The 107858-nt window shown below is 32.8% G+C and overlaps 4 protein-coding genes across 4 annotated transcripts; all 4 read right to left on the bottom strand.

Annotated features, from left to right (window-relative positions):
* Window positions 1-9493: 9493 nt before the first annotated feature.
* LOC133186154 (fibril-forming collagen alpha chain-like) lies at window positions 9494-33962 on the bottom strand. Its single transcript, XM_061321427.1, has 48 exons — window positions 33711-33962; window positions 27786-27908; window positions 27468-27499; window positions 26799-26849; window positions 26230-26283; window positions 25883-25951; window positions 25556-25654; window positions 25414-25458; window positions 25223-25276; window positions 24477-24530; window positions 24192-24245; window positions 23980-24033; window positions 23594-23647; window positions 23395-23493; window positions 22954-23052; window positions 22729-22872; window positions 22414-22512; window positions 22079-22186; window positions 21912-21965; window positions 21457-21609; window positions 21273-21326; window positions 20953-21051; window positions 20627-20734; window positions 19721-19774; window positions 19485-19583; window positions 19213-19311; window positions 18975-19028; window positions 18844-18897; window positions 17094-17309; window positions 16634-16741; window positions 15424-15585; window positions 14757-14864; window positions 14554-14661; window positions 14298-14405; window positions 13753-13914; window positions 13594-13647; window positions 13203-13256; window positions 13003-13056; window positions 12695-12748; window positions 12526-12597; window positions 12359-12394; window positions 11822-11857; window positions 11582-11689; window positions 11356-11488; window positions 10959-11071; window positions 10505-10576; window positions 10125-10346; window positions 9494-9994 (listed from the first exon to the last, which is right to left on the bottom strand). The coding sequence occupies exons 1-48, from the start codon at window positions 33787-33789 to the stop codon at window positions 9848-9850; spliced, it is 4326 nt and encodes a 1441-aa protein (XP_061177411.1). The 5' UTR covers window positions 33790-33962; the 3' UTR covers window positions 9494-9847.
* A 1758-nt stretch (window positions 33963-35720) lies between these two features.
* Window positions 35721-56883, bottom strand: LOC133186182 (cysteine sulfinic acid decarboxylase-like). Its single transcript, XM_061321434.1, has 16 exons — window positions 56801-56883; window positions 56604-56701; window positions 54183-54313; window positions 53953-54046; window positions 52835-52925; window positions 52502-52608; window positions 52002-52117; window positions 50777-50911; window positions 50192-50308; window positions 47331-47395; window positions 45030-45108; window positions 44466-44547; window positions 40107-40224; window positions 37199-37253; window positions 36838-36927; window positions 35721-36028 (listed from the first exon to the last, which is right to left on the bottom strand). The coding sequence occupies exons 1-16, from the start codon at window positions 56848-56850 to the stop codon at window positions 35849-35851; spliced, it is 1608 nt and encodes a 535-aa protein (XP_061177418.1). The 5' UTR covers window positions 56851-56883; the 3' UTR covers window positions 35721-35848.
* A 7591-nt stretch (window positions 56884-64474) lies between these two features.
* Window positions 64475-87505, bottom strand: LOC133186165 (collagen alpha-1(I) chain-like). The gene is made up of 48 exons (XM_061321433.1): window positions 87268-87505; window positions 85902-86123; window positions 81585-81616; window positions 81251-81382; window positions 80563-80610; window positions 80339-80446; window positions 80029-80082; window positions 79867-79920; window positions 79720-79773; window positions 79233-79331; window positions 78738-78836; window positions 78455-78598; window positions 78263-78361; window positions 78066-78173; window positions 77880-77933; window positions 77411-77518; window positions 77250-77294; window positions 76741-76794; window positions 76506-76604; window positions 76109-76216; window positions 75785-75838; window positions 75594-75692; window positions 75365-75463; window positions 75217-75270; window positions 75016-75069; window positions 74609-74827; window positions 74147-74200; window positions 72999-73052; window positions 72576-72737; window positions 72089-72196; window positions 71625-71732; window positions 71177-71284; window positions 70449-70556; window positions 70294-70347; window positions 70020-70073; window positions 69769-69822; window positions 69630-69683; window positions 69465-69518; window positions 69247-69318; window positions 68769-68804; window positions 68510-68554; window positions 68358-68420; window positions 68222-68245; window positions 67527-67659; window positions 66987-67093; window positions 66228-66302; window positions 65792-65989; window positions 64475-65392 (listed from the first exon to the last, which is right to left on the bottom strand). The coding sequence occupies exons 1-48, from the start codon at window positions 87353-87355 to the stop codon at window positions 65222-65224; spliced, it is 4284 nt and encodes a 1427-aa protein (XP_061177417.1). The 5' UTR covers window positions 87356-87505; the 3' UTR covers window positions 64475-65221.
* Window positions 87506-94686: 7181 nt separating this feature from the next.
* LOC133192848 (mitochondrial nicotinamide adenine dinucleotide transporter SLC25A51-like) lies at window positions 94687-96213 on the bottom strand. The gene is made up of 2 exons (XM_061328882.1): window positions 96123-96213; window positions 94687-95678 (listed from the first exon to the last, which is right to left on the bottom strand). Exon 2 carries the CDS (start codon window positions 95631-95633, stop codon window positions 94764-94766), a length of 870 nt encoding a protein of 289 aa, XP_061184866.1. The 5' UTR covers window positions 95634-95678; window positions 96123-96213; the 3' UTR covers window positions 94687-94763.
* Between the last annotated feature and the right edge of the window lie 11645 nt (window positions 96214-107858).

Here is a 107858-nt window from a genome sequence, read left to right on the forward strand (position 1 = left end):
TATCTTAGTCAGAGATGCATGGAGGATGCTTCTAATGTGTTTCATTGTACCAGTCAAGGTTTCAGATGCTGCAATTTCAGCTAAAGAATGACCAGGTTAATGTTTTTGGAGCTGGTCTCATTTCCAAGTAACTATAGGCCCTATGACCAAACTTGCATGGATGATACATCTAAGGATGCACACTACTGAACTTGCTTCGGATGCCGGATCTGACCTACATTTTCCGGATAAGTGACTAGGTTAAAGGTTTTAGAGTAGATTTCATTTCCAAGTAACTATAAGCCCTATATTGACCAAACTTGCATGGATGATACATCTAAGGATGCACACTACTGGACTTGCTTCGGATGCAGGTTAAAGTTTTTGGAGCACATCTCATTTCCAAGTAACTATAAGCCCTATATTGACCAAACTTGCATGCACGATATATCTAAGGATGCACACTACTGGACTTGCTTCGGATGCTGGATCTGACCTATATTTTCTGGATGAGTGACCAGGTTAAAGTTTTTGGAGCAGTTCTCATTTCCAAGTAACTATGAGCCCTATATTGACCAAACTTGCATGGATGATACATCTAAGGATGCACACTACTGGACTTGCTTCGGATGCTGGATCTGACCTATATTTTCTGGATGAGTAACCAGGTTAAAGTTTTTGGAGCAGATGTCATTTCCAAGTATCTATAAATCCTATATTGACCAAACTTGCATGGATGATACATCTAAGGATGCACACTACTGGACTTGCTTCGGATGCTGGATCTGATCTACATTTTCAGGATGAGTAACCAGGTCAAAGTTTTTGGAGTAGATCTCATTTCCAAGTAACTATAAGCTCTATATTGACTAAACTTGCATGGATGATACATCTAAGGATGCACACTACTGGACTTGCTTCGGATGCTGGATTTGACTCACATTTTCTGGATGAGTGACTAGTTTTAAGTTTTCAGATAAGTCTATTCCCAAGTAACTGCAAGCCCTATCAGGCCAAAATTGCATAAATGTTGCATCTAGGGATGCACACTCCTAGATTATTAGTTTAATGTGGGACTTTGCCTTACTTAAAGTCAACATTCGTTGAGGTGAGCTCTGTAATCTCTGATTACCTATGTTTGTATAATATTTTGGTCGTATGTATGTCTCCATCACTACATTTAGAAGGACCAACACCAATTTTTGATTTTCAAAAAAATTGTCTTAAGATAGTTGTAGCAGAAAGATTAAGATGTAACTCCTGTCGTTTAAAATTTTATGAGGAATTAGGGTGGGATCTTTCACAAACAAGGAGGAAAATTCATGCTAATTTCAGCAAATATGCTGAATATTTGTTAAAGTTTTAAAACCTTATCGCCCATCAAATCATTCTTACAATATCAGAACCAATGATACTCAATCCTGTCTCGAAAGTTTTCTTTCTTAGCAATATTTTGCCATATTATATCAAAAATGCTTCTGGAATATTTCCATTCAAGAATCTTTTTAATTCTTATTTCTGTATTTAAAATAATAAAAAAAAAGTAATGAATTTATGGAAAGCCCTTCCCGATATTTTTAATCTGATGTTTTCAGCTGTGAAATGAAAAAGGAGAGATAACGAATAGTGATCGATCTAAAACAAATTACAAACAACACAAATCTGTGAACAGGGTATAAAACATGGATCCCCGGAAATTCCAGAGGTGGGATCAGGTGCCTAGGAGGAGTAAGCATCCCCTGCTGTCGACCTATCAACCCCGCCCTGAGCTCTATGTATTGATCAGGTAAACGGAATATTCCATAGACAAATTTAGTATAAAAACGAAGGCCTAACAATTGGTATGAAACATGAAAGTCAAAATACGACCCAATAATAGGTTATATTATAACCATATAATTTACGAGATGCTGACTTTAAACGGTTGTTGAAATCCCTATACCATCAACTTTAATATCTGCCAGTAGCCTGCCTCGGTTTAAAAATTGATTGTACTCAGAGCATATCGAATAAAATGGTATCGAGTATCGAATAAAATTGGAAACGTTAAACGCCATATGCAGGTGATAGCGGAATATTACTACATAAATAAAAGTTGACGATGGAAAAGCTGGTAATCTCGTCTTTCATACAATTTTAAAAGTTCTTAGTTGGCCCTTATCGTCTATAGTCAGGAAAACATCCAAATATGAGAAACAGATATGGAAGTTCACTGAGTTCACTGGGATATATCGAGTCGACTATGAATGGAAGTAACTCTTGTTAATTGATAAAACGTCGTCGATATATCTGAATGTGGACTTAAAGGTACGTCACAGCAAGTGGTTTCTTCTTCTCATGTTTTGAAATGAAATATGGAGATAACAAACAGTATTCAAGCTCATAAGTCCATTCAAAAAATACAAATCAGGAGCAGATCAAACATGGACCTCTCAAAAACATCAGAGTTGGGATCAGGTGCCATGGAGGAGTGAGCATCCCCTGTCGTCCGGTCACACCTGCTGTGTGCTCCGGGGAAAAAAACGAAAAAATCCGTTGACAATTCAGTGTGTAAATAATGGCCTAACAATTAACATGAAAAAAATCAGTCAGCATTTGACTTAATGATAGATTGTATTTGCTGACAAGGTCATTGTATCGACCATAAAACTTGCGAAATGATGACTTTAAACGAGACTGTTGATATTCGTGTTTCATCAATTTGTTTGTCAATAGCTTGCCTCGTTTTAGAAATTGTTCATACGTAGATCTAGAGCATGCTCTTGCGTATCGAATCAACTGAGAGACATTAACCCCATATGCAGGTGATAAGGGAAGTTGATTATTGAAAAGTTGAAGTCATCACGTTTATCATAAAGCTTTGTTGTTAGGTTACCATTAACGTCCAAATATGAAACAGATGTGTCAGACTTTGTGGTATCTTTTATTTCAAGCTCACTGCATACTGAGTCGACATATGATTGGAAGTAACTATTGTTAATTGATAATACGTCGTCGATATATATCCAAATGTCGAGTTGAAGGCCACAGCAAGTGTTTTCTTCATCTCATGTATAAGATTTTGAATAAATTCTGCTTTATATAAATACAAAAATAGGTCTGCTTATAATGAGGCCCATTTGGTATCCATGGAAATTCCGACAGATTGTTGGAAGACCTTATCTTCAAAAACTACATAGATATTGTCAATCAGAATTAAACTCAAGCATTTTTTAAAATATCAACATCAGAGTACTTGTGTACAATCAGAGTGTTTTTAACAAAGTAATTTTGCAAATGACCAATGACAAGGTAAGTAAATTTACGAGTTCCATTTTTATTGAAAAAGCAGCCATTAATGATGTCAACAAGCCTCGACTTTAATTTATCGTGGGGAATGGTTGTATGAAGAGTTGAAAAGTCGTTATGATGTTATTGATATCGGTAAAATTTTGTGATTTCAAACTTTCTAAAAGTTCCTTGGAATTTTTGAGTATCCATATCCGATTTAAACCACTTCTCGAATATATTGTTGTAAGGTACTCCTGAAGTTTCTCCTTCACGTCAGTTAATATTTTAGTGAAGAGTAAAGAGAAAGGCTTGGTAGAACATTTACTGGAACCCAATATATTTCTATGTAAGGATTTTTATGAAGTTTAGGAATCCAGTATAGGTACTCAGTATTTTAATTTAAATTCATTTTGATTGTTTGGAATATTAAAAATATTTAAAACTGACATATGATTTTGAAGAATTTCCACGTTAGAAAGGGAACTATGGGTACGAGTTGGATTACCACTCGCAGAATTAAATCCCAATTCCTCTAAAATACAATTGAAATAAGAAGCCTTACAAACAGCGACAATGTTGTTACCCGCTTTGTCAGCTAGGACCAGTACATACTGATCGTGTAATGTATCTAATTGTTTTTTCACTTCTGAATTATTGAACACAGAAGGATAGATGGTTTTCATATCGCCCCCTCAATCGCTTAATGCGAGATTTTAACATCCATCTGATACTTTTAATCCGTTCTGACAAAGTGTCAAAATCTTCTTTTTCAGTTTTGGCCCATCGCCTGGCGTAATCTTCCTCAGAATTCATAATAATTATAAAACGATGACGCCAGTTGAAAGATCGGGGTTCCCTAAATTCTGGTCCTCATTATTAACTATATTTACGTCATCAGTAATGACGTATCCAGCAGGACTATAGTTGTAGGGTGAAGAAGAACCTGAACACATTGGAGGATTATGTTTCAGATGTTCGATATCAAGGTCCTGTAGAGTTTTCTTATAATATAAGTTTGGAAGCAATAGTCAATGTATATTTGTAAGAAATACAAGGTATAGACTTCAACTTGAAATATGGTGGAATACAAGACTGGATTCTTTTGTGAATAAGAATATTACTTATACTAACTTCGTCAATTACTTTGTTGGCATATATTGATACATTTTGTTTCACAGGAATATCGAAAAGGTCGGTTAATAAAGGAACATTATTAGTTCCCAATGAAATTCCAAAAGTTTGTTGGAAGAAGTGGTCTCCGAAGACTACATAGATGTTATCAATGGGGAAGTCCAGCATCCTTTTAATATCAACTTCAAAGTACTTGGGTGTAGAATCAGAGTGATTTTTAACAAAGTAATTTTGTTAATGAACAATCACAATATGCAAAAATATCCGACTTCCATCTTTATTGAAGAAGCAGATTCAGTCATTCTACAAAAACATGACCAATTAAGGATTTTTATATCGCTTACAAATTTACCGTTGTAATATCTTAACTATAAATTTAAAGATCGGTTTCAACTCTAAGACTTAACATACACTCATGGTTTTGTAAATATTTACCGATATATATGCAGTAATGTAATGTTGAAAAACGTATTCCACTGCAAATCTTAATGTCGCTTCATTTACAAATTTCAAGATGAAATTTTCAGCCGTAAAATCGTTCCGAATAGATTGCATTGAATGTTATCCTATATGAAAAGAAATCAAACCACTTCTTGCAAAGAAATGCATGGATCTCCTTTCATGCGGAATCATAGCATGTCTCTTAAAATCGATTAACTTCCGTAACGATTTTGTTTTAAATTTCACGCACAGAATGCAGATTTCAAAAAGAGCTGAAACTTATCTGAAAGTGACCACGGAACCTAATATCATCGATTCTAGTTGCGAGTCAGCTATTTTAGACGATTACATTTTCGACATAACAAAGTGAATTAGAGAAAAATAGTTGTCTCTCTTAAAAAATTAACTTCCGTAACGGTAATTCGGGAAAGTTCTTTCATTAAAGGTATAAAAAAAATTATTAAAATGAGCGAAATGCTTCATACTTTTGTTTAATATCCTAAACCAACTTTGATTTTAACTACTGAAGAGAATTTTAACTTTAATTGCTGGGAATTAACTTCCGTAACGATTAACTTCCCTAACGATATTTTCCCCGAAAATTTAATTTAATTTCGGATTCATGCGAGACTTCATGTATCATATTTTAGCGTTCTTTTCTGAACACCAGAAAAGAAAAATTGGTCAAATTCGGCTTTATTTAAAACAATCATAAGGCTTGATCAAGCATTAACTTCCGTAACATTACTTTAAAATCAATGGTATATTGAAATTGTTTTAAAATGTTAACGATACCAGATTTGTTTACAATTTTTTGTTTTCAAGTTCACTGGTATGTCCTTTAGAGAATTATGTTGTTCATTTTGCTATTTAAAAAAATTATTTTTTCCATGTTTTTTTACCCTGAATTGGTCCATTTATCGTAGAATGACTGAGTTGTCTATGATATCAAAAAGCCTAGTTTTTAATTTATCGTGAGGAATGCTGTATAAAGTGCAGAAAAGTCGTACGTTGTGACACGACTGACTTTTGAAAAAAATGGTGATTTTAAATTTCCTAAAAGATCTTCGGAGTTTTTGAGAATCCATACATATATGGTTTACACCACTTCTAGAATATGCACAGTACGTCTGAAGTTTCTCCTTTACATCAGATAATATTTTTGCGAAGAGTAAAGATAGAGGCTTGGTAGAGCATTTGCTGGATCTGGCAATGTATTTCTGTTTGTAAGGATTTATATGAAGATTTGGAATCCAGTATAGGTAGGGTAGATCGAACTCACCTTGGTTGACTGGAATGTTAAAAATATTCAAAACTGAAATGTGATTTTGAAGAATTTCATTCTTAGAAAGTGAACATTGAGTAGAAGTTGGATTTCCAGACGTAGAATTAAAACCAAGTTCTTCTGAAATACAGTTATAATGACGAGCCGTAAAACAAAGACGATATTGTTACAAGCTTGGCTGCTGGAACCATAATATATTGTTCATGTAGTCTTTCTAATTCTTTTAACACCTCCGATTTAGTGAAAACGGAATGATAAATAGTTCGCATATTGCCTATTAGCTTTCTAATAAAATTCTTTAATATATTTCTAAAACACTCAGCCCATTCTGACAAAGTATTTAGGACTTCCTCTTCATATTTAGCCCAACGTCCGAAATAATCTTCGACAGAATTCATATATAATAGAAATAAAGGTCTGTCGCCAATTGAAAGATCGGGGCTACCTGTATTTAAAACTTTTTAAGATGATTGCTTGTAGGTCGTCGTTTTATAATATATTAACATCTTCTATTTCTTGTTCAGTGGGATAATGGAAATCACCGTTGGAATGAAATGAATATTATGTGATAAAACGTCATCGATATGCAGCAATCTAAGTTCAAGTTTATTGAAGGTCATAGCAAAAGAATCCTTTTAATATATTTTTTGAATAAATTCTGCTTTACTAGAGTACAAGAGGGGTATGATGAATACCAATGGAAATTCAAAAAAAAAAAAATATTGAAAGACTTATCCCCAAAGACCACAGTATAGATATTGTCCATCAGAAATCCAGCGTGTTCTTAATATCTACTTCAGAATACTTGTGCGAAGAATAAGTGTTAATTTTATATAAATGTATGACTAATACACTGTAACAAGATCTGTATATTTCCTAGTGCCAAGAAGTAGTTATCTTTAAAAGCAAATCAAATCTTTTTTCATATTTATCTTGTGGAATAGTTGTTTTAAGTTTGGAAGTGTCGTATGTTTTGAATTAAGAAAAGTTATCTGATTTTAATGTGCTGAAAGATCATGGGAGTTTTTAAATACGCTGTATCCAGATTTTATATACAACATTTTTCAAATTTTGCTGAAGTTTCTCTTTCAGTGCTATTAATATTTTCTGCGAGGGCTTAATATAACATCTACTGGATTCCACTGTATATTTCTCTTTTGATAGAATTTTTATGAAGTTTGGAATCCAGTATATTCAAATTGTTTTCTGGGATATTGAAAATATTTGAAACTAATTTTGAAGATTTACTTCCTTGAAAGGGAAGAGCGAGTATAATTTTGATTACCAGTTAAATTTAATTCCCTTAAAATGCAATTATAATAATGAGCCCTACGTTGTAATATACAACTTTGTCAGTCGGAACCAGTTTTATCATGTAAATTAATTCTTCTCTCACTTTCGAATTTATGAAGACAGATAAATAGAACGTACGCACATTTCTACTTAATAATCTTATTCATTCTGACAAGATCTACATTGTATTTGATTCATCATCAAGCACAATCCTAATAGTTATGAAACCTTGTAAATATTTGAAGGAACGGAGCTTAAAATTCTTAAATGATACAGGATACTAATATGTTTAAATATAACAGAGGAAATATATTTAAATCCTTCTCCTTCGAAGACCATTCCAAGACTTAAGTTTAAACAAGGGTTTAGAGATCAAAGTGTTTTAAATATTTAATTAAAATTCTCCCTTTTCATTAACCTGTCTAAACTTAAAAAATAATTGAATATATCTTTACAATTAAAGATAAATGAAAATGAATAACAGCTGGATTCAAATAATCATACCAATTTCTAAATACGTGAAACTTGGTTTCAAAATATCTTAAATTGAATTTAACGTATCTATACTTTGAATTACAGAAATGTTGAATTCAATTGTACCCAACCCAGTAAAGTATACATTGATATATTTTATCGATTTGATTCAAAATTCACAACTGATAAAGATATTTTAAAATCTTTTTTAAAAAACTGAAATGTAAGAGAGATTCAGTTTCTTTAAGGGAAGGACATTGTCGGAACCGAATAGGAAGAATTACTTGATATCACAAGCTCAAGGCCAAGGTAAGAAAGCAGCAATATTTGACATGTTCAGAATCCAACACGTGTACACAATGCAATTGTAGAATGTCATTATAATTAACATTATATTCATGGTAAAATTCGAGCACATCTTGAGGTAAATGAAGAACAGGTTATGCGTGTATATTGTTTCCTCACGAAAAGTTGACCTAGCGGGGTAACCATTGTATTAATTTTAGCATTTAGTCGTTTAGTTATGACCCAAGCAAGTCATAGAAAAATCAAGCTGCCTCGACACGGGTTCTTTTGGAATGAATTCTCTGCAGAGGAATCACAAAGAAAAAACCTTTTAACTGTAGCATTTCAGACTCTTCTACCCCTAAATGGGGTCGTTCTTACATGCATCAATTAAATTTTCACCTGTCCAGCCAAGTCGACTAACTGAGATGCGACAATATCTCTAAATCAGTAATAAAAATATTCAATTCAATTCATGCGTATCATGAGGTAATAAATCAAATCAATCTACCTTTAAATTAAACTTCAATTGAATTAAAAGCATGCATATAATGTTACGAAAATTGAAGTATCTTCCACAGGCACTTGGGGATGGACACCCCCCCCCCCTTTTCCTTTTTTTTTTTCTTTTTAAATCTGGGGTCGAGTCACCTTTTTCCTATTTTTGTATTCTAATATGCACTATATGGTATCAATAATGTAACTCTTTTGTCTCTATAAGCTGTTTTTAAATATATTGTTTTCATTGTTTTCGACTGATACATATATCTTTTTATGTATCAGTCGAAGACAATATATATAAAAAACAGCTTATAGAGACAAAAGAGTTACATTATTGATACCATATAGTGCATATTAGAATACAAAAATAGAAAAAAGGTGACTCAACCCCAGATTTATAAAGAGAAAAAAATGGAAAGGGGTGGGGGTGTCCATACCCCAAGTGCCTGTGGTATCTTCAACCCATTTAGAGTTTAGTATAAGTAGGTGCAATTGGTTTGAAGATACGTCTACAGCTGTATATGTTTTACTAAATAGCACAACATATGTGCTGATATTTCAACATTTGTTAATTTAGTTTTCATAGGTTCTGTGTTGTTTCAACGAAGGATACATAACATCTTCCTATTATCTTTTATATGCTGAGTTACTCGAATCCATGTCAGCAAATTCCGAATACCGGGATTGTCTGACTCATTTCTAATGTTTCAATGTTACATTACTGGAATTAACAGAAAGTAAGTCTGTATTTTTTTTTAAATATGAATAAGTGAAAGTGTTTATCAAATCCAGAAAATACACGTTCACTCATGCCTTTTGTAAAAGAATTTCAAGTTTTATTTTTGGATATGTTTTATTATCAAAATGAACAATATTGATTCTTAAATGACGAACAAGTGAATAAAAATATCAGCGTTTTGAGAATAAAAAAAAAGATGAAATCATGGCACACATCTATCACAGATAAGTTAGGGTGTAACACGTGAGATCAGAATCATAGCAATACAGCACACGGCATCATGGCAGACCGGAGTTGGAACATCTGACTGTGACATCACTATGATCATGGCAACTTGACAGCAACATTGATTTGGTTTCCTCTTTCACACAACAAACACACAAAATATTCATCCTATTTTAAGACGCCCTGCTAAATAATAATTAATATACATGGATTTTTGTAATATTTCATGAAAAGCAAACACGACCGATCTCCACTCTGAAATCTTGGTCGCTTCCTCCGATATCAGTGATACCAAAGTCCATAATCGGTAGTCGTTTTGTTTTCTTTGTTTTAATTTCAAATACTGTCTTCCCCCAGGATCCATTTTTCACCTACAAGAATATCGAATAAATATTTTTAATATATCAGTCAGATACTCGTCAACATTTAAAAGTTTCCTTCCCCTCCACATCAAGATCATATTAAAAACTTTCGTAATAATTTCAGATTTTAAGAATTTACCTCGCATTCATCAGTTATGACCTTGTATCTAAATTTCTTTTTATTGTTGGCACCGAGCCAGTCCCCATTAAATGTTGTAAAGAGAAGAGCCTTGTCTTTGCTTTTTGACTTTCCATCACGATAGGCCACCGAATTTTTGCAGTGGTAGGTAATCTGCTGTTCCGCTTTGTCGTGCAAGATTTGGAGGAATTTGATTTGGACTATTTTGGGTTGATAGGAAATCTGTCAAAGTTCAGAAAAATAATAAGCGAACGCTAGATTTATTTCTTTCTATATCACACCATTCAGACTTATCATGGTTTAACAGAAAAGAGGAAAACTGGCATTATGGATAAAATATTTCAAGACGGAAATAAATTTCGTTCATGTCTCTGGCTTACCTCTTTGTTGGGCAAATAGTTATCCGCAAACCATAAAACAGATTTTCCATCATGATTAATTTGTGTATTTGTCTGAAAAATAACAAAGCTGCATTTGATAAATTCTGAATATAATTTGGACATTTGTCTCTCTCTCTCTCTCTGTTTAGCGATATTTGGTTTAAATTTCAATAATGGACAACTATTTAGTATTTTGGAATGAAATATATATCTCATATTAATCAATATCTTAGCGTGAATATGTCATAAAGCCAGAATTTTTTCATCCACAATATTTAAACTTCACAATCCTCCATTATATAAAGGTTGCGCCCAGAAAGAAAACCACCGACAAAGAAATGTTTAAAAAAGAAATCGATAAGAGTATATTAATATTGCTTATGAACAACTTGTAATAAACATATTCTACAATATGCTGTATGGCTCGGGCACCTACTCTCAAAATACGACTTACAAAATTATTAACTTCTGGTAGAACACAGGTGTAGATCTTTTTACTTCTGAAATCGCAATAAACCTGGATAGCATCGATTTTAACTCCAGCGTTTGGATCCACCCAATAGAACCCTTTTAAAAAGTACAATACTTTTAATTAAATAATTTGAATAATTTTAAGAAAATTCTGTTAATAGGAACAACTTGGTATTTAATGTAAAAATGCCAAAGATTTATCTTTTAAAAAACCTCCAAACAAAAAAAAAAATGTAATACATTTACAAGAATTTTTATAAATGCTAGAAACATTGATTCAATATTAATTAGATATTAATGTTATGTCCATTTAGATTCAGTTACAATTTCTAAACAGCATAATACAACAAGCCCAATCCCAAAATAAACTGAAACATTACCATCCTCTGCATCTGGTTTATTCTGTTTTATTTCATGACAGGTGCGAGCTGGAGACTCCTTGGATCCGTCAGGATATCTCAGAAGTCTTAATTCTTCTGTGACATCTTGTAGTGCTTTAAATACACTTTCAGCCTGTAAGTGGAATTTTCAAAGTAAGTACATGTAATGTTTTATTTAAGTAACGTTAATTTCAGTGCTGAATATACAGTGCACAGATTTATGTACCTGTGGAGCGTCGGCCTCGTCACCTTGGTAGGAAGGTCCCTTGTAAACTGGAGCTCTCTGGAACCAGCCTTGCATAGCTGCACCATAAACAGATTGACCGGGTGCACCCTGTTTTTGTAAATAGATCAGATTTTAGATTTGATATACAAATAAGTTACATTACATTACTAATATTAGTAATTCATTAATATTTAGGTTTTCGGCAATTAAGCATTCAATACAAAATAAAATGTGACTTACCGGAGCTCCTGGTGGTCCCATTTCTCCCATGACACCCTGAAATATCAGAAAATACCATCATCAGCCACAAAGTTTGCCATGCCATTATCTTTAAACACACTCTTGTTCAACATGAAATTTGAATCAAAGTCGTTGAACCCACTTTCCAAGGGTCCATGATTTGAAGATTTAACTTGCATGTTACTTAGTTTGACAAATTCAATCACAATTGTTGAAAACGAAAAATATTTTTTTCTAGCTGTATAAAACTTTGCTCCCTATATTTGAACCATCCCATTTATCATTGCACATTTGTATTTTTTCAATTAAAAATCTTTTTTGATAAGCAATGCATGTGCTGAATATCAAAGGATGCAGATAAACAGAAAACAAACAAATCTTTGCAGGCAACATAGAAAGATTTTAAATCAAAATTCTTTCTGCCTTTTGAACTGCACTCTTCATATACGCCATTACAAAGATTTGAAGTATTTTTAAATCTCCATTGGAAATACATTTTGTCACAGTCAATAAGAAACAAATTATAATGAAACTTACTGGACGCCCAACATCTCCTTTAGGTCCACGAGGTCCCTGAAATGTCATGAATCTTGCTTTAAAGCATCTTTTTTTTTCAAACATTTACGTATATTATCTCTAGAACTCTTTATCTGATAATATAAATGACTATATAGTTTATCTTAAATGAAATGTAAAATTAATACCATTGGTCCCTGTTGGCCTGGTGACCCAGGTTTACCCTCTTCCCCAGGAGACCCCCTTCTTCCACTTGGTCCCTATTGAATTATTAAATGAAACACAAATTATTATTTATATAAACTCCAAAACAATTTGAAAATCTAAAAAACTAATTTTATTTTTTATTTCACTTGCCCTTTGTCCTGGGGGTCCTGGCTGTCCCATTGGTCCTGGTTCTCCGGGTGGTCCCTTTAGGAATAAAAATGGATCAACTTTTATCCCATATGAACAAATATTCTCTGTTTGCTGCTATTTACTTTTATAAGTGCATATGATAAAAATACTAAAAATATTCACAATTTTGTATTCCCTTTTCAGGAAATGAATGCAAAATATAAAAACAAGGAGACATAATCTTAATACCTGAATATGATTTAATAAAAGTTGGATAAAAAAGCTGATCTTATTTTTAATTGATTGTGTTTTTCTATTATTATTTTTACCTCTGGTCCTGGCAATCCTGGCATTCCAAGGAAACCTGGATCTCCCTTTTCACCCTATAAAATTGCATTTGGAAACTTATTCCCCGCTAATGATTGGAGTAATTGTAATAAAATTGTTAATTCATTCCAAATGATTGATATCCCACTATCAGTAACTTTATCATAAGATTTCTATTAATTGTATTTTTAATCGTACTCACCTCTAAGCCATCATCACCCCTCTCTCCAGATTCACCTTGGAGTCCATTTGCACCCTGATCAAGTAAGAAGTTACTTATATTTACAAAATAAGTATACAGAACGATATCTCTGATAGTTAGGTAAAGTAGAAACTTAATCAAAATAGTTAAGACAAATTTCTAAAACTGCACACAAGCAACTTACATTTATTATAACATTTATTTCATTATTGTGAGGAAATCCTTTAAAGCCCATTAAAACGTTAATAATTAAGTATTATATACAAACATTTTTATGTTTATTGAAATTCATTTGTTAATAAGAGCCATCAATACAGCTGAATATATGCTTGAAAGTGGAAGATATGGAATTATTTCAGTGTATGAAGCATTTTTTAAATTAAATACATACAGGGGGTCCACGAACTCCGGGGGTTCCAGGTGCGCCAGCTGGACCAGGTTCACCCTAAAATATTTTAAAATCCTTCAATATCCTTTAATAAACACACTGTAATGTTCTCGATTTTGTTTTTAATTTAAAATTCTGTATGATGCGATAAAAATGATATACCCTAAGTCCTCTCTCGCCACTGGGACCACCAGCGCCGGTGGGTCCGGGTGGTCCAGCAAAGCCGGGAAGACCTGGTGGTCCAGTTGGTCCCATTTCTCCGGCAGGTCCCTTCTCACCAGTGCGTCCTGGGATTCCTGGGGCACCATCTTGTCCTGGGTTACCCTAAAATATTTGAACAGGAAAAATTAATATTCAAAATTCCTTCACAAAATAATGCTTTAATATCAACAAAATACATGAACCGATCATATTTTAGCATTGTTGTCTGTGAAAAAAGTTGCTTTCGACGTTTTTTTTTTAACTTTGCAATTTCACATCTATTGAATGAGGTATCCTCATCCATAACAAGTTTGGATTAAAATATGATGGCAAAGGAATGATGAAACCCTCTGCTTTTGATTTGGTCAACATTGAGAATGAGCATAAAGAGAAAGTTCGCGAAATAAGGAAACCACGTTGATGCTGACAGAATGGCCTGAGTTCTATATGAATTACGTATTGATGTATCTTTTTACAGCAAAAAATAATTGGGAAAATGAGCTTACAGGTAAGCCTTGTTCTCCCGCGGATCCAGGATTTCCAGGGGGTCCTTGTGGTCCCTGTTTTCCAGGTTGACCATCCTGTCCTGGCTTTCCGTGTTCTCCTGGTAAACCCTGTAAAAATTGAATGAAACTCAAATATGTAAATAAATTTTATCTTTCTTATCAACCAATATAAAAATTAGATGCTATTGTATTTTTAAAAAGACTACAGTTGTCCGTTGTTAGTATTTAAGGCCTTAACATTTTAAAAATTATTTACCACTGGACCGACTGGTCCCATTGGTCCTCTCTCTCCTCGAACCCCTGGTTCCCCTGGCAGACCAACTTCTCCAGCATTACCCATAGGCCCCACAGGTCCCACTGGTCCCTGAATTTTAAAATAAATATGTTCTACATTTGATTATATACAGTGTTGGATTATATCAATTTTCGAAATGATTTTTATTAAAGATTTTAACAAACCTCTGCTCCGTCCTCGCCCCTTGATCCTTTCTGACCAGGTAAACCTGGAATTCCGGGTGCACCGTCCTCTCCTCTCGGGCCCATTGGACCAGGTTCACCGCGAACTCCCTGAAAATTATATATCATATCTCTTGTTTTGAAAAAAAAGTTTATAACATCTCTTAACAAAGACGTCCTAAATCATAATACTTCAATTATACAAGTATTATCAGCGGTAGAAATTATATTATATATTATATAATATTCAAAATTTTTTTTTATAAGAATCTATATCAAATGTAATTAAGGTGATATGTAATATAATTTGATATGTCACCAAAGGTTTTTAAAATATTTCATGGTATAAAAATTCAAAAACATTTTAAATTGAAAAAAAATCATATCATTCAATATTTGCAACATTGTCTGATATCAATGCTCCAACACAATATCAAGGGAATATTTTCATGGGTGCCTCTACAGTTCAGTAAGTTATGTAATAAGAAATTATATATAATCAGAATGTTACTATCATTTAACTATTTATTATAACAAAAGTTGTTATCAAAACTTTAAAATATTATTCGCTGAGTGCATAAAAAGAACAAAGTTCTTTCAGAGGTCTACTTTAACCAACAAAAGAGAATCGGGAAACCCTACAGCAAGAATGATGAACATCAAAACCCACCGGAAGTCCGTCTTCTCCAGGAGGTCCCTGTTGCCCCGGTAACCCTGCCTTTCCTGGGTGTCCCTGAGGTCCGTCTCTACCGGTTGGTCCAGGCTGTCCAGGAATTCCAACGATACCCCGATCACCCCGATCACCTTTTCTGCCTGGAATTCCATCAACGCCCTTCAAAGGTATTTAATGATATATTACGGATTATTCCAAATATTTTTCAAAAACTTTATTAGGTAATAATCATGAAGATAAAATTTATTGTGCATTTGACGAATTTGTAATTTTTTTTCAATTTGGATTTTTAATGTGCATCGTAAGATTATGTCTTGCGTCATGGCATAACCATATGTTGACTACATGTACTAGTATGTAAGACCCCAGTTAACTATTTCATTCTTTTATGAAATCCCTCTCGAGCACCTACTCGTTTAAATGATTTAAAGAATTAATTGTTTAAGTAGTTCTTGAATATTTTTTCATATATAACAGGTTATTTAACCAGGCTTATGAAAATCTTTTTTACCTACCACAAACATTTTAATAAAGTTATGTTTTTATAGGTGAATACTATGATTTTATTTAATTGAATAATTTTAATTATTTCATTTCTATTCGGATTTTTGATTTTGACTTTTTAAGATAAATATTGAGGATTGATTTGGAATAATGGACTCAATGGACTTCTTTGTGCAAATAAAGAATATTCACGGTAAATGAAACTTAAATTGATGAATTGTCATAATTGATTTTATCAACGTCTGGTAAAAGAAAACACTTTATGATTGAATTAAGAGCAATTTTGATAATACATGTATCTAACTTTTCTGTATTCTGCATTCGTTGTTTGAATTCAAATCGACTGTACTAGGGTTTTTATGAAACGGTGAAACAAAGATTTATATTTTTAATAACATGGGTTACACATTCATCGACTCCATGTCAATTCAATGCCTTGGTTATCTCTTTTTGATGGCTCTTTTTTTTTTTTATCAGTAAAGCATTTTACTTAGCAATAAACTGGACAGATGCAATACAAGTATACAATGTAGTAGATAAAATATTTGGATATAGAAGACAATATTTGTGCATCATTGATTTTAATACTATCATTGTATTTTTACTCTTTCATCATTCATGATTTCAATAATGTAGGTAAAGTGTTTGTGAGGGAAATATATTTGCTGGTGAATAAACATTTAATATTTTCATATAAACATACAGGGGTTCCTCTTATTCCTTGTGGGCCAGGAATACCATTATCTCCCTGCTCTCCTTTTTGTCCAGGTAAGCCACTGGGTCCACGGGCGCCTGCAGGACCTGGGGGTCCCTATTTAGTAAATTAAAAGAAATACAATATAATGTTATTGTATAAAAATGTATATTGGTAGACTATTGAAATGTTAAAAGCATCATTTTAAATCCTTTCAAAATTGTTGATAATGATAAAATAAAACATTAGGAAATCATTTTTTTTTTAAAGATTCATTAAAAGTCTTCATGATGGAAATAATTGGAGGCGGCTATGCAAATTCGAAAAACATTTATTACCATTTCAAATTGATCTCTTATTGGCTAGTGTAATAGTAATATTTTCTCACATTTCAATCATTTTACAATCAAAGAGGAGACGTTTCAAAATTACTAGTTCTCTTAAACTTCAATGACTTTCAGAGACTCACAGGAGGTCCTTGAACTCCAGTTTCCCCTTCAGGACCCTGCGGCCCTCTGTCTCCTGGAACACCTCGGGGACCTGGTTCTCCAGCTAATCCATTATCTCCTTTCTCTCCGGGTTCAGCTATTAGTCCTTCGGGCCCCATATCGCCCATTTCTCCTCGAGGTCCAGGGGGACCTGCTCTACCTGGTGTACCATCAGGACCTGCTTCTCCTGCTTCACCCTAAATACAACATAGAGACCATTTAGTTCAATTTATGAGTATGTTGTAATCAGTTTTGATTTCATTTATCATTACAAAGAACGAGTGCACTTATGGGCCCCGGTAAAATGTGAAAAAATGAATAATCAAATTAAGCATAATATTTCATCTCAGATCATCAATTGATATCTAAACCATAAGATTCACAAATTTTATCGGTGAAATTCATGTATATACAAAGAGCAAAGCCATACAATGTGGTAGGGGTCAGCCGACATTCGTGATTTTCTACAGTAAATCGAGGACAGTCATTCATTTCAAAGCTTTTGTTTACTGTCAGCCTAACGTTGTACAAACTTGTGCGAATGACGAAAAACGCATTATACATATATAAAACTTGTGTGAAAGTAGGAAATTTGTACAAGATTAGGCTTGTACTTAAAATATTAAAAATGTATGAAAAGTTCAATGTTTTTCCTATAGCAAACGAGAGCTATTTACCTGACGTGTATGACCTTTGTTGAACCCACCCGTGGAATAAATTATTTAAAATACCGATAGTCACGTGAGTTCTACCCAGGTAAACATTCCTCAAAGGTGCTCACTGTAAAGGATAGCCACGTTTTGTATCATTATATCGAAGTCGTGCCGCATAGAGAAGTTTGTATGTATTTGGTTTTATGAACACGGGATGGTTAGGAGAGTTTAGTGTCGTTAAAATGTCATCATACATAAAAGCGTCAAACATTTTTAACATTCATGCAAGACAATACCGGTAATGAAAGCCACCTAAATACACTTTTTTTCATTTTAAAATTTAAAGGAACTAATGTTAATACTTATTGTATTACTTCAAATGCAAGCGTGCAAATTTCTTAGTTTGATCACTATGGCTACAGGCATCTATACAACTTCATTTGATTTTTTTCTCATTTAAAATAGCGCAAGGTTATCATTCGGAAAACGCGCCTGTCAATGATCCACCATCAGATTGTTTAAGTGTTCGATTTAAATGACTCCTCCCCTTGATTTAAATAAACGAAACTCAAAATATGTTCGGTACGACTTTTCCGGATTTGGGGTATCTATAGGCATTTAAAAATCTTCATTTGTTTCAAATCCATGCTGATTTAGGTGATGTTTTAACGCGATTTTAATTAGAAATATCCACTTGTGTTTAACTATTACCAAAAAAGAACAATTTGGTAATATCTTCTAAAGTAAAACGGCACTGAAAAAGGGCCCATTAAGCATTGCTTAAGTGCTCTTGTTCTTTTCTTCTCTTACGTTCAAGAGGTACGTTCAAGAGGTATAAACGGTTTTTTAACATCCAGTAAATATATATTTGATTACAATTATTGTTCAAGAGGTATAAACGGTTTTTTAACATCCAGTAAATATATATTTGATTACAATTATTGAAATTTCATTCAGTACTAAACCATCGTTTATATAATTCAAAATTAAAAGAATATCATTTGTTAAGTACTGATAAAAATGTTATTAATATTTTTTCTCCACAAAGGATATGATGCTTTCATATAATGTCATTTACCAGTTCTCCTTTCGGTCCTCTGGCTCCCTGTGGTCCACGAGGTCCTTGCATACCCTACAATTAAATGTTTTGATTATTTTCTTTTCATATTAAAAAAACACTGATTGAATGTTTCACTCTTATAATCTTACGGCTGGTCCGGGAGGTCCAACTTCACCACGATCCCCCTTTAATCCAGGAGCCCCCTGAAATGAATCAAAATACAATTATTTTAAATGTTTAAATTGAAATTTGCAAACTATATCTAAAAACAATAAATTAGGATAACAGGCAAATATTCATGAACGTTTCTTATACATGTCTTCATTGATATACAAAGACTTTGCAACGATGAATAACTGTGTCTGTTTTGAGAAATTGAATCTTTACCCTTTCTCCATCACGTCCTGCTGGTCCCACTGGGCCAGGGTTGCCAGGTTCTCCTGCTTCTCCCGGTACTCCCTGATCACCAGGAAACCCTCTCTCTCCCTTTAATAAAGATTAAAATACAAATTGTGACTTTATTCAAAAAACGTCTCCTTTTTGTTTCTATTTTAAACTAACACTTCTTTGTTCCTTTCCCTTTCTTACATTTACCTTTATTTCATTATCTAAATCCGCTCAAAAATATCCATAAAATTGAATCAATGTGTAATTCTTACGTTGGCTCCAGGCCTTCCAGTATTTCCGGCTAATCCAGGCGCACCCGGATCTCCAGGTTTGCCTACTTCTCCTGGGGGCCCGGGAACTCCAGGTGGTCCCTAGTTCAAAATAAAAGAAGATTAAAAACTGACTTATTCTTGACTAGGGCGAGATTAGAAACATTATTTATATTAACCTATTTAGAAGATTTTCTACGCATTTTTTAGATTACTCATAAGGTGGCTCATGTACTTACGGGATAACCTCGAGATCCTTGGTTTCCTTGAGGTCCACGTTCTCCTACAACTCCCTAGAAATAGGAGTAATAGGAGCAATAATGACATATGATACCAATTTTTAAACATAACAAATAGAACAGTATACTTAGTATAGCAGAAATACACAACAACAATTCAAATATTAAATTGATAATTACGGTAATACCTCCCCCCCCCTCTCTCTCTCTCTGTTTTAAATAACCGAAGTTCTTTAAGAAGGGTCATTAATTATGTCATAAAATAAAAAAAATATAAAATAGATGCTCTTGAAATTTTAAACATAGGAAATCGAGAATTTCACAATCATTTTAATTATTTTTTATATAAATCTGTGGTATCTGTCATGTTTTGCAGTACTCCATAAAAAAAGGAAAATATCAAGAATTTTGACATTTTGAGATGCCCCCTCTGGAAACCAGACGGTAGAATTTTGTGTTTCTTGGATAAAATGTACAATATAGTATTAATCATCAAATAATATAATTTGAACAAAAAGTCTATAGTAGCATTTGTATAATTTGCTCCGAAGTGCGAAAAAATAGTATTTTCCTAATATAATCCTGTAGTAAATGTATTTCGAGATGGTCCCTAAAAATAACTTGATGGTAGATTTTCACTAAACTTGGCAAGTATACTGAAGTCAATGTAAGGTACATATGGTATAAAATTAAAGAGTTTCTCTATAGTAGTTTTCACACAATAAAACCCTAGTCGGCTCTCTTAAAATAGAATATTTTAAAACCCCGAATTCCTTTTTCTATTTCATCTACCTTTTCGTGACACCTGTGGACTTTCAATTAAAAAAAAGACACATATGGTGTTTTGGACTTAAAACATGTAAAATCAAATGATATGACTTTAATGGTAAGCCATGAAATATGAACCTGCGGTCCAGGATTTCCTGTTGGTCCACTCTCTCCCATGGGTCCAGCATCACCCTGTGGTCCATCAGGACCTGTTACTCCTGGGTTTCCATCTCTTCCTGGGGGACCCTGAAAAAAATTACGATGAAGCTTCCATTACATGACATAACAATTTATGACAATTTTCTTGACAATGTCAAATGTTTTAGAGCACTTGATCTTTTTTCCGTACAAAGAAGTATTTATTTGGACTTTAAAAAAAAAATACACATATTAGGCGTCAACTATGCATGTATTCATATAAAGATTACAATAACAAATAATCAAATGAATGTAATTAGATTTACCCTTCCACCTGCTGGTCCCTGGGGGCCTTGTACGCCCACCACACCTTGATTTCCTGGTGGTCCCATCTCTCCAGGACGTCCGTCGTTACCACTTATTCCCTATTAAAATATATATATAAAGCGTACTCTTAAATTATGCCTAAAGTTATTGATGGAAAGTGTTTGAACCATGCTGAGAGACGTTCAGTATCTGTTATCTTTTCATATAGGACATGGGATACTCATAAAGGTATGTTATAGAAATTTGTAAAACATTTTATAGAAGTTTCATATTGTTATATATCACATATTTGTCAGAATGTTGAATGTGATGATCTTACCGGTTCTCCCACACGACCTTGCATTCCGTCCATACCTGGCCGCCCTTCCACTCCCTACAAAATATCATACAGAAGCATACATTTAAGCAATACTTTTAAAATAAAGAAACTTAAATGAATGTTGAATTCTTTTCATGCTCATTTTAATGATATATTTTTCCTTTTGAGTTATACAAATAAATACCCTGAGTCCTCTTGGACCCGGGGGTCCCATTCTTCCTGGTTGTCCAGTTGGTCCAGACTCCCCTCTATTTCCACGTGGTCCTGGTTCACCTTCTTCTCCTGATGACCCTGGATCTCCAACAGGTCCTGGGAGACCCCTTTCTCCAATGCTGCCCTGGGAACAAGAAAATATCAAAATAATAAAAATATTTTGTGAGATTATTATTAAGAAGTGAAAGGCCTGGTGTGACATTATTCTGATACTTATTGCTGTATTGAGTTGAAGTACTTGAATGTGTCACACTAGTAGTCTACAGCCCAGTAAATTGAAATAGTTACGAAATAATAAATAAATGTGTTTACTGTATAATACTTTGTAAACTGATTATTTTAATTGTACGAGAGTTGATGGTGTACTTCTAAGGACAGTTAATAAAATCATAGGTTTGACATGACAGCAAGGTTTATTTATCTTACTCTGTCTCCTGGAGGTCCCTGCTGTCCCGGATCTCCGAGTGCACCTCTCAAACCCTACAGAAACATAATTAGCATGGTAAGTCATTTGAATATCATTATCTATTTGTTTCCATGCATGTTTGACCTTTAAAACTGATGTATCATGATACTGAAACTTTGCAACTTACACGTTTTCCCTCTTGTCCGGGATTTCCTGGATGTCCCCTGTCTCCGGTACTTCCTGTCAAACCCTTTGGTCCTCGTTCTCCTTTGTAACCTGGTTGCCCCGGTTGGCCCTATATGTAATCAAATGAAAGGTACTAGTAGTCAATAATCAATCTCTTTTTTTTTCTAAATAAACCCAATTCAGTAAAGGCAATAAGGAAATGCATTCATTTTCATGTCAATGATCCCCTGAAAATAGTTTGTTTAAGACACTATTGCTTATTTATAGTGAAACGAAATTTGCAGTGTACTTTGATTTTTTGATTATTCTCTAATTCGTCTTTTTTAACAGACTTACGGTTGCTCCTTTTGGACCTGGGAATCCGGTTGATCCTCCAATACCTGGTGGACCTCTAGGTCCGGGAAATCCTGGCACACCTGCCGGACCCGGGTCACCCTGATAAAGATGGACACATTTAAATAGGTAAGATGCATGCTATGATATTTATAAGTTTGCTCAGCCTGTCAATCTGTTCGATAAGATGAATTTATTGTTCATATTTGCACATAACATGAAGTTTAATTCTATAATAAGATTTTATTTTTTTCCCTTATACACATGAAAACGTGAAAATGTGCTAAACAGATGTATAAATTAGATTTTGGAACTTACAGAGGATCCTTTCTCTCCAGTGGCACCGTCCATTCCATTCATTCCTGGCGCACCTTCATCTCCCTGGGGTCCAGGTACTCCACTCTCTCCCCGTGCTCCCTGAAGTCCTGCTGAACCCTTAGCTCCTGGAGCTCCGGCTTCTCCCTTTGTGCACAAAAATTTTTGGTGAAAGATTTATGCGTTTTTAAGGTAAGAGAAGTAAATTGTTATTTTCCGAACAGATACCTTTGGACCAGGTATGCCGGGAACACCCGGTGGACCAGATTGACCAATCACTCCTGGAGCTCCAACAGGACCAGGAAGTCCATCAACACCATTCAGTCCCTATCATAAAATAAGGAAATCGTCGTTATTATTTATTTATAATATAATGAATAGGTGCAGAAGTAAGTATTGTTATTAAACAATGACACTGATATTCCATGACCTCAAAAGGCTAATGACCAGAATAACGCTGAATTCTGTATACTAGCAGGCTTATAGGGACATATACATGTAGATGGAGATGCTATATGTATCACGTCTTAATTGAACACTAATCTTTGCTGTTTATTCGAAATTATGATGAAAGGGTAAAATACCACGATATGTCTTTTTTTACTTCACTTTCATTGCATTTTCTTTTATTGTTTCATTGTGAAAATCATAAAATAATAAATGACTTACAGGGGCTCCTCTTTCTCCGTCACGTCCTCGTTCACCTGATACACCTCTCTGTCCCTGAAGACCTGGAGGTCCTGGTGGACCGGGGGGTCCCATGGAACCCTAAATGTAGATGCCATCTTATTTAATAACAAAACTCAAATCAAGATGAGGGGTTTGTTTCGAAGTCTTAGTTTCGACAACATTACGTTTTTTTTCTTACCTTCTCTCCGGGTAACCCCTGCTCACCGTTTGGTCCTGGAATTCCATTTAAACCCTGTAATGATATAAGTAAAAATAATCACGATATGGTTAAATTTTTGCTAAGTTTGCCATGTTGTCTTTATTCTCACTTGGACAATTTAAAAGTAGCAAAAGTTCTTATATACCTAAAAATTATGGCACTGAATCAAATATTGTAAAGACATTTAAGAGACAGTGTTTGCAACTTAACTCAAACTGGCCAAAAATTTGTGTTTAAAATTTATATTCATATTCCTTTTTTGGTCATTTGTATTAATATTTTTTCGATAATTAAAAAGAGGCTAAGCGAATAGAAAAGAGATACATGTGGATTTGTTTGGGGGAACATTTGTAACAATTATTTACCCTATGTCCTTTTGCGCCTGGGATTCCTGCCAATCCTGGAGCACCGGCAGGACCCTGTAAAATAACAAAATTAATGCATTTCATTTCGACATAGCGAAAGAATATACGGGTAAAGGAAGGCAATGCGTGAGAAACATTAATAATCATGAATCGTTTTAAAAATAAACGTTGCATTGCTCTAATAATACAAATGTATAGATTATCTTAACTACCTTTCTTCCTGGTAATCCCAGAGGACCAACTTCTCCATTTTTGCCTGGATCTCCCTGTTATATAGATAAAATATGAATCGAAATCTTTGACTTAAAAAGTTTTCGTTGCTGGTTTCATGATTTCACAATTAAGTATCTTATTTAATAGAACATGTACTTGTATTTAAACAAGTTCATTAAAGATAGACAAAATGGTTGATATGGATGAATGTATATAATGGAAAAGTTTTTATTACATGTATTTTTCTTTTTTATTCTTTGACACATTCAAATCCCCCCCAATACCTGTAAGCCTTTTAATCCTGGGGGTCCTGATGGCCCTCGGCTTCCTGGTTGTCCCTGAAAAGAGAAGCAATAAGATGAAACAGAAAAATGTCAAATCTAACGTTTAATATCATAGTAACAAAGAGTCTGCAGATATTCTACATTATGTAGTTGTAAAAAGCGCAAATTGTACTCAGGAAAATATAGAATATTCTAAAAGTGTTTTCCCGCTTGTTTTGTCTCCGTTATTCCCCTTAAACCTTATCTAGTTTTTCCCGCCTTATAAATGTTTGCAGACTAGTAAAAATAATGTTTTCGGCATTAATGAAAAAGCAGACATATACGGGACATATTCATATTTATTATGTATAGGTTAAGCTCCGATTGTTAAGTATAGGTTTAGCTTACCTGCAAATATCCCTGTTTATTATGTGTAGGTCTAGCTTGCAGGTGGATATCCCTGTTTATTACGTAAAGGTCTAGTTTACCGACGGATATCCCTGTTTTTTATGTATAGGTCTAGCTAACCAGCAGATATCCCTATCTATTATGTATAGGTTTGGCTTACCGGCGAGTATCCCTGTTTATTATTTACAGGCTTAGCTTACCGATTGATATCCCTGTTTATTATGTATAGGCTTAGCTTACTGTTGGATATTCCTTTTTTATTATGTATAGGCTTAGCTTACCGGTGAGTATCCTGTTTATTATGTATAGGCTTATCTTACCGGCGAGTATCCCTGTTTATTAAGTATAATCAAGCTTACCGGTGGGCCTGGGTCTCCAGGCTCTCCTCGTGGTCCCTGTAATCCTTGTTGACCCTAGAAAAAAATAATAACTCGTGTATTTTAAAAAAGTAAAGCATTGAAATATTGTCATTATTGTGTTAAATAGGTTAGAGGATTATATAAATCAGAAAGTACATAAATGTCAAACACTAAAGTTTAAAAAGACTTACGGGTTGTCCAGAGGGTCCTGGAGGTCCTCGAGGCCCGTAAGGTCCCTATGTAAGACAAAAAAGCATGTATAAATATTATATCTGATGAGAATTCCAAGGTTATCTCAATTTACAAAATTTCAGTTCTTCTTTTATACTTTACCATATTAGCGGTCATATACTGTGGAGTTTGAGCGCCACCAGCCTTAAATCGAGGTCCATAAACAGAAGCGTAGTAGTTAGAGTACGCCTGGTCAGCTGACTGTTAGAAGATTGTAGATAATTAATGATATTGGCTGACAGAGATATGAATTAGAAGAGAATATTCTTGGGAAATTTTGGCGACTGATATTTGAGCTGCTTTCCAGATTATGCCTATGATGCGTCAATTTACTTTTTACTTTCTTTATTAACAAAATAAAATAAAAAAAGTCTTAGCTCTAGCAGCTTTGCAGTAATTGTGAAAATAAGAAAGAATTTTATTGCTTACCATATCTGGTACACCGGGTGGACCTGGTGGTCCTGGGACACCGTTGACGCCATTTGCACCGGGATCTCCCTTTTTAGAAATAAAAAAACTCATCTAAATATCTAAGATTCAAACATTGGGTAAAAAATCTCGGAAAATATTTTTCAAAAAAATGTATTCTGAAACAATTTAAAATGGTTGGAAAACAATTGATCACGTAGCCGACCAAATTCCTTTGAAATCAATAATGAAATGAGATATAAAATGTTGAAGACAACTGTTCTATTATTATTAGGAGCAAATTAAATTTTAATTATATAATTAAAATTAAATTAAATTTTATTGGATTTCTTGTTCTGATATCTTACTCTTGGGCCCTGTCTTCCAGAAGGTCCCTGCAGTCCTGGAGCACCAGGGGGTCCCTAAAATATACAAAAATAAATATACAGAAAAAAATATGAGCTGCAAAACTAATCTCTACGTTACAAACACAATGCAAAAGATGGTTTAATGTAAAATTTAAAACAAGCAAAATCAAAAATCCTTTGTAGTCTTCATTCCATCTTGACGACAGTACACATGTAGCAGATTTTTTTAAATGAAACATCAATGAATCTTTAAAATGAAATTACCACATTTACAAATATACAACCAAAATGAGCCTTGAATTTAAAAAAAATCACAATTGAAAAAAGAAGAAATAAAACGCAATGGAATCTTCCTAAATTTCTTTGTTAAACACTTGATCGGATGTCAAATAATTTTGCCTTTAAGAAGTCAATTCATCAATTATTCCAAATCAATGAGGAGAATCATAATGCAAGAACTAGACGTTACTTTTACCCTGACTTTCCGCTTGAAGAACAGTACCACCGTGTCGGAAACAGAACTGATCTGTAAAATTACTCAAAAGTTAACGAGAACTAGCAACACTTACCCGGGCTTCAGCAAAGAGGGTATCAAAGCCACTGGCCTGAGAAGCTCCGTCCTGGAAAAGCAAAATTTTCTTTTTCAAGAACGCTTTATATGATAAAATGTGTATTTAAGTAAGGTTTATTGATCAGTTATATGCCTTTCTGACATATTTCGTATATTTTTCTATTACCAAACATGAAAAAAAATATTTCTAATCATGCATTTATATATGCAATTATGCAATGTCTATCATTAATATGTAGAAAATTATAACCCTACAGAGATATGAATTGAAATGTATTTTAATTATAAATTGGTCATGCTTTTGAAGTGATAAGTTTTGAAATATTCTCTCTTGGTATTTCCTTTAGAATATTTTTTGTGTTGATAAGAATTTTCTTAAATTTGTGCATGGTCAACAAAAAATTCTCAAGTCATTGCTGTGTACGATAATGTACAACCTATTTGAAATATGATTCCACTTTCTTGAAAGTAGCAGGGAAATTTGAACTTTTTACAATAAGAATATTTTCCCATCGACTTTTTTAAAAACTTTCCAATACATTTTGTGGATGTTGGATCCAAACCTTATCTACGGTTTGATGGCCATCTTATTACACGTGTAAAGACATTCGTAGAAATACTGAAAATGCGTTTTGTAAAGAAAAGGTAATTAAATTTGAATACTTACGGTTAAAGTTTCTTTTTCTATTTCCCTTGTCTCTGTTAAATAAAATATCCAACTTTGGTTAAGAGATTAGTTGTTGACCTTTATTATTTATTTATCAGCAAAAATGAAATCTGAAACCTTATCACAAACATCAAGTTTTATTTACATTTGTAACACAATTTAAATTATGAAATCAGTTTGAAAGATATTCATTAAGTTTTATCCCATTTTTGCAATGATACATTATACAGGACTCTGACTGACATGATTATAAAAAAAAACAATAAATACCAAGATTTGATTATTTACATTTTTTCAATTATAATTTTTAACACTTACTTGCATCCACATCACAGTCTTTTTCCATTACACATTCAGAAATTCCATTTACACACTTGCACGTTTCACATGGTGTAGGATTCCAAACATCTCCCTCGTAAGTACATCTTGTCCCATGCGTTTCTGTTCATAAAAAGATATTTCAGAAATAACAGTGATTTACGGGGACATAATGTCCAGAAAACTTCTTATAACTTTTTACATGCTCATTTTAACAACTTTACTTTAGCTTTAGTTCGGTTTTAAGAAATTATCTTTTTATAACAATGAAACATCTTAGAAATTTAAGTACATACATTTACGTAAAAACAGAATTGTGGCTAAAAGCTACAATTTCTCACCTGCTAAAACCTCACAAAATATGCACTAATCTGCATTTATTTAAGGTACAGGAGTTTATAACTTTGAACTTATTTTTATATTTTATATAGACAATGTTCAAAAGAGCGATTATGTTTTTTTTTTTTATCTGTCTTTTCAAGAAACGTATCTTCATGAAGTAAAAAAAAATACACTAAATGTTTCGGGTGCTCGAAAAAGAGATGTCGACTTGCATAGAGACTCCTTTATTTTAAAAAAAACTGATACAAGCATGTCTTTTATCGGTAGAGTTAGGCTAAACATCACGAATTGAAATAAATCATCAAATAATACAAAATGATGGCCAATTGATACCTTTTCATTTAGATAAGCTTTTCATTAAAGTAAAGAAATGAATGAGAATTAAAAAAAAAAAATACCGGATTCTCTTTTACACATACACACACAAATCAACATCATAACTTCTCATAAAAAAAAGAAAGTAACAAAAGAACATCATAACTTCTCAGAAGAAAACAAGAAAATAACAAAATAAAACAGTAATAAAGGCGGGAAAAGGAAGAAAGAAAGTAATATTTTTCTTCAAATTTCAAATGATTTGTTTCATATTCTTCATAAATAGATAAGTGTCTCAAATGCAGTACTGTATAAAAAAAATAATAATAATAAAAGAAAACAGGGCTAACATTTCATGTATTTCAAGATTCTACGAGAAAGTTCTATGAGAAAGTGCAAATAATCTGTTAAATCATGTGGAGGTTATCTCCTGTCTAGAAACAAAATGAGGCAAGGAGCTGTTATAAAAAATAACCACCGCCGCGAGCCGTGTGTTATCTTGCTTGCTATCTTTCGTTTCCAGACAAGATTTTGACATTCATCTAGAAACACATGATGATCCAAAAACATCAGAATTGCCTCCTTGCAGGAAAATGTAATAAATAAAATAGATATAAATTTTTAAAAAATGACAAATAAGGTAGAGCACTCGTCATATTCTATTATCACATCATTCGGGGATTTAAAATTGAGTATACAATTTAAAGAAAATATTGTAATAGAATAAAAATAAGAAATATCAACAGATTTTTTCTTTGTTAACAACTGCATCAAGTCCTATTCGAAATATGGTACGATTCCATAATGATATGGATTCCATAAACACTAGGGATTAAAAGTAAACTTACCAATTGTTGGAAAGTTTTTTTTTAAAGATGACAAAGGTTTGAATTAGAATTTCTACTTGATGATGAAAAAAGTGAAGATAACGAGCAGTGAACGATCTCAAAAAATCTACAAACAATACAAATCTGCGAACAGGGTATAAATCATGGAAATTCCAGAGGTGGGATCAGTTATCTCGGAGGAATAACATCACGTGTTGACCAGACACACCGCCGTGAGCCCTATGTATTGATCAGGTAGACGGAACATTCCGTCGTCAAATTTAGTATAAAAACAAAAGACTAACAATTGATGTCAGCCAAAATACTACCCAATGATAGGTTATTTTTGTTAAAAAGATCATTATAACGACCATAGAATTTACGAAATGCTGACTTTAAAAGTGAAATCCCGTAACATCAACTTATGTAGAGCTGTCAGCTCGGTTTAAAAATTGATCGTACTCAGAGCAAGCGTACTCAAATCTTGAGTATTGAATAAGTTGGTAGACGTAAACATTATATGTAGGTGAAAGCGGAATATTATTTCATTAATAAGGGAAGTTGACGATGGAAAGCTGAAGTCATCTCGTTTGTCATACAACTTAATTGTTAGATGATTGTTAGATGCTTAAATTGGTCCGGGCAAGATTAAACAGATCAAAGTAAAACCTTTGAAATAAATAAATATGTCAAAGACATAGGTTAACCTCTTAAGGTATGTAAAGTATCATATTTTGGGTATTGAAAATATAAAAAAAATTCTTGTATCAAGTTTTTTATGACTTTAGTTCTGCTCGGTTGGCAATATCGTGTAATTTAAAACAATGAAATAAAAAGTTGGGGTCAGTGATGTAAATTTTGAAAAATTGGTCAAAATATGCAATTTTCAGGCCAAAAAATAGAGTAAATTTTATTTTGACTTTTTCAATATATCTTCATTTCTCGGCAAGACCTGTTGAGTATATGTATAAAGTTTGTTCTTAAAATATTCATTGAAACCTATATTTAATATTCCTAGAATAAAATAACGGAAAAAATACTCTGAGTAAAAATATGTAGAGCTAAAATTCCAAGGTATTAAATTTAATAAATGTGTAGATTTGAAGAATTTTCTTCTAAATATCCTTCCACCACAAGAAAAAGTCCCCAGTAAATCTTGTTTTTTTTTTTTAATGATTTTGTTACCAGCTTTTAAAATTGAATTTTGTATATTTTGCATTGTTTAATTCAAGTGTGTTAAAAAATTGAATTGTTATAAATAGTTTTGAATGAGAGGTCCTGACTGAATTTTTTCTTAAAAGCTCACGAGTGACATACGTTCAAACCCTCCTTTTAATGATTTTTTAATAATTTTAACAGAAAACACTCAGCATATTATATAACATAAAAAATCTTCATATATGAAATTTTATATATGATACGTATAAATAGTCATGTGTGAAATCTTATTTTATATGATATGCGAATGGTGATCATTCTCAAATTCCAGTAAAACTATACATATTTAGAGGAGGGCAAATAGGACCCCAGGGAACATCAGAGGTGGGATTAGTTGTCACAAAAGAGTAAGTATCTCCTGCCTTCCAATCACAACTGCCGCCGTTGATCTTGAAGATAAGGTGTCAATTAAAGCATAGAATTCACAAAACGTTGGCTTTAAAGAAGATTATTGATACCCTAAAACTTCAACTTATTTGTCATTAGGCTGTCTTGATTTAGAAAATGTTCATATGCAGAACATGTTATTGTGAAACGAATCAATTAGTAGATTCAAACACCATGATTATTGAGATGATTACAGTACATGTATATTGCATGTTGTCAATCAAAAACTTCAACATCTTCTTCAGAATACTTGTGTGTGGATCCAGATTGCTTTTAAACAAAATATTTTTCTATATGACTTATCACAAAACATTTTAATTAGGAAGCTCTAATGTTTAGAATCAAGTAGTCTCCCTTGCAATTTATCAAGCGGAATGGTTGAATAATGAGTGGATAAATCGTATTTTTGATGATTTTGGAACATTTTGTAATTTTTAATTTGCTTAAGGTTCTTTAGAGATTTTTTCAATTTCTAAATTTGGTAAACACAACTTCTCGCATTTGTGTAGAACAGTACTGTTGAAGTCTCTTTTTACAGCTGTAAATATTTTCGTGAGCAATGATAAATGCTTGGTATATTTTTTGCATTTTTTGTTTGAATCTTAATGATCCAAAATAAATTTGAGTGCAAAAAGGTCAAAGTCAATACACAGTACAGCAAACATGCTGGTTTCTTTTTGTTTTTGCATTAAGATATTGAAAATAATCTTTGAAAAGCAAATATTTTGATACATTAACCTTTTAAGTCCTAATGTCCTATATTGTCACTTGCAAAACGTACCAATTCATAACACTAAATTATATTTGATTAAATCAAATGAGTAAGATGTAGAAACCATGGACTTTTTTTTAAAAAAAATTAAAAAAAAAACAAAGGGATCCTATAGCATGCACTTGCAAACTATCTTGAAAACTAAATCCAACTCATTAAGCCGACTTCAACTTCATTCCAATACTCAGCTTTATCCTATAGGTCAATGAATTATACGATGCCAAGCTGGCATTTTCTAGTGCTCCAATTCTTGATTTGTTGAAGCATCCACGTTCTAAATTTGAAAAGTGGGTCATGTGAACCTTTAATGCTCGACCTCCCATGAGTTCTGTAAACTCGGCGCTGTACAGACATGAGTAGAGATAAGGATGAGAGATAAGAACGTTAACATTAAATAACCAATTCAGATTTATTCTTTATATCCCAGGAATATCTCCTTCAGTATTTTAGAATGTGATAAAATAATGTCTTGATATTCCATTACTGATTTTCAATGATTTAAACGAATTTTTTCTTCAAAAAAATCAACTAAAAGAACAGATTAGATATCATTAAAAGAATTCAGAATAAAACACAGAATATATGTAAATCAGGGTAAGTAAATCCCAAATAACTCATAAAATTTTTATAGATCAAATCAGATAAAAAAGCGACGCTAAAGAAGCATACCGGTTGAGACAGATTCAACAGTTTTTTTAAATTTAGATCTTGATTTTAGGATACTAAGGGCTAATTTTATTATTTGGTGTAATGAAGATGGATGATAATAAAAATTAGCGCAAACAAGCCAATAGTTTAATGCTAAAGAATGCACAAAATCAGAACATATCCAACTCGTCGAGAAACTAAAATAACTAAAGGCAAAATAAGAAAAAGTAGTGTCTTAGATCGAAATACGTTAACTCAGTTATGCATCCCATATGTAGAGTTCTAAAAAGAAAAAGTTGAAGAACAGCATTTATATGCTAAAATGCAAAATTATGTAAAATGGCAGCCATGGAATCAAATTAAATCTCAATTGAATGATACTGGTGATTGGAATTCATCAATGGTAGAAAACATTTGTTGAAGCTTAGAACTATCAGTACCTTTAGTACTTTGATCGTTCTGGTGTTAAATTCTTACCAAGTTTTTAAGAGATTGATATAGATATAGCAGCCATATTGAATATGTCAGCCATTTTGAATAAATAACAAAAAGAATACATATAAGAATGTTCCATTGTTTAACGGTTTTATGAATAAATTTTTCTCTGCTAATTAAGGTTATCCTGTAGAATAGAAATGTAGTATACACGCCGTTTCTACCGCTGACGACGAATTTGCAGAACAGGAATAACCCCCTTCGTATTAATTTCAAATTGAAACGTGCTATTATTCCTACATACATGTAAAGAGTATTAAAAAATTGCGAACAATCAAAACTCAGTAGATTCAGTAGTAAATAAGAATTATACCGCATAAAGATGAACGTCTCGAGACGATCATCATCGCGGATTTGTGTCTGCACTACGTAGCTTAAACGAAACATATTATCAGCAAAAAGCAAAAGAAACAATATCGGAGGCATAAAATTCTTTCGAGGTAAGTGTCTAAATGCTTTGTTGAGTGGTGCAACTAAAGAAATAAAGTATCAATTTAGATTAATTATATTTGATTTGTTAGTATATTGTTTTCCGTCCTTCGAATATTATAGATCGACCATTTCTAGTCTTGTAACACAAAAATATCAGACTGCAGTAGCCTTTGATTTGCATGTTTTCCCAGTACTTTGATGATTCATGTTTTACTGCATATTCTTTGCAAGACATGCTTTACACTACACCTATCAATGTTATAAAAATGATTAATCGAATGCTTTGTGATTTATTGTGCAAATCTGAAGCGCATATACTCTCGGTCTAATTTTAGGTGGAATAGTGTAAATCAATTGGGCAAAATATCTTCAATTATCAGTTTCAAAATTATTTTGCACCATTTTGCATAGCAAAGCATTTCCATGAGCTCTTCACAACGCAGGATGAAGACAACTTTTAACAAATTCGAGCAATGCAGTAGCACTTACCAGACACTTCTTGACCGGACAATATATTGGTGCAAAGGAAGAGAGATATACAAATCGTCCACAAAACTGGTCCACTCATAATTAAAATGTCACCTCATTTGAGAAAATATTTGATGTAATAAATATTATTACAATCTTGAAGAAACGAATTCACCGATCTCGTACCAAGAAATTTCGGTGAACTAATGGATTTCAATGTGCTGCAACGTTGGAAATTTTTTCGACCAATCACAGCCAGCGTAATAACCAGTTGTTGATGAGTTCAAAATAAGAACACGTGTGTAGTAAAAGAGCGACTTGTAAATATCTTTTATCTGTCTTTTTCCAGTGAACATTACTTCAATACATAAAAAAGGGGTAGTCTACCCCAGACAGTGTCGTGTGTAAAAGTCTGTACTTGTTTTTAATGTATTTACAGTGTCATTTAATAAAAGAAAAAACCAAATCCAATGAAAAAGTGTTACGATATATCTTGGTTAGTTTTAACCCAGATGTGTAATCTAGATAAAGCGAAAATGCAAAATGAGCAAGTTTCAAAAATCACGTGCAGTCTAAGGGGAAATTGTCAAAAGTTAAATTTTTAAACGCTTTATTCTTCAGCAGTTATCGCTTATATCAAACTCCCCAGCCACCAAAGGTTCATTGTAAAACATGGAATACATTTAAAGAAATGAATATAATTCACTTAATTAACAAAATTGTGTTGATTTCATATTAGAAAGCTACCAATTGAGCGGGATTCACAAAAAAATATATACATTTACTCATTGACAATATCTATGAAGTGTTTGGAGGTCGAGCAAGTCTTCCAACAATACTTTGAAATCCAATGGGATTTAATTGTGCCCCTTTATAAGCAAGCTTGATTTTGTACTCCTATGACGCAGAACTTATCCAAAACTTACAGGAAAATAAGAAGTCTGTTACTGTGTGATTTGATTCAACATTCAATTAAAACGACAACGTTTTATCAATTAACAATATTCAGGTTTATTTATACATTGATTCGATATATGTCACTGAACTCAAAATAAAAGATACTATAGCAATGACTTTTTTAATTGTTAAATTCCTTTATCTTTGTAGCAATAAAACGTTTTGAAATGCGTATGATGTTTATGTCTCTCAGTTGATCCACCTCTGATATTTTGTTAGGTTCATGTTTGCTTTACTCTCGGTTTGTATAGTTTTATACACTTTTGTACTTTGAAAACATGATACTTGACGTAAAGAGGGGATGACAATGTTGTGCCAAGTATGACGGAATCAACTTTGCTTTAAACAAAGCATATGAATTTTGATTGTGGATGATCACTTTAAAAGTCATAACAAAACTATAAAATACCTACGAAAAATCATTCCAATATTTCAATGTTATATTTCATATAAAATGACCGAAAACGTTTACATGTACTTTAAAGAAACGATGGCATAATCAAAGAAGAAATAAACAATTGTTTTACTTGAAAATCTAACTAATATTAATACAAATAAAAAATGCCTACATGAGTTCTTACAACCTTCTGACGTCAAATCAATACTTCCTTTACATGACAATTTATTAATTCTTTAAAAAAAACCTTGTAAGGAATAGCCACATCTACTCAATTTCGAATGTTTCATATGAGTGAATTTTTAAATGGCTTACTACGAGATCTTAGATAATGTTTTTCCCCAAAATGGGTTTGAAAATATCCTTTCATCATTTGGGCTTTTTAAACTTACATTTTATCTTTAGGTACAAAATCATGATGAAACATTTTGACCTGGTGTCATGAGATAATTAAAAATGTTCTCCTCAGAATACTACTTTTAGTGTGTACAATTTTGTAAGAATCTTATTTCCTCTAACGAAGGTTTCGATAGCTAATTCAGTCCAAAGTTGACCACAAGTTATTGACATAGCTATGGTTGCAATTTCTTCTCGCTAAACATTTTCATTTTTAGGTTCATAACTTCAATCTTTATAAAATTGGGAAAAAAACCAAGAGACATTAATTATGAAAGCAATTTAAGTGATTTTGAGACTTTATTTCATATTTATTACATTTACTTATCAGCAAAGCACTCAAAAGGAAAAGGAAAAATTGAGGTATTTCCACTGAATAATTTGTCCTCAAACTATTCTTTCTTCATTGTTATAGATCACTTCCAAGGCGATCCATTTCATCGAGTATAAAATCCATGTCTTCTTTAGTAGCCATTGGATTTGTAATGATTACACGGAAGAAATTGACATATCCCTTGGTCGTCAAAGGATTGTAGCCAATCATCATTGTTCCTTGTTCCATCATTTTACGTTTGATCTGAGGAGCAATCTGCAATTCATAATTAAATAACAGGGAAACATCTCTTTTACAAAGTGCATTGTCCTTGCTTATAACTAAAATTGAAATTTAGATTTACCGTGTACGACATATCATAATTCAAAACAGGCAGTATTGGTTATCTGAAATTTAATTCAAACTTTATACATATGACTTAATGGGCGCGGCCAATCACAGTTGATCACAGTCGACAGGGGATGCTTACTCCTCCATGGCACCTGCTCCCACCCCTGATGCTTTTAGAGGTCTTTATTTGCTATGCTCCAAATTTGTATTGTTTAAATGGACTTTGAGCTTGATTACTATTAGTTATCTTCATATTTCATGCAACCCAAGACGTTACTACTTTGTATGGGTTCGCAGCTTTTTTTTAAAAAAGTATTTTAAAAAGTCATTTGGAGCCTTTCTTTGGTTCACTTTGAAATGCAGATATTTATATACGGTTGCGTGGTGTGGAACGTGCGCAAGAATTTTGTTCACTTCTTCATCTGAAGTACAACATTTCCTTTTGGCGAAGTTACACCTTTCATTACCGCTTCCAATAACATTAACTGCTGACATATTAAGGACCTGTCTTAAAAATGTACTGAAGTCCTTCGTAAGAAACAAAATACTGGTTTACAAGACAATATGCTCATTGACTTCAGTTTTGAATAATTTCAATTGACCCAGTAGATATGAATGTTGTTCAATTTAATTCAATGTTACTGTTACTGTCATTTATTTGTTAAAGACTATCAAATGTCAATACTATGCAGTAAAAGTCAATTATATATCAATGCTATGCTCATTGTATTTACCTTTGATATTTCTCCCCACCATTCTTTATTTTCCTCTTTTCCTCTGAGTCTCTTGGGTATATACCAGAAACAAATGTTAGGGCACTGAAACTAGGAAAATATGTCATCGATTGTTTTAAAAAAAATATTGTAAGTAATAGAAAATCAGAATGTACATGTATTTAGGAAAATATTTAGTGCATCTATCCAATAGATTATGGATATCAATTATTATTGATAATAAGCATGATATTAGTTGCCTTCCATGGAAATTCAAATACTAGTATTAAAAATGTATTCTTCATGTAGGGGCTTGTATATACGTTACCCATTGCAATTAAAGGACTTATTTACTGACAAAATCATGTAAAAATCAACTAACCTCTGGCAGAACAACACGGAACCCTTCTCTTCTCTTCAATCCATCTAAAAGATGCCTTTAAAGTAAAAGAAATTATCTTTCAATTTTTATTCCAAATGTTTTTTATTATTTAGGACTCATGTGATAATGAAATATATGGAAATAACGAACAGTATTCAAGCTTAAAAGTCCAGGTGGGATCAGGTGCCATGGAGGAGTGAGCATCCCCTGCCGACCGGTCACACCCGCCGTGTGCTCCTTGTCATGATCGGGAAATCACGGAAAAATCCGTCGTCAATTCAGTGTGTAAATAATGGTCTAACAATTAGTATGAAAATCGTCAGCCAGCATTTGACTTCATAATAAATTGTATTTGCTGACAAGGACATTGTTTCGACCATAGAACTTACGAAATGATGATTTTAAACGAGACTGTTGATATTCTTGTTTCATCAACTTGTTTGTCAATAACCTACCTCGTTTTAGAAATTGTTCATACGTAGAGCATGCTCTTGCGTATCGAATCAACTGAGAGATATAAATCCCGTATGCAGGTGATAAAGGTATATTGCTGCATAAGCAAAGGAAGTTGACGATTGAAAAGTTAAAGTCAATACGTTTATCATAAAGCTTTGTTGTTAGATTACCATTAACGTCTTTTTTTAGTAAAATATCCAAATATGAAACAGATGTGTCAGACCCTGTGGTATCTTTTATTTCATGCTCACTGGGATGTATCGTATCGACATAAGAATGGCAATAACCCTTGTTAATTGACAATACGTCGTCGATATATCTAAATGTCGAGTTGAAGGCCACAGCAAGTGTTTTCTTCTTTTCATGTATAAGATTCTGAACAAATTCTGCTTCATATGAATACAAATATAGGTCTGCTAATAACGAGCGCAATTGCTACCCATGAGAATACCAATAGTTTGTTAAAAGACCTGTTCTCCAAAAACCACATAGACATTGTCAATCAGAAACTCAAGCATCCTTTTAATATCAACTTCAGAGTACTTGTGTGTACGATCAGATTGTTTTTTAACAAAGTAATTTTGCAAATACAATAATTTTGCAATTGACCAATGACAAGGTAAGTAAATTTACGAGTTCCATTTTTATTGTAAAAGCAGCTGTCAATGATGTCAAAAAGCCTAGACTTTAATTTATCGTGAGGAATGGTTGTATATAAAGTTGAAAAGTTGTAAGTTTTTATGTTGTTGATTATGGTAAAATTTTGTAATTTCAAGTTTTCAAAAGTTCCACATCTGATTTACACCACTTCTCGAATATATTGTTGCACAGTACTCCTGAAGTTTCTCCGTCACTACTGTTAATGTTTTAGTGAGGGGTACAGAAAGAGGCTTGGTAGAACATTTACTGGAACCCACTATGTATCTTTGTTTGTAAGGATTTTTTTGAAGATTCGGAATCCAATATAGATATGGTAATTCAAATTCACTTTGGTTGTTGGGAATATTAAAAAATATTCAAAACTGACATATAATTTTGAAGAATCTCCTCCTTAGAAAGGGATCTATGGGTATAAGTTGGATTACCACTTGAAGAATCAAATCCCAGTTCCTCTAAAATACAATTTAAATATTGAGCCTTACAAACAAAGACAATGTTGTTGCCTGCTTTGTCAGCAGGGACTAGTACAAACTGATCGTGTAATCTATCTAATTCTTTTTTCACTTCTGAATTATTGAACACAGAAGGATAGTTGGTTTTCATTTTGCCCCTCAATCGCTTAATGCAAGATTTTAACATACATCTGATACATTTAATCCATTCTGACAACGTGTAAAGGTCTTCTTGTTGATGTCTGGCCCATCGCCTGGTGTAATCTTCCACAGAATCCATAATATTTATGAAAATATGACGCCAGTTAGAAGATCGGGGTTCCCTAAATTTGGCCCTTGATTGATCGATTGATAGTATGTTGTTTTACGTCCCGTTCGAGAATTTTTACTCATATAGAAACGTCACCTTACACCGATGAAAGGCTTCAAATTTAGACCTTTACTCGGCACTCAGGCCATTGAGCAGTGAGGGTTCTCTATCATGATAACGCCTACCGTGACATGGGGCCTCAGTTTTTAAGGTCTCATCCGAAAGACCCGCAACTTTCACTTCAAAGTGCCGAACGCTAGGTGAAGGAACAGTTGCTACCTATTTTTTATCGAAATTTGGTTAGTCGAGGCCGTGATTCGAACACACGACCTTCCGATCACTGAGTGATAACATGAGTAGAACTGAAGAGACTGTAGCTCTACGAATTTGTACTTAAAACTTGAATAACTTTTAAAAAGTTTTAATTCTAGGTTGTTGTTTTTTTGTTGAAAGTTTTTACTTTCGTATTCTGTTGTTTTCTAATATTCTACATTTTTTAAAAATAAAATTTATCCAAAGTATAGAAAGTACAGTATTTTGAAAAAATTTATAAGATTATTCTTTTTTGTAGTAATTGCAACACATGAATCATGCACCAAAATTCAAAAGCGATATACAGACTGAATAACGAGCCTTGAAATAGTCTACCCGAGCAGCAATTTACATGAAATCATAAGTAACCATGGCAACATTTGTGCTTTTTTTGTAGTATGCCTGTGTACCATATTTGTTGAAATTTGGCCAAAATTGTGTATACTTAGTTGAAACAATTTCGGGAAAAAATACATTTTGTTATTCATGACATAATTATTCCTCAAAATTAGACCTACACTGTTGTAGAGACATTTTGGGGGAAAACAATAAAGACAAAGAGACGGAGAGAGGAAACATTTAGCAATACATAAACGTTTTAGAACACACAACTCATCTTAAACAAAAATCATCTTGACAATATTTCAGAGATAAAAAACGCTGATTTTTAATTATTTATTTACATGTAGTATGATTTATTTAGATAATAGGGACTTACTTGGCATTTTCAAAGGAATTTTCAACCTGCTTTGCCATCCCAGTATCGCCTCGTGATCTCCACATCAACCATAATTTGAATATGTCCACTTTACGTCCACATTGTATCGTTTTGTCTCCTAAAATCAAACCAGAATTAATGAGAATTGATACGAACAGTGTCTTCTAGAAATGTCATAAAATAGATGTTTTAAGTTTTGACAATCGGGACAGTTACAAGCACGAGATTCTTGATATTGAGTACACGTGTTTGCTGAGATTAAAATACAAAAGTTGTATTGCGACTACAATTTATGATTTTTAGCATTCATTTTAAATACTGTAACTTAAGTTTTTTCTGAACAAATAACATCAAAACCTTTGATATTCTACACTTGATACAACCATTCTCACAAAAAAAACTAAAAGACCGGGCTTTTTAACATCATAGACATTAGCTTCTTCGATAAAAATGGAACTCGAACATATCTTGTGATTGGTCATCTACAAAATTACTTTGTTAAAACATTCTCTTCTCAAGAACAGCAAAGCCATGATTGGTCATAATAATATAAAAGCATACTCAGGTAATGTAGATTTAAATTTGTTCAAATCATGACCCCCCCCTGGAGAAAAGAGGGGCCATAACAGGGGATCTTCTACACATATGTAATCTGATGTTAATATCAAGAGGATGCTGGAATTCCTCATTGACAATATTGATGTACTCTTTGGAGATTAGTTCTTCAAAATCTGCTGGAATTCCGATGGGACTAATTGTGCCCTTTATTAGCCGACCTGTTTTTATATTCTTATGAAGCAAAATATATTCAAAAACCTCTACATGAGAAGTGGAGAAAAACTCTTGCTGTGGCCTTCAAATCAACATTTAGTTACACTGACGTTTCATCAAATAACAATTATAACTATTTTCATTTATACGAGGGGTGATCAAAAAGTTCGCGAACTAATTGAATTGCTTCCATAAAGGAAATAAAATTAGGTTTCAGTGAAGTAGTCCTCGCCGATTTTAAAACACATCTGCCACCGTTCTGCCCATGCGCGAATCACGTGATCCAGGCGGTCACGTGACATGCTCCGTAGCGTTCTGTTCACAGAAGCTTAAAGATTTTCCCGAGTCTTATATTTCTTACAGTGAAAGTTTTTTTTTTATAACAAGAACAGCCCACTTGTCAGGAATGGCTAAATCTTTACAATAGGATGGGTGGATAAGGATATCATTTCCCAGAATGAGCATGGTAGCCATCAAAACCCGGGTCCTCTGTCTTGGGAGCGTCGTTTATCCAATGTGGATAAAGCATGGGCGCCTTTTTTCTATCATATCTGATATGTTTAAAGTCTAAAGTAAACGATATTTTAGGGATTTAATAATTATATTATTGTTAAGATATTCAACTATTTTTCTAACTTGGCGATCTTTCATAACAAATTGCTCAACTAAGGACACATCTCTTCCCCAGCTTGCTTTAACTGAGCTGCAATAATGTGGCCCTCTCCGATTTTTCTTAATCTGATATTTTCAGGAGAGGGCTACAATTCCACTGCATCTCCGTAATGGTGCAAATATATTTTTTAGATACGGGCGACTGCAGGCAAAATAAATGTTTTTTGCATTCAACTTACTTCCAATAAGACGTAATTTTTATTCACTATCAACATCATAGCCCTTTATACGCGAAAACCAAGTAAAATAAATCTGCATGTTTACCAGTCGTTCTCCTCAGAAGCCATGACAGTTCTCGCGTGATGTACAGAGACTTGCGCTTGAAATTTAGAATCACTTGATAAAGTAAATGTCGGTGTTGATAAATGTTTGTGTTGAAAGATATCACTAAACATGGATAAATAAAAGCATTCCATGCGATATTTTTTTTCATAAACAGTGATATTTATGCTTAAAATAAGGGAAATCCTAAACGATCCGCTCCCCTAGACCCCGAATTCTCATTGGTTGTCCCAAAATAAAATCGATCAAGGTCAGTAAACATGGCGGATAAATTCAAGTTGTGATGTTGACATACGCGAAAAATAACCGATATACGGATTGTTCTGTATATTTTTGGATCAATTCATGTCTTGCATAACTACATTTTATGAGTTCAGGTAAGATATGTTAATAAAATTCCCATTTACTGATAATTTGAGCCGAAATCTGTGCGGTAGTGAATCACTCCCGCACTTGCACCATTACGGAGATCCTAAGGAGTTGTAGCCCTCTCCCAAAAAAAAAAAAAAAAAAAAAAAAAAAAAAAAAAAAAATTCGGAGAGGGCTACATTATTGCAGCTAGCTTTAACTGGGCAACAGAACAAACATCATTTTTAACTATCTCCCTTCCTTCACTAAAACAATCAATCCAATTAATGATTGAACTTCTGGCAAGTCTTTTGTCTTCATAAACCTTGTACAAATTACTATATGTTACTGCAAAGGAATTTCCAAGATATACGAAAACTCTACAGCCTTTCGTTGCTCGAGTACAACTGAGTCAACCATTTTTTGTCACAAGTCCTCTATATATAGACGTCATTTTCACATTGTGACGTCACAAACATGGAGCGAAACATCACATAACATAGCTATTTATAGAACAATTGTACGACTAAATGTGTGCCAAAGTTCATTCTGATCTGAATCGTGGTTTTGAAAATATAGAGATAGTTCGCGAACTTTTTGATCATCCCTCGTACGTCGAATCAATATAATATAGTGCACTTGACAGCTCAGAGTATACTACATATCTGTTTCGAATCAGGATGTTTTACTGATTATTGATATTAACGGCCAACTAACAATTAAACTATATGACAAATGGGACGAATTTAGTTTTTCCATCGTCAACTTCCCTTATTTATGAAGTAACATTTACCTGTATACGATGTTTTTGTCTCCCAAAAACATTCAGTGAGCATGATTTATTATAAGCAAAGGCAGGCTACTGACGAATAAATTGATGTAACATGGCTTCCAATAATCTCATATAAACTCTGCATTTCGCATATTATGACCTCGTTTGCAAGTACAACTATCGTTGGTCGTATTTTGACTGGCATGTTTTACATTAATTGTTAGACCATTGTTTTTAAACTACTTTTGACTTTTATACTACTTTTTACTCCGTTTACCTGATCAAGACAGAGGACCTGTGATCACTTCGTTATCTTCATCTCTTTCATCTACAATTTCTATCTATCTAGTATTATGCTGTATAAAAGAATATGTTTACTCGGTGTTGTCGGAATACTGAATACACAGATATCATACTTGAATAGGATGGAATCAGAGAATTTCTTGAAATTTGCTTCTAAACTTGGGAATTTCCTATCAAAACTCATATCAAACAAGCATTCTGGGAGTATTGCATTAGCAATATTAGTCCCCTAACGGCAAGTGTAATCTGGTTCCCGTTTAGAATTGAAAATGCCATAATTCCGTCTAAAATCAATGAAGCGGGACGAAATGCAAATTTGATCTATAAGTAATCAAGGTAAAGTCATATACCAAATATCAGCTCAATATCTGAAAGCGTTTAGAAGAAAATTGCGGAAAACCCTTAAAAATTGAAAAGGCCATAATTCCGTCAAAAATCAATGAAGCGGAACGAAATGCAAACTTGATCTGTAACTTATCAAGATACACTCACATACCAAAAATCAGCTCAATATCTGCAAGCGTTAAGAAAAAAGTGCAGAAAACCAAGTGGGACAGACTGACAGACAGACAGAGGGACAGCTAGACAGACAGACGGACGGACAGACTCAGAGGAAACCTATAGTCCCCTCCGGTTTCACCGGTAGGGGACTAATAACATGAACAAGCATTCTGAGAGTATTGCATTAGCAATACTAGTCCCCTAACGGCAAGTGAAATCTGGTTCCTGTTAAAAATTGAAAATGCCATAATTCCATCAAAAATCAATGAAGCTGAACGAAATGCAAACCTGACCTATAACTAATCAAGGATAAGTCATGTACCAAAAATCAGCTCAATATCTGAAAGCGTTTAGAAGAAAATTGGCGGAAAACCCTTAAAAGTTGAAAAGGCCGTAATTCCGTCAAAAATCAATGAAGCAAAACGAAATGCAAACTTGATCTGTAACTCATCAAAATTCACTCACATACCAAAAATCAGCTCAATATCTGCAAGCGTTTAGGAACAAAGTGCTGAAAACCAAGACTGACAGACAGACAGAGGGAGAGCTACACAGACAGACAGACAGACAGACAGACGGACAGACAGACGCAGAGGAAACCTATAGTCCCCTCCGGTTTCATCGGTAGGGGACTAATAAAGTGTGTAATGATCCTAACTTATCATTTAAATACTATAATCAAGTTTGACAGTTCAAAGTATAAAACAAACCGATATCATAAGACACATCATAGTGTTTGTCAGGTTGAAACAAATATTCAGCGTTGAATCTATTACATTCCTCTAACTGCCCCTGAAAATTGAATAGTAAGGATTTAAAACACAAAATATAACATTCATAACATTTGAGTGTTAATTTCAAGGCCATTAAGTTGACACGGCGTTGCTTAACCAGCATACATGTCCCTCTAGACTTTGATGGTCTATAGCTTCATCACAAAATTTCGTTCGCCAGATTATCTACGTGAAGAGGTTGATCGCTATACAAAATACACCCTTGTTTTCCTAGAAGACAACACGTGTGGAAGAAAAGTATTCGTATATTTTCCTAACTTTGGACTCCTTCTTTGACACAGCTTGGCCTGGGGAATTGTTCATTTAAGGACTATTTAAACCAAATGTATGAAATAGTTTGCACGAGTTTTTTTTTTTACTCTGAATTACTGTATTTAAGTGTTCAATGTTACCTGGACATTTCTACAACAATGAGCAATTAAACTAATAAATACATGCTTAGCAATCCTGAATGGTTACTTATTATGAAATACACTTTACCTTTTTCTTGACCAAAAACAAAGAGCATTGAATAAGACCAGTGCTCATTTTATGAATGTTCCAAGCTACCGAATCTGCTCTGAAGAATAAAAGGTATTTACAATTATAGTGAAGTATAACAAAGACCCACTGGGGTTTAGATAATTTATTATAATAGAAAATTTAAGTCTATGAAATGTATGTCATTAGTATACTTTTTTAAAGAGCTTATAAAAAAAGAAGAACGGCCACGTTTGTGGCAACGCACTTTGAAAAAATTACGCACTTTGAAAAAATTTTTCAAAGTGCGTTAAAATTGGGACAAAATCAACGCACTTTGAAAAAAATTTTCAAAGTGCGTTAAATTTTGGACAAAATCAACGCACTTTGATTTTTTTTTTCAAAGTGCGTTAAGAGTGTACATCAACATTTTTTACCATGGAGACACTTAACGCACTTTGAAAAAATACAAACAAAAATTCTGGACTTATATTTTAACAAAAGAAAGCATTAATTTGTTATATTTCTTCCGAAAAACTGATGAATTGATCTACCCTCATCGAGAACGAAGAGAAGACAGGTACAGAAAGTCCCTCAGCCCAACTCTCTGTCTTTCCTACACAAATATATGTATTTACATAACTGGTATGGCATTGATATCATTTCTCTCAATAAATTTGAGTTAACGTAAAATAGATGAAAAAATTGAGATAAGATTTCCTGAAAAAAAAATTACGCACCCTATTATATTAAAGAAGAGAGCCGCATAACCTTTATTCAAAATGTATCCATAATGATTCCTCAGAAAAAAATGCATTTACATGGTAATTAAAACATGCTATTTGACATGTCTAGCGTTTTTATGATATCAAATTACAGATTTAGAAGTAATCTGACTGCATAACTTTTTTGGAGAAAAAGTTACTAGTGAACGAGGTAAAAATTTCAGTCGAGTGAGTAATGTGGCTAAGGTTTATTTTCTTCCTATCAAATAAATGAGTCAACCATTATTTCATATATATTCACAATAGATAGATAGATGGATATGATAGAAAATATATATATATAGAGTGAGAGAGAGAGTTAGAGTGAGAGAGAGAGAATTTTCATGGTATTGAAAAATCATAATTGCTCCCTTTTCCCTAAGAAAAATCAATGTTTTAAGTCACTTATCGACACCTACATCTACCGAACTTATTAGAAACTGGATAAAATTTGAAAAAGAAAAGAAAAAAAGAAACGAAACTGTGCTATATTAAACAATCATTCCTCCATTATTTCTAAGACCCATTTCCCTTTTAAAACAGTTACGAGAACCTTTGGAAAAAGACAACTCCTAAAAATATAAACGACTATATCTCAGATTCGGACGTCATCACCGAAAAGTTATCCAACCAGCTTCAAATAATTATTTATCATACCTAAAATTTGCAAGAATATTGACCAAGCCGTGCACATTTTTTTTTCAAAGTGCGTTAATATGGTCGATATTAACGCGCTTTGAAAAGAAATATTTTTTTTTCAAAGTGCGTTAACGTTGTCCCAAAATTTACGTACTTTGAAAAAAATTTTCAAAGTGCGTAATTTTTCAAAGTGCGTTGTAACACACGTTATCAAAAAATGCACTGTCAGAAAATCTACAATATATCTGGAACTTTCCAAAATTGACATTTGAGGAATACATTGCACTTTCTGGTACAATAAAATTAAAGTTTTCTTTTATTCTGTGCTTGTAAAATTTCTTTTTCGATGAATTGAAAAAAACATAAAGATTTACCCGGTAATATGTTTTTTAAAAATGACTTCGACGAGAGTCAAATGACCTTGAACATGTATATTAGAAATGATAAACTTTTGGAACAAAACATTTATATCCACCATTAGCCTCCTAATGACCACCTGTTATAGTTACGACATACTGGTATATAATAAACTTTTATCAATCATAAACTTTCAATTTCATTTTCAAATTAAAACAAGGACTAGGTTGTATCCCCCAATCCCCCCCCCCTAAATTTAAAAAACCAGTCTCCCTCTGAAAATGTTCTTTCAGAAAGGATAAAAAAGAACTTGTTCAAGATTTATTGTACATGAATATCTGAAATACGTAAATTTTAAATTATAGAAATAAACATTTTATTGCATATCTAAATTGTGCATGCAAAAAAAGAAAAAAAGAAAAAAGAAGAAGCTAGAAATGTAGAACGCAATATTTTTTCGGCCTTTAACCATCTCAGCTTTCAGAGATTTAACAACAGATTGCATCATTGTCTGAAGTTATATCTTTTCAAATGAAGTTGGTCCCCAAACCGATGAACTCACCTGTGTACTCCGTTCATTAAATGTTTGTGCTTTTCAGAAAGAATAACACCTCCACCCCAGGCAGCCTTTAAACAGAAACAGCATAGTATTTAACAACAGAGACTATAGCTAGAAAATACATGCATGTGTTAATTTATGATTTACGGACCCTTTTTTCGATAAAGAAAAAATACAAATAATTTTTCACTTCCTTCAAAAAGTTTTATTCTTTAAACCTAAGATTTCATGGAAAGAGGAGGAATACAATTATTTAAGGGAGCCGACTGGGGTTTTATAGTGTGAAAACTACTATAGAGAAACTCTTTAATTTTATACCATATATACCTTACATTGACTTCAGTATACATGCCAAGTTTAGTGAAAATCTACCGTCTGGTTATTTTTGAGGGACCGTCTCAAAATACAGGTACATTTACTATAGGATTATATAGGAAAATACCATTTTTTCGCTCTTCGGAGCAAATTATACAAATACTACTATAGACTTTTTGCTCAAATTTTATTATTTGATGAGTAATACTATATTGTACATTTTGTGCAAGAAACACAAAATTCTACCGTCTGATTTCCAGAGGGGACATCTCAAAATGTCAAAATTCATGATATTTTCCTGTTTTTATAGAGTACTACAAAACATCACGGATACCACAGATTCATATAAAAAAATATAAAAAATGATTGTGAGATTCTCAATTTCCTATGTTTAAAATTTCAAGAGCATCCATTATATATTTTTTATTTTATGATATTATTAATTACCCCTCTTAAAGAACTTCGGTTATTCATAACGTCAAAACCACACTATTACGACGTCTATCTAACCATCATTTGAAAAATCTTTTAAAAATGAGTTATTTAAAAACGTAATTAGATTTTTTAACTTGAGATTTCCTAATTTTGTTAATTTTCATAAATTATGTAAAAATTAGTTGCTTTAAAAAGTAAATACGCTTTATTTTACTATGCTGCGTGAAGTATTGCGCAATGAAAACCCCAGTCGGCCCCCTTAAAATGCAGTTTGGCTTTTCCAAATCTTAAGCAACATGACTGACTGATTGATTGATTGAATGTTATTTAACGTCCCATTCAAGAATTTTTCACTCATATAGAGACGTCACCATACAGCGATGTAGGGCTTCAAACTTAGACCTTTACTCGGCACTCAGGGCCATTGAGCAGTGAGGGTTCTTTATCGTGCCAACGCCTACCGTGACATGGGGCCTCAGTTTTAAGGTCTCATTCGAAAGACCCGCAACTTTCACTTCAAAGTGCCGAGCGCTTGGCGAAGGAACAGTTGCTACCTATTTTTTATCGACTTAGGTCAGTTGCGGCCGTGATTCGAACACACGACCTTTAGATCACAGAGCGAGCGCTCTACCGACTGAGCTTCCTGACGCTTTTTCAGCAATATGTTAAATGAAAACAATGCATCAGGATCAATTTACATGTACTTAAGAAATGAAAAACAAACAAGCGTAGTCATTGAGCAATTTTTTTTACCTATTCTTTGTCAAGCGTATACTTTCAAGATCTTTCGATAATACTGAGGTAAAATATTCATGAACTCTTCGTTAATCATAGTCATCGTGTAATGCATGATATTTCAATGAAAGTATGAAAAATTCATGCGTATTTTCTCGATTAAGATATTTTCAAAGATACCGTCACCAATCTGCATATTTATTTTAATTATCGCAGAAAACAGATTGCTACTCGTTAACAAACATGCTGCCAGTTTAGTTTGCGCATATGCATGTACGCATATAGGTAGCTAGAGCTGTCGTAATAAAACTGTTTTTAATAATACAACTCAATAAAGGACTTCCTATAACATATTTCAAAAGAACTCTGCCATCTAATGATAATAAATAAAGTAGAAGATGGAGAAAAAAATATCCAATACAAACTCCTGTGGCATTCATGTTGATGAATTTTGATGATTGAGATTGATACAATTCAATTAGCAATCTATGTGTTAGCTTTTACTTTGTGAGCTTCTACAATCCCAGCATAACAATTCCATCCCTGAGCAAGATTTAAACTCATGTAGTATTGACCTGGTCCAAATAACCCTGGCTTAGGATTATGACAGGGGATCATCTGATCATGTACAATTTTGAGTAAGATATGACCTTTTTATGTTCCATTATTACAAGTATTATAAAGTTATATTCCAGATTTTCTTCCTGAACCGGACAGGACCCCGTCTAATTGATCTATGTTCAAATTAATGCCATTTCCTCTTAACAATCTTCAAAAACATATATAACTTTAATGTTCGTAGACATAATTCATATTCCACTAAAACCTGGTCTTTGACCTTGGTTCACGGTTATTGAAAACACCCCAGGTCTCAAGTAGATAAATGTAATGAAATAGATAACAAAAGCTGTGCTCTACTGCTTAAAGTGTAATAAGATGCAACTTAGTTTTCAAAAATTAAAAAAAAAACACTTTAATTTTATGAGGTAAACTTTACATATTTCCAAAGAATATCCTATTTAATGCTTCACCAGAGGATGAGTTCGGTGCAATATTAATTTAGCATTAACGGTTTTAAGCTGAAGGTGGGGTAGTTTTAAAACCAGTAACCCTTGACAAGAAGCAATAAACTTCATTTAAGGGTTATGTTCCAATAATGATCTTTATTATTCTTTTAAGATACATTCGAACCAAAATGCACTTAGGCCATGTGTACGTAATTTGAAATCTGCTTATAAATCATAAATATGGAAAACTATGATAAAAAGCATCAAAGTTCGGGAAATAATATTTTGATGTGAAAAATCAACTTCTGGTCGCTGACTTGTTGACCTGAAATCTAAAGTATGTTTCACAAGACGAGATGTCACTTTACTTACATCAACATGCATCCATATTTTGTGCTTTTCGCATACATCTGCAATTGCATTCAGGTCATCGCATGATCCTAAAACGGTTGATCCAGTTGTCGCCATGACAAAAGCAGGTACATTACCCTGAAATAAAGGGTTCAAAAGCGTATAAACAGTTATAATTTTATTGTTTCATTTTGAAATGACATTACAACGACGTTTTTATTATAAGGTTTCGACTACTGCCCTTCCAAGTCAAAGTAGTTTCTTTGTTTTAATCATTTCTTGTCCACAGCCTGGTAGAGAAAATAAAGCTTTCTATTCTGCACATAATGTTCTTCGTGAACACAGAAATAGTTAATTATGCAATCATTTCATTTTATTTCATTTTTTGTGTTCATTTGCATCAACATAAGTTAACTGAATTTCTGAGTTGTTTTTCCAGAGTTCCACTTCAGGCAAATCGAAGATCTTTGAATTTTAAACATTTGATCTGTACTTGTTCCAAGTTTCCTTGCTATCAAAGCAGGTATTGAGCTGTGCTCTAATGCTCGGTGTACAATAACAGTAAAAGATACTGAACGATTTAATGACACACATATTTAAAATTACCTCATCTTTGCACATTTTCAATTTTTGGTCCAGAACATCTGCCTTCATCATTCCTCTTTCATCAGTTTCTACTTTTATGATATTTTTTTCACCAAATCCTAGGAAACTCGCTCCTTTTACAATGGAGTAATGAGCCTGTTGTGACAAAAAAAAAATCGGCAAAAAATAATTCAATCATACATGCATATTCCGTAGCATTTTCTTAAATTAAGCAGATAAAATTTTTATGGTCCAAGATTAAGTTCCGAGATCGGTGAACTTGGCGGCGGAGTTACATATAGTGAAAAGAGTGAAGATAAAGAACAGTGGTCGATCAAAAAAAAGCTTATAATACAAATCTGTGAACAGTGCATAAAATATTGACCCCTGGAAAGTCCACAGGTGGGATCAGGTGCCTAGGAGGAGTAAGCATCCCCTGTCGACCGGTCACACCCGCGTGAGCCTTATGTATTGAACATTCAGTAGTCAAATTTAGTACAAAGTCAAACGCCTAACAGTTGGTATGAAATTTGTCAGTCAAAATTCGACCCATTGATGTTACATTTGCTAACAAGGTCATTATAACGACCAGAGAATTTACGAAATACCAACTTTAAATGAGGTTTTTGAAACCTCTGTAATACCAACGTATCTGTCAGTAGCCTGCTCGGTTTAAAAATTGAACGTACTCAGAGCATGCCATTGAGTATCGAATAAGCTGGGAGACATAAACACCATTTGCAGGTGTTAATGGTATATTATTACACAAATAAAGAAAGTTGACGATTGAAAAGCTGAAGTCATCACATTTAACATACAGTTTAGTTGTTAGTTGGTCTTTATCGTCTATAGTCAGTAAACATCTTATGAAACAGACATGGCAGACTCTGTAATGTCTTTCATTTCGAGCTCACTGGGAAATATCGAATCGACGTATGAACGGGAGTATCTTTTGTTAATTGATAAAACTTTGTCGATATATGTGTATGTCGAGCTGAAGGCCACATCAAGTGTTTTCTTCTTCATAGATAGAACGGCTTATCACACCTAATCCAGTCGTATATGGTAGGGGACTCTTAATCAAAACGTCACTCAACTCTTAGCACTCCCAAATAATTTAATCATTTAATAAAACACCAATTTTCTAAGTTAGTTTTACACTGAATTTAAGATACACACAAAATAGACGAAAAAACCCTTTTAAAAACAGAAATATGGATGATAGTTTTTTTTACTGAAAACACACCTCAGTTGAAGTGAATAAGACCAACTTCCTGCTGCTCCCCATGCCGTTTGATTTTATGTTTGGATCAACTTGGAGTCTGGCTAAATGCATTCCAAGCATGTTTGCAAAGGAACCACCTACAATAAAGAAGAAAAATGTCGACTGTTTTGTGTAATGTATGTGTGTCAGAGAAATTAAAAAAGTAATCGGCAAACTGTAGTATAAATAGGAACAGTAATCTTAAAATTGATTAACCATGTAGTATAAAACATATCATTTTTCTTATCTTAAAGATGGAGTGACCACAGAAGACAACAGAAATAGGATATCTTTAAAAACGGAGAAAAGTCCGGTTTTTGTGTTATTTTATTTTCTAGATCGATATTATATACAGGATGCATTCAGTTTCTTCTGACAGTGTCGTAGAAGTCCCAAACGGCATTTTTGTGTGTTTTTTCCACGACAAAAATCTCGCAATAGACACATGTATCTGTATTGTATAGCCATTGAGAATTATCTACCTGGAGTTGTTACACCGTCTCCATTTTCAAATCCCAACAGAGATGTTAATTTCTTCATCATGTATTTCTCCATCAGAACAAACACCGGTGCGACTTCATATGTGTGTCTGGAAACAATATTTATGACGAGCTTTCAAACTTGCTGGATAAATTGAAGTAAAAAAGAAAGAAAGCAACATAAGATGTCAATGTTTCAAGCTCTATATTCTATATGAAATTGAAAAGTTATGAAAGCCATAAGAGATTCACTGAATTTAAAATATCTGGTGACGTCTCATATGAGTGAAAAATCTCGCAAGGGACGTAAAACAGCACACAACCAATCAAACTTACAAGTTAGTGTTTAGTATTTCCGTCAACCAAGAACCGGCCAGGCAGCTTGGGTTGATTCCACTGTACAATTGGTTCATGAAACGAGGGCTTGCTGTACAAAATAAATCCTGTTTATTGTTTGTTAATCAAATTTTCAATTGAAGTTCTGAAAAGCATAAACTCTATCTCACTGGATATTAAGTATACTTATGCCTGGAATGATTCTTATTTGGGATAAATATAACAACTTATGCCTCGGGGACTTCTCGTATTCCACTTGATGTTTGTTAGTCGTTATTGAAAATCAACTTGGTTCATCACTTCTAAAGCTTTTTAAAAACTTTTAAAATTGTAGAAATTTCAAAATAATCTTAAAAATTCTACGTAGTTACATCTACATGTACTATTTTACTTTGTTTGAAAATCTTCTCTGCTTCTGGGTATAGACAAAATAAATGCATGGTTTTATTGCGCAAGGTCAGGGGATCTGGAGTTAAGAAAGGTTTCTATTGATCCTTTAGTGAAAATGCGGTTAGTCTTTGAAAATCTTACCTGCCTCTGAGAATTTAGCAGACAAACTAAGAGCATGGTTATAATGACCAAGATTGTGAGATGCATGACCTCTCGTTTAGGGGGTTTGGAGTTAGGACAGGGCTTTATTTATCATATAGTGAGAATGCATTCAACCTTTCAAAATCTATTCTGCTTCTAGGTATTTAGGTAAAAACCTAGTGCCTGGTTTTGATGAGCAGAGTGTCTCTTCCAAAATTTTGAAATTCATGGCCCTTGTATTTTGGATGGGGCTCTATAACGATCATTTTTACTCTACTTTTAGAGAAGTTATTTATCTTTATTATTTACCTTTAGTAATTATATTGATGATAGTTAAGTCAAACAGAAGAACTATACTTGATTTTTTGCTGATAATAAGCAGATTAACTAATCTCATGAAAACTTGAGATTACAATACCATTTTCATGTACATAATGCCTACATGTATAAGAATATTGAATAGGGAGAAACTCAAGACTATATTGCTTAATGAAATACCTTTATAGTTAAGGATAGATCTGAAGACTGAGAAAGTCAGATCAGTTATCAGATTCTGGGTAGTGAAGAGATAAGGATAATTGGCTCACCCGTCTTCACACAGTGGTCCATCACACTTTTACAAGCCGTCAAAATGGCGTCGTATGTAGTAGGATCATTTCCAATGTTAAGATCTAATGTTTTCTACAAAATACATTTAACTTTTTAAAATTAAAATACAGCTATTAGTAGTTGTACCAGTATACAAGTTAGCAATGAAATCAAATAGATGTTCAATTTTTTACCCTACTAGTTTCTATTGCATTATTTCGCAACATACCATTAAGTCTTCTGGTTGCTTGAAGTTGCACACTGGTGATGTTTTAGTTTCTGCATTTATCAAATCTTGTATCATTAGTTTGTGCAAGTCTAGTAACATTTTCTGAACTTCTGGGTTGGAAAAGGCGTCATCTAATTCAAAAAAATATTTCACATGAGTGATGGGGTTTTACTTTTAAGCCTTGTTGTAGCAAACTGTTGGTCACTCTAGAATTAACACTTGTTCCCAATTTTTAAAATACTCTAAAGACTTTTCTACCTCATTTTAATCATTGATACCTTCAAAAATATAGACAAGTTAAATATGAAGAATATTATCTCTCTCTCTCTCTCTCTCTCTCTCTCTCTCTCTCTCTCTCTCTCTCTCCACGGGTAAAAATCAAAAGAGACGCACTTATTTGAACAAAATGCTTCCTATCCATGCATTTTTCTATCTCTTTACTTTTTTTTTGAGAAAATACTTTTGTTCACTTTCATTTTTACACCAACAGAGAGAGAGAGAAAGAGAGAGAGAGAAGAGGGGTTGTAAATATTTATGCTTACTGATAGCCAACTGTAAGATGACTCATTGCATGGTTTATGTACTTTGTAATAAACTACATGTATATATGTGCAGGATATTGACAAAACATTGACAAATACAAATGTATGCGTATCTATTGAGAAATTAAAATTCCCAAAAATATTTGGAAGATCCCATGCATATGTTTCCACGTTCTTTTGTGACCTTACCTATCTCAGACGTCTTGACTTACTATAGTATTTACATACATGTGTTTTCTCTTTTCTAAAATAGTGATTCATAAGAAAACATTTGTAAATATCCCAGCCTATTTAACTGTTTAACTATTCATTAATTGTGTCTTGGAAAGTGTTATGATCCCGGTCATTTAAAAAAGAATTGACTATTTTTTAACATCCCCCCTCCCCCCCCCCCCCCGAAAAAGAATTTGTATCATGTTTTGTTGGTCCTGGAGAATGCAAAAAAAAAAATGAAAAGAAGACTACAATCATTCGGGCGCCTTTGAGTTAAACGAGATACCAAATTGAATACAAAGGTTATTCAATATTCTCTTGTCCCTTAAATCTTCCAGTATAAATTAATAGGCCGATTGCTGGTTTGATTATTCATCAAAGAAAACAACTTGTATCGTGCAGAAAATATGAAACAAATCCATGAACTCTAAGACACATGCTAACGGATACATGTACAATTGAGCTAATCGAATACAATGGATACCCGTATAGATAAAACATGAAATACCGAAACCCTCTGAATCAGAAATGGCATTCTTGATCGTTGTATCCTTGGAACAGAACGAAATATTTGAAGAAATTGTTCAGACATATACTGAGTTTGTTATGTATAAAGAGAGAGAGAGCTGACGGATGGGTCAGCAAACTTAAGAAGGTAGAACCCAAAGCTCATCCTAGTAGACCATCGAATGATGTCACCAAAAGTAATATGTCATAGATATGTGACATTCCAAAAAAAAAACCCCGATGCATGACTCATCGTTAAAAAAGCCTAGATTAGAAAGAATATGAAAACATAAATCATTGTCAAAAGAACCCTGACATCGATGAAATCGCTTTACACAACATTTTTGGAACCCTGATGGATAATTATTCAATATTCAGTTTCACAAGGCAAAAGCGTCATTTGAACACTTTTTTTTCAATTTATATGTTTCTCCAGTACTTCATGTTTTACTAAAAAATGAGGACCAAATACAGGCTTGAGCAGCAAAAATCTTCTCCTTGACAATGCTACAGCCCATAAAGCAAATGTCTGTCGGCGGCATCAGAAATTTTGAGCTTCAGCATCAGACCTACAACATGTACAAATTCACTGATCTTTTTTCCTTTAATTGTTCCTAATCCCTTTTCTCCTTTAATTGTTCCTAATCCCTTTTCTCCTTTAATTGTTCCTAATCCCAACTAAAAAAGCCCTACCGAGTAGTAGACTTTAAAGTTGAAAGGCACTGAGCTCTGTTATTTTTTCATTATATGATGAATATAACACCAACATTACATGTATTTAAAAGTATATTTCTGACTAGATTATGAACGACTTCAGTAGGGAATAACTTTTAAGGAAAGTAAATAAATCTACTTAAATTTGAATTCATGTTTTGTGTTCTTATTCTGATTGGACAAAAATATTGAACATCCCTCGTATTTTACATTTTTCTGACATCAACCATCCGCCGTCGGATGACACACATTTAAAAGATAAGTCATTATCTAGCACTGCAAATAATCAATCACTTAAACCTTGTGGCTATAACGAGATAACACCAACGAGTCGTTTTAGAAAAATTCTGAACATATGTATTGTCGAATTACATCTTTATGCCCTTCCGAAGGTTACAGGTTATATATACATTGATTCTACAACGTAAATATCTTATTCACTCACGACGACTTTCCGTTGCCATGCTAGATGTACAAAGTGGGCGGTTATATTTGGGGATCCTTGGTTCTATGTTCACACCACTCCACTGCCGAGGTGCAACACTATTGAAGAAATCAAACATATATGACATATTATTAATATTGAATATAGTTTGGAATTATCTTTTTAAAAAGAATTCTGCAATAATGCGCATTACTTACCTAATGGAAGTTATTCTTGTAAATAACCGCGTTCGTGGGATGGTGAACATTTCTTGCTAAAATGACATACCGACCCTTGTGATAAGACTGTACCTTACGTCGGACTTAAGTTTATTTTTAAAATTGACGATAGTGATTGGTCATTGAGTGATACTGAGCTAGCTGACGAACGTGTGTTTTTAGAAGATGGTCTTTGTTAACTAAATACGACATGAACATGGCGTCCGAGTTTAATATATCGGACAAACATCCTTGCAAGCCAGGGGTCCTGAGTCAACACGTTGCCGTTGGTCCAACGGCAACGTGTTGAGTCAGGACCCCTGGCTTGCGAGGATGCGGACAAATGGTATAACAATTCGATAAATGGTATCCAGCACTGCCGTTCATTATTACTGGATTACAATGAGTTAAATTTTTCAACAACAACGAAAAACTAGTAGTCCAAATTCATATGATTAATATTCATAATCATCTCTTCAAATCTAAACATTATTTCCCTCTACAGGAACTGGTCGTGTTGTATGAAGCAAAGCATGTATAAATTTTATCCTTCTAAATCTGAAATAGCACAGAAATGTGATCAAAACTCGAAAAACTTCTTGGACGAATTAAATGAAAAAAGGTGAAAATAACGAACAATGATCGATCTAAAAAAAAAAAAAAAAAAAAAAAAATACAAACAATACAAAAAGGGCATAAAACACGGACCCCCGGAAATTTTAAAGGTGGGATTAGGTGCCTAGGAGGAGTAAGCATCCCCTGTTGACCGGTAACACCCACTGTGAGCCCTATGTATTGATCGGATAGACGGAATTTTCCGTAGTCAAATTTATAAAAACAAAGGACTGACAATTGGCATGAAACACGTCAGCCAAAGAACGATCCAATGATAGGTTATATCTGCTTACAGGATCATTATTACGACCATAAAATTCACAGAAAGCTGACGTTAAACGAGGTTGTTGAAATCCCTGTAACATCAACTTATCTGTCAGTAGCCTGCCTTGGTGTCAAAATTTAATCGTACCTAGAGCATGCTCCTAAGTATCGAATAGGTTGGGAGACATACACGCCATATGCAGGTGATACTGGAATATTACTTCATACATAAGGAAAGTTGACTATGGAAAAGATGAATAATTTTTTATTCATCTCGTTTGTCATACAATTTATTGTTAGTTGACCTTTATCGTATTTAGTCAGTAAAACATCCAACAAAAACAAACAGGGAACCTGTGCTCCTGTATTAGCCGACCTGTTTTTATATTACAATGAAGCAGAATTTATTAAAAAACGTGGCCCTTAATTTAACATTTCAAAATATCGACCAAGATTGTAAAAATCAGCAAGTTATTTCCATTTTTTCCGTATATATATATATATATATATATATATATATATATATATATATATATATATATATATATATATATATAGATAGATAGATAGATAGATAGATAGATAGATAGATAGATAGATAGAATCTAATTTTCTTTTTTAAAAATGTGATAAGGAAATTTTATTAACTGATCAAGGGGTTTTATTCCAGATACGTGAATAAAGGACATATGATACAAACAAGCATTTTATATATATATATATATATATATATATATATATATATATATATATATATATATATATATATATATATATATATATATATATATATATAGAGGATATTCAATGTTTTGTAGATTAATATGGAATTTATTTCACGAGTGGGACAGGATTTTTTGATATTTTCACGAGTGCGAAGCACGAGTGAAAATATAAAAAAAATCCTGTCTCACGAGTGAAATAAATTCCATATTCATCTACAAAACATTGAATTTTCTGTGTATTACATTTTCTTTGATTTTCCTTTTGCCTCAATCTTTTCTTAACACAGTGTCATAGGCTTGACGTCATAGTTGAGCGGTTGAGACGTCATAGCTTAGCAGTTGTGTGATTGAAAACATTACATAGCATGGATTTTAGCAACATATTTGGGAAGAAATTTGCAGTTTTACCTCTATCAAGATGCTTAGTTATTATATCTATCTTATGACAGGCCAGGAATTATTTTTTACTTAATTTGATATCCTTTCACACTGCGAGAGAATATCATTTTGGTATCCTTTCACACTGTGAGAGAATATCACTTTTATTCAATAAATAAATCACAGTATTTCACTGTTGAAAATGTAATATATATATATATATATATATATATATATATATATATATATATATATATATATATATATATATATATATATATATATATATATATATAAAATGCTTGTTTGTATCATATGTCCTTTATTCACGTATCTGGAATAAAACCCCTTGATCAGTTAATAAAATTTCCTTATCACATTTTTAAAAAAGAAAATTAGATATAATAAGACTTAAATTGATATCTTGAATCTGCAATTCCTTCATCTTAGCTTACAATAATAAGCATCCCCTGTTGACCGGTTACACCTACTGTGAGCCCTATGTATTGATCGGATAGACGGAATTTTCCGTAGTCAAATTTTTAAAAACAAAGGACTGACAATTGGCAAGGTTATCACTTGTTGGAATTTATGAATACAGTAGATAAAAAAAATGTAGGCCTCGTTTACCTTGGCCTTATTGATAATACTTACGCTACACGACTCCAAGGAGATTGACAAAAATATAAATAGCTAGGCATGAAATTTACACTAGTTTTTGCATGTGCTGCGTCATTGGCACAATCCCACTCTATAAAACCCTTAAAGTATGTGAACGCATGTAGGTACATTTTTCTCCTTTGGTCGATCACTGTATTTTATCAAAATTTATTGCGCTCAAGATGTGCTTTAAAAACAATCGAGATTCCAATTAGTCTTCCCCATTATCAACATGCCGAGGAAAATATATTTTCTAACGTCATTAAATTTACATGCTAACTGAGGCCCTATCTTGTGTCTTTATAAGCGTGAGCATTAATTTCAGATAAACCAGCTGTTAAACATTTCACGCAATGTGAGAATAAACCTTTCTCTTAAAACTTTTTTTCTACATATTAGATCTGTTCTCATTTCTACAATGATTCATTTACTGCCTGATGAGGGAAACTTATTTTGTTTGCAAAGATATCTTTTAAATCTTGAGAAATATTAAATAAATATTTCCCAAGAATTAATGTATTCTTGGTTAGTCTTTATTTTAATCCCATTCAGTACAAAAAGAATATTTTCCTTTTTAAAAAAAAAAAAAATCACATTGCCCAGTGATTAATTTTTTTCCTGACCCTGAATTCTGAATCCAGAGGTTTTGAAATGAACAATTTCTGTTTCTTTATATCATTTTTACACTTTATCCTGAAAATCAGTGGGGAAAATTAAATTTTCAAAGATATGAATTCTCAAAATACGACAAACTAAGCCCCTTCCTGGCTCCATGATCATGAAACATCTTTAGCTTAAGTCAAAATCTTGAGGTTGTATTTAAAAGTGTTGTTATCTGGAAATTTAGAGATTAATTCAATAATCAATAAACATTTTACAGGCGATTAAAAATTTGACTTAAGTCTAAAGTCTATCTGATGATCCTGGGGCCTGGGGTCTGATCCCTGAATTTGAATTCAAATAAATCATAGGACACGAATTTCACAATCAAGGTAGAAAATCTATGGAGCGCCAAATTAATTCAATTACCTGTATTTGGAGATACTGTATACAGGGAAATTTTCGCTCCAGTTTTATTTTTGCCTCTTTCGCCCTAATTACAGATGGGCGAATTTAAAACGGGACGAATTCAAAGAACACAATATAAATTCTTAAAGAAAACTGTAACTGGGCGAATTTTAAACGAGGCAATTTGTTTGCAAGTTCGAATAGGCGAAAATAACACGGAGCGAAAATAACCCTGTATACAGTACTATCAATTCAATTAAAGGTCTCATCAAATAATTAATACCTTCAATTAATTCAATTATTGATGTCATTATTTGCTGTTTTGCGCAATAATTGAATTGTTGCTCTCTTCAAATGATTAAGTGATATTAACAATTGAATTCATGCCTGTAATACTTCAGTTGAAGAGAGCATTGATTCATTTAATGCGTGCAATAATTGAATTATTACTATCTTTTTGAACGACTTTTCAACACTTAATACAGCTATTCCCCAAGATAAGTTAAAGTCCAGGCTTTCTGACATCAGACACAGCTGCTTTTTCAACATAAATTTACCTACCTTGTCATTGGTCATTTGCAAAATTATTTTGTTAAAAACATTTTGTTTGTACACACAAGTACTCTGAAGTTGATATTACAAAGATGCTTGAGTTTCTGATTGACAATATCTATGTGGTTTCTAGAGACCAGGTATTCCAACAATCTGTTGGAATTCCCATCGGTACCAATTGCTATTACCAGACCTATTTTTGTATTCATATGAAGCAGATTTTATTCAAAATCTTATACATGAGAAGAAGAAAAGATTTGCTGTGGCTTTCAACTTGACATTTAGATATATCGACGACGTATTATCAATTAGCAATAGTTATTTCCATTCATATGTCGATATACGATATATTCCAGTGAGCTTGAAAGAAAAGATACCTCAGAGTCTGACACATCTGTTTCATATTTGGCTGTTTTACTATAGAAAGACGTTAATGGTAATCTAACAACCAAGCTTTCTGATAAACGTGATGACTAACTTTTCAATCGTCAATAATTTCCCTTACCTATACAGCAATATATCCTTATCACCTGCATATGGGGTTTATATCTCTCAGTTGATTCGATACGTAGGAGCATGCTCTACGTATGAACAATTTCTAAAAAGGAGGTAATTTATTGACAAACAAGTTGATGAAACAAGAACATCAACAGTGTTTTTTAAAGTCATCATTTCGTAAGTTCTATGGTCGATACAATGACCTTGTCAGCAAATACAATCTATCATTTAGTCAAATGCTGATCCACGTTTTTCATACTAATTGTGAGAGCATTGTTTTCACACCGAATTGTCAAAGGTTTATTCCCGTTTTTTCCCGATCATGACAAGGAGCACACGGCGGGTGTGACCGGTCGGCAGGGGATGCTTACTCCTCCATGGTACCTGATCCCACCTCTGATGTTTTAGAGGTCCGTGTTTGCTCTACTCCTGATTTGTATTGTTTGAATGGACATTTGAGCTTGAATACTATCGTTATCTCCATATATTTCATTCAATTTATGTGAGCATCAATTGTTTTAGTTTTAGGGAAGGTTCTTGTAACTATTCAATTAATAAGATCTTCAATTCAACATATCAATAATTAAATAGAGATCTTTTCCATTGTCGCTTTCTTTAAAAGAATAGATGTGCACATCAATTCCTCTATTAAAGTCTTGGTAAAGTATACAATTAAAGATATCTTCAATTGAAATAAATATATCAACAAACATTTTATACAGAGGTCTAAATAAATTTTTGGGAGTAATAATTCCAACACACAGTTTGTTCAACAATTCAATTGATGCGCGCATAAATTGAGAAGAAAAGAGCAATAATTGAATTAATGCATGAATTATTGCTTTCATCAGTTGAATTGATATGAGTAAAAAATCAATTATTGTTTTCATCATTGCAATTGCTGCCTACATCAAATCAACCATTACTTTCATTATTTCAATTGGTTTTATAATTCAATTTTTCATTTGATTGATTAAAAAATGATTGGTTAAATGACCAAATCAATTTCTGTGTGAAAAATTTAATTAATTATGTACTTTTATAATAAAAATTTAAGATATCTCGTATCATTTGAGTTCATGTTAATCCAAAAAGAAAAAACCAATTGTTCATTAAAATTATGTTAGCATCAATTTAATTAATGACAGCAAGAAATGATCTAATGTCCTCTTCAATTCAATTGATGAAAGCAGTAACTGATTTGTTGTGCACATTAATTCAATTATTGCTTCATCAGTTGAATTTATGCGCGCATCAATTCAATTTTGAGCTCCGTAATGTTGTAGAAGTATTGTTTGCAAAATCAATCTAAACCTTGGTTTGAATGATTTGCTTTCCTTAAATCAATTGGAATTTACAACGACTTCAGTGGAATTGATGCTCGCATCAAATCTTTTAAAGAGAGCAATAATTCAATGAAGAGATCATTCTAAAATTATGGAATGTTGAAATAAAAATATCACCAGTTAATAAGTTGCTCTCTCTAAAAGAATTTTTGAGAGCATAACTATTTCAATTATGTTATTAATTCAATTGAAGCATGCGCGGATCTAGAGGGGGGAGGGGGTGGGTGGGGTTCGGACCCCCCTGTAATTTGCAGAGTTATTAAAAGTGTATACTAAAGGAAATAAAAAATGACTTTGGACCCAACCCCCCTAGAAAACGTGGATCCCACCACCACCACTAAGAAATATGTTTTTTCATGTATGGGAAATGGATTTTACGGGGGTTTTTTTGTTGTTGTTTTTTGTTAATTTGTTTTTTTTATGCTTGTCAAGAAATTTTCTGGGTTTGATATTTGTTTGAGAAAGGAGATTAAATTTTTTTTTGCTTGTCAAGATATTTATGGGTTGGAAATTGTTTGTTTGACTGGGGTGGACCCCCTGGAAAAAATCCTGGATCCGCGCCTGTGAAGAGAGCAGTAATTGAAATATTGGGTTTATTAATTGGTTGATTTGCAAAGTAATTCAATTGAAGATTGCAATAGTTCAATTACAATTCATATTAGTTGAATTATTGCACTCTTTAATTGAATTGCGATCATCAATTTATTTTTATTATGATTTATTTGAAGAGATCCAATAAGAATTAAATTATTCAACGCATCAATAAGTGATATAAACAAATCATAATAAAAATAAATTGATGATCGCAATTCAATTAAAGAGAGCAATAATTCAATTATGAATTAATGTACACAATAATACAGAATTCAAGCTATCATTAATTAAGTGAAGAATTCTTGGATTGTTGCGCACATCAAAAGAAATTGATGATATCTTCAGATATTTTTAAAAAGATATATTTTATTTGAGTTTATGTTAATTTGGCGTCCCATACAAATGAAGTTTTCGCAGAAAACTATTAATGTCGTGAACAACTTTGTCAGAGATGAGAGTCTAAAGTCTCCTTAAATCTATGACTGCAAAAACATCACACTTGCAATCCCTTTAACCTGTATTGTCAAAATGACACTCAGGTTTTGAAGCACACTAAAGTCATGGTCATTCTTTGCCAAGCACGATCTACATGTCTGCAAGAATTTTTTTTATCTTTAAACCATGTGACCTGTATTTTGTGATTTTTGCTAAGAGTGGCTAGCTATCTTTCCTCTTGGTGTTGAATTTCCAAATATTTCTCTATTCAAAAATAAATTAATCGCGGAAAATTAATTACATTAAGAGACAGTTGATATCGCTATTACTTTAAATTTGGTTTGCCCTGGGAACAGTAATTTGATATTGTATTTCAGGGTGTGTTTTTTTTTCAAGTGATGCATAGTATCTGAAGTGTAATTGCTGTATGCAAGTTTTGAAATTTGAAAGCTCTGTATGTTCTTTTTTGAAGAATTTAATTTAAATCTGTTTGGAGAGCTTATCAAGATGGCGGGAGGCGGTAACAAAAATACTAACATTTTAGTCACCGAAATCAGAGAAGAAAACAAGCATGTTACATGCAATAAACATCTCTCAAATATAATTATCCGATTTATTCACTTTATGTTTAAACAAATTTTAATTGTAATCATTTACGCACAGTCGTCACAAAATGGGATGTTCGGTTTTCTTTCCATACTTTAGAGGTAGGGGGACCTAGATGAAACACTTTTAATGAAAGCATCTTAAATGACTATTCACAAAAGAACATAAATAAAACAAACATACAAAAATCACAGATGTACAATATTGTCCTTTCACCCACTTCTTCGGAATGATCACGTTGTCATATGAGCGAAAATCAAAACACACACATAACACAAATGTATATAACACGATTAGCTTGGAATTAAAATTGTAAACGAATCCACAGAAGTTGTCATGAAAAGTTGCCATGAACATGTCACAATCTGTTTTAAATTTTAGACTTTACAAAAATCACAAAAGCTTTGTTGTCACAGATATACACCTGCCCTTTGCCACATGTTGTATGCTACAAATAAGTTCGTGTTTGGAATTGCCTGTTATACGATATATTTTGCCATGATTTCAATTTGTCCTGATTTAATTACCAGTTCAATGATGGTTATGTTGCCATGATCTCAGGTAATGCCATGATTTATTTGCCAGTTGCCATGATTTCAGGTAATGCCATGATTTCCTCGCCAGTTGCCATGATTTCAGGTAATCCCACGATTTGTTTGCCGGTTTCAGATGGTGTATATTGCCATAATTTCATGTATTGCCATGATTTCAAAAGTGCCATGATTTCAAGAAAATTAATTTTAATTGGTTCCTATATATCCATCGTCATGGAAACATACTTCTTCTACTTTAATACCAAATTCTTGGCCTTCATTGCCTACGTCAGCAAGCTGTATGTCTAATATTGGCAATAAATCAGCCCTCTTTGTTGAGATCGTGAAAACAGCTTTAGACCAAGTATTGACTTTACCCTATAAATATATGAAAATATTTTATGCTTGTATCTTCAATATATTATTTAAAAAGACATTTGTAAAAATAAAATGACCTTTGAAAAACTATTGTTTCTTTGCTTATTTTTTTTTTTCATTATATATACTTTTATAAATTATTTTCTGTGCCCTTTGAATATGATTTTTTTAATCCAAAAGAAAAAAAAATTAAAGGATTATTATACAGAGCACGCAAGTGTTGAAGTTGCGTTTCCCAAATACAACTGTGAACTAAATATCTCATATTCAGTCTTTACATTATTGTGGAAAAAAAAACTTTGTGGGATTAGTTTTAAAAGATCATTTCTATAAAAATAGTTCAGAAAAATTTTTATACGATCAAAAACAAGATATAAGTATACTTCCTAAATGACTTACAGAACAATCGTTCTCTACTGTTATTGTTGTTCTGTGTTGTGGACGGAGAAGAGAGGAACTTATTGCACTGCCGTCAAACAAGCGGAATTTAGTGTCTTTAGGATCCACATTTTTGCAGAAAATGCTGATTTTCTGTTTGGCAGTGCTACTTCTCATTTGTAACCATCCCAAATGCTTAGAAGGTACTTTGTAGTTAAACTGAAAAAAATATGGATATCTTTTAACGGTTCGTTAAAGATGTCAGTTGTTTTTGCAATGAGTCCATGTCTTTTAGATTTTTTTTTTATCTCCTTGCTTTCCTGCAGCAACGTTTTTCGTAAAAAAAAAAAAGCCCACACAAACACCTTTGATTAGTGTCACAATGAATAAATACCATTTTTCTAAAGAAACCGTCGGGAATAACAAAAAATTTATTATATACATGAACAATACATACCTCATCATCTCCAGTAATTTCCTCTCCAAACCAAATTGGTCGCCCTGATTGTTTGGTCCATCGCTGCTGGTTTTCCTGAAGTCAGACGAAATATGCACATCATTTTCTACAGTTGGGATCAATTAAATTAAGCAAGAAAAGAATTAAATGAATATAAAAAACACACAGATCTACTGACATCTTTTGATCCATATTGCATTGTATTTTTTTTAATCTCTTGCCCCCTCCTCTCCCCAATAGAATTGGAATTTTATCATGCGTAATTTAAGCCACAACTTGAAAGTCACGTGGCAAAATGACGTCAAATTGTGAGACTCGTTCAGAGCCATGCTATATGGAAATAAAACTTTTTTTTCAAATTGTTAAATTCAGGCTATCGTCGACACTTTTAAGCATATTTTTCAATTATTTCTAATTATAATGGTAAGGAATAAATTTGTGCTGAAACATCATTTTAGAATAGAATTCCTACATTAATTTCTTTTTAGAAATCGATATGACCCGTCCTCGAGTAAGCTTCATTTTTCTTCTTTAAAACGTCTGATGAATCGTTATGCCATTAGTATAATATTCACAACTGATTGACAAGAAAATCTTTGAAAAAGTCGACCAAACAAACAGTCGGGGACTGCAAATTTTCTATAAATAAAGATCCTTTGATCTCAGTATCAGGTAATCTAAATGATAAACATGAAAATCTATTGTCTTTTTTTTATCAGATGTGTTATATACAGTTTTTAAAGTACTGAATTTACTTACGCTATTTCCCTTTGCTTGTATGCAAGTTTCACCGGATGTCATGTTACATCTTACTAGGATTGGATCTGCTGGCACATTGCGATCATTCGGGTCGATATAATAATCCCCTTAAAAATGCAATCATATATGAATATTAAAGATTAATAGTGTTAAATTTGTTCTGTCCTGCAAAAAAGTTATTTCTTTGATTCAAATGTTGGTTATAATAAAATCATTCAATTTGATTTATTTTTATAGTAAGATCTTATTTGGGGGAAAAATACATGTTTGTATATGTAGTTCAAGAAAATCCCGAAGTAAAATTTTAAAATCTTATACCCAGGAGAAAATAGCTTCAAAAAATATTTCATTTTAAAGGAGTGATAAGTATGGAATCTCGACAAAATATATGAAATTGTTTTTAAGTTTATTGTAGATTTTTTGAAAATATTAATTTTTACAGTTTATTTTCAATTTTTGGGATATAATTGATATTTGATTGTATTTTTCTGTTGTTTTTTTAGTATAATGATATATTAAAGCAAGAGAGATCAAATTTACCATTGGTAAAGTCAGGATTTTTCAGTTTGATATGTTGACAATGTTGTCCTGGCGCTTTTCTGGTTCCAATAGGTCTCCTGACACGATTGATTGCTTCCCCTAGAGTATTTAAGTCTACGTAGGCATCGTCACTCTAGATAATAAGAAAGCAGGTCACTGACGATAAAATTCGACTAATTATGGAAATTTTGTTTTTCTTTTTACGTTTAAGGCTGTTTTAAATAACCTTTTTTTCTGATAAAAAAATGGATAAGGTAATTTTTATCTCTCATCTAACAGGCAAGCCAAATATGGTAAATTTACTTTTATAATGTAATATCAAAGTGACGTTCAAGAAAATTCAATAATTTTAAGCAAAATTTCTTTTGGACTTGAATGAAAGTGTCTCATAATCTGAACGTGGTATACAATTCATGAAATGAGAAAAACTTTATTTTCATGTAGCTTAGCATCGTGCAACAAAATGAAAATTATAGCCGCACCATAATCGGGAATGCTCACTCCTCCATGGCACCTGATCCCACCTCTGTTTTTGGAGGTCCCTCTGATTTAATTTTGATGCTCGCGATTTGTATTGTTTTAATGGACTTTGAGCTTAAATACTATTCGTTATCTCCATATTACATGAGTAAGATCTGTAAATCTTCCAAAAATTAATAATAGACGCACACATATATCTTGTCACGTAAACTTACCATTGCGTTTGGATCATCATTGTACTAGAAACAAAGAAGAAAAAAAATATATTAGTCTTGGTTCAATAAAATATCAAAAATATATTTTATTTGACTTGACTACTGTGACAAAAAGTACCAGTTTTATCATACTCACGTAAGGATCGGGTCCTTTCACTTGATTGTAATTGACGTTGCCTGGGAAAACTGGGGCATATCCCTTAAAATGATTTGCATACAAAATGAATATACATGAAAATATTTTAATTGATTGAATCAACAAAATCAATCATAAAATGCAAAACTTACGGGAGGTCCTGGTCTGCCTGGGGGTCCAGGTGGCCCTTGTGCACCCTGAAATTGACATAAATATTGGTAATCGTTTAATTAATCTTATAAAAAATATTTTCGAATTCCATATCAAATCAAAATTATCGCCAGTCATTTTTTTTGTTTGTTTTGAAAATAGGGAAAATGGTGAGTTTTGTTAATTTGTCTGTTGCTTATTTGTCCAGGATTGTATAAGTCGTTGTGTTTTGGAGTATCCTGCTGAATTTTGAAAACTTACGATTGGTCCATCGTCTCCTTCAGGTCCACGAGGTCCCTAAAAAATTAAAGTGAAGATTATATGTACTTGTACTTCTGCTTCAATCTTCTTCTTTTTTTAAATCTGAATCTTTGATTATTTGAATTCGACATATTGACCTAATTAGCAATAATCACAAAATTAATCTAGGTTTCACATCATAGAGCATAATATTTTGCAACAGGCTCTAATTTCCAAGCTCAGAAATGGAATATTTCCCAGAGAGAAACGTTATTTCATTTGTAATGTCACTATTCAGAATAATTTTAACACATTTTGATTTGTTAATGTCACTATTCAGAATAATTTAACACATTTTTATTTGTTACATTTGAAAAGTATTTTCAATGCAATCTCTAGTGATCACATGCTAGATTCTATAATAGAAAGAGTATTTGTAGGTTTAGCCTATTTATTGCAGGTGGTTATTTTTTATACTACAATATTTCTGTTTACTTACAGGTGCTCCAGGAGGGCCAATAGGACCTGGGTCCCCGTCACGACCTGGTGATCCACGTTGTCCAGTCTCTCCCTGTCGAGAATAATGGTGAGTATACATTTGATTCTCAATGTAAATTTACACCAAAACATCTAACAAGATTTTTTTTACACGAGGAAAAAAGAAATAGTGTTCTAGGGACACCAAAGTTAATATGCCAATGTCAAAGTTTACAATACCAGCGGCCCTGGTGGTCCTGGGGGACCAGGTTGTCCGATATCTCCGCTATTGCCCTGTGTTAAAATAACAGAAATGTAATAATAAGAATCATACATGTGAAACTTGAATACTAGTATCATCATAGAAAGATAAAAACATTAAAAAATCCAGAGTTTATGCCATACCTGAGGTCCGGGCATTCCTTGTCCACCAGGGAGACCTGGCCAGCCTTTGTCACCCTGAAAGAAAATATATCCAAATCAACCATAATTAAACACTCTATTAACTATCAGATCCATGTTCATATAATTACTGATAATTTACCTTTGCTCCAACTCCACCAGTGTTTCCCTTTTCTCCTTGAGGTCCCATTGGTCCCTTTAATATTAGTATTTTTATTATGTCAGTTTTCTTTAAAATTATAGTTCATCTAATTCCTAGTTTATCAACGTATAAAAATCATATCGTTTTCCATAATAGTTATTTTCAAATTTATTATCAACCTTTTTAAGCTTAATAATTTTTTTTTTATAAATCTTTCTGTAGCAGTAAATATTAAATGAATTTTGACTTACAGCAGGGCCAGATTGACCGGGTGGTCCTGGGATTCCGGCCTCTCCAACTTCTCCCTGAAAAAACATCAACATTAAATATTATAATGCATATGGAAGCTATTTTTTTTTAAAATTATCATCATGTTTTCAATTGTCAGTAAATATGATGAGCTAAAAGTTGCCCTTTGAAAGCTGCAGTTTACCTCTGATATAGACTTTTGCAAGAATAAAAAAAACCAGGAACTTAAATAATGAAGACCGTGAACAAAATGAAATGAAAGTTGCAATAGCTAACCCTTTCTCCTCGCTCTCCCTGTGGGCCAGACTCTCCTGTTGGTCCTTGTGGTCCCTGAATGTATAATTTTTATTATAATGATGAAAATATTTTCAATATATACGTTATCACAGCTCATGCTCACTTTATTTCTATATGGTAAGTATAATCTTCACCTGTGGACCTGGTGGTCCTGGAAGGCCGGCTTGACCTAATGGACCGCGGGGTCCCTTTTCTCCGGGAGCTCCAGGTGCACCTGGTAATCCATTTGCTCCAGATGGGCCCTTCAGTAAAATAAAGCAAAACAGTTTTTCTTTATAATGGAAGGATGGAAAGAAAAATGTAAATTTTGCTCAACTATTCCGTCCCTTCTGATGTGTTTATCCTTATGAGAGAAACGACATATTTACTAGTGAGAAAAAAGATTTTTCCCCTCAGCCTCCCCTTAGAATATTCTCATTAAATAACCTTTTCTCATGATGTCAGAAATAGCCTATTTTCTATAAACAAAGTAACAATATCTGTATTTTAAATTGTTTTGATCCAGCTTTTGAAAATGTTATTTTAACGTACAAAATGCTTGGAAGAATATCCTGCACTTAACCTCTTGTTAAATGTTATAATTTTACAGTTAAAATAACGATCGAAATTTGTAATGAAAAAAAAAATGCAGAAAACTGGATTACTGCTTTCTTTTAGTTTAAAAACCAAGAAAATGATGAAGGCATTTAAAATATTTAAATATTATGAATAACAGAATATTTTCCGAAAAAAAGATAAAATAATCTTTGGGGATATGATCGTTTGAAATCAATACCTAAACAGTTTCACAGAATATTTTTTTTAATTATCAGATAAGTTATATAGATATATTTACAGTACATGCCCCTAAAATCTAACATACATTTTCGCCTGGTGGTCCCTGGTAACCCGGGTTTCCGATTGGTCCTGGAGAACCAACTGGTCCTGTTAATCCATCTAATCCATTTTTACCTGGTTCCCCGACTGCTCCCTAACAAAACATTGACAATACATAATTTATAAATCAAATGTTCATTCAGTGTCCTCCATTCCTTACAACAAAAATGTTTTCTACAGTCCTTTACATACTGTACAGCTGGCTATACGAATTTGTTTAGACAATTATGAATAAACCACTATAAAAATATCCTAACTATATTAAATTTTCTTCCAAAGCTTAATAAACAAATTCTATAGGACAAAAAATGATCTTGCATTTAAATTATAGGTAAAAAAAATCCAAAAAATTACAGCAACCAATGACATATGTTTACTAGAAACTGCTGGAAAAGTCTTGAATTCTGACAAAGACACAATGCATTTATACATACTACAGGTCCTTGCTCCCCTTGGGGTCCCATTTCTCCTTGGGCACCAGGATAACCTGGCACGCCTCGTTCACCCTGAGGTCCAGAAGGTCCTGGTGGCCCTTGTGGTCCCTGAAGTATGAACCCGATAATGAAACGTATTGTAGTTTTTCTACTTAATTGGATTTAAATTGTATACTGAAATTACTTACTTTAAACATATTTTATTGAGTAATTCAATAAGGATTGGGCAACAGGCAAAGCCTATGCACACCCTCTCCTTTTATAACTGTTTACTGAGATTACGTTAGGAATGTAAAGTAAGTTCAGAGATTATGCTTAGAAATAGAATGTAAAATGAATTCAGAGATTACGCTAGGAATGTAAAGTGAATTCAGAGATTAAGTTTAATGATTTTAATTTCTATTAATTTTCAGCTGTATACATGACCCTGAATATAAAGGGGAATCCTTTATAGATTAACTTACTTGAAGTCCAGAATTTCCTCTTTCTCCTTGTGCACCGTCGCGTCCATCAGCGCCATTGTCACCTTGTCTTCCCACAGGTCCGGGGGCTCCAACCTCACCTCGATCCCCCTGTGGTATTTGGTTAGGTTTTATCAAAAATCATATATTTACATTAAATTACACTATTACTTTTTGAAAAGTTGCAAACGTCTCAAAGTGTGTTTCAAACATCTTAAACAACTAACTTCTTCCAATTTTTGTAGCAGAAAGCTATATTTACAAAATCAGAAAAGCTAATGTTAACATAATCCAGAATTCTGTTGATACATAAGATCTTTTAATCAAGGCCCTTAAGATGCTCAGTTTGAATGTTAATTTATTCACTATTATCATGTTGGGCCAATAAGGGAACGTAAGGCAAAAAATAAAGAAATGTGTCCAAGTTCATACAGGGATTTTATGAATCTTTGATTACATTGTGCTTATTGTGTATTCAATATGCTTTTACCCTGTCTCCCTGCTTTCCTGGACTTCCTGGGGCTCCTAAGGGTCCAGACTCGCCTGGCAAGCCCTGTATTCCGGCTCGACCAGGTGAGCCTGGTGTCCCTGGTGGTCCCTGTGGTCCAGCTTCTCCAACCCCTCCCTTACTACCGGCCTCTCCTGGTCTACCCTGTGTAATCAATTAAAAGATTATTCTAACCAAAAACATGTTTCCTCATTTTTTATTTAAAAATACTTTTTTTTCGAACAGCACTGTACGACTGATCATTTTCTATTTATCAGCAAGAGATATACAATATAAGATACAAATCCACAGAAACTTTTTTTTCTTTCCAAGAAAATCTCAGAACTAATTACTCTTTAAGGAATTGTATTTAAATAAGGTATCTTGTCTATCTGAGATCATTCGACCATTAAAAATCACACTTACATTTTCACCGGGTATTCCTTGCTCTCCCTGAAATCCACGTGGGCCAGGATCTCCCTAAAGATATATACAACGAATAAGCATAAACAAAGGCGGCTCTAGAGCCATCATACTCAAATAATTATCATTAATATTTCTACATTTTCTCTAAGGAAAAAAAAGTCATATACTAGTATACAAGCCCATCGTATAATTCTTTAACAATTTTAGCCCCCCACCCCACCCCATGCACCCCCTCCAAAAATTTTTCTTTTCTTTTCTTTTTTCTTTTTTTATCGACTATTGAATTTTAAAATTACATCACAAGGATTGGTATACTTTTCCTTCTGTTGACTGCAACTTTGTTAAAATAACCTCAAATCTTTGACCTGTTGAGAGACCTCCTAGGTTTCTCGATAAGTCATGTACCCAGTAAGACATATTGATTCCCATGTTCTGTACCTTCCTGATTCCATTTACATATAATTAAAAATATGTGTATAATTTTGTGTAATTTTCAGTGTTATTGCTACTCTTCCCTTTTGATCTGTACTTTCTGTCCAGACATATTGCCCGATCATGATAAGGAGCACACGACGTGTGTGACCGGTCGACAGGGCATTCTTAATCCTCCTTGGCACCTGATCCCGCCTCTGATGCTTTTAGAGGTCCGTGTTTGCTCTCCTTTCTATTTGTATTGTTTCAATGAAGTTTTAAGCTTGATTACTGTTCGTTATCTCTATATTTCATGAATATCATAATTTTGATACAGATACTATAACTAAATTATAATTGTGCAAACAAACTGCCTACTTGGTCTCAAAAGGAATTAAAAGATTCAAAGAAGTAATACATTTTCAATATATGATCAATTCAGCCCCATTTCAGGCCCTAAACTCTTAATCGATGTTTCGCAATTTTCTTTTGGTTGAGTTCTCAGTGCTTACTAAATTGAAATCCAAGCTGGAGGGGGCACTATCACCTGCATATGGTGTTTATATCTCCCAACTGATAAGGTACGCAAGATGCTCTGAGTACGATCACTTCTTAAACCATTATATATAAACCATTATTATATCAATAATGGTTACACTTGGTTCAGCAATTCCAGGGAAGAAACAGGAAAATTTCAAAAGATTACGCAAGAGTGACACTGTACAACAAAGACTCACCCTAGGACCAGGAACTCCTGCTTCTCCCGCCGCTCCAGGGGGGCCGGGATTACCCTACCAAATAAAAAAGGAGAAATACTCAGTAATTAAAAAGGAATAAGTCAAATATACATTTAAGACAGAACTTTCCAAATATACAAGCCTCATGTAGAAAATTTAAAAAGAATACACAAAAGATATGTATTTGAATTTCATGCTTAAAATGTTGTCCTTTAATATCTAACAGATACATATAACACATGTTTTGACAAGAGCAATTAAAAATTGGTCTGATGTGATTCTTTGTGACAAGCATCAGCTATTGTTATATTATTAAGTTTCCTTAATCATTGACTATTCAACCTCAATTAAGTCAAAATAAATGATAAATAAATTAAGATTTAGATACCAGTATATAAATAGTGAAATATTTTTCTTTATGAATGGAAAGTGTGCAATTTGTCTGTTAAAGATCGGATATACCTGGGTGCCTCTCTCTCCAACACCGCCTGGATTTCCGGGATAGCCCATAGGTCCAGTTTCTCCAGGTGCACCAATTTCTCCAGCAGGACCTGGTTCTCCGGGGGGACCGCGTGGTGGCAGAGCAGTACTTGGAGGACCTGGGGGGCCTGGTTCACCTTTGTCTCCTGGCAAACCAATCTCACCAGTAACACCATCAAGTCCAGATGGACCTCTAGGACCCTGAAAATGAAAGACAGGATTTACAACAAATCATTATTAAAAATTTTCATAGGTAATGCCTCTGTCAGTACATGTACACATTCACTATGTACTTTAAAAAAATAAACGTTTACTAATTGTAAATACTTTCTAAAAGTCATTAGAACTTTAAGTTATTGTTGAATTAAAGTATGTTATAAATAACTCACCCGGTTACCACGTGTTCCTCTTGGCCCTGGAGCTCCAGATTCACCTGGCAAACCCTAACAATGTTTGAAATATTTTCATATTATATCAAATATTTTATTTTTTTCTTTGAACCAAGCAAGCTATTAAAGTTTTGTACTAGCAAATGAATTCAGGAAAAAATATGTGACAATCAAAATAGCTTTAATGAAAATCAAACTAACCACAATACCAGGAGGTCCGCTGTCTCCTCTTTCTCCCATAGATCCTGGAGGTCCCTGAAATAATACCATATTTTTCTCAATATCTGAAAGAACAATTAATGGTCACGGAATAAATGCAATAAAGCAATATCAGTGGGGCATGATTTACCGGTGGCCCGGACTCTCCTGCCGGTCCCGAGGGTCCGCGTTCCCCTGTGGCACCTCGAGATCCTCTTGGTCCTGCTTCGCCTGGAAGACCGGGTTCCCCCTAAACAACAATGATGCAATTTAAGAAAAAATATTCTAATACTTTTATCATAGAAAAAATTGCACCAGTACTTAAAAGTCTTTTATAAGTTACAGCTAAGGTTATGATGAATTCAAAACTCATGACCCACTCTTTCTCCAGGAACTCCTGGTTCCCCGCTAGGTCCTGTGGCTCCTGTGTCTCCAGTCTTTCCGTTCTCACCAGGGGCACCTGCTGCTCCTGGTGGACCCTAGTGTTGAAAAAGGGAAAAATCCAAATATTTGTTGTGTAACAAAAAAGATAAAAATGAAAAAAATTGATGATACTCAGACTTAAACTCACATTGAATCCTGGGTCTCCTGGCTCCCCGGGGTCTCCTCTCTCTCCTTGTGCTCCCTATCGTGTTAATGTTTTGTATTATTTTTCCACTGTACCATACATGAAGACTTGTTTTGCAAATACATATTTACATCATCAGATATACCTTTTATTTGTAGCTTCTCCATAACTTTTACGACCCTATATTTGACAAGTATGATAATTTTTTTTCGATTTCAACTTTCGAAAATGATAAAAGTAAAATTACGGAATAGAATGAACCACATCGTAAACAAAGTCAATATTGAACTTTGAAATATAACATAAATCCTAGCAAGAAGAAAAAACCTGAATTCCAGCTGGTCCCTCGGGTCCGGGGGGTCCTGCAGGTCCTCTTATTCCTCTGGGTCCTTGTCTACCTGGGCCACCTGTTTCACCATCTCTTCCAGGAAGACCCTTTTACATATACAAATTTGCATGAATTCATCCAAATTATATTAATCAATATTTGTAACATGGAACACGTATTTTATGATTAATGTAATTTCTAGTCTTACAGATTATAACGGTTGACAAACTGCTAAGTTAATTATGGTTTTCTTCTAATAATTGACCAAATCAGATTAATTTGATATTTAACCCTTCAAAAAATTACTAAAATTAAGTTAATTAATTAACTAATATAGTACCGACCCTTAAAGAACATGAACCTTTATAAGAAATACAGAGAAAACTATATTCTTACGGATTCTCCAACAATCCCCGGGGGTCCTGGTAATCCAGGGTTGCCTGGGGGTCCAGGGGGACCAGGTTCTCCATTTTTCCCATCATTTCCACTCAATCCCTATCAACGAAATACCAAAAATCAAACATTAGCAACTTTCTTACATATTTTAAATCTTAAAATGATTTGAAGTTAGCAAAAAAAAAAAAAAAAAAAAAAAAATTATCAATACTCTAGTAAAATTCTTAAAACTTACCGGTTGACCTCGAACTCCCTGTTCGCCTGTTTCACCAGTTTTCCCAGGTCTGCCCTAAGGAAAATTTTATAAAAGTAGATATTACGTATCACATAGATTTCTTCACAGATAGTTGAACTTTTATTTACAGATAAACAAAACAGAAAATTAAAAAAGATAATACACACATAAAAACAGAATCAAGAAGGACAAGAACATTAACAGAGACACAGAAAAAGCATACATCTGATACAGTAGAACTATATTATGCCGCACGAAAGGAAGTGATGGAATATTACACATTAAATCGGTAAATATAATCATTTCGATCCTCAGTAACTTATCCATTGCAGAAAATGAATAACGTTCGTCCATGTTTCTAAAAGATGAAATACAAATATTTCTGCTAGAATTTTTTCTTAGTAAGAATTATTCATTCCCGAGACTACAAACTATGGATTAAATTTCTTATACTAAATAGAATTCATTACACTGTATTTCTTTAAATTAGGCTGAAGATATAAACCTACCCGCGGTCCTGGAGGGCCTTGGTGTCCCGGGGTACCTGTCAATCCCTAATAAAACATGAGAAGAGATATCAGCTAGCGTACATTATAAGGCAAATTATTATAAATTCCCGCACTTCTATTCCAAATATTTTTTTTTGGTTCGAATGATAACTTTAATATACCGGATCTCCACCAATTCCCGGTTCTCCAGTCGATCCTCTCTCTCCTGGTCTTCCAGGTGCCCCTGGGGAACCCTGTGGGCCTGGCAATCCTGCGGGTCCTGGTGAACCCTAAATGTAAAAGCGACAAAATGAAAAGAATGAATGTGTTAAGTAAATAATAAAAATACCGAATCAGAGAATGTCGGTAAAAATTTAAACAAAAGCCAATGACATATACTTCAGAAAAATATATTCTTACAAAAATAATTACACTGTAATGAGAATAAAAAATTTACTTCTTCATTAATGGTTCATTTATTACAAAAATTACCTGGACACAAAATATAGTGACCATTAAACTTCTTCACTAGGTAGAATTGTTTTCCAATTTTGTTTATCAAAGATCTTAACTGATACTGATATTGTACAATATACCATTCTGAAGATAACTACTAGTATACTTTTCATGAAAATAAAAATTGACACTTACTCTCTCTCCTGATAACCCAACTGGTCCCTGTGCTCCGGGGGGTCCAGGTGGTCCCTGTACAGAAAGATTCATATTAACACTTATGAGATAGGTTACATTTATGTCAAAAACATCAAATGGCAATACCTCCGAAAGTCAATCGGTATCAAAGTATTCAAATATTCAACAAAGTATAATATACATTACCCTTTTGCCTTCTTGTCCTGCCAATCCTGGTAAACCTTGTTCTCCGGGTGCTCCAGTGTTCCCCTTCTCTCCCGGGTCTCCCTGGCGACCTACACTGCCATCTTGTCCCTGGGTTGAAAACCATCAAGATAAATAATGTCTTCTTCTGGTAAATTAACAATAAACATCGACACTTAAAAATACATGTAACTACTTACAGGATCTCCTCTTTCTCCCGCCACCCCTGGGTCTCCAGCTTGACCCGGTGCGCCCTGGGGTCCTGGGAATCCTTGTGACCCTGGTGCACCTTGCATACCCTAAATAAATATATTCAAATAAATTTATCTAAATTTGTCTACTTGTGATTAAAGGAAATTACAATAATGTTTAGTTAAATTTGATCCATTTACAATATCTCCTTTGGGTCCAGTTTCACCATCTTTGCCTGGTGCACCTGGGCGACCTGGTTCTCCTGGGGGTCCCTGACGTCCGTTTACTCCTGGGGGTCCTGTCATTCCTAATTCTCCTCTTTGTCCAGGTTGACCAGAATCACCCTAAATAACAAGAATGACTGCTATTTACAATCTCTATCGTTTTCAAATCCAATATACAAATATTAAAAAAGATATTTACAGACTCTGATTTAGTAGATAACTAACTGGGGTTTTTAGTATTTCTTTATTTAACACTGACCTTTGCTCCCATGCTGCCTGGGAATCCAGGACTACCCGGCGCTCCGATTGATCCTGGTGGACCTTGTTCACCTGGGTTGCCATCCAATCCTCGAAGACCCTGTAGAATTACGAACGCATCAGTCAATAATTAAAAATAAATGTATTAGAAACAAACTCATAAGCATATCAGAAGGGATCTTTAACTTTCAAGTTCAACACAATATACATTTTATGGTCAACAGTGCTTTATTAACTTTTAAATTTAGAATGAAGCTCAACTGAAAGCTTAAAAAACTATTTTTTGAAATATATTTTTGTCGACAGTAATTTTCATAATGTATAATCGTGGAAAAATGTGATAATTTGGTTGTTTCATAAATTAAAAAAAACTTCTTTTATAATATTATCCTTTTACAGTTAATAATAATAATAATAATAATATCCTTTTTAGTTTCAATTTCATTTGAATAAATTGCAAAGTAATTGGCTAAAGGAGGAACTTCAGTGCACATACCGGTGTTCCTTCTGGTCCATCACGGCCCCGCTCTCCGGGCTGACCCGGAGGACCCATCACTCCAATAGCTCCAGTTGGTCCCACGGGTCCTACTGGTCCCTAAGAAAGGCAGAAAAATGATAATATAATCATAGAAGCAAAATACAGAAAAGCATAATACATGTATTTAATCATAGAGAGAGCAAAGGTTTGATTCTGATACAAGTTGTTTTTTCAAAAGAATAAATCATTCATACATCCAAATCCACATCAAAGTTTCGCCCTGAGATAAAAGTTCTATTCTCAGGAGAAATAAAATTATGCAGACATGATATGGTATTACATGTATATTTCTTTTTTCAAAATTCTCAAATTCTAAACGAATTTATTTCGTGTCAACTGAAGTCTAAAAACAACTTAAAAGTTCTTTAAAATCTGCATGAAATTCATGAGAAACATGACTTCCACGTTTAGACAACTGGATACAATTGAAAGCTTCGATTCTCACCTTATCTCCAGTTTTACCAATCTCTCCTGGTGCGCCAGATCTTCCAGGCATTCCCTACAACAAAAATTAATCATACAGACAATTTTAACACAACTCTCATCCTTTCTCTCTAATATTAAAAATTAACATAATAAAATCTATACTGACCCTATGACCTTTCATTCCCGGCATGCCTGGCATTCCTGGGTTTCCTGGTGTGCCCTAAAAATAGGGTAAAAATTTACAAAGGCACAAAGGTATAGCAACCGATCCGTCAAATAATTAAACTCACATGATATAGATATGGATATTTTTCCAGAAGCAACTTACTGGTTCTCCGATAGGTCCCATAGGACCCTGTTCTCCCGGAAGTCCTTCATCACCCTATCAAGATTTAAAAAAAAAAGAAGTTCAGTATTATAAAAGTTTATAACTTATGGTGATAGTGAACACGCGCAATAGTACGAGTGTCTTGAAACCACAATTAATATCCAATATTTGTTTTAAATCCGATTTCAATTAATATCATATTTATTTTATATCCGAAATTTGTTTTATATCCGAAATTATTTTGTCTATATCAAAAACATTATCCCTTATCAAAGTCATGTTCCACACTGGAGCTGTTTTTTTAACTTACATCGTTTCCAGTTTGCCCTGGTGGTCCAGGGAATCCCCTTGGTCCTGGGGGACCGCTCGGTCCAGGTTCTCCAACATCTCCACGTGGGCCGGGAAATCCAGGAATTCCCTTAATAGTTCAAATTAAACACATTTTACAAAGTTTATATACTCTCGGACATGTAAAGATATAACATGAAAAGACATGTAATTATTTAAACATATTTTATTTGTTAAAAGGCTTACAGGTTGTCCAGGTGGGCCTTGGGGCCCTCGTGGTCCAGGCATCCCCATCTGTAAATATAAACACGATTTGATTTGTTTTACGTGAAATCCCGTGCAATTTTTTTTTTGTGTGTATTATTTCTAACTAAACACTTAGTCTGTTTGTACTAAATCTATTATAAGGTATATTGATATAACTAAAAAAAACTTAACTATCCACTAAGTGAAGCTCTATATTATGGTATCTTGTGTTTTTTTACTTTGTAAATGTGACTGACTTATAGTTAGTTAAGAAATAAATAAATGCTTCTTTCACATTGATCTGACGAGGAACTACGCTACAATTAATTTTTGAGAAAGCTTCTCTTACATTGAATTTTGATCGTCTCTAAGCATGATACTACGCTTTACTTATTTTATCATAATGTTCATATTCTATTTGTATGGCTAGTATGATGCTTCTATACTTCTGAATGTATTTTAGTGTCCATGGTGAAGCCAAAAGAGAAACATAGAAAAATATGTTGTTCTTTGACAAGAAAAACCAACTTTAAAAATTTAACGAGTGGAAAAAAATCTGTAGAATTTTTGAAATGAGGAAACTTGAAACAAAACAGTTAAAATTGTTTTCAACATGAAATCGCAAGACCGATTTCAAACCGTCTGCCTTTATGTTGGCTTTGAAACACTTCTCAAAAGCATTTCCTACCCCATTATAGGTGGCAAAGGGACCCGTAACGGCACCGCCGGCTTTTTCGTCGGAAACTACTAGTGCATCTTTTCCCACCATAGCACCAAGTCCACTTTTATCGGCGACCACCAACATTTCCTGTTGCTTGAACTACATAAAAACGAATATATTCAGATCAAGTGTATAAAAAGATAACGCAAATCGTTATTATCTACACGATAAAAAAAATTAATAAAATGATTTATTTCGTTTTCAGAACACGATTTTTCCAGATTGTCTTTCTTTATAGATTTCAAATCTGAATATAACAAGAGTAGTACTGCTGTTTAAAAGAAAAATAATTTTTTTTTACCTTTGCAGCTTCTCCCTGGACCAGAGGTATCACTGTAAAATTTAAACAAGTTGTATTTATAATTTTGTTTAATTATTTCTAATGTTCAATGACCACAACATTAATATTTTCTAAATTGTAATTTACGTAGTTTATTTGTTTGAAACAACGCGTGACATTGTCAGCGAAAAATAATAACTGTAATCTTTGTGCTTCCAAAAATTGAACACCATTCAAACAGATTGAGTGATTTAGTACAGTGTATATACTATACATGTATATTGTAATCTTGTAAGTAATCACATGGTCGATCATGATAAATTTAAATGCAGTATGAAGTTAAATTACAAACATAATAAAAATGTTGAAATGAAAATTACTTCGAAATAACATAGTTTTAGAATCTTACAATAAATATTACTTTGCCACAGTAAAAATTGAAAGATAATAAAATATTAATTTTTTGGGGGGAAAGTTATTTTAAGATACAAGAGTTACTGTGGGCACACAGCTCACAAAATAATACCCCACTTCCATATGAGTATAATGGCAAAGTCTATGTTTTGCAATGGGAAACCCCCAAATATCTGTTCGATCCAAACATAAAAAGAGGTGTACAATGGCACTATGTAAAACAAATCCTGTACAAGTCTGATTAAAGTTTATTCAGTGGTATACACAGGACGAAAGACCATCTTTAAGCAATCGCTTAATGGTGGCTTAATGGTAGCTTAATGGTGGCTTATAGAAGTTAATTCCTTTAAGCCACCATTAAGCCACCATTAAGCTGCAGCTTCTAGGTGCTTAATGTCCAAACTTCATTAAGCTACCATTAAGCCACCTTTAAGCTGCAGCTTAATGGTGACTTAATGTCCAAACTTAATTAAACCACCTTAATGCATCCAGTATCAAGTCTTTAAACTAACTTGTTAAGTTTGAAGTTGTTTCAGTATCATTTCCGCAAATACTTATTCAATTCATAATTTTTATCTCGCTATTTCTAACATCTTTGTCAATGCGTATAAACTCGGGAACTGGGAACAGCTTCATCAAATGCCTTAAAATTTTCGCTCCCTAAAATCAGTTTGTTTGAATACTTGTTTTAAAATTATTTTTATCCATAAATACATAATATATATTAATTTTTTTAAAAAAATCACATATTTTTCTTTCGTGTTTGGAGAGCCACGTTCCACTGCCGAATTCATAGGAAATGTAATTAGAGTCATTTTCTTCTGGAATATCTCTGTCTCTTAATTTTTCTTTGGGTAGAGAAAAGTTTAAAATATAAAAAAAATATATAGGTATAGATTATAGTGCCAACCTTTGAATTAATTCATGAATAATTTGAATTAATTCGTGGTTAAGTGCCATTATTTTTTCCTTTCTTTTAAAATACTGCAGAAGTAAGAATTTATTTAAAATACTGCAGAAGTAAGAATTTATTTAAAATAATGCAGAAGTAAGAATTGTTCAAAATATAGTCGGTCTTCAATGATTGTTATTTCAAAATCAATTTACAGAAGAACAGCCGATCAGATTAAACAGGGTATCCGACCAGATTTATACACATTGAGAAGCGGGGTAAAATAATCAGTGTACAGTATATCGACAAGTTAGACAATAGACCTTAATTAGGTGTCCCCACCAGTCCCCGGTCAATTAACAGGAAACTATACACGGGAACGTACAGTGATCGATTTTGATGATCTATTTTTAACAAAACTTAAAATTTACGCAAGCATATAACAAATTAGAAATTATGATTATACACAAAAAGACAATTATTTTGATACCCATAATGATATAAAAAGAATTAAAGCTGAAGATATGTTACAAAAATATTTTATAACTTAATTGTTACGCAAAGATTGTCAAAATCGTAAATATCCGCAGCATATTTATAAGAGCTATAATCTGTTTTTTTTCCCAATCGTTCTCTTTCGATGATATATTCCTTTTTAATAACAAAATTTTGTTATATCTGTGGAATTTCAATCTTTTCATGCTTATAAATCGGCGAATAACAGAACGAGGAATTCAGTTACTTAAAATCAAAAAGTTGTTTCACACCATCACACCGAACTCCGGTCCACGGTTAAGAAATATTAACGTAATATAAAACTTTATCAAAAAATTTCAAAAAATTCTTTTTTAAAATATATACATATATATAAATATAATTATTCGTATTATTGATTAATAAATATAAACATCAGAAAAAAAAACATGTACGGTACCTGTAACCATTCCAAACAAGTTTTGTTAAAAATAAAGGTTTAATATTTCATACCAATTTCAACAGCTTCGATAGCTCAGTAGTTAAAGCGTTCGCCCTCCAAGCAGAAGGTCGTGGGATCGAATCCTGTTGGGAATGCTTTTTTTTCATTTATTTTTTTTTCAATTTTCTTTCTTTTACATTATTTTCGCTGAATTAACAAATGTATAAACTCGACATTTATAATTTTTGTGAAGAAATCATTATAAAAATTATATTTAACCCGTAAAAGCAGTTTTATCGACTGCGTAATGGTGACTTAATGGTGGCTTAAAGGTGGTTTAATGGTAGCTTAATGGAGTTTGGACATTAAGCACCTATAAGTCTGGCTTAATGGTGGCTTAATGGTGACTTAATGATTGTCTAGAAGCTACCACTAAGCACCTATAAGCCACCATTAAGCTACCTTTAAGCATCCATTAAGGACTTTGAGATGGCTTAATGGTTACTTAATGGTGGTGTATTTATTACTTAAATGTAGCTTAAAGGTGCTTAATGGTGACTTAAAGACAACCATTAAACCATCATTAAGGACCTATAAGCCACCATTAAGCCAAACTTAAAGGAAGTGTTTCATCTTGTGATAGGAAGAGTTTCGGATAAGAGATGGGTATCCCAAATATTATAAAAAGAATGACAGTGTCCAGGTTTTGCTGGCAAACCCAAAATATTTGTCCGATCAAAACAAAAATAAGAGGTGCACGATGGATTAATGTAATAAAAATTCTGTGAAAGTTTCAATTATTTTTTCAATGGGATTGGATGAGTTGCGGATAAGAGATAAGAAATGGCTACACCGTGTAAAAGAAAGATGGCAGTTTCCAAGTTTTGCTTTGGGAAATTCAAATCCAAGATATCTAACCGTTCGAAAAATAACATAGGAGATGCACAATGGCACGATGTAATAAAGATTTTGTGAAAGTCTGATTAAATTTATTCAGTGGTATAGGAGGAGTTGCGGATAAGAAATGGTATACCCCAAAGTGATACGGACGTACGGAAAGGCATATATTGGAGGACGTACGGAAGGTCGGACACTCCATCATTATACCACCCCGCTATTCAAGCGAAGGGTATAATAATAGAGCAATTAAAGTCTGCTGACATCGGTCGATCCAACCAAAATCACAATTTCGACTTAGGACGATTTTGTGTTTTGGTTCAAAATCATGAATTGACTAAAATCAACATGCTACGATTCGAATGTGCTTCAATTTTTTCCCCCAGTCTTTTAAGTTTTTGCTTTGTTGTACAAATTTCAAATGTTTTATGACTGAAACGCATACAAAAACTTAATTTTTTGGGACAATTACACATTAAAATTCCTTTCAACTGACGTCTCAAAGGTTTGCACTGGCCCGTAACAGTTTTACTATCCAAAATATACCCACAGTGACCTTGACTCTAATGTTATGACCTTCAGTCTAATCAGGTCCTGCATGACAAATCTATGTACATGTACATCAGAAACAACGTGTTCAAGTTTGAATATATACCAATGACATATCCTGGACATCATTTCACTATCCTATTGTCCATTTATTTAACCAGTATAAGTCATGACCAAAGTCAAAATCGTGACATATTTTTTTATCAAATGAAACAGAATTCTTAAGACTAAACTCAATCTAATAAAAAGTTTATAAGAGTAATGGCCAGGAAAAAATTTTACTGTCTGCCAGACCTGACTTTTGAGATATGATCTTTGGTTTGGATTATGGCACCTTTAGGAAGGGTACAACACACTACAGCTTGAATCTATTCCAGTCTAGGGTTGAAGAGTTACATTTGTATGTCCAGATGAAACGATTTTGTAACAGGCAGAGATAGTGCATTTCAAATAATGATTTCATATTATGTAGCATACAAACACTTGATCTAGTGATATATTTCTTTTGAAATCGTTTTCTTGTTTTACAATAACAGATGAACATCAAATAGATATCAGAAAATGTAAGATTAAATTCACATTGCACCTCCTTTATTTGCAAAAGAAAAAATATTTGCTAACAAATGAAATAAACATGTTGTATACCTGTTGACCATAACTTTTTTCTTACCTTCACACCTCTCTGGACAACATTTTCCCATTTCTAGAATTGGATGTTGTCCTAGGGGACATTGGATATCCTGGCAGGTAATATTTTGGTGAAATCGTTGAACAGGTCCATCATTTCCTTTAACACAGATGTGTTCTACGCATGGAGCAATCATGGGGTCAGGAATAAATGTATCTCCAATCGCAAAGAATTGTCCACGGTAGGTACAACCTTCTGGTATTCCTTCAAAAGACATGTTTTTTTCTGTAATTTTTGAGTATTTTGAATTCAAAGTGTATGGTACAACTTAATTGTACTGTACATATTTTTTGGAAAAAAAAGTTTTAAAATAGCTAAATGTATTTTCATTCCTTTATCTGTGTTTTTGTATTATTTCATACAGGATACACACATCTTTCAAGATGGCGTGTCAAACTACTCTCCAAGTTTTTGTTATCATACAGGCAAACAATGATCACCGTAATGAAAATCTGCTTAAAGATTCTTTGTTTTGATCAAAGAAGCAGAAAATCAGTTCTCAATACTTGTATTCCTTTTATTTCTTATCATTAAGATCAGATAGGATAAACGGTTACAGTCTCTGTATTTTTTGTTTACGTCAGCAAAAAATAACAAAAGGGGGGGGGGGGTGTAAAACTCATTTAGTGCGCGGCGCCTCTGGTGTTGCAGAGTCGACCGTTCAGCTATAAGCAATTTTAACTTATGCTCAACAGTTATTTTTTGTTCACAATACTTTAAAACTTTTAATTATCTAAAGGTTGTAACAAAGCCAACAAGTGACGTAATAATGGGTATAAAATGTGGAGGAAAAAATACATAAAATAACCGTTTTCAATGCCGTTTTAGCACCGTCTCTTATTCTATTTTTCAAATGTACCAACATACGTAAATTAGAGATCATATTGCATAACGATGCATAAATTTTAAGATGGAATACTCTATATAATATATGCAAAAGATACTTTTAAGCAATATATAAAAATATTATGCTGTAGAAATGAAAACCCGAAATTCTTATTCTGCAATATTTATTTATATTCATTTATTCTTTTGTTTCTTTACTTAAATATGATCCAAAACTGTTTATTTAGCGCAAAGACGATTTTGAAAGATCTATTATTGCAGATTTTGCATGCTCTTGGGAACTCGGATCACAACATTCATTTTTTTTTTTAAATTTGCAGTCTCTCACATCAGTAAAAGAATATATATTGCATAAAACATCGATACCAATATAAATATGATGTTACAAAAAAAATGCTTGTATGTTTTTTTTTTCACGTTGAGCATTTCCTCTCAGCTATATAACTTTTAATGATTTAACATATTACTAGTGTCAGATTATAAAGTGAGAAGAAATACTCACCGTTTCTGGCATAATCAATTTCAGCTGCACTGACCATCCATGAAATTAACATAAGCGCTCCCCATCGCACACATATGTACGATTTCATTTTGCAAAATTTTACTGTCTAATGCATCAAAAAGGAATATACATAATAATGTGGTTATATGGGCAATGCTTATGCCTGCGACACAGGCTTATGAAAAGCTGCTCTCCTGTTCAAGAAACAGGCAACAGTTAATTTCTTCGGAGTTATCAGTTGTTGGTGTCAGGGGTTAGTTTCCAGTTCTTCGTGACATGAAAATTAAACGAGTCAGCCAATCGCTTCCATTTTTACAATTCCTACTTAAAAATATCCACGTGTTTCTCAGAGTGATGTAAAATTACGTCGTGATACATTTCTATGATGAGATTACTTTATCGCTCAATTTGATCTCGGCTTGCCATAGAAAAGACTGGGAAATATTCTACGTACGATGACCCGCGGTGAACTTGGAAATAAAAAGAGCTTAAAATTTAAAAGAAAAGAGGGGAAGATTTCAAAACATAGATGTTCTTTTTTCCCATGAAAAACAAAATGGCGTAGCAGCTATCTCATCTCATTTTCTTTGTTAATCTCAGGACAGCAACATTTTCTATGTTTTGGTTAGGTAAATGTAGGTTTAATAATTTTTTTAATTTGAAATATCATGGACAATACTTCTTAAAAATTAATTGTTGTACAAAAAAATCAAAAATAAAATTACGAAAAACTTATCGGTTACTTTTGTTTCAATTATATCCTAGAAAGAAAAATTTTCTAAGAAATCATTTCATTTCAAGTGTCAAAAAACAAAGTTTACTTATCATTAGCCCAAACATTCAGAATAGTATTTTAATGAATGTGTTATATTTCTTTTCTTAAACTACTGCACAATGAATAAACAATTGTCTCTGTGCATTTCATACTGGCCATGTATAAAATCTGACACGAGCAATTCAATGTGCAGTCAATTCGAAGTGAGATTGTTTTAAGAAACTTAACAACTGCTTAAATTATACCTATTTACACAACATTTTCTGTATTTATTTTTATTTCTTATTTCAGTTTTAAAGAAATCATACTTTTTTAACCTTAAAAAATAATTTTTTTAAAAAGTTGAAGAAAACATACTTTAAAGTTCTTTTACTATAACTGTAATATTAGACTGAACTGCAAAATAATTTCACAAAGATTCTTATGCATTGTGTTTATTATTTACGATGTTCAGACTTAAAAAAAAAAGAAGAAGAAAGTTTATTTTAGTAATCAAATACATTAGCTGTAATTATCGTTATAAGGACAAATCAATATTCAAATTGTAATCAGAATTTATCATAACCTGTATATCATTATTTTCGATGTAATCATTGATTATTGAAATTTATTGTTTGGTAAAAACACTTCTATAGGTTATTTACCGGTCTATTTGAATTCATAGACAACTGCTTCTTCAATAAAAAGGAACAAGATCACAGACGTATAAAATCTTTATGATTCTACATAAAAAGTATTCTGAATTTAATATTTAAAGATACAGGACTTTCTCATTGACAAAACCTATCCAGTCTTTGGAATTCTGACTTCCAACATCTGTGGGGTTTCCAATGCAGAGGTAATCATTGCACCCCTTTACGAGCCGACCTGCTTTTTTTAATCTTATGAATATGAATTATCAGTTAACAATATTTATCTTCATTCATGAGCTCGAAATTAAAAACATTAATGGCAAACTAACAACAAACCTTTATACTGAACATGATAACTTCAAATTTTTGTCGAAATTTTTCCTTATTTATGTAACAAAATACCAATATCACCTGCATATGTTGTTTATGTTTCCCAGTTTATTCGATACGCAATAACATACTCTGTGTACAATCAATTTCTTAACCGAGGCAGCTATTGAGAAATTAGTTGATGTCATAAGGGTATCAATAATCTCATTTAAAGTCAGCATTTGGCAAATTTTATGCTCTTTACAATGACCATTTTTGCAAATACAGTCTGTAGTTGGGCTTACTGACGTAATACAAATTGTTAGGCCATTATTTGCAAACTGATTTGTCTAAGAACGATGAAGGCAAAGGGCTCAAGGCGGATGTGACAAATTGACAGGGGATGCTTACTTTTTAATGGCACAGTCCGTGTTTGCTCTGCTCTTGAGTTGTATTGCTTTTAAATTGTATTTTTCCAGGATTGAGCTATACCCTTAGAAAAAAATATTATAGTAAACTATAGTTTACTATAGTTAACCATAATGATAACTCTGACACTATGAAAACTATAGTTAACTATAAGTGATAACCTTGATACTTTGATTTACTACGGTGATAACTATGAAAACTTATCACTATAATGATCACTATGATACTATAGTGATAAATATGAAAACTTTGAAACACTTTAGTGATCACTATGAAAACTTTGATTTACTAGGGTATTCAATCTAATATTCTTTATATCGCTTTATATATGATGATAACTCAATGAAATATGCGGAGATAACGAACAGTATTCGAGCTTAAAAGTCCATTTAACATTACAAAAGAGGAGCAGAGCAAACACTGACCTCTAAACATCAGTGGTCGGATCAGGTGCCATGGAGGAGTGAGTATCCCCTGCCGACCGGTCACGCCCGCCGTGTGCTCCTTGTCATGATCGGAAAATAACGCGAAAATCCATCGACAATTCAGTGTGTAAATAATGGTCTAACAATTAGTATGAAAAACGTCAGTCAGTATTTGACTTAATGGTAAATTGTATTTGCTGACAAGGTCATTGTATCGACCACAGAATTTACGAAATGATGACTTTAAACGAAACTGCTGATATTCTTGTTTCATCAACTTGTTTGTCAATAACCTACCTCGTTTTACAAATTATTCATACGTAGAGCATGCTCTAGCGTATCGAACTAACTGAGAGATATAAACACCGTATGCAGGTGATGAAGGTATATTGTTGTATAAGTAAGGGAAGTTGACGATTGAAAAGTTAAAATCATCACGTTTATCATAAAGCTTGGTTGTTAGATTACCATCAACGTCCTTTTCTAGTAAAATATTCAAATATGAAACAGATGTGTCAGACTCTGTGGTATCTTTTATTTCAAGCTCACCGGGAAATATCGTATCGACATAAGAATGGAAATAGCCATTGTTAATTGACAATACGTATACGTAGTCAATATATCTAAATGTCGAGTTGAAGGCCACAGAAAGTGTTTTCTTCATTTCACGTGTAAGATTTTGAACAAATTCTGCTTCATATGAGTACAAAAATAGGTCTGCTAATAACGGTACCCATGGGAATTCCAATAGATTGTTGGAAGACCTGGTCTCCAAAAACCACATAGATATTGTCAATCAGAAACTCAAACATCTTTTTAACATCAACTTCAGAACGCTTGTGTGTACAATCAAAATGTTTTAACATAATAATTTTGCAAATGACCAATGACAAGGTAAGTAAATTTACGAGTTCCAATCTTATTGAAAAAGCAGCTGTCAATGATATCAAAAAGCCTGGTCTTGTTTGATATACTTAATGCTATTAATATAATGTGATTTACTAATATAAAAAAGAACATGTAAGTTGAAAGCCAAACAATATTCAGTTTAGAAAAGTTAAGCCAGTTGAGGTCATTGAAAAACATGAGGTTTGAAAAAAAATCACTAAAAAAAAGTTTAAAATAAATTGTAGTGTATGAACCCTGCATGGAATTATTTGAAATACAATACATCGAAAGATAACTTTGGTAAAATGAGAAAATCTGTAAAACTTGATATTATCTATGTTGTGCAACTAATTTGAAATTAATTGACACTTCTAAAAAAGAACATTGTACATGTATAGATTGTGATAAATCTTTGATTTACCAAAGTTATCATTTTGACACTTTAATTTGCTATAGTGATAAATTTGAAAACTTTGATTTACTACAGTGATAACTATGACACTACAGTGATAACTATATCCACTATAGTGATAATTCTGAAAACTTTGATTTACTATAGTGATAACTATGACACTACAGAGATAGCTATATCCACTATAGTGATAATTTTGAAAACTTTGATTGCTATAGTGATCACTATGACACTGTAGTGATAACTTTGAAAACTTTGATTGCTATAGTGATCACTATGACACTATAGTGATAACTTTGAAAACTTTGATTGCTATAGTGATCACTATGACACTATAGTGATAACTTTGAAAACTTTGATTGCTATAGTGATCACTATGACACTATAGTGATAACTTTGAAAACTTTGATTGCTATAGTGATCACTATGACACTATAGTGATAACTTTGAAAACTTTGATTTACTATAGTGATAACTATGACACTACAGAGATAGCTATATCCACTATAGTGATAATTTTGAAAACTTTGATTGCTATAGTGATCACTATGACACTATAGTGATAACTTTGAAAACTTTGATTGCTATAGTGATCACTATGACACTATAGTGATAACTTTGAAAACTTTGATTGCTATAGTGATCACTATGACACTATAGTGATAACTTTGAAAACTTTGATTGCTATAGTGATCACTATGACACTATAGTGATAACTTTGAAAACTTTGATTGCTATAGTGATCACTATGACACTATAGTGATAACTTTGAAAACTTTTATTTACTATTAGTAGTAAACTATTGTATTTTTTGTTAGGGTAAGTTATAGTCATATCTTAAAATTACTTTACACTTTTAAAATCTTCTTTACTTTTGAATATCTAACAGGCAAAGAGTTTCCATAATTATTAGAAAAAAATAAATTCTTAACTTATAATCAAGATTCCTGGGGGTATCCCATGTGGAGCAAATTGGTTATCTTTTGAAATTTCAAAACTTTTGAATAATTATTCTTTACTCATGGACATCTAACACTCAAAATGTTGTAAAATAATAATTATGAATTAAACCCTTTACAATTTATGATGAAAGTTATGTCAATTGGGTTCGGGGTTCACTTTTTGTTAAGATAAATGAAGTCAACTTAGACCCGCTCCATGGACTGAACTTTGATTTGAATTCTGGTAGAAAGTTACATGTAACTGCTCATGCTCTCTTTAACGACATGAATATTTCACATTTTCAGGGAACAATATTTATTCAATATACCCAGTGTGGCAAACTTAACAGTGTTTAGGGTTAAATACTTGTAGTTTTAGAATTGAAATCGATCTTTTAGATTATAGAAAATATGAGGATAAAACGATAAATTTGTGACCGACATAAAAAAAAATGTTAATTGGTCAGTGTTTTGTAAAATGATTGAATTATCTTTCTATATGAATTTAACCTCCAACTGATGGATAAGATGGTCGTATATTGGAATTTCATTGTATGTATTAGAAAAAAAAATTCTTACCCTTACACATTCAGCTAGTTATTTTTTTTTCCATAAATTTAATGAGCAGAAAGCCCTCTGCCAAAATTTTAAAATATATTTCTCCTGGGTTCCAGGTTCATGTCCTATAGCTGATCAAAAATGGCCATATGGTGAAAATATTGCATATCTTTGATTTTTTTTTTTTTTTTTTTTTTTTTTTTTTTTTTTGTAAGTAAACCTATGGATAATGACACGAGACCTTATCAAGTTGTGAAATTTGTGTCTCTAAGATTCACATGCTCCAGGGTTGGGACTAAATTTCTAATTACAATATATATATATATATATATATATATATATATATATATATATATATATATATATATATATATATATATATATATATATGAATTTAACCTCCAACTGATGGATAAGATGGTCGTATATTGGAATTTCATTGTATGTATTAGAAAAAAAAATTCTTACCCTTACACATTCAGCTAGTAATTTTTTTTTTCCATAAATTTAATGAGCAGAAAGCTCTCTGCCAAAATTTTAAAATATATTTCTCCTGGGTTCCAGGTTCATGTCCTATAGCTGATCAAAAATGGCCATATGGTGAAAATATTGCATATCTTTGATTTTTTTTTTTTTGGTAAGTAAACCTATGGATAATGACAAGAGACCTTATCAAGTTGTGAAATTTGTGTCTCTAAGATTCACATGCTCCAGTGTTGGGACTAAATTTCTAATTACAATATATATATATATATATATATATATATATATATATATATATATATATATATATATATATATATATATATATATATATATATATATATATATATATATATATATATAAATGACGCATTTTATCTTTAAAACATTTTTTAAATTTTAGTAGGATGTCCATGTTTACGAAAATTTCCTAAAACACGTCTTTAGGCGTTGTCTTAGCATATATTTTAGGACACATCTTGGGGATCGTCAAATTCATGTCACGTGAATCAAGAGTCTAGTCCCAGATAGGAATGACAAGGTTATATATGTAGCTTGAAAAACTTGTGATACTCAGGTAAATACTAGAAAATGTGACCAAGGCCTTTTCCTCGTTTAAACTTTGGTTTTGTCGAACATTTCCGTTTATAATAAACAATCAAATAAATAAATAAATAAATAAATAAACAATCAAACTACATGTATGTATTACTGAACGAAGGTAAAAAGTTACACATGATTTCCTTTTATTTATTAATTTTTTTTGGTTTGTTTTTGTTCTTTTTTGGTGAAAATATATAAATTTTAACAAACTTAAATTTACACGCAAATAAAATCTATGAATTTGTCCCTATGGAAATGCACAAGGATCAATTTAAGGAAACCTGCAAGGATACACAGTCTGCACACAAGGAAGTCATGTTTTGTCAATAGGAACCACACAACAATACGTAACAAATTATGGGCAAATGGAGTAAATAAAGTAATTAATAAACTTTAAGGCTGATTCGCTTCAATTACTTCATTGCAATTAATCTAATATTTCATAAACAAGTAGGAAAACTAACAAAACAATGAATTGGGCAGATTGGCCTTTTGCATCAAATGTCACAACTTTAGGGAAAAATTATATAAGCTTCTACATGGTTAGATTTTATAAGATTTAGTGCATTTTAGAAATTAACATCAGCCTGGGGCATAAACTTCATTCCCAAGGGATGTGAATTTCAAAATTTTCCCATCTTAAGGCATTAGACTCTTTATTAAATGCACATAAATATAATCACAATCATCAACAGGGTATCATCATAGTTACCCCACTTTGGGGCATGAAACCTGGGCCAAGAAGTTATGAATTTTGATACAATCATGTCTACTTAATCTACACAACTAAAAGGTGATTGATGGATGATTTCACTAGTCTTATTTTTCCTATTCTTTGTGGTCTCATTTCCATGATTACATTTTGCAGATCATTATTTATAAATGCAAAGTAAGTAAAGTTCTATATTTTCATAAATCTTATGTAATGTTAGACGTCTTGTAAGAACTGCCAATAATACAGTAGTTCTAATAAAATATTTTATTACACATTCCATAAAATGCATTACATATGTTATAGATGCTAGATAAATAATTCATAAATCAGCTAACATGATTATTTTTTCTAGAGCTCCTACTAAAAAGCTTAACCATGAGAAATTCATATGTTGCATTTACAATGCCCCAAGAAAGAAAAGACCTCGTAAAATTGATATGAACTCCTCGAAAGAGTTTGCGGATACTATGCTTCCTTTCCTCTTGCACAATTCTGAGGGTATGAACCAGGCCTTCAAACGTTCCCCCGACCTTACTCTGCATCTTAACCTTCACAACATTCACAGGATAGAACAGCGTGCTGAGAAAGGCTCCCAGTGCTGCCCCACAAATAAAATCTTGTGTAGTTCTCTCTAGCACTGTATCAGGATGAGGAAGAGCATTCATTAAATAGTCCCTGCCGAGAAAGAATAAAATATTGCTTCCACAGTTCCGAAGAAGTATTGCTGAACCACCTCTGTAAAATTCCTTCACACCATAAATGGATCTCAACTCCTTTGCAGCATGTCTCGCATTTTCAAATCGATGGTTGTAATTTTTATCCTGCATAAGTACTTGAATTCTCTCAAAGGGTAGCAAAAGAGCCTCCAGTGCCCCAGCAAAGGTGGCTGAAACAATGCTATTAAAATATGGAGTCTGTGGATATTGTTTGTTCAAATAATTACAAGACTTGTAGTATATTCCAAACATCAATGTCATTGATGCAGTTTTCTGTATCAGTGGAGGAAAGAATCCCCTGTACAGGTTACTTAATCCTTCAGTCTGTAGTTGTCTGAGGGCAGCAAAAGTTCGCACTCCTAACAGTTGCTGGCGGAACATGACTTTGTTGATGGGAAAAGTGACTGTAATATTAACAAACGCAGATCCCCAGCCACAAACAAACTCTGCAGAGCTATCTTCTGATTCAGAAAGGACCATCCTTGGTGATTTTTCATAGTCACTATAGTATTATGGATTATGGGACTAGAAGAAAAAAAAAACAAATTGGTTATACATATGTATTTGTTTCAAGACATTATAGTGAAACAGAAAAAAATGCTACGACAATTAAAAAAAAGTAATTTAAAATTGCTTGTCAAAGAAAAAGCTGACAACTATTCAAAACTTTTTATGAGATTAATTAAGATGCTATTCCCAAGAGATATGAAGAAATACCATTTTCTATACCAGTGTTAAATATTTTTTTTCAATATATATTTTTTTCAATATATCTTTTGTGACTTACAAATTACTATTTATTAATCAAAGATTAAATTCTGTAATAATGTATTGATCAAGCCACTTCTCAGATTTTCAAATAATTCATTTATTGTCTTCAATTTTTTTTAAACTTGTGTATGGGGAATTCATAAGATTCATAAAATGTTTTTCAACAATCATAAATCTTTAAAATTTCCTGAAACTCACCTTTAAAGATTATGAAGCCCTCCATTTGAACCAGTCTTGCTCTGCTCTGCCTTAAAATACTTCATGAGTTGACGCTATCTGTTTTTCTTAATCTGTAGAAAACATTGAAATTTGATATCAGCTTAAGAAAAAAATCATATTTCATGCTACATTGAACATGTGTTGAAAGAAAAGGCACAAGCTCAAAATTAATAAGAATAAGGTAATTGTAAACATTCGAAATTTTGAGTAACTGATACTTGCACAGCTATGAATATGTTTTCTCATCATATTATGTATTTAACATGTACAGTCTTTAATGGAGTCATTGCCAATATGGTATCACATTTCAGATTGCGTTGAAAAGGAAAATACATTTTCTGCACATTTTTCACATGCAAGTTTGAAGAACAACAAAAAAATGTTTTTAAGATCATATAATATATACATTATGTACATGTTTATAAATTACTTAGATATCTATATTCTCGAAGTAAATCGGAGAAAATAAGGGGGGGGGGGATAAATACACCTACGTTTAAGAATTTATCTGATTACCATCTTAATCATGTACAGTTTTCAAAGAAAATGCAAAAATCGACCAAAATCCCGAACGATCAGAGGATCCATAAAACACTACAACACTTTGTATCAAACCAGCTTGTGACCAGTTTCGACAAGGTCTACAGAAGAGAGAAAACTCGGGAAAATTCCAATTCTAAGGTACTACGTGTTACATGCATATTCAATTACGTATCTAAACAAACTGAATTTATGTACATAACGTACTTATTGAATAATATTGCGCTCAGATGAGTTGTAATTAGTAGAAAAAGTTTCTGTACCTGTAAATCAGTGTGATCGTGAGGTCTGATAGGACGTCTATGTTATTGTAAGGAATCCCGAGCCCGAGGATAAATATTTTAGCCCAATTTAAACATCATTTTCGTTCTAAATTCATTTGATGCAAAAGATACTGTGTTTATGAGACAAAGTGAAAGAAAATTATACTACAGCGTGCACAGATCCAAGAATTTTTCCCAGGGGATGGAAAGTTAGGGGGGGGGGGGTATCCATTTCATCCAACTCGGAGTAATTTTGACGTAGACCTAAGCAAAAAACATCCTACGTTACAAAGGACCTTTTTGCGATTTCATAATGCTTAGTAATGCTGTAAACCTCATTTGAATCAAAGTTTGAGGAAATACCAGCTAAAACTATTATTTTGTTATATTGATGTGAGCTGCATTTTTGAGAATTTTATTTTGCTGTTAAAATGTGTTATTATAATAAATTTGTAATTTAAACCATTTTGATCAATTAGACAGAAATGAAGCATCAAATTGTTTCAGATTAAAGGATTCTGTACAATCAAATACTTTGTAGTGTTAAATAAGAAATTAATATTGTAGAGGACGATAATAATATAATTTTGCTTCAATCAAAGCTTATAAATAGTTCTTCCATATATTCTTCCAAATATGAACAACAGAAGTTTATAAACGTTCTTTTTTCTGTCATTGAAATAGTTAATTAATGTTGGCTGATTAATTAATTTATTTATTTTGAGAATATCTTGGAAAACTATCAGCGAGAAATTTACATTACATTCTAAAGTACATGTACATGACCTTAATTTGCAAGGCTCATTATTATAACTGCATTTTGTAAGAACTTGGTTTTAATTCCACATCTGGTAATCCAACTTGTACTCACTACTCTAAAGGTTGAAGCTTCAATGATTCATATGTCGACTCGATATATACCAGTGAACTTGAAATAAATGACACCACTGAGTCTGCCATATCGGTTTCATCTTTGGAGTTTTACTGACTATAAACGATAAGGGCTAACTAACAACTACATGTAAATTGTATGACAAACGAGATGACTTCAACTTTTCCATCGTCAACTTTCCTTATTTATGTAGTAATATTCCGCTATCACCTGCATATGGTGTCCATGTCTCCCAACTTCTTTGATACTCAAGAGCATGCTTTATCAATTTTTAAACCGAGGCAGACCACTGACAGATAAGTTGATGTTACAGGGATATCAACAACCTTGTTTAAAGTCAGCATTTCTTAATAATTCTATGGTCGTTATAATGACATTGTTAGCAAATATAATCTAATCAATGAGTCGTTTTCTGCCTGACATATTTCATACCAATTGTTAGATCTTTGTTTTTTGTACTAAATTTAACTACAGAATATTCCGTCTTCCTGATCAATACATAGGGTTCACGGTAGTGTTACCTGTTAACAGGGGATACTTACTCCTCCTAGGCACCTGATCAAACCTCTGGAACTTCCAGGGGTCCGTGTTTGATGCCCTGTTCACAGATTTGTATTGTTTGTAGATTGTTTAGGATCGATCAGTGTTAGTTATATTTTAAAACATTTTTCATACGTATAAAAGGGGTAGAGTACTAGGATTTTTGTGATGCATTGAACATACAAGCAGCATTTCTCAGCTGATCAAGAAGCGAAAGTAAACAAGACCATACAGTTGTATGGGTAGACTTAGCGAACGCCTATGGAACTATTCCATATGTCGATACAGAAGTCACTATAACATGTATGTATACATGTACATGTATCTATATATAAACGTATTGGGAGAGGTATCTAGTATCATTGGCAAATGGCTTTCAAACCGAAGAAATCAAGATCTCTGATAATTATTTAAAAGTAAAGAAGGATCACTCATCAACATCAATTGTAGGTGCAAGGAAAGTCATTCCATCTATAATCGACAATCCCATCAAGTGCTTAAGAAAGTGAATTGATGATTCATTGACAAGGTCAGCAAGATCAATATCAGAAAGATTGTACAGCAGATGTCGGAGGGAATGAAGACCATTGATAAGACTGATCTACCAGGAAAGCTTTGGCATAGATATACATATACCAACATGAATTCCTGCTAAGAATAGCTTGGCCACTTTAAACTAAACCACCTTGACATTAGTCGAGATGCTGGAAAGAACAACCAGTAATCATCTTTAAAAACGGTTTGGGGTTCCTCCAAGTTTTACACCCATATGGCTGTAAAGCAGGAGTGCAATAGTGGAAGAATTCAAAGTTGGCAAAGCTATGCTTGTAATGACTTTGGAAGATTCTAAAGATGAAAAAGTAAGTCAACATAGTTAGATCAGTGGCAGTAGGACGACAAGATCTTGGAACACGGAAAGGATACTACTGGAAAATTACGAACACTCGAGAAAGACAAACATGGCTCAAATTTGAGGAGTAATATGGCAAAGCAAATGAAAGAAAGAACACAAAATATGAAGATTTGATGGATCGAGAGCCGAGGCAGAAGATGGAGCTTTTCTGTCGAGGTTGATTGCAGAGACGTCCTTGTACAGTCATGCAGTGTGGAGGTTGTTCTCTGCATTAGGAGTGAGTGACCGATGCAGAAAGGAGCAGAACAGAAAACGGGCCAAGCGAAGGAAAAAGTAAGTTGTTAGATATAAAGTAAGAGACTATAGTAGCTGAAAACTCATAACCGATGTTCAGTGATTGATCACCACTGTGGAATCCCCATCCTGAAAGAATACCGAGTTAGGGGTCGAAACACACGATTAGGGATAGTCTAGACTGAGGACATTGGCGTGCTATAAGTAATTCCATGAGTATTGTATACTATGATAAATAACAATTACCGAATATAAAGCAGAAGGTTTAAAACATAAGTCTCAATTTTACGAATCGCAATATTTAAGATATGAATTACAATGTTACAAATCACAAGTTTTTGAATATAAATCCAGATTTATGAATATGAATAACAGGTTTTCGAATGTAAATAAGTTTTATCAAATGAAACATGTTTTGTATAAAATGCAATTATTTACACTCAGTAACTGGAATTTTTTATTGTATGTACATTGTACATTGATATAAGAATTCAGAACTGTAACACCCCAAGTTACATGTCTTGGTGCACCCACACTAAAAGTATCATGATCAAACTGTAGCATTACTATTTTTGCATAATTTCAAATACTGTATATCTGATTGAACAACTCAACATCTTGTCATTTCGAGTAAAACTTTATTTTATTCGAAGCACATAGTTACATGTATTGTACATGTAATTTTATATTTTCGTGGGATTACAAAAAAAATTACAGAACTTGATATTATAATAATAAATGCAATTGTAAATTCTGTATTTACTACTAGTGTATGACTTGACTGTTGAGGACTTATGGTGAACTAGTGGGAGACGCAGATTTTCCCATGCCATCGCTAGTTCCGGTGGCTAAATTAGTAAGCATAAAGGGCAAGTTTGTCACTGGCATCCGAGGCACTGGTTCAAAGAGACTCTGCATCAAGAGGAGTGACCATAAGTTGTCCGTTGGTAATATGTCCAATCCATTACCCCCTAGCAACATCATCATAGGCAGGTTGGAGTAAAGATTCCGTGGCGATTGTGTTCCCATCACTAAATTACAAAGGAAATATATATAGTTAAGGAATAATAGTACAGTGTGTTAAAAATGAATGTCAATTTAGTCTTATCAAAGAATTTTGCATACAGTAACAATGGCAGCGAAATCAGAAGCCATGTTCAATGGTGGAATTCGTTTCACGTTCTTATCTCTCTCTCTCTCTTTATATATATATATATATATATATATATATATATATATATATATATATATATATATATATATATATATATTAACATCCGTTCTACAGTAAGATTTACAAATGAATGCATAATTTTGTTTATCTTACTTCTGGACATCATGAGAGCCATTACATATGGATTGTCCGTTAAATCTACAAATAAAGATTATTGTTTGTTGGTTATAATATTACAATCTCCAGAGAAAATCAGTTTGTAAGACGTTACATAATTTGTGCTCTTTGAATAAAATTGTATTGAGAGAGGATGCTCCGCTTCGTGGCGCCCTTGATAACTATGAGATGTGGGTTGTAAACATGCAAATAAAAAAAAAAATAAAAAAAAAAAAAAAAATTAAACGGAAAGCAGCTCCCTCTCTGATGCGAACATGGTCCAGTTATATTGACTTTAAAATATTTTATTTCAAGTACATTTTCTTACATATTTTCTTATTTCTGTTGATGACATATTTTTATATATTTCTAACCACTTGTGTAGAAACTTGCACGGAGACTGTTCTGGCTGACTTGTTCACCCTGACTCGTCCTGGAACTTCCTGTTGATCCGGAAGTCTGTCCGCAACACAGACCCACACTACACAACACAAGGATTGTAATAATCAGCTTCATTGTACTGCTATAGGGCATCTAACAAAGAAAATATATATCTGACAAGAAATTTGTAAGTTTTATGTAAAATCAAGTGGAATTACTGAGGATCATTCTTCAAAAAACATTATGCAAATAAGAAGAATATACAAAAGGTGTTAGTGTGTTTATAATGATTATCATTTCTTCTCTTGATATGCATTTTTGGATAAAGTAAAAAAAAAAAAACTAGAGTTAAGAAAATTGTTTTCATATTTGTTCTTCAGAATAGCGCAATAGCATAAATAACAACATTTAGATCTTAGCAACAGTACGAGTCTCTTCAGCAAATTAAAGTGCATCGTACTGTAAGCATGTTTGACTTTAATTTCCTCCACATTAGGGTGAATTTTCAAAAAAGGACCAAACACATATTAATCAACCTGCACTAAAAATACAAGCAATGAAAATAGATTTCTATGTCTCAGCATGTGTCTTTAGATAGTGTCTGAATACCCGCCAAATATCTCAGTGATATCTCAATTCACAAAAAGTAATGCCCAAAACTGATGCTAAAAATGTCAGGAGTGCAACACCGTTTGTGACATTTTGAAAATTCAATATTTTTTGAAGATTTGTAAAATAAAGAATAATGGTTTACGTTGGAATGTTTACTTCCTGATAAACGAATGGTTTACGACCTGGTAATACTCGAAGTATTGAGCTTTAAATGTAGACTGTAGCAACTTTTGTTTGACCAAGTTGTAGTCATAGCTGATGTTGAAAAAAAAATGTTATACCATGTCAGGAGTGTAACAGAAAAACTGTAGTATTACCAAAAACATCGATTTTAAAAATCTGAAAGACAATTAAGTCAAAAAGGAATTATCAAAGTGTAAAGCAATAACTGATATACAATCTAAAACATAAATCACAAGCAGCATTAATGAGACTCAAGTATCTGTGCATACCCAATAATGTCAAGAGTGCAACATTTGATGTTTAGCTCCCCAGCATGAAAAAAACTTTTATCAGTAAATGATTCTCTGGTTTTTATTTGGAAAATAAAGACTCAAAGAACATTTTTACCAAATAGGTTTATCAATTCCAGGGTCTGTCTGTGTCTCAGGTCTATATTTCTATGGTCAGGAGTGCAATACATTTTTTTTTTAGATTCAAGTGACATGATGAAAAGACTTCTATTCATGCTAAGGAATATTCATTAATTAATAATGATCTATTTGAATAATTTAGTACTAAATTATTGACAGATTTATTATTAAAATCCATCTCTTTTTCAATTTTATCAATTCAGATGTGTTTTTATCTTTTCTTTGATTTTTTATGAATGTAAAATGACTGAAAAATTGTTATAAAATTCAACTAGTTCCACCTCAACTTCACTGAAACAACGGTACAAGTTCTGGTGCAATTTTCGCTTCACAATTCTAATTTATAGACTCCTATGCTCTTGGTCAGGAGTGCAACAAATATGTTAGAATTCTTGATGATCAAATATGAATAAATATAAAGAAAAAAAATGATGAGAAGAATCTTTCTGGTTGACCCCAGTTGCTAACAGTGTTTGTCCTGTGAAGAAAAATATACTATAAAATATATTTTATCTTTTAAATATATATATTCAATCTAGTTTTTTGACATAAATAGGGAATAATCCAAGATATAAAGTCAAGTTTAAATACTTTCGTGTGTTTTAATTATGAAGTATCGGACTATACATATTGCACAATTTCGTTACCACTTGAAGTTGCACTTTATGAATTTTTGTGTTCTATGGTTTTATTTTTTAATTTTACTGCAGTCAGGAGTGCAACAAAACTTCTTTTTTTTTTTAAATTATCAATGATCTTCATCTATCTTTACTTAAAAATAAATTGCAAAAAAATTGATACTACATGTATTTGATGTTCAGAAAATTATGTCTATCAACTAATTACAGACATTTTACAGTAAATTCAGAGAATAGTTTTCATCACTTAATACATTTTTAAATACAATGTAGATATGTTACACATTGCATATAATCATGTTTTGAAGTTTTGAAAATATGGAAAAACTTGCCGTAAATGATAAAAATATCAAAACGACGAACTGATTACAAAGAATGGGTTATTGTGTGTTATAATTTTTAAAACAATGTTAAATAAAATACATATCAGATGTCAGGAGTGCAACACAATAATGTAAAATAGGGTCATTTCAATATCGAGTATTTTTTGTAAGGAAACTTGTATATCAAAATTCTTTTTTGGCTTAGATTCAAAGAATTGACCTAAATGGACAAAAAGTGATTTGGGGGAATTTTATTGTTTCATATTTCTTTAATATTAAAACTTTTCAAACCAGAATTGAAAAAATAATGTTTGTTTGTTTGTTGTTTAACGTCCCTCACGAGAATTTTTCACCCATATGGAGACGCCACCACTTGCCGGTGAAGAGCTGCAAATTTTGCCCTATGCTCGGCACTTACGGCCATTGAGCAGTGAGGGATCTTTTTCGTGCCAACACCTACTGCGACACGGGACCTCGGTTTATACGGTCTCATCCGAAGGACCGGTCTCCACGTCCCACAGTGGGATTCGAACCCGCGACGTAAGGATCAACTCCTTACTCCGCGACTCTAGAGCAGACGCTCTAACCACTGCGTCACGTGGTCGACAAAAAAATAATGTAAAATAACAATCAAAAAGCCAATTTTTTCCACAGATACAAGAGAAGAAACTCAATTAAGGATTAGATCTGATCATTTATATCCCTGATCCCATTTTGAAGCATAAAAAACTATACTTTCTTTTCATTATGTATTTGAAAAAGTCTTTTAGGATGTTGTGATATTTTCCTTTTTTTTAAAAAAATAAGTTTTACTAATAAAAATTTTGAAACTTTTTTAATCCAAATGTCTATTCTATTGCAACTTCAGGAATTTTAACTGGAATGCATATACAATATAATGATATAAATGAAAAATATGTTATGGGTAGTTGAATTTTTTTTTTTTAAAAATTCCATTATGGTGGTCATTATTTTTGAATTCATCCATTAGTATTTAAAATAAAATAAAAAATTTTTTACAGTGCATATACTAGCTACATTAAGAGTCTTACTGGCAGAGAAATTTTGTGATTCAGGGAAGAGCAAGACTTTATCATAAGCATTTACTGTAGCTGAGACTTGGCCTAAAACTTGTTTTTTAATAAATGGAAATACATTAACGATGAGCATCTCCATTTATTAACACATGTAAATAAATTCTGTGCCAAGTGTCAGCAACAGTTCATGTACCTTGCAACTGTTAGGAGTATCTCCATTTATAAACTGGTCTGTAGGAAGCAATTTCAGGGGAACACAATCCATCCCAAATTCCTTGACAAGCTAAAAGGGAAAATACTTTTTTGTTGAATAAGGTTCGTTTTGTAAATACATATTGGCCGGGGTGGGGGCAGCCTCCCTGTACCCCCCTTCCAATGGGTTTGATTATACCGGGTACTAAACTAGAGACAAGTACAGGAAATTGTTGTGATACAGTATTGTTCTTTCATCCTTTATTTTCATATCAATTGTAATACTACATGTATTTGAATACTTTAAGCTTTGTATTTCTTGCAAAATAAAATTGTAATTTCTCGTAATGACAATAATTATAGATTATCTAAATTCATTTAAGGTCGTTGGAGAACACATACATTTTTGTTCAAATTTGAGTGAACATGAACCTTGCTTCAAACATTTTCCCCGAAAATCATGAAAAAAGAAACTAAATCTATGTTAAAGTAAGTTAAGCTACATGACTTAAAGTTTAATTATTTTGTTGCAAGATTTCTCAGTCGTATGTAGAAATATATAAGGACAAAAAAGAATTTTGAACATCATATAAAATCTACAATTTCTTAATATTTTAGGAATTTGATATAATTTGCATAATTTACAACCAAAATTAGTCCAAAAATGTTGAACATGAATCCAATTTTTACATATAGCAAATATGGCCTCTGAATAAATTTCAATTTTGGTGGCGTTTTATGGCTTTATAGGACGGCATAGATTTTACGAACCAATAGGTCTGTGGAGGATGTTCAGTAATTTGGATGAGTGAAATACAAATATAAGATTGTTTTATCTGCTTTTTAAAATCGTTCTAGGAATTTTAAATTAAATATAACGTGACAAAAGATTTAAGATTTGTGAATTTTAAGAATATCTTAATTTAAGGACTAATTCTACTTTTTCAAATAATCTTATAGGCACTGTAGTCAGTTAGTCGGAATTTTTCTTGCATGGTGGAACCAAAAACAACATTCAAAAAAATTTTCTTAAAAAAAAAATAGTTTTTTCTCTAAGTGCGATATTTGAAATTCAATGAAAAAAGTATTGACTGCATGAAAAAAGCAATCTGTAATGTAATCCTGAAAAAAAATAATTTACTAGTTATTGAACGAGTATTTAATTCCAACGTATACTTTTTTGCTACAAGCAATTTCAAATTACTGCTCAGACATGCTCAACGTATCAATTAAATCAATGCATTTTAATTTTTTACATTCGTATTAAACAATACGCAAGTGGAACCTACCGGGGCTGTTTTCTTCTCCATCGATCTAACCACAGTGATAAAAAAAAATTACAATGATTGAGAAAAATGCTACCCTTTTTCTGTTAAAAAAATCGTATTAAATTTTCAAATTACTAGTATTCAGTTCTGAAAAAAGTGGTGATATTTCTTACCTAATGAATATGGCGAAAGAAGTAACCAGCTGTACATGTGAGATAGTGTATATAAGGTTCAGAGATCTAATGATACTAAGTATTAATGATAAATTTGTAATTGTCATACTTGTCAGCTTATTTGTATGATAAGCTCCTCAGCCTGCACACGATGCACTGGGTAATTTATCCTCTAACTAGATACAGTGTTATACCTGTAATATTGTGTTTATTTATGTTCATCAAAGGGACAGAAAATGAAGATAGCTCAGAGCAAGTAAAAAGCGGGCTATTTTCCTATTACGAAGTCTGAAATAATTTTTTTTTTACTTTAAACTGTGCGATTTTGGAGTTTCACTCAAAAAGTAATCGATCCTTTACTATTTTTTTTTTAACTTTTCACATCTTTAACTTTTGCAATGTGCAAACATGAAAGTACTTTTAAAAAAACTTTAAAAATATATATACTCGTTTTGGCTACTTTGAAAAATATCATTTGAAAGTTAGCAATTACTAAATGCATGTTTCCTTAAACTTTATTTCTGAATCATTTTGTTAACAAAGTGGAAAAGAAGTTTCTACCAGGAATCAGTTATGCATGCATACCCCTGACTTTAACTTCGATTTATGTAAGACCGATCATTCTCATGATAATGAGATAGGTACTTTGTGTCCGGGTTCTATTCTCGTTCGCCGCACCGCTTCAATCAAACCTGAGACGTAAATATGGTTAAAATCCACCTTTGACGTCACTCTTTTGTTTGAGCGCTCCATTTTTTTCAGGAATGGAGAGTTGCAAATTACATTGAAAACGGAATTTGTTAAATTCATATTCTCCTTTCCGTGCCTCTACCGAGGAAAGAAAATTTTAATAAGTTAATTTTCATATAAAGAAAATAAATGTGGTATTGTTCAGAATCGAACCCGGTACCTTCACCTTCGTAGTCAGGTACTCATCTCACTATGCTGTCGAAGCTGTTTAAAGACAGTGGATTTAAATAACTTCAGTACACTTTTTTCGCCTTACTTTATATATATATATAAATTAAATACTACATGTACTAATATGTTTAATGTATATTTACATTGTATCTTATAAATATTCTTTATTATATATTAACAAACAATAATTGCAAGCATTTAAAAAGGTGGATTTTAAGCGGGTCTCGAGGCCTCGGCTCCATTACTTTTAAGGAATGGAGCGCAACTCGTACATTAACCCTAACGTTGTGAGTGTTCCTTTGCCAAGCGAAGTGAAAGTCATGATCACGGGTCTTTCGGATGAAATCTTAAAATGTCCCGTGTCACGGTATGCGTTGGCACGATATAGAACCCTCACTGCTAAAGGGCCCTGAGTGCTGAGTATAGGTCTAAATTTGAAGTTCTTCATCGGAATATGGTGACGTCTCCCTATGAGTGAAAAATTTTCGAATGGGACGCAAAACAACCTTCAATCAATCATTTTTAGATTCAATACCTATATTCTTAGACCAAACACCTGTGTTTGTAAAGCTCTGTTATTGTTTTTGTTCACGTTTTACCAGAAGTATTTGATTTGCTAACACTGCAAACATCACTGAACACAAACAGACAACACTGGTATGTTGGTTTTGCTTTCTTACATTTCTATTTTGACTTTTCTTGAATATAGTTATATATATATTATTATTATTACACCACATTATTATTTCCCACTTTTCTTATATTAAAGATATTAAAGTCCAAGGATGTATCATAATGGCAATCAAACACACAAAAAATTCTTAGTTTTAATAATTTTCAGATAAAAAGAGTATCTTAAACGCTT

The sequence above is a fragment of the Saccostrea echinata genome, unplaced genomic scaffold (assembly GCF_033153115.1).
Source record: "Saccostrea echinata isolate AGI-Se365-2 ecotype Australia unplaced genomic scaffold, CSIRO_AGI_Sech_v1 ptg000001l, whole genome shotgun sequence".
In the NCBI taxonomy this organism is placed as follows: domain Eukaryota; kingdom Metazoa; phylum Mollusca; class Bivalvia; order Ostreida; family Ostreidae; genus Saccostrea; species Saccostrea echinata.

Bases quoted from the DNA above. Each gene is read 5' to 3' on its own strand.
- LOC133186154 (XM_061321427.1), bottom strand. From the start codon at position 33,789: ATGAGTGGACCAGTTTTGTGGACGATTTGTATATCTCTCTTCCTTTGC. The intron at 27,500-27,785 runs GTAAGTGTTAAA...TTTATTTAACAG, and splicing joins AGACTGTGATGTGGATGCAA to AGACAAGGGAAATAGAAAAA. The intron at 10,347-10,504 runs GTAAGCCAGAGA...GAACTTTGACAG, and splicing joins ACTATTTGCCCAACAAAGAG to ATTTCCTATCAACCCAAAAT.
- LOC133186182 (XM_061321434.1), bottom strand. From the start codon at position 56,850: ATGTTCACCATCCCACGAACGCGGTTATTTACAAGAATAACTTCCATT. The intron at 52,926-53,952 runs GTGAGCCAATTA...TATTTTGTACAG, and splicing joins GGACCACTGTGTGAAGACGG to CAAGCCCTCGTTTCATGAAC. The intron at 36,928-37,198 runs GTTAGTTGATTT...ATATTTTCCTAG, and splicing joins TCCGTGTTGTTCTGCCAGAG to TTTCAGTGCCCTAACATTTG.
- LOC133186165 (XM_061321433.1), bottom strand. From the start codon at position 87,355: ATGAAATCGTACATATGTGTGCGATGGGGAGCGCTTATGTTAATTTCA. The intron at 79,332-79,719 runs GTGAGAATCGAA...TGCCTTTCTTAG, and splicing joins TTGGTAAAACTGGAGATAAG to GGACCAGTAGGACCCGTGGG. The intron at 77,519-77,879 runs GTAAGTGTCAAT...TTTTACATTTAG, and splicing joins TTGGGTTATCAGGAGAGAGA to GGTTCACCAGGACCCGCAGG.
- LOC133192848 (XM_061328882.1), bottom strand. From the start codon at position 95,633: ATGGTCCTTTCTGAATCAGAAGATAGCTCTGCAGAGTTTGTTTGTGGC.